At 43.9% G+C, this 144,179-nt stretch overlaps 3 protein-coding genes across 5 annotated transcripts; 2 read left to right on the top strand and 1 right to left on the bottom strand.

The window, feature by feature from the left end:
* The first annotated feature begins 3,699 nt into the window (after positions 1–3,699).
* PDE7A (phosphodiesterase 7A) lies at positions 3,700–55,413 on the top strand. The gene is made up of 13 exons (XM_069959996.1): positions 3,700–4,643; positions 43,561–43,621; positions 47,639–47,722; positions 48,299–48,450; positions 48,676–48,739; positions 49,152–49,247; positions 49,549–49,649; positions 49,892–50,023; positions 50,275–50,366; positions 50,676–50,820; positions 50,974–51,070; positions 52,186–52,266; positions 53,343–55,413. Exons 1-13 carry the CDS (start codon positions 4,506–4,508, stop codon positions 53,510–53,512), a joined length of 1,413 nt encoding a protein of 470 aa, XP_069816097.1. The 5' UTR covers positions 3,700–4,505; the 3' UTR covers positions 53,513–55,413.
* A 9,145-nt stretch (positions 55,414–64,558) lies between these two features.
* Positions 64,559–85,168, bottom strand: MTFR1 (mitochondrial fission regulator 1). 3 transcript variants are annotated; one of them, XM_069957531.1, is made up of 9 exons: positions 85,044–85,168; positions 77,370–77,423; positions 75,794–75,930; positions 73,951–74,049; positions 71,595–71,704; positions 69,651–70,087; positions 69,201–69,465; positions 66,299–66,461; positions 64,559–65,810 (listed from the first exon to the last, which is right to left on the bottom strand). In XM_069957531.1, exons 3-9 carry the CDS (start codon positions 75,854–75,856, stop codon positions 65,745–65,747), a joined length of 1,203 nt encoding a protein of 400 aa, XP_069813632.1. In that variant the 5' UTR covers positions 75,857–75,930; positions 77,370–77,423; positions 85,044–85,168; the 3' UTR covers positions 64,559–65,744. The 3 variants fall into 3 exon arrangements, with proteins under 3 accessions (XP_069813632.1, XP_069813633.1, XP_069813634.1); XM_069957532.1 differs by lacking the exon at positions 85,044–85,168 and adding an exon at positions 84,943–85,030; XM_069957533.1 differs by lacking the exon at positions 77,370–77,423.
* A 12,110-nt stretch (positions 85,169–97,278) lies between these two features.
* Positions 97,279–139,179, top strand: ARMC1 (armadillo repeat containing 1). Its single transcript, XM_069957534.1, has 7 exons — positions 97,279–97,342; positions 104,492–104,690; positions 111,709–111,800; positions 125,346–125,535; positions 132,316–132,432; positions 133,390–133,464; positions 134,178–139,179. The coding sequence occupies exons 2-7, from the start codon at positions 104,529–104,531 to the stop codon at positions 134,367–134,369; spliced, it is 828 nt and encodes a 275-aa protein (XP_069813635.1). The 5' UTR covers positions 97,279–97,342; positions 104,492–104,528; the 3' UTR covers positions 134,370–139,179.
* Positions 139,180–144,179: the final 5,000 nt, after the last annotated feature.

Here is a 144,179-nt window from a genome sequence, read left to right on the forward strand (position 1 = left end):
TTTCAAACTAAACACTTTAAGACCGAGAGGTCTAAATGAGGCATACGAAATTAACATCTAGAACAATCCCTAGACCATCCTGTCATTATATTTATTGCTTCTTGGTACATCCCGCAGACGGCTGCCTCACTACACCGTGTGTGTACTACAGCCTCTTAGTTAGACTAATTTCACTCACATCTTTTGGGTGCGTACGTCTAAAAGTTCATTGCTCATCACCACCTTTGAATCAGGCTGCTAATCTATATATACGTTGCACCAATTCAGTTTCATTTACTTTTTCCTGTAATTGCCATTCAAGCATTTCTCCCGTTCCCCAGCTGCGCATGCGCCAGTTTTACCGTCTCTTTCTCACACGCGCTTCAGTCCGGCCAGATGAGTGACCTCACAGTCACTCTAGCTCGAGTGCGCGCGCGCAGATGCATTATCAGCATCGCGCATGCGCACACATTCAACTAGACTCTAACTTAGCTTTCCTTATATACATTTTTCAGTCCACCAGTTTAGTGTCACTGCGCGTGCGCGCACATCCTATAAGTATTCCATTTAGTCCTGCGTTCTCCGCGAACTCTAATCACTCCGCCATTTTTGAATAGCACATTCTCTAGAGCTTCACATAAACAGATCACATGACCACATCATGTGACTTTTTAAAACCCGACAATTACTCTATCTCCATGTACACACTACAAACATAGGTACATCCCTTTTGCATGTTTATATTTTTAAAAAACTTTATAAATTCTACTGCAATCATTTGATGTTTTTATGTTATATATTGTTTTGTACCGTAACAGGCCGCTGGCTGACAGCTAGCCCCGCCCCCTAATTACAGGGTTGGCGCGATTTTTCTGCTTTTTAAATACCCCTATGCTGCTATTGTACTCATGCATTTGGCTTGAAAAAGAGGCTTTGTAGCCTAGAAACGCGTTGCCTTCATGCTGTAATAAATTTTCTTACTCCACGACGTTGTCCTGGGAACCTCTGTGCGCCACTAGATCTCCTCCAAGGAAGTGTTGATTCACGTGTCAACACTCTCCCTTTGCACACTTCTCTGCATGCTGTAAACCTTCGACTCGAGGCATCCTGTCCTGGGCATTGGAGCGGCAGTACCGAGGTCCCTCTATTTTCTATGCGCATTAAGGTGTTGTGCTCTGAGTACAACCCGACCAGGTGAGCACATTCCTTACCATTCCTTTTATGTTCACTGTGATACTGATTCACCCAGGGAGCGCCTATTATCTTGTGTTTCCTGCATTCCGCCGAAAGAACTGACATGTCAATTCTTTCGGCGGAATACGGAATCAGCCGCCCCATAGAATGGTGTCTATGGAGCCGGCGGAAAGGCGCGTCGGTGAGCACATAAAGTCGGTGGAATTCCGTCGAGTTTATCTGTGAGAATTCCTCAATGTGAACCTATGTCACCCTAATAGGGCCTTTACTTTTGCTGCTCCAGTTCTCTAGAATCCAGCACCCTGGAGAATCAGTCCAAGGCAAGGTTTACACTGCATTTTTGCCTCTGTTTCACGTACTACATTTAATTTTAACATACAGAAAAACATGGTCAATCATGTCTCTGTGGATGTTAAATCTTTTTTTTATACTGTACTTTCTTTTATACTGTAATGTTGAAATTGAGTGGATCGCTGTCATTTAAAGGCCGTTGTTTTACAATAACGGCAATTATTTGCCATTAAATGACGACCATCCACTCAATTTCAACAGTGTGAATATAGCCTTTCTGTGTTTTCAATCCACTTCTGGTTTGTTCCAAAATTCTGACCAATATAATGAGTAAAAATACTGTGTGGGAACATAGCCTTAGGCTATTTTTGGCAGTATTTTAGTCGGTATTTGTAGTCAAAATCAGGAGTGGAACTGACAGGGCAAAATTAGGGCTTGTTCACACTCTAAACGAAATTCCTGCCGCAGACTCTCACCTGCCTCACTGTGTTGATATGTCAATTCTTTGAACGGAGAGCGGAGGCGCCCTATACATAGCATTGAGACAGTAAGGGCCCTATTCCATGGGACGATTATCGTTCGCATAATCGTTAATGATAAACGATCCAAACGACCGCTATTGCGAAAGACCTGAAATCGTTCACCCATTTCAATGGAACAATAATCGTTACTTATGATCGTTCTTGCGGTCGTCTTGTTGCCGCTATTGCGTTTATCACTACTGCGAATGACATCTTATTCAATGCGAACGATTTGCGAACGAGCAACGATAAAAATAGGTCCAGGTCTTATTAAACGATCAACGATTTCTTGTTCAGTCAATAATCGTTAACTGCTATTTAAACAAATGATTAGCTTTTAGATTCGAACGATTTAACGATAATCTGAGCGATAATAGGGCCCTAAGGCAGGCAGGATTTCAAGCGGAGTCTGTGGCAGGGATTCCACTCAGAATTTCCGCCTGTTTTCCTCAGTTATCAGGCCCTTATAATGAAAAGATTTGCAGTTTCTTTGTTTTTGGATGAAAAAATACTGAGCAAAATACTAAATACTATAAATACTGCTGACAGCAATACTATGTGTGAACATAGGCTTAGAGTGCATTTACACCACAATTTGCCAACACACTCCTTATATATGTAGGCATCCAGTCAAAACAGAATGCAGATATAAACATGAATGTACAAGGCATGTATGTTTATGCTTGGAAGATGACCTGAGTATAGTCACTACGGGGAACATTTATCAAGACTGGCTTGCGAGTACACCAGTCTTAAAGGGGTTATCCAGCACTACAAAAACATGGCCACTTTTCCCCCTACTGTTGTCTCCAGTTCAGGTGCAGTTTGCAATTAAGCTCCATTTACATCAATAGAACTGAGTTTCAAAACCCCATCCAATCTGGAGACAACAGTAGGGGCAAAGTGGCCATGTTTTTGTAGCGCTGGATAACCCCTTTAAATAAAGCCCCACTCCCTTTTCCCAGCCAGATTTACCATTAGGCGAGCACCCGGCGCAAGACATTGCGCAAAAATCTACACCTGCTTTAAAGCAGCTGTAGATTTTTGCCTGGTTAACACCTATCTCCACAACCTTAAAAAAATCTCCCAATTGACTAGGGTGAGGCCATTGAGGTCAATGGGGTTGGTGTCTGTGCACGGTTACTGCCAGGTTGCTGATGCATACTTGCACTACCCTAGTTAAAAAAAATGGCTTTAGCAATGAATAAATAGGGCACATGTGTGTAGGTGTGTACATGCGGCATTACGGATCTCTAAGGCCTTATTCACACGTTCCATAAATTTTTGTGCAATTAATTAGGGCACATTGATTTCAATTGGGCTATTCGCACTGTCCATAGTCTTACAGATCTGCAATCCGTGCCACAAAAAAAAAACAGGATATGTCCTAGTATGGGCCGTCGTAATTGCGGCACAAATTCACCCATAGAAGTCAATAGGAGCATCCGTAATTTGTCCCTAATTGCATGGACTGTGTGAATATTACCAATATGTAATGCCTGATCTGTGTAGGTGCTGTGGAATAATATTAATAAGCTGCAGTTCACACAACGTGTGGACCCGCAAGTGGCCATGGCCGAGTGAGGACGGATACGTGTGAGAAGCCCGGGCTCCCTCCTGACAGGAGCACACAGCGCAGCACCCACTGCTATTCAATTCTCCCGCCTACTGAAAGTCACGTGGTTGTCAATGGCGTAACCGCTGAGCCCGGTCACATGACCATGATGTCATCAAGTGTCCTTTAAGCCCCTGGAAGGCAGTCTGTAGTGTGGTGGCCGCGGCAGCCGGCGGTATGGGCACCTGCTGAGAGGCGTGATCACCGGGGACGGATTTTTTTTTTTATTTTACTCCCCCCCCCCTCCATTATAATTTTGGTATAGTCTACGGCATGTGGGACAGTGCAGGAGACCCCGGCAGAGGGGGATGAAGGTGGGCTGTGCTGTCATTGTGACTGCGGGGATCACTCTCACACACAAAGCCTGCCTGACACACACTGCAGGAGGAGAGCGTGATTTACGGCAGACGCTGCTCGTGTGAGCCGCTCCGGGCTAGCAGTCGCCGGCTGGTTGTGTAGCCCCGGGGAGGCCCCATCGCGGCCTGGATGTCGCCCACAGCCGGGGAGATGCAGCTGTGATCCGGCGGAGAAGATGGGAATGCTGAGCTGCCACTGCTGCCCGTCCTGCCCGCACCCAGCCAGCTCACATCAGTGCCAGCCCCGGGCTGCTCCTGGGAGCCCGGCTACTGTCATCAGGGGCCCCGAGGGGCCACACCGCTCCTCTCTCTGAGGACCCCCGTGTATATAGAGACCTGTGCGCCCCCTGCTGCTGCTCCTCCAGGAGGGGCATCATCCCTTACCCCATCCTCCCCTCAGTCTTCACCAGGCATGGCTGCCTAGCTGGGCCACAATGAATGGCTGAGATGGTAGAGTCCTCCCTGTGACTCGGGCTGTGTGCACATTCTGCGTCTTGTCTGCTTGCGTTTATTTTGGTGAGTTGCCCCCCCCCCTGAGGCAGTTGTTCAATGGAAGTATGTTACCAGTTGCCGGTGCTGCCCCTGGACAGGCCGGTGCCCAAACACGTCCTGAGCCGCCGCGGTGCCATCAGCTTCAGCTCCAGCTCTGCATTGTTCGGATGCCCCAACCCCAGGCAGCTGTCCCAGGTAAGATCGGCGACGTGTGACTGGCGGCTTCCTCCATCGTGTACTGACTGGGTACTGACTGTTGGGGACGCTGTAGTGGGGGGTGTTTTTTTTTTTCTTTGTTCTTCGATACTTTGTAACGGTAATTGTTGAATATGTATCTGGAACTCTACATTGTCTGCCTTTCCATCAACAACCAATCACAGTTCAGCTTTTATGTGACAGGAGCTTGTTAAGGTCCAAAACCTGCACTGTGATTGGTAGATTTCAGGGAGCGGGATAAATCAGGGCTATTATTAATGATGTATGATAGTAGTGTTGGTGGTTGGAGGGTTATACAGCAGTCTGCGTTTGGTACATGGAGGATAGGTAGAAGTCGGCCTATCTACAAGGACTCATTTGGAAAGTGCACAGATGGTGCTTGGACTAAAGCAGGGACCCTTGTCAAGGAAAGGAGTCCCTGACAATACACCAGTGGCAGTGGGCATTCTCTGGGTGGGTGCAGAGCCAAAAATTGCGATGCAAACTCTATATTGCTGCTTAGGCTGAGTTCACACTGCGTTTTTGCAGTCCGTGTAAAATATACGTTTTATGGGGGGAAAAATGGATGCAATTGTGTGTCACCTGTTTGAATCCGTTTTTCCACTGACTTCTATAAAAAATAAAGGATTGAAACGGATGCGTTTTTTTTTTTTTTTTTCAGACACAAAAGTAGTGTTGACTAAGTTTTTTCTGTCCGTTAAAAGTAACCAAATAAGAACGGATACGTTGAATGGATTTCAAAAACGCTGTGTGAACCCAGCCTTACCTCTGGGTGCCTCAGCATGCCAAACAAAACACTCAAACTTTGGATTCCAACAAATCCGAATTATTTGTGTGATTTGTAGCGTATCACTCATCTCTAATTGTAGACTGTCATACACAAGAAAGACAATGATCCCACAGCCGCCAGGGGCCATGAAGGGCCACACCACTATTTACAAGGAGGATCCCTGTGTCTATAGACGCTGCCCCAGCCTAGAGACCTATGTACCAACTCCCCGCCCCTCGCCCGCTGCTGAGAGGGGCATTCAGTACTTATTCCTGTGCCCCCATTGCCTCCAGTCTTCTCCTACTTATGGCTTTATACGTGATAGAGGTTCAGGTGTGTGGTTGCACAGAGGATTTTCATAACATATTTTAACAAAGTGTTTAACAAAAGAGATGACCGAACTCTAAGGTTGTCTGGAAAATATGGATACAGCCAATGACTTTATCCATGTTTTTCACATAGCCTTAGGGCTTTATCCAACTTCAGCAGCTACCACTAATAAAATGCCGAAAGTTCGGGTTCGGATGGACTCCAGCATGCTCCAGGTTCGCTGATCTCTGTTTAACAAAGTTCTCCTGAACACAGCTCTCTAATAGCAGCTGCAGGACTACAGTTCCCAAGAATATGGACATTTTTCATTTGCAAATTATATATAGCTGCAAAGATGAGATTTGCATACATTCCTAAGAAAGATGGAGAAGTGCTAAATAACCTCCAAAAACTGCTCTGCAAAGCAAGAAAGGCCAAAATACACTTAAAAAGCAGAATAATGGGGCTTGTAAAGCTTCCAAATACCCTATGTGAGTATGGCTGCAGGGCTTAGATTGGCAGCCATACGTGGGGTGTATGAGCTAAGAGGAGATTCAGCATCTCTGGATGCCTAAAACTGTACAACAGAAGATTCTCCAGATGCATTGGGAAATTTGTAATGCGTTCCATTAGTCAGAAGAAGGTATCCTATAACCGCCCCCCTCCCCCAGCCTGCTGGTGCCAGTTAGAGCACTGGTGGATGTCTTCCATCCTATTATGGTGGCTTGTGGATGCACTGTTTCTTTGTAGCACAGGGCTTGGGAGTTTCTCGGATCGGAGCAGAGTATCTGTCCTCCCTCTACCTGGATGAACTTTCCCTGACTTCTTTCCACAATCATAAAACATGCAAATTAGGATATATTCCTAAGTTCCATATAAGGGCGCGTTCGCACTACGAAATCCACGTGGATAACATTGCGCAGATTCAGCCGCCTGCTCCTGCTTGACTCTCCGCCCGTGCCATGGACTCCATTCTATGCCAGGGCAGATTTCGCCATCCGCCCAAAGAATTGACACGGCGTTGATTCCGTAGTTTGAACGCACCCTAACATGGAACCTACGGACGGGTAAGTGATGTAGTGGACTCTCCCTTCCGGGCATCAGGTATCAATATGACGCAAAGAGCGGGGAAAATGTTCGAATGTTCGCAGCACTGTAATGACACAGCGGCGTGGACAGGAAAAGAGTCCACTACAGGGCTTTTCTGTCCATAGGTTTGGTGATTGTTATACAGAACATGGGAATATGGGAATAAGCCCTTTCCAAGTTGACTCCCTATGAAACCAATCATATTGAGTAAGATAGGAACGGGGATTGTGTGGAAGCAGTCATATTGTGTGAGATAGGAAATTGGATTATTAACACCCCTCTGGGACAGGGACGGCTGTAAGTGATCACTAAATGCATGCTGTGCAAAAGAATCGTTGTAAATACACATGGGTGACATCTTATGTATGAATGGCTTTGTTGTGATGAGCGTAAATGGAATTTTTTTGTTCACTGACAGAAAGCAGAGATTTTACTGTATTTATAGGAATGAGTTATACTATGATTAAGCTGAGCATGAAATTGGGAAAACCCGTTGGTGGTGTAACATTGTTTCCTGTGCGGGTTTGCTTTCACAATCATAATTGTGTCTGTCTGTGGTGCAATATCCACACTACTGCTGTGGAGTAGTGGACATTGTTATAGTCATAGTTTGCTTAAATGGACGCTGTCGTTATAAGAAACCTTTTGACATGTCAAAAGTTTTTTGATCAGTCGGAGTGTTCAGACCGCGACCAATCAGAAGAACAAGACAAAAGTTCACGCACAATCGCGAACATTTATCAAGGGCTTTGCGTCTATTTTTGATCTAAGTTCTACTTATGACAGGCAAATATTTTATAGATGCAACTTTTTTTTTTTTTAATCTGCCTGTTCACCTAGAAACTAGAGATGAGCGAACCAGCCGGATTTCTGGTTCATTTGAATCAGAAATCTCGGCGGCTGACTCCTGCTGCCTGCTCCCTCCAGGAAGTGGGTGGATACATCGTAAGAAACGCCTAGAAAACTGGGATACAGCCATTGGCATTGGCTGTATCCCAGTTTTCCAGGCGTTTCTTACGATGTTTCCACCCGCTGCATGGAGGGAGCAGGCAGCGGGAGTCAGCCGCTGAGATTTCTGATTCATACGAATCAGAAATCTGGCTGGTTCGCTCATCTCTACTAGAAACTTGCCTATACCAGGATTTGTGCAAAATTTATCATTTTGTCGCACAAACAGGTTCAGGCCTACGTCTGGTCAGTACCAGGTGAATATGCTTGCACTATTTTTTTTGTGAATATTCTGCAAATATTCTATTCACAAAGGATTAAATGAGTTAACTTAGTCCTATTTGGCTGGGTAAAAAACAGACTAACACGCTGTAGAAAAATTGCTTGTTTTAGACTCTGTAGTAAACGTCCCCCTATGTGTTCACTCCTGGCTCGTGACCCAGTTGGCCTTTCAATGAAATTCTATGGGGTCTGGCTAGGTCACAGACACAGAGTGGAGTCTATGACACGCGCATCTCCGCCCGTCCCATAGACTCCATTATATGCACGGGTGGATTCTGCTGTCCATCCAAAGAATGAACCTGTCTGCGAGCGGAATCCGCAGTGGTTTTTCTGTCGAGATTCCTTAGTTTGCACGTAGGAAGGAACTACAGTTTTTAAAACCAGGCGAGGATTCAAATGGGATGGAAAATATAATGGGAGTACTTCTCTTTTCTGTTGAATCCGCTTCTGGTTTGGGCACAAAAACTGCAGTGGCAGTTTTCCAAAATAACTGCAGTGTGTGACTACTGCATTACAGTATGTTCGAGCTAAGGAATAGGCGGAATTGAAGAGAGAATTTTCCGGAGGAAAATTTCCTCATCTTGAGTTGGTGTAGAAATTCAAAGCCCCAATTCCTCTAGCGGAATCTGCCCAAAGAATTGAAAACTATCTACGGCGGAACATTCCGTGTATAAATTCTGCTGTGTAAACAACAGAGCAGAAATCCCATTGAACACAATGGGACATTGTTCTGTACATCTGACAGGCGGAATTTCAAGCCGAATACGCGTAGAATTAAGTGCGGATTCAGCTTGAAATTCCTCAAATATTTCTCAGTGTGAACATGCCCTAAGGGTATGTGAACACTACGAAATTAAAGGAGAAGTCTGGGGTCAGCCTTCCCCCCCCCCCCCCCCAAAAGAGGCGAGGAGAAGGTGGCTGAACTGGCCGCTGACAATTCATGACCCGGCTCCTCTGCTCAGACCAGGAAGCTAAAGGACCAGAAACCGGAGCGGGGTAGATTTTCAGAGTCCACGTGGCACGTTCTGCTTGAAATTCTGACTGTCCCACTGGCTCAGTGTGATTTCTCAAATGCAACCCGCTCTAAGAACTGACATGTCTGTGGGCAGATCGCGGATTGCACTTGTGAAATCACATTGAATCAATGGGACAGGTGACCCCCCCCCCCCCCCCCCCCCCCCCCCTCCTCCGCCAGTATTACAGACTACAAATGCTTATGTATAATGTATACAGGACACACTGCAGAGAGAGGCGGGGGCGCTGTTCATGAATGCACCATTAACCAAATTGCGTGTTTATTATTATTTTAAAGTGGCACTATCAGCAGGTTCGGGCCAGTGAACCTGCTGATATGCGCCAGCCTCTAATTACTGTAGGACCTCAGTGTCGGTCTTTATAAACCTGTGGGGTCCAGTACTGGGCAGACTTTTAATAATTTTCAATATGCTAATTGGCAGTTTCCGAGCATTTGGGGCGTTCCCAGTCTGCCCGGAGCACCGGCTCGGCTCATATCAGCAGGTTCACTGGCCTGAACCTGCTGAGAGTGCCGCTTTAAAGCCATTTTAGCCAATAGCAGTATGGACCTATAGGGCAGCGTATTCAGCTGACAAATGCCGCCAGTATACTCGCAGGCATTCTAATTTGATGGTAGATTATTCCATTTGATGTGTCTGTAGTGCAGAAGAGTTCATACCGGTCTGAACATTAACTTTTCCATGAAAGGAGAGTAAAAATGGAAGAACCAACAAGTGTCCTGGCATTTCGGTCTGGCGTGTTTGTTCAGCTGTCGTCTTCTCTCACAATCCTTGGTGGAGCTTCCATCACCTGTGCGGCCCTGTACTCGGTTCACACATCCCGGCTGTGTTTGCTGCTCATGTTTTGTTTGCTTTTTTACAACTGGGATTGAATCAAGTGGGGATGCTGGTTATAATATTACTTTCTTTCTCATTGGATTCATTCCCAATTTTGTGTGTGGTGGAGAGAGTCCGAGTCACAACAAGGAAAAATACACTTGAACTTTCAATCGTCTTTCAATCGTGTGGCTATATTAAAGGGGTACTCCGGCCCGGCAATATTTTTCAGATATGGCCGGGGAGGGGGTGGTTATGGATGGTGGAGGTCACTTACCTCCCCGGTTCCAGCATCGGGTGCTGGATCGCGGCACCCCGTCCCTCGGCCGCTCCCTGGTCTGACCTGTCGCACACCTGTGTGTTAAAGGGGTAGTTAAAAAAAATATTTTGCTAGAGATTTGTAATGTACTTTAAAAAAAAAAAATCTGCTGCTACCTCTGTTTATGACGGGAACTGTCCAGGGCAATAGCAAATCCCTATAGAAAATCTCTCCTGCCCTGGACAGTTCCTGTCACGGACAGAGGTAGCAGTTGAGAACAGTGTGTCAGCAGGGCAGTTTCTAGGTCATTTTGACAACAGGGCGGATCTTGATGAAAGCGCCCCCCCCTCACTCAGTTCAGCCCTGGGGAAGGAAGGGGGGCTTTTATCAAGATTCGGGTTATTAGAAAGAAGCAGTGTGTGTATTGCGGCATAGAACAGTGTTGCACCCCTGCCAAATAATGTTCCACTGAATACAAAATCATTATACAGGGACTCACAGGTGGCATCTTCTTTGATCTGACGGTCACGTTCCCTTTTCCTCCCCATCCGGCCCCGGCCTCCATGACGGTTTCTTGCAGCTACAATTCATCTCTTTAGGACCTGCCAGACAGACATCTCAGGCTCCGCACATTTCCAGCAACTTCCCCTTTTCCCACTTATAAAGTCCCAAACTATGCTGGGAAAGCTGTGTGACCTCCATTACACTGACATACAGGATGCTGGGAAAGCTGTGTGACCTCCATTACACTGACATACAGGATGCTAGGAAAGCTGTGTGACCTCCATTACACTGACATACAGGATGCTGGGTGACCACCATTACACACTGACATACAGGATGCTGGGAAAGCTGGGTGACCACCATTACACACTGACATACAGGATGCTGGGAGAGCTGGGTGACCTCCATTACACTGACATACAGGATACTGGGAGAGCTGGGTGACCTCCATTACACTGACATACAGGATACTGGGAAAGCTGGTGACTTCCATTATACACTGACATACAGGATACTGGGAAAGCTGGGTGACCTCCATTACACTGACATACAGGATGCTAGGAAAGCTGTGTGACCTCCATTACACTGACATACAGGATGCTAGGAAAGCTGTGTGACCTCCATTACACTGACATACAGGATGCTAGGAAAGCTGTGTGACCTCCATTACAGTGACATACAGGATACTGGGAAAGCTGGGTAACCTCCATTACACAGACATACAGGATACTGGGAAAGCTGGGTGACCTCCATTACACTGACATACAGGATGCTAGGAAAGCTGTGTGACCTCCATTACACTGACATACAGGATGCTGGGAGAGCTGGGTGACCTCCATTACACTGACATACAGGATGCTGGGAGAGCTGGATGACATTTAGACTTTGGCGCGAGGGGTGGGGCTTATCGCAGGGGCGGGGCTTATCACGGGATTATCGGGACATATCGGGGCTCCCTCTTTGCAGGATTCCCCCACCAGATACTCACTTCTCACCCTGCAGCCTCCAGCTCCTCTTCTGGTCCCTCCGTCCTCTTCTTGGTATCATCGTCCTCTTCTGGCCTCCGTGCAGGCAGCCACCTGTCATACAGAGGCCGCCTGCACAGGAAGCCTCTGTGTCTCTGCCCCGGCTGCTGTTTCCTTTAGCTGTGCGTACCCACGCACAGCTAAAGGTTGCTCTGGCCAGGGGATCTGGAACTTAGATTCCAGATCCCCCGGCCAGCCCTGAGGATGCGGGGGCTGCGGGCTGGGTTCTGTCGGGTGCCGCAGAGCGCCCCCTAGCTGTGGGAGCCCCGTGCGGTGGCCCGGCTCGCCCGCCCCTAGAAACGGCCCTGTGTGTCAGACTGGAAAGTATACACCACTTCCTACAGGGCATACAGCAGCCTATTATTACTGGAAGACTTGAAAATTTTTAATGGAAGTAAATTACAAATATCTGGCACTTTCTGGCTACAGTTGATTTACGTGAAAAATCATTTTGCTGAAATACCCCTTCAAGGGTATATCTGACTGATCTGTTCTTGGGTCTGCCAGCTTTAGTAACGTGTCTAGAAACTTGCAACTGGGGTCTAACTACTTTGGTTGTTTTTTCTGCTGGATATTTATATTGGTGTCTGCCCTTTCCTTGTTAGGTCACTGGTAAAGGATCGGTGACAGCTGAGACAGAAGATGATGATGGTATTGTGTGTTGTCACATTTGTATGTGTAATGTTACACTACTCGGCTGTGTAAATAAACAGTCATTTGAGTTCCTTTCATAACAGTGTGATGGTACATAATGCCAGCACTTCACAAGTGGGTGCAGTCTGACAGCATGTAGCATCTACAGCCACTAATATGTAAGGGTGCATTTTCCTTTAAGAAACTTTTGACATGTCCTAGAACGATCACTAGAACCAGCAAGGAAAGAAGCGCTTCTCTCCCCTCTTCATCTATGGGACAAAGACAATCGATCCATTATGGGACCATATTGGTCATGTGATACAGTGCCTGATGCTATGTGTGAACCCAATGGTGCGGTTTTGTACGTAAAATTGCTATCGACCTGTGGAGTGTCTACCGAAGTGAAGGATGCAAATGACTAAAACAAGCTTACAGTACAAAACATGGTGGGGGAGATTTCTCAAACAGGGTATAAAGTGAAACTGGCTCAGTTGCCCCTAGCAACCAATCAGATTCCACTTTTCACTCTCCACAGACTCTTTAGAGAATGAAAGGTGGAATCTGATTGGTTGCTAGGGGCAGCTGAGACCGTTTCACTTTACATCATGTTTGATAAATCTCCCCCATGGTGTCTTTTCTGAAGGATCTGTTCCTGTTTTAACAAAGAGAAAAATAAAATCTACAAGTGTAAACAAGCCCTTACAGCTGTCCGGTTCCTCTCACCGCCCTCAATCTTGTAAAATTGCAGTGTATCAGGTAATTCCAGATGAGAACCTAGTTCCATACAGTCACCCCATGTTCTGCCATTATGTGCATGGGTAGTCCTTCTGTTTTTTGTGGCTTTATATAATGGAGCAGATATTACAGAGCTTCTTATAGGAGAAGTCTGGTGATTTTTAAAAATTGTCAGCCGTTGGGGGGGAAACGTAATAAACAATCACTACTTGGCTCTCCCTGTGCCTTTTCAGTGCCGTTCCATTGCTCCAGGGTCTTTTTTTGGCTGCAACGTCACGACTGCCTGAGTTGATGGGCTGCCCACTCAACCAGTCAGTGACTGGGGTGGGACAACACCACACCACAGTCACCGATTGCCTGTAGGAGCAATCCATTTAGTGGGTCGGGTATTCTGTAGAAGTCTCACCCATAACTAAGGTCAGTGGCCATGCCCAACTTACTGTGTTGGGAGTGCAACACCCAAACTTGCTTCAAATTACCAATCACTGCCCGTGGTCCTCATTGATTGGCTGACTCATCAGCTGGTCATAAATATTAGGATTACAAGAAAGCTATTTAAGGTTGCCCTCACACACAGCAGATTTTTGTTTAAACCTGCCTCTGCTGTTGTTGAGCCAAAACTAAGGGCCCTGTTACACACAGCGATAATTAGACGAATCGGGACGATTATCACTCCGTGTAATATAGACAATTATCAGCCAATGAAACTATCATCGGCTCATTGTTGGTTTAGGTTTGGCCATCACTGATTTTGTCCATGCAGCCCTTACTGCCCAATTATCGAGCCGTGTTATAGGTCCAGTAAACAAGCTCCGATGTAGCAGATCGGCCCTCGTTTACTAATATGATTGGGCCGTATACTTCTGCTACCAGCTGGAGCCTCTTCTGGTCTGTATCCATATTTTCCTGGCAGCCATCTAAAATGTATCAGTGAGGAGCAAGGCCTGGGTGATCTCAGACCAGGGAAGGTAAGAATAAAAGGCAAAAAAAACAACCTCAACTACACCACCTGCCAACTATCAAAAATGTTAAGAACTTGAATAACCCCTTTAGGGTCTGTTCACACGTATAGACTCGCTGTGTAAAACTCGCACAGAACTCGTTGCCTTTTTTTTGGTGTTGAACTTGCCTGTGAAAATCAAAACTCTCATGTAAAAATCGCATCAAGCACGCAGCGAGAATACACATACATTGACTTGATAGCAATCAGTATCGCTGTGAATTTATGTGCGAGAAACTGACAGCAATAAATACGCAGAGAGTCTGTACATGTGAACAGACCCTTAATGTCATTTCTCGTGTGCCCTTGTTGTCCTGAGTGTGTACAATGTATTATGTTCTCTCCCAACTTCTGGGTAAACTCGGACGGACGTGAGTCGGAGAAGTAAAAGCGTTCATATAATGGGCAAATGCAGGTATTAAACGCCAGTTCTGAGCTTGTGAAATGTATAATTAATAAGCTTGTGTAAGAAAGAGAAACTCTTCAGTACATCATTGTGGGGGAGGAAGCTGGTGTCTCTGCTACAGATCTCTCTTGATCGCTGACGCAAGCTCTTATTTTAACATCCCTCTCTTTATTGTAAATTAGAAACATCAAGTATGGAGAGAGCAAAATGTTGGCAGAAATGTGATAAAACGCCACATCCCCCTCCCCGGCTCCACGTGTTATTTTGTCTTTTCTTCATCTGTATGACTGCAACGATACCATTGATGTCATCAGTGCACAATAGGAATTCCATAGTAGCGGGTTCTTGTGTTATATAAAGGGACAGGCTGTAAAGAACTGATAAGACTGTGTGTGTGTATGAATATAGGTATATAAATATATACTGTACATACATATGCAGTGTGTATAAACTTTTTTTTTTTTTTTTTTTTGCTGTTGCAGCCAAGTATCATTCAGATAGAGATGTTTCTCCCACTCAATCTGCACATTGCATAGGGTTCATTCATGATGCAGTAGCTAGGAAAACTCCTTTTGGCAGGGTCATACTGGGGTATATGTGTCTCGTCTATATACCTTTTATAACTTATAGGTAGCAGAAGAAACGGGATATCAGGTGAGCAGGAAAGATCCTACCTTTTCTGCTCTCCAGCGTTGGACCTTTTCTTGGTCTCTGGATATCCCCTTCAATGTCGATACACACCAAGACACCAATCATGTTTTTGGTTGTTGACATTTATGAGGCAATCTGTGAGGTGTTCCAGACTGATGGCAATATAATGTAGCATGTGGGGAACTACTACTAACTATACCCAGGGCCGTATTAACAGCTGCTGCTACCCTAGGCACTAAACCTGAAGACGTACTAAACCTTCACGTATGATCATGATTTTGTAGTTTCTGAACATCCTATTCATATTCGATCAGTCTTAGGCTGTGTTCCCACGTGCCGCATCCGCACATTACTGAATGTCACCACATGCAGCCGAAACCAGACCCTCATGCACTAACCAATAGGCATATGGCCAATAATCCTCGCAACAGCACATGACTACTAGGGACTACCATACCCCCCCAATCCCCCTTCAAAAAGACACCAGATTTACTGCCAAGTTTGAAAGGTAGGTGGGAGACTAAAGCTCCTAAAGTCAGATGGGCATGAACTTTTATCCTTTCATTCATACTTCCATTGTTCAGTCTGCAATTGTGGACCCATACATTTCAGTGGATCCCGTTCACACGTCCGTATCAGTGGCAGTTTTTCCTTTAATTTCTTAAGCCAAAGCCAGCAGTAGATTCTAAAAGAATGGAAATTATAAAGGAAGGATGTAGAGTTTTCCTTCTAGCTAGGTCCTGTTTTTACATTGGCTATGGCCTACAGTAACACCAGCTGTTCAAAGGTCAATATTTTACTTGTGGACCTTTTAGACTTGGAACATTGAATTTTTTGGCTCGTAATATCTACTACTAGGGTTAGTTACATTCAAGTTGGGACCTTAAAGTTTTGGCACAAATGCATGCAGTATTCTCGAAACATCCAACAGGACTTTATTAAACCGTTATTAAACCGGAAAAAAAAAAATTAGGAAATATCCAAGAAATGGACTTGTCCTCATGGATTGTGTGACTGTGGATCTGGAGAGAAGCAGCCTTGTAGAAATCCTTCAGTCGTTAATTCTCCAGCTGATCTGTTCCATCTTTGGCCGGTGACCCTGTGAAGGTGTGCGGCTTAACAATCTCTTTGTCCTTCTGCAAACAGGACGGGGGGGGGCTCCTACTATAACTAGCTGATGGAGAACAATGAGGAGGATGGGGAAGGACTACATGGTAATATGATAATAAAATTAACTAAAAGGAGGAAAATAAGGGAGGAATAGTATTTTTGTGTTTTTATGTTTTGTTTGTTCTGATTGCAGTGGAGAACTATATAAGTTGCCCCGACTCCATTGTCTAGTTTTACCAAAAGAAACAAATTAAACCTATTCAAATAAACTTGTACTCCAATTCCCATAACCTCTGTGATGCAGTTGCTGTTAAATGTGTCACAGTCAATGTCCCAATTGCTGTTTGGTGCTGAAGAGTAACTGGTCAATCTCCTGCTGTAGGGAACCCCCACCCCTGGATGTGGCAATCCACTGCATTCTCTCAAAGTGGTAAACATGAAGAAAAGTTCACACAGCTGGTAGCGATACATTTTTTAATGGGCCGATTTATTGGACAAAAGTGTATCTAGCTACACTCTTTGCCGATAATCAGTCCATGTAAAAGGGGCTTAAACTGCACCTGTTATGGCATATAAAAAAACCAAACCTCAAATATATAGTTAATGCTTGCATTATGTATGCTGTCTATTCTTATTTTGCTGATCCTGTGGTCCATTTAATGCCCTATTGTGCTGCTCATGCTTCTGCATTTCTCTGTGAACTGATAGGTGTTTTTTATTAGTTAGTTTACTCGTCTGCAGCAGTGGACAGGGGTGTATACAGGGGCGTGCACGGCTGCTGACCAATTGCCATTCATCTTCACTGGGTCAACTGACATCACTTCTTGCATTTTTTTGTTTAGTTTTTTTGTTTTGTATTGCTTTTTCTGTTACTTAAGACCAAATGGCCCCAGTGACAGAGCGTCAACTGCAGATTTCCAGTAAGTGAGACACCTAGTGGCGGAATGTATAGTGATGTATTTCATGTAGAAAACGGAAAAAATAAATGAAGTAAATTACAAAGATTTAGTATATCACCACCCCTGCTGGCGTACAATTATTTATTGGTAGCCACGGTGCTGAGTTAAGATTTCCAACAAACTTCCAATTAGATGCCTTGAATCGCTATCACAAAGGTGCATTACAAAGCCCCATTTCTTTATCGCCTGTGTATTGGACACTTCTGTAACTTTATGTGTAAATTCCCTATTACTGCAGTCAAGTGATTGAAAACCCTAACTAAATGCAAAACTAAAAAATGCACATAAGCGGTGGTTCCCTGTGCTCAGTCCTGGCCATGGTTTAGCAATTGTCCATGTTATATAGAAGTACAATATTGGAGTAAAGGTATTTCACTGCAGTTTAAAGGAGAAGTCCGCTGAAAATATTTATTAAAGTATTGTATTGCCCCCCAAAAGTTATACAAATCCCCAATATACACTTATTACGAGAAATTCTTATAACGTTCTTTTTTCCCCCTGCACTTACTACTGCATCAAGGCTTCACTTCCTGGATAAAATGGTGATGTCACGACCCGACTCCCAGAGCTGTGTGGGCAGTGGCTGCTAGAGAGGATGATGGCAGGGGGATGCTCAGTGACCTGCCCCCTGCCATCATCCTCTCCAGCAGCCACAGCTCTGGGAGTCTGGTCGTGATATCATTTTATCCAGGCAGGAAAAACAAAGCTCTTTTTATGTGCATTTCCCGTAATAAGTAAATATATTGGTGACTTGTATAACTTTTGGGTGCAAATGCAATACTTTTAAAGGGGTAGTGCGGCGCTAAGAAATTATTCACAAAATAACACACATTACAAAGTTATACAACTTTGTAATGTATGTTATGTATGTGAATCGCCCCCTTCCCCGTGTTCCCCCACCCCCCCACGTGGACCTGGAAGTGTAGTGTACCATACATACCTGACGCGCGTCGTCCCCGTCCCCAATCTTCTGTCAACGACGTAATCTTCGGGAGGCCGACCGAATCGCTGATGCCGCCCCCCCTCAGGGAAGGGGGCGATTCACATACATAGCGTACATTACAAAGTTGTATAACTTTGTAATGTGTGTTATTTTGAGAATAATTTCTTAGCGCCGCACTACCCCTTTAATATAAAGTTGGCCAGATTTCTCCTTTTTAACATTTCTTGTAGCATTTGGACTCTATGGGTGTCTTGTATCAGCGTTCCCCAAGAAGAGGCAGTCTTGTGTGAGGTCACTGTGGGTGCCAAGGCCACTTCTCCGGGACACTTCTGAGTTGACCCTGCACTTACATAATATTGGTACACTCATCATAAGGCCGCTGAAGTTAAGCAGGATAATAAATGGACCAGCTGTTTCTCTAATGCAGCAACAAAGCCATGAGCGGCTTATCCTGTGATTTACAAACTAATGTGTTATCTGCAAAACCTTTTAGTCATTTTTCTAAGCTGCAGTCCATTAGCCATGCAGCATATTGAACTACTTTACAATCCTTAGAGGAGACCAGTCAGAGTGGTTGGACCTGTCTTGGTGGCAGAAATGTGCTAAGATTATATTGTCAAAATGTTGACCTGTTCGTTGGTAATGGTACCATGTCATTATATGGCATAATTTATTATTCGGTTGCATATTTTTGAGCAGTGTTTTAACCATGTGGTTTGGTATTTTAACCCCTTCAAGACCGAGCCCTTTGATACACAAGTCTGAGTCAAATTAATGCTCCTCCCTGCCTTTTAAGAGCCATAGCTCTTTTATTTTTCCACCTACAGGGCTGGTTGAGGTGTCATTTTTGCGCCATGATCTCCAGTTTTTATTAATATCATACTGGTGTAACAGAATTTTTTTTCTTTTTATAATTTTTTTTTTTTCTCTGATTTATATAATAAAAAAAAAAAAATCAGCAATCCTGATGGTTTTTCTTTTTTTTTTTTTTTGTTTTTTTTTGTTAACTTGATTGACTGTGCAGGAACAATAATGTAATATCTTAATAGGACAATTCCACACGCTACGATAATTTTATTTTTTTAAATATTTTTATTTTTATAATGGGCAAGGGGGAACATGTTTGTTCTGTTAGTGAGCTATAGATCTCGGCGTTTAAGGGGTTAATGAGACACAGATGCGGGATCGCAGCTGCCTCTCATTATCCTCAGCTCCTCGGACACTGAAGTGTGCAGGACCGCTCTCACTGCAGCGGTCCCACACACGTCAAACCCTTTAAAGTGTCAGGAACGTGCATATACGTTCCTGCTGCACTTGGTATGTGTAGCAGGAACGTATATCCAGGGCTGTGGAGTCGGTAAGCCGCAGCTCCGACTCCAATTCAGACTCCTACTCCTGAATTAATGGCCAGCCATATACCAGGGGAGTTATTTATCACAGCGGCTCAGCAGCTTCTCCCTAATGTCCTACATGATCCTGGGGCGACTTCTGAGGGAATAAGGAAAGATATAAAGCAGCTTCTCCTGTGTGTGCAGTGGATGCAGCCAGTCTCCTGCCTCCATGTCCTGAACAACTCAGAACTAGACTAGATGGAACAGGTGGTCTTTTCCTGCTGACAGTCTTCTATGTTTCTAACTAAATATTCACCATACAAGAAACACTGCTAACTATGCCAGATCCCTGTAATATAGAGGTCAGCCATAGTGATATAGAAGGTCACTGTGGGGCACGCAATAGCGCGCACACACACACACACACACACACACACACTCTGCTGCAGCCATAGCATACACACACACACACACACACACCCACACAGCCTGCTGCAGCTATAGCACACAAAACACACACACAGCCTGCTGCGGTCAAAGCACACATACACACAGCCTGCTGCAGCCATAGTGTGTGTGCACGCACACACACACACACACACACACACACACCCTGCTGCAGCCATAGCACAGACACACAGCCTGCTGTAGTCATAGCAAACACACAGCCTACTGCAGCCATAGCACGCGCACACACACACACACACACACACACACACACACACACACACACACAGCTGCAGCCATAGAGCACGGAAGAAAAACACACAATCTTCTCCCAGAGAGAAAACACCACACTGAGGACAGAGGTTACAGCTACACTACTTATGTCTTCTCCTCCTCCATATTACACAGGATATCTTCATATTACACTGCTGCTCATATACAGTCATCCAGCATCCAGGAAGAGAACAGCACAGATCTCCCCCTACACAATGGATTCTTCCAGCTCAGAAACAAACTGCCAAATAGTGACCGACAACTTTTCCATGACCACTCTTATGTAATAGGGCAAGTGTCCTATTAGAATGTTGCTCATAATATATATTCATGAGCAAAACTTGTAAAGTTCATATTAAAATTCAATTCTACATATTTTTTAAAGCTGGAGTCGGTACATTTTTTTTCCGACTCCAGCCAAAGCTAACTCCGACTCCAGCCAAAACTAGCTCCAACTCCGACTCCACAGCCCTGCGTATATCCACGTATTGCTGATGTGAAGGGGTTAAGCACCTTTTACCGTAATGTCTACATTCTTCCAGCAAGTTAAAGGAGTTATCCAGGATTAGAAAAACATGGCTGCTTTCTTCCAGAAACAGAGACTCTTGCCTTCAGTTTGGGTGTAGGTGTTTCAATTAAGCTCAATTCAGTGGAACCAATTAGTGACAGGGCCGCGGAGATTCAAAGAGTTTCCCCGCTGCCGGCATGATATTGATACTTTATGCCAGGCGGGGAAACATTTCATGACAGTGCTTCCCCCGTCCGTTGGTCTCGTAATTTACGGGGCGTGTGAGTGCAGCCCTAAGGCTCTATTACACAAAGCGATTATCTGCCATATTTAGCCAGTTTTCAGCCATTATGGCCAATAATTGCTTTGTGTAATAAAAGGCTCAGATGAGTCGACATGCACTTTAGTTTTTAAATAGTTTTTTAAAAAAAATATAGTATTACATCTTGCCTAAAAATGCACCAAATTAGGAGAATCTCCTACATCAAATGCATGACATGAATGATATTTCATCTGTTATTTACTAACCTACCAAAAGTCTAGAAGTGAGAGTATGGCTGCAGGACCTGACTACATAGTTATTTTGTAGTCTGTTTCCATGGAGACACAAGTCTTTATAAAAGCTGTTGACAATGGTAGGGCATTTTGAATAATGCAATTTACTAAGCTGTTTACTATTTTCCCTTTTGATGAAGTGAAGCAGTAAAGTGACAGTTTAAAAGATATATGGAAGATATTTTATGCACTGTACCAGAAAAATTACTTTTTATTTTTTAAATTTTTTTTACTAACATGTTTTGGGGAAATGTTGGGTTAAGCTTGCGGTCTCTAGGAATCTGTTAGGTGAAAAGCTCCAAGTGGGCACCTTTATGGGTGGTATATTAGTCACTAATGCCATCTGTTGTGAGATCTACTCTATAGTCTTGTTTTATAACCCTACCCAGCAGGTGTTCTCCCGGATGTGTGCTTATTGGTGTATACATGTCATTGTAACCTGGCACAGTACTTGACAGGTCCAATAGGAAGAGATTTATTATGTCCCTAGTAATTATTATTTGTGTATTTGTATAGCTATGACTGAGCACATGTAATACCAGGAAGCTAAAGCTAGGCCTAGTTTTACAAACCTGTTTGGTCATTGAAACCCTATAAGTTATCATTATTGTTGGTGTGTATGTAATATATATATGTAAATGTATGCGTTATTTATGTACCATGCAGAATGGTGCTCCAGTATAAATTTTTCTGTGTCGTAAATAATCCTGGACTTTGGTGCATCTCTTCCATGCAGATAAATGATAGTTTCCCTGAAAATAAGACTTAGTAGAGGTTTTGGTTAATTGCTAAATACAAGGCCTCCCTGGAAGTAAGAACTAGCAATGTTTTTGTTTGGAAGCATGCCTGCCCAACGGAACACCAGGGAATGCAGCTGTGATTCATTTTAGCCCCCCAAAGTTGTCCCCTACTTTTGCCATCCGATGCAGAGCAGCTGCATGCAAGACGTGAACACTGTCACCTGCCACAAACCCTGAGGTTCCCTTCTGTGACTGTCACTTATAAATGTTCAGGCAAGGCAGCAAGAGGCCCGTTGCCATTACCGCTGTCCCCTACCGCCAGATGTAGAGTTGCACACAGTCTGCCCTTATTCTGTTGCCATACCATCTTCTGTCCCTGGTGTGCTGTAGTGAGCTCCCCCTGGTGGCTGGAAGCCACCATACAGTACGCACTGTCCCTGCTGTGTATGTGACATGTGAATTCTTCTTCATAGAAAAATAAGAGATCCCCTAAAAATAAGACTTAGCTTATCTTTGGGAGCAAAGAATATTAGACACTGCCTTATTTCCGGGGAAACACAATAGATGTCACTTGGCTTGCAAGTCTGTGAGCTGCAACTACTACATGTCCCCCTATTTCCACCATTTTGCAAATACTAAGAAACAAAAAAAAGTGGAGTATTCTCAGGATGAGCCACAGATGTCTGATTTTATATGGACCTCCGTTCTCTCACCTGCAAAGGTGCCCTATCTAGCATGGTCATATCCAGGCACAGAATAAATTGAGAGGTACCCTCACAGGCGTATCACTATGTCCATTCAATACTATGCCTGGTCCCATAATTTCCATAGCAATGAATATAATGACCTGAGCATCTATGCAATGGTCAACCACCAGGTCATATGGTGGGATGGAGAAGTCGTGAACCTCTGTTCTTTACTTAGTTCCAGGTCTCACCACTGGGACCACAGAATACAATTCTGGGATTGGGTGTTGTAAAAAGACCCTAAGGGCCATATTACGTGGGTCTGATACGCGGTGTAAGCGAGCCTGTTACATATTGTTATCAATGTCCGTGCTGGCCTCGCTTTAAAGGAGTATAATAATGATGTTTTATGCCTACCTTTCCACGCTCTCCTGTTAGGTCTCTGCGCACCACAGTTTGCGTCGAACCCCTCTCGGTATTCACAGCCTGCTCAGCCAGTCACTTACTGAGACAGCATAGTGACGCTGCCAGTGATTGGCTGAGCGGGCAGTCACTGCAGAGACACTGTCACAAGTTCCGCAGCGGTTGGGGACAGTAAGGAACACAGCCACTGCAGGAGGAGTGTTCAAAGGTAAGCAACTTAAAGGGGTACTCTAGCGAAAAGCTTTTTCCCAGTAATTGAAACACATTACAAAGTTATATAACTTCATAGTATGAATCAATCACCCATCTGCCCCCCTTCCCTATCTTTTCCCCCCCACCAGGAAGTGAAGTAAACTCATTCTTACCTAATGACTGTTGACCCCAGGCTTTTCTGTGGCAGCCATTTTGTGACAATGACATCATCAAGAGGGAGCCGGGTCTAAGCCCTGTTAAGCCAACCTCCCTTTGTCAGATGACTCGGGTTGCTCAGCTCTGATTGGCTGAGCAAGATGTAAGACATCTAACCGTTTTACAGAGTCAGTTAGACATCACAGGAGACAAATTGAATCATGGGAAAGCCCAAACCAGGAAGTGAAGAAAAATGAAGCCATCAACTGGAGCTTCAGGGACCTGCAAACAGGGGAAATTCAAACAGACAGACTCTGGGGGGATGGTAAATGTAAAAACGGTTTGTTTTTTTTCATCAGCGCCAGAGTACCCCTTATAAGCATACATTTTCTATTCAGAGTAACACTCTTTATTAGCCATCGGCCATGCATCAGCTATTACAAGGAACGATGCAGGGACAATAATTTTTAGACTTCGAAAGTCAAGGATCGCCTAATAAGCAAACACTTGCTGGCTCCCCAACTGATCGATGTCTTTATTACACTGGGCGGTGTCTGCCCCATTCAGGTAATGGCTCCATGTAATAGGGCCTTTACACAAGTGGTCCCTTTGCAGTAATAAATGTCCTATTATTTAAGGCTTACAGGAACGTGGTCGAATATGACAAGATTTTGAAATAGAGTAAATAACCTTCTATTATTTTACCTAGGGCTTATTGCAAAACAAGCCTATAGAGTACTTTCCGAACCACACTACTGACATTTTGCAACATGTACAAACTACAGCAGTGGAAATTTTTAGCCTTTAAACCTTTATCCAGAGTGTAATGATATGACCTAGTCAGGGCACTATTACTGAGGGCTGAATGTGAAATGGCATAAAAAGACAATGGGGGGGGGGGATTTACGAAGCATACGCCAGGGAGAAGGTGCAGATTTGCCCCTTTCCCCTGGCGTACACCTCCCCTACGACCCGCTTGCTCGATAGGCGGGCTGGCAGAGTTTGCGGGGGGCATGAAAGGTGGGGGAGGAGGTGTGGCCTCCTCCCGCACCTTTATTTATCATGATTTACACCTGCTCGCAGGTGTAAATCATGATCAAAATCTACACCTGCTGAAAACAGGTGTAGATTTTGTATGCCAGGCGCAGATTCAGGCACCCGGCTGGCCAGATTCACTAAGAGGCGTGCGCCTCTTAGTGTATCCTGGCGGGAGAAAGGGGGCGGGGGCGAGGCCTAATATAAGACTGGCGTACTTGTACACCGGTCTTTGTAAAATTCCCGCCCCCCCCCCCCCCCCCCCCCAATGGATTTAAGGATAATGATTAGGTAAAATATCATTGTCTTTACATAGGGAAGATGAGGACAAGCTATCTTTCCAGGGAAGTTAAATTCCCAGGCTTGTAAGGCGGTTTGGTGCACTGGGGGCGGGGCTACCACCTCGGTGTACACATTCGGCAACAGTGAACCAAAATGCCTTACTAGCCTAGGGATTTAACTACAGATTGCACAGAAACTGAGTGAAGGATCATCCTCGGCACCCTGTGTGCACTTGGGACATGCTAGATGCCTCTTACCTGCCGAAAGTTTCCCTTTTGAAGACTGTTATTAAATCATCTTTCACTTTGTAGAAATGCTAAAAAAAAAAAAAAAAAAAAAAAGGTAAGCATACTCTGCCTGTTTTGTCTGTTTTTTTTTGTTTCCCTAGACTACTCCAGCATGTTGTATTGTAACTGTTCTTGTGTACGGTGTACGTGCGGCCCATTACCACGGCACCATTATATTCTGGGCCACTTTTTATGGTTCTCTTCTCCTTGGACTGTCAGTAATCTCTGTTGAATTACAATAAATAGATTAGAAAATAAAAAGTGACCCAGCCATGGTTGATTGCAAAAATAAAATGAGCAACCCCCAAAGGTGGGGGGTAGTAACCTCTCCTCCGCGTAACACTGTGACTGTGCCAAAGAATTCTTCTCCTGCTCGCTTTCTGAGCGTGTTTTGATACTGTAGCTATTCTGTACCTGTACAGCTGGAGCCAGACGACCGCTCCCTAACTCCACCCCCCCTCCCTTTCTTGAAGTGTATGAGAAAAACAATGCTTCTATATAAGAAGTTCATAAAGCCAAATAGTCTCGTAAAATAAAGATCTTAATTAGAATTAAAGTCATAACTGTGGTAGCGAAGTAATTTTTAGTGTTTTTAGGCCGCATTTTTTTCTTGCTGAGTTAATGTCTTCTGAGGACAGCCTTCTTTACGGCTCATAGATATATATCAGTTCTACATCTCTCCTATGTAGAGTTTACAGTTCTACCAGGAAAGCCTCTCTGGTGGTAAGGGAAAGGCTCTCCGCTCCCCACGTCTCGTATTATCTTTCTAAATCCCTCTTGTGATTTAGAATTATAATGCCAAGGTCAGTCCAGCGGAATTAATCTTAGTGGATAGGACTTGTGCGGAGGGTATACACGGTCAATGTAACTTTGTGTCTAGACGTTACTATTACAGGAAGCCTTCATCTACAGGCTTCATAATTGTCTGCTTATTGATCTCTGAAGGGATTGTCAGTTATCAGTAGACATGAGTGCAACTTTTTCAGCCACTGGTAGTCAGATGCCAAACAATCGGACTCTGGCATGCTTGATTTACGCTAATGTCTAGTTATTAACATTCGTCTGAGTTTTTGCAATCCAATAAAATTCAGTATTTATTGTGAAAAATCCATACAAAATTGCAAGTTCCCTAAGAATTCTAGATGCGTTTTGGCTCACTTTGAGCCTTGATAGCAAGGCTGCAATGCCTGACTACCCACAGGTGAGGTCCTCTGCATTCCTATTCCGGGGAAATGAATAGTCCCAATCACTATACCAAGCAAGGATTGTTGGAGTAGCAGCGGTAAAAACTTATTTTTTTTTTATTTCTTTTTTTTTTTTTTTGCAGTTTTTTTTTGATAGGCTTAAATACTTTAAGGATGCGTTCACACGTAACGGATCCACAGCAGATTTCTCGCTGCGAGATCCGCTGTGGATCCCTGCCCTGTGCCCAAACTGCGAGACAAATGGGCATCCCGCTACGAGTTTGTCAGCAGCCAGCCCCGTTAGCCCCCTGGCCTCCTGAGCTTATACTTCACCTGGTCCCCACTCTGGCTTGCTTCGGTTGTCCCAGCGTCTTCTTGTCCTGCTTAGCCAATCAGTGCGCTGCGGCGGGGCAGCGCACTGATTGGCCAAGTGGGACGTGCCGGGAGCCCCGAAGCAAGCCAGAGCGGGGACCAGGTGAAGTATACACTCCACCGGCTGGGGGTTAACTGCTGGGCTGCTGACATACAGCGGGATGTGCATTCCGCGAGTTTGTCTGCCCATAAGTGTACAGGGCAGGGATCCGTTACGTGTGAACGCACCCTAAAAAGGGAATTTCCATATGGACATTTATGGAATATTCTTTGGGATCCGCAACTCGAGATTACCAGGGCATTACGGAAGTGGTGTAGCATGAGGTTCTACACTGTTAGTGGGAGCTACAAACTATGTAAAAAGTTTGCTGTTTGCAGCCACCAGAGATGAATCCGAAGCCACAAACACACCATAGAGGGTTGGGGGGGGGGTCTTGTTCTCGAGATACATGTACGTTTCAGAGTTGACTCTCATCTGTGAGACAGTTATGACCTATCCTGTGGCTATGCAACAAATATCCCCGATTTGTCATGTGGCAGACTTGTTGCCGACTGAATATCTGTTCCACGTGTCTAACTGGGGTTGCTTTGTTGGCAAACCGTTCCTGCAAGCTTTGTTCGGAAAATTTGGGCAGCCATAAAAGTTCCTGCAACAAATGTGCCACTTCAACTCTAAGTGCTCACACTTGTCCAGAGCAGGAGAAGTTTTCTATGGGGATTTGCCACTGCTCTGGACAGTTCCTGTCATGGACAGAGGTGGCAGCAGAGAGCACCATGTCGGACTGGAAAGAATACACTGCTTCCTGCAAGACATACAGCAGCTAAGTACTGGAAGACTTTAAATAGAAGTAAACGACCAATCTGTATACGACCTATCTGTATAAATGACACCAGTTCATTTAAAAGGAAAAGAAAATTGCTTCAGTTCCCCTTTAATGTTTCACCTGTAAAAACTGTGCCAATACCTTTATTACATTAACCCTTTCTGTGAAGGATAAACAGGATATGTGTATATGTAGCTATAACCTTTTTTATTTGTATGCCTTATTCTGTTTTATGTTCTGGACAACAAAGGATTTGGCGGCACATTTGCCTTATCCTGAAATGTCATGTGATGATATCTTCCTTTGCTGACTGCGGACTGCGGGCTGCTCTCTGTAATAGACAAGTTGTACGCCTTCCAATGGCTTTAAGCCGATGCCAGATTTCAGCATATGCTTCTTATTTTCCTGTGCTTGTTTGGTCCTCCGGTAACATGGTGTAACCTCTCTGGAATCAGATGAGTTAATGCTGCGGGATGGGGCTCAGTGTGTCCCTGTAATCTGCTGTTCCTCAACGTTTTTCTTCTCTGGTTTCGTTCCATTGTTGGTGAAATAATAAAAGTGCGTCAGTAGAACTCAGCCGCCTTGGCATCCTACCCAGAATGATTTAGAGTAATCTGAAGGGCTCATCATTACAATGGTGTGTGTGGTTCGCTCTTCATTGTTGAGGAATTTGCGGTGAAGTTTTAGCTTGCTGCATTAAATACTATATTGTGTGGTTTGTAGTTTTGGACACTTGCATCACTGGTGGTAAAATCCACCACTGGTTACGTGTGTCTCTGGTAAGTGTCGGCATAGCGTCGCTTTTCCATGCTGTTTACAAACCATTGAGAAGAAAGAACTATAAAAGCGTTAGAATGAAAACTTCAAAATGTGAACCCCTTATTTTATAGATTTAACACTTTCAGCTCCTCACCACAGCAGCCATAGGATTGGCTTTTACCATGCATACCCCAGCTTAAAAAGAGCTTGTCTGAGCTAAAACAGGGTTTTTGTCATTTCGCTTGCAAAGTGCCGGGGTGAAGGAGGATGAAGAAAAAAAAAAAATAAATAACATGCACTTACCTCCCTTGGCTCCAGCGCTGGTGTCCACTTACCAAGGCTCCGGTCCCTGTTGCTGGTTCAAAAAGGACCTAGGATGTGAGCTTCCATGCCCTCTCAGCCAGTACACGGCCGTACTGATGTCCCACCTCTGCCGCTGACTGGCTGAGCGGTCCAGACACGTTGCGTACCAATTAGTAAGTTCCCGGGGCCTGGAGCATTAGTAAGCGAGCACCAGCGCTGAAGCCGGGGAGGTAAGTACATGTTTGTTTTTCATCCTCCTGGCACTTTGGTAGAAAATCGGTCTGCCCGGAATTATCTTTTAAAAGGTATTAAAGTGATTGAAATAACTAATTGGTGGAGCGATTTATCTCATCATGTAAACGACAATGGTTTCAAACCACAAACAATCGCTAAATGATCTACAATCCATTGTTTAACCGATTTATCTCCAAGTGTAAAAGAACCATAAGGGGCTGTGGCCTTTCCAAGCAAGAGCATAGTCAACAGTTACTAGTATGATAAATCCAGTGCATTTTTAGCCTGTCTAGTTTAAGTTTACATTGTTTTAGTATTGAGGAGTTATCACACTGAATTCTCTACAGAATATCTGCAGCTTACATGCACATTAGTTAATTCCCAAGGTTCGGAAATGCTGCGTATCCACAAGGAAATTTGTATCTGAAGATTACATAGAATTCTTTTCTACCTTTTCGAAATCTACGTAGCCACCAGTGGCAAATCCTTATGGTTTGGTGTGGATTGTCCATTGCAGATTTATAGTCTGTAGAAAGCAGCCTTGGGGGTTGTATTGAGGCCTTTTAAAAGCCTAACTTCCTTGTATGTGGCTGAAAGAGCATTACACAGCCTATCACTAGTGCTGTAACAACATTTAAAGGGGCTCACATGCTACATTTAATGTGACTGTCCGTTTTTACATCTGATTATATATCGGCCTGCTTTACAATGAGAGCGTCATTGATGGGATGTAATGATTGTTCTCGGATCCGTTTGCCATGCATTCCTATGCTGTGACTTTAAACCATACGCACAGCGTTACAGCTTTCATTGGTTCTCTCACTACACGTTCATTGCATGAAGTTGGGCATTGTACTGTACATTAGGTGTTGTTCATCTGCGTGTTTTCCATGTTCTTACTCTTTGACAGATCTATGACCCAGGTAGTTTACTTTCTTTTGAGAAAAAAGGGCAAGTGTCTGTCTGTTCTTATATCCGTGACAGAATAAATATTTGGAAAGAAAGCCACAAGTTTCTCTTGTACATTACCAGTGCAAATATCTGACTAGCTATGGAGAGTGGGAGAAATAAACCTCTATGTTTAACCTCTTAAATTCCAGAGACATTTTAAAGGAACCTGTCATGTTGAATATACATTTCAGGGTTATAGAGCAGGAGGAGCGGAGTAGATAGATATATAGTATTGTTGGAAAGGTTCCAGGATAACTTGTCATTTATTCATGTAAATCTCTGCTTGTTCTGTGCTTAAAGGGGATATCCACAGAGCCAAAAAGGTCCTACCTGGTACTTCTGCAGACCATAGGGTTGCAGGCAATGACTAATAGCTGCCCAATGTTAAAGGAGAAGTGTGGGGATTTTGATAATCTTGCAGGAACAGGAGGGAATTTAATAACCAGTACGAACTTACCTCTCCCCGTGTCCAGGGTGAACAGAGGGACCAGCTTTGGGACCCCCGCCGGGCTTCAGGATCTCCGTGGTATACACATTCACAACCTGACTGATGGACTGGCTGCTCAGTCACTAATTGGCTGAGCAGCCAGTCCATCAGCCGGGGCAGGCATTTCTGATTGGGGTCCCGAGGGGGCGGTGCCACCACTCACCACGGCCACTGGGAGGGGTAAGGGCCTGCTTGTTATCAAATTCCCCACTGATGGATTTTCTCTTAACTATGTCAGCAACAATGGGAAGCCATTGGACATTGCGCCCGGGCATGGTTTCGCCTGCAAGCAATGCCTGCAGCATCCACAACATGCTCCCACCCCCCTCTTGTCTGGGGAAGTCATCATCACAGAGGGGAGAAGGGGAGTCCTGGAGAGCAGGAAAGGTAGGACCTTTTCTCCATATAATCTCTTTAAGTAGTATCCCTTAAGTGGGTAGCCGTACTTTAGTGATTTGACAGCTTTCTATACACCCACATATAGTAGGACTTCCCATTTCACTATGTAGCCCTGTGTAGAGATTTATATTCATAGCTATACTAATTCTTTTCCTATAAAACTATACATTGATCTGCTAAACTCCTTTTTACTGCCTGAAGCTTGGATTACATTTTCAGCATAACAGGTTCCCTTTAATTGGCCTGTATAGGCCTAAGCACTGGAGGCATACCCTTAGGGCGTGTGTTGGGTGTTTAGTCTTTTTGTTATTTTTTTCCTGAGCTCCATACCTGTGGGCAACAGCGACCTTGAAGACGAGCTCAAGATGCTTCCCTGTTACGGTGATATGCCAGCCTGTAAGTTCTTGTAGTAGCATAGCCACTAGCCTTCATTGCTTATACCGAAGACAAGTGTTGGCAAGACTTTCTGTGCCACGTTGTAGCATTGTCCCCAGGGATTATAGAGCATGTCACGGTGCCATTCTCCGCAGCCTTGTAGCTGGTTATTTTCCATCTCTGGCAATGTCCTTCTAGATGTTCAGCTTATTAAGTAAACACTCTGTGTTCTTGCCAGATCTGTGCAATGTATTTGTGCCGGTGTAGGAAGGATTCAGTGTTCCCTTTTGTAGTGTGCTCAGACGTCTTACATGGAAGGGTTTTAATGAAATCTCAATAGCGGTGGGTGAGTGACACCTGGACGTTGCAGTCATGTAGCACTACAGATTAGATGTGGAGCTGTCCCTCTGTAGCACTCAATCTGTTCCTGTGGACATTGAAGGGTCGTGGCTTTTACTGTTTATGCCTCTGATCCTGAGCATTTATTCAACATGAAGGCGATCACAATAGGAGAGATCCCTGTCATCTGTGTCCTGTTGACTACACACCTAATCATCAATCAAGCCTGGATCGGTGTGTGTATCTACTTGTAGTAGCGATGTGCGGCCAATGGCTAATGACAGGGTAAAAAAAGATAATAAACTTTGTACACACTGGTCCACACTCCCTGGTGTTCTCATCACTTCTCCCTGCAGCTGCCACCGAAGCTTCTGAGGTGGTCTCTGAAGTGACAGTCCGCTCAATGACAGCCCGCAGCCTGGAGCCGTGACGCAGATCAGGTAATGTATGCGGCGGACTGCAGGGGGTTAAAGGGGCTGCTGCGCGTATCTAACACCATTGAACGTCACACTACATGAATTCGCAACGGATTTTGCTGCAAACTCGCAGCATGAAATCTGCTGCAAATCCTGTACGTGTAAAGGCACCCGAAGACTACTTTCAAAGAGAGTAATATAGGTGCATTTCTGTGGCCTATTATGTCTGTCTTGACACTGCACTAACCCAATCATAGTGTCTGTATTACAGTCATGTGAAATTGGCCTAAAAGGGTTTTTCAGAATCACCCTAAAAGATAGGTCACCTTTCCTTATTGTAAAACCAATACAATTGATTAACATTATGGCAGTATTAGGGGTCATTCACACATCTGCAGTATTTTGCAGACTGAACCTGGAAGATTCCAGCATCATGGTTAATTATGATTTTGGGAGCTCTGATACTACTCGAAAGTCCACGCTAGTGTACTGACAAAGCCACATGGCTGTGTCAGTACACTAGCATGAACCTTTAAACGGATTAGGAGCTCCCAACGTCATAATTAATCATGAAGCTGGGAGCTCCCAGGTCCAGTCTGCACAGCACGTCCGTGTACGGACGTGTGAATGACCGCTTAGTCCAGAAGAATGAGGACTGAGTTACTTAAAGGGCATTGTTCTCAAATCCTGGCCTTGATGCCAATAGCAGCCTCACAGTCATGGCCCTGGTGTGTGTAGTGTTACAGCTGCGTTGACTGCATGAGAGATTAAGTCCTTGTCTCGTCCTCGTCACATACAGGTAAACAAGCTGTGTAGACTTTCAGTGCAATGAACACATAGTTGTATGCGCCAGGTCAGCCAGGCCACATGCTATTGTTTTACCCCATGACTTCGAGTAAATAGTCGGACCCAATCGGTGTGTATACTACTGTCCAGATAACCAGTTAATCATTCATTCACCCGAATACACGAACAGTAAAGAGACATGTTTGAAACAAAGAGGTAATCTGGCATACAGCTCATTGTGTATGCTCCTGATATGCAAAGATTGTGCAAATATGGCACACACTAGTCTTGTTCTGTAGCCAGAGATTGTACCTGCAATAAAACACCTTTGTTTGTACCCAGGCCATTAACATGGGAGTTACCTTAGACATGGGAAGCTGAAGCTGGCCATATACATATGTGCAAATGTCATAACCAAATGTGAATGGGATCTGTCGTCCTCTGAAAACTGGTGTGGTGCACTACACGTATATTTGTGATTGACACCCTATAGACATGTGCATGTATAATGCTAGGGATACACTGCAACCTGGGTGCCGTAGTGCAGCTACATTCACTCTCCGTATGTGCGGAGCTGTGTGCAACATGGTGACCTGTGTGTATCCCATCGTTATACCAAAGAGCCCTGCCCCTTATACTTGGACTACTGTAGCCCTACACCAAGCAGCCCTGCCCCTTATACTGGGACTACTGTAGCCTTATACCAAGCAGCCCTGCCCCTTATACTGGTACTACTGTAGCCTTATACCAAGCAGCCCTACTCCTTATACTGGTACTACTGAATGTATCCTTATACCAAGCAGCCCTGCCCCTTATACTGGGACTACTGTATCCTTATACCAAGCAGCCCTGCTCCTTATACTGGGACTACTGTAGCCCTACACCAAGCAGCCCTGCCCCTTATACTGGGACTACTGTAGCCTTATACCAAGCAGCCCTGCCCCTTATACTGGTACTACTGTAGCCTTATACCAAGCAGCCCTACTCCTTATACTGGTACTACTGAATGTATCCTTATACCAAGCAGCCCTGCCCCTTATACTGGGACTACTGTATCCTTATACCAAGCAGCCCTGCTCCTTATACTGGGACTACTGTAGCCCTACACCAAGCAGCCCTGCCCCTTATACTGGGACTACTGTAGCCTTATACCAAGCAGCCCTGCTCCTTATACTGGGACTACTGTATCCTTATACCAAGCTGCCTTGCTCCTTATACTGGTGCTACTGTAGCCTTACACCAAGCAGCCCTGCCCCTTATACTGGGACTACTGTAGCCTTATACCAAGCAGCCCTGCCCCTTATACTGGGACTACTGTATCCTTATACCAAGCTGCCCTGCCCCTTATACCAGTACTGTATTTTGATCACCTGTGGGTAAACCACCCCTGCATGAGCTTAACAATGACCACACGATACTGCAAAGACACTGTGTGGCCATTGTTCACCGTGTGCAAGTGTGCTTTTGCCTGCCTGCAATGATCACAATACAGTATAGTTGAGCGCCTGGGAGTGAGGAATGGTTGTACATTCACTGCTCCATGGACAATCCCTTTAAAGGGCCACAAGTTTGTGCTTTACAGTGTTTAAATAGCTTTTTACTCCCTAGAACAAGGGCACACCTGTCCTCTGGGTATTTTTAGGTATTACAAATCATTTCATTTATAAACTGAGGACAAGAGTGGTGTTTCTGGAAGAAAGCAGACCTTTTTTTTTAAATAACTAATTGCCCTTTTAAACTAGACTGGTTAAAGGTGTAAAAAGAAAATCTACAAAAGTGTAATTCTGTAAATATCCAGCCATCCATATACTTAATACCCTGTAAATGTGACACTCCCATATATTGTTACTCTCCCAGCACATGCAGCAATGCTTGACTAGTTGCATGTAAAGTCATCCGCCACTTAGTCGCTATCTTCATGAGCCTATGTATGTGTCAGTGTGACAACACACAGGCGTCCCGTCCCCCTGGTGCGGATGTGTGTACCCTGCACTGCAATGGAGCTATTTTTGTCCACTTGGACTCCAAAAGTGTAAGCACTGATGTCAATGCAGATGAGGTTAGCCTAATTTGGACAAGTGATCTACACGCAGAGTTAAACCTTCTGGACAAGACTGGTGCCAAGACTGACAGGTGTCCTTGTGACTGGGAGCGAGTCCCAGTTAGATTTATTTATTTTACCCCCTCCCCTTTAGGGACCTTTTGTACACGTCCCAGCTGAAGTTAAGATTAGTAATACATCTGCAGCCCCACTAGTATGATTACTTGTGTGATCAGGAACATAGTTTACTTTTCCTGACAGATAAACTTATGTCAGGAAGGTTTTTACTTTTTCCCTATTGGTTATGATTATTATATATTCCCATTAATGTCTTCAGTAGTCATATCAGTGCTTCAAGTGTAAGTGTGGTCTTGAGGGGAATTGTAATACTATGCACAACCTGAGGACAAGGGTGGTGCTGTCTTCAGAGGAAAGCAGCTATGTTTTCTATAACTCCTTTAAGGGTGCTGTTTCTACAAGAAATGACCACTAAGCACAGACAGTACAGTGCTGTCTATGCTGAGTGTGTGGAAATGGCACATTACCAGAAGTCATCAGAATGATGACAGAGGGTGGCCCAGGAACCAGCAGCTGCAGGAGAGCAGGACAGGTAAGTATACTTTACTCTTGTGTCCCCTGCATACCCCGGTAGAAGCGCAGTCTTGTCATTTAGGACAGATAACCACTGCAAGTTTTTATTCAGGGGAAAGTATAGACAGACAACCAAACAGCAAAATGGGGTTGGGGTGTGTAGGAGCAACAAAATAATAGACTTCAGAATTCAACTGAATGAGAGCGGAGCTACAGTAACTAGGTCTGGCCACAACACTATGAGTGCATCCAACTGCTTCTGACCCCATTTACTTTGTTTTGTGGACGCCGAACAGCTGATCGACAGGAGAGCTGCTGATAGGAGCCTGGATAGGATCCTCAATCTGTGTCACATGACCTAGATGCACTTTTAGTGCAAGTCTCCCCCATGTTCTGATATGCTCTGATATTTTTTTTTTTTTTAAAGAACACCTGTCACAAAGTCTACTGAGACTATGCTGAGAATACAATTGGATCAGAATAGGTGTTGTACGCATTACCCTCTCTTTTTATGTTAAATTTTTTTCTATCTATATTATAAAACGATCAAGTTTTTATTTTTAATACTAGGCCTAAAACTAAGCTGAGACTTCCTGTTCTGTCTGTGATAAGCAGAGGGCCACTGGAAAGTGATTTGTACAGAATTAGGCTATGTTCACACTACGTAAAACTACGGCTGTTGTTGCCGATGGCAACAACAGCCGTAGTTTTTGTGCAGTGTAACACAGCCTATTAAGCAATGGGATCCCAGCCGGAGTGTACACACATTGTGTAAGCTCCGGACGGGATCTGTGCGGCCCCGCAATGCCTGACAGGTCAGTTTTCTGTGGCCGGAATTCAGTGAATTCCGGCCGCAGAAAGACCTGTCAGTTCACACAGTAAAGCGAGCGGCTCGCTTCACTGTGCGCTATGGGAAGCTCTGATGCGGGCGCACGCTGATGCGCCCGCATCAGAGCTCTGCGGCCGGAAAGATCATCCGGCCGGTACTTAAGTACTGGCTGAGATGATCCGGCCATTCCGTGACCCGGTGGCCGGTCTCATACGTAGTGTGAACATAGCCTTACAGTGAAGGGGGGCACCAGTACATAGCAAAGACAACATATAATGATCCTAGCTCAGCCTCCCCTTCCATGTGGAGTGACCTTTGTATAGGTTACGGAGTATGCTTATTAATGTGTCCCATACAAAGAATAGGTAGTGACTAAATCCCATACCGTAAAGGGACCTCTTCAGGCAAGCCCCGGACGGATTTCATTGGCTGCTCCACTCCTGGTTTCCTAGAAGCCAAAATCAGACCCTGCCGGGCCCCTGATCCTAATCCGAACGTTTAGTTTTAGGGTTAGTGTTGGAGGTCAGATTAGAGTTACTACCAAACTGCTTAACTATCCCCTGGCCACACAACAACCCTAACCCTCAGGGTTGGTGCTAATCAGGAGGGTTAGGGTTAAAGAGGAGCTGTCACCCCCGGTGCCGGGGTGACAGGCTCCCGACCCCCTGCTAGAGCCCCTCAAACTTGATTGCGCCGCTGAGATGAGTCCGACGCTCATAGAGAATGAATGGAGCGTCGGACTTACCATTCATTCTCTATGAGCATCAGACTCATCTCAGCGGCGCGCACACCGGGCTTCCCACTGGGATATTTTCGTCCCAGCACCGGGGGTGACAGGTCCTCTTTAAGATTGGGGCTGTGAGGTGGGTTAGAACATGAGAAATCAGTGGGATGTAACCCTAATCTGACCCCCAACCCTGATACTAAACGTTCGGATTAGGGTCGAGGGTCCGGCAGGGTCTGATTTTGGCTGCTAGGAAGCCCGGTGAAGAGCAGCCAATGAAATTTGGCCGGGGCGGGGCATACCTGGAGAGGTCCCTTTTACAGTATGGGATTTAGACACTACCACAAAGAATACGGTCTGGAGATGGTCACTGTGTTTATGTCCTTGAGGCTTGCTGTAAAGCATGTTTACAGAAAAAAAAGGAAAACTGTATGGCCTCTCTTTGTTGTGTGTACAAGAGTTTAAGACAAATAAGTATGGGGATAAACAGCTAATTATAAAGACATATATACATATATACAAATGGCTACAGTGTCCCTGCCTATCCTAATCACCAGGTCCCCCTGGTGTGGGCGTCCCCAAACTTCAAATACAGGGGTGCTGTCCCTACGCTGAAGCACAGCACTGGATACACAGGTAAGTAACAATATATCAGTGGCACATAATGAGACTGTGTCACCCAAAAACGTCTGTGCCTATCAGCACATTACATAATATGGCAGGTACAAAGTAGCATGGTGGATGCAATTTATGCACTGAAAGCACTTGTGGTGCCACTGAGTCCACCACTCGGTGCCTGTGTACAGATATAAAATCAGACCCTGTCGTCGTGAGATCAACATAAGGAAGACGTCACACTTGCTCTTCCAACGCGTTTCCCCCTCCTAGTGTCATTAAGGTGGGTTCATCAGGGAAATGAAGTGTGGGTCTCATATGGAGATATATGCATTTTCTTCTATGCTGATAGTAGTAGATGCTGAATGATGCAGTAGGATACTAGTGATATATACCCCCTTGAGTCAGACTGTTATGTGTTAAGCAACGGTCCATAAATATAAGAAGGATTGCTATAATGGGACGTCAGTGCCCCAGCATCTTTGGAGACACACACATTACCCACAGACGCTGACATCTTGAACTCCCTGTGGGACTGACAACGCCATAGACCATCTACCTAACTAACCTACTAACAAAATTGGACAAACAGTGACAGCATAACCGTGGGGGATGACATCAAGTCCTCATATACTCCGCGCCTGACGTGGCATCTTGGAAGACCATTATAGCAACCCTTCTGGAATATCTAGTGATGTCCCATAGTAATCTGCAGTCTGGATCCTCTCCGAAGATTTGGGAGGGAGCAGAGCAGCAGGTTTTGTACGACGTGACTCTGTGCCCCTGTGTCTTGGCTCTTGTTGCTGCCACCCTGGGTGCAGTGCTGCCAGGAGGCGACGCTGCCCTCCGTGGTCATGTGACTGCAGTGTTAGTGCAGCTGTTTGAAGCTCAAATCACTGGGAGCCATTCTGTTTAATGTCAGAGATCGCCTGTCACTTATCGTGCCTGTCCCTGCTGCCCGAGCTACCAAAACAGGCTACCATGCAGAGCTGTGTGTGACTCGATGGGAATTACATTACTCTGGTCAATAGCTTTGATTATTATCAAGTGGATCGCTTCTAAGGTAGGAGAACACATGGCAGACTCTGTAACCTGCCCCTTTGTGACGTCTAAGGGAAAAGTCATATGAAACGGCTGGTGCTTTTATAGAGAACATTAACCTGCCGACAGCTCTGTATACCCTGGCTACTAACAGGTTGGCTGTGTAACCTGCATAAGAGTTTACAAGAAAAGGTGGTCATAAACTGGTACTAATGCTAAGCCTGCCAGATCGTCGCACCCTGTAATGGGATATGGTTACATGGCAGCTTCTGTATAACACCACTTGGCACCTTGCAGCTATGTTAAAGCTGTCACCATGTAATAACCCTAGGCTGCGGAGGTATAGGACTGTGTAACAGGTCACACCTAGGGGGCCCTTTCCTGCTCTCTATTTTTATTTTTTTGTTAATCATGAGCATCTGTAGGGTCATTGGTTTTAACAATACAACTTTTTATTGTGCTCCAGCTGTCATCACCCACAGTGACCCCTGCAAGGGAAATGTTGTTGTACTACAGGCTGGCAATTCAGATGAATAGCCTTCCATGTAATACATGACCCATGTCTGCCAGGCTACATTCTTCTTCCTGCAACCCTAGCGAATGACAAGAGGGCGCTGCACATTTCTTCAGTAGCTGCCGGAGAAGTTATGCCGGAGAAGTTATGGCTAACGTGACGTCTATTTACTTTATGGCTGCCCTTATAATAAGCCTGTCTTTAGTCTACCAGAGTTTGTGTAATTTTAGTTCATAAAAAGGGTCCTGAGAGGGGACCCCCTTTTTTTGACATCCATGTGTCCTGATAAGACTTGTGGACAAGGGTTGTCATTCTGATCCTTGTGTTAAGTTTTAAAATATCTTTTCACATACTGACCTCTAGTGGTCATTTGGGTCACTACACTGTAGAATGGTCCAATAACCAAGGTGTGATGAAATGTCGTAGAGACAAGATTGTCGGCAGGTACAGACCACCTGGTGCATCTAACAAAATAGCAGGAGACAGCACCTCTAGTGAAAAACTTGATTCTTTTATTCACATCAAGAATCATGCTTTTCATGATGGTGATGTCTAGTGATGAGCGAATACTGTTTGATCGAATAGTAAGGTATTTGATAAATATTCGATGAACGTTCAAATCCCCCTTCCCTGTTTTTGGGTTTTTTTTTTTTAGCCAATCAGCATGCAGGGAGGCTGCCACAGCCCCTTGGTGTACGTAGCATCGCGAGAAACGAGAATAACAATGATTGGATGACAGTCACATGACCCACTAACATATATACACAGGCCCTGCTGTTCTGCCCTCAGATGCGATTTGGTAGTGAAGGAGAGAACTTGGAGAGATAGTGATTTAGCTTCTGGTTAGGCAGGAGTTAATTAACCCACAACAGTCCTTTTCAGGGCTCATCAAACAGGTCAGTTCAGCAGGCTGCTGAGGGCTAAAGGATTAATATTAGATTTAATACTAATGCTGCGTTTACACAGAGCGATTATCGTTCGAATTTGAACAAAAACGATCGGATTCGAAAGATATTTGTACGTGTAAACGCAGCGAACGATCAAAGGACGAGCGAGAAATCGTTCATTTTGATCTTTGAACATGTTCTCAAATCGTCGTTGGTCGTTCGCAAAAAAATCGCAGATCGTTCCGTGTAAACAGTCATTCACTGATTTAACCTATGTGCGAGATAGGCTTAAGCGATTGCAAAACTAATTATCCGTACGATATATCGTTCTGTTTAAACGCTGATCGTTATAAGAAAAAAATTTTTTACTTCAAAATCATTAATCGGATGATCCAGGGCTGTGGAGTTTGAGTCGGGGTGTCGGAGTTGGAGATAGTTTTGGCTGGAGTCTGAGTTTGAGTCGGACCCAGCTTTGGCTGCAGTTGAAGTTGGAAAAAAATGTTCCGACTCAGACTCCAGCTTTTAAAAAATCTTTAAAAAATGTAGATTTGAATTTTGATATGAATTTTACAAGTTTTGCTCATGAATATATATTATGAGCAACATTCTAATAGGACACTGGCCCTATTACATAAGAGTGGTCATGGAAAAGTTGTCGGTCACTATTTGGCAGTTTGTTTCTGAGCTGGAAGATTCCATTGTGTGGGGGGGAGATCTGTGCTGTTTTCTTCCTGAATGCTGGGTGACTGTATATGAGCAGCAGTGTAATATGAAGATATCCTGTGTAATATAGAGGAGGAGAAGAAGACATAAGTAGTGTAGCAGTAACCTCTGTGCGCAGTGTGGTGTTTTCTCTCAGGGAGAAGATTGTGTTTTTCTTCAGTGTTCAATGGCTGCAGCTGTGTGTATGTATGTGTGTGCGTGCTATAGCTGCAGTAGGCTGTGTGTGTGCTATGACTACAACAGGCTGTGTGTGTGTGCTATGGCTGCAGCAAGCTATGTGTGTGCACACTATGGCCGCAGCAGGATGTGTGTGTGTGTGTGTGTGGTGTGCGCTATGGCTGCAGCAGGCTGTGTGTGCGCTATGGCTGCAGCAGGCTGTGTGTGTGTGTGTGTGTGCGTGCGTGCGTGTGCATGCTATGGCTGCAGCAGGCTGTGTGTGTGTGTGTGTGTGTGTGTGTGTTGTTGCGTGCCCCCACAGTGACCTTCTATATCACTATGTGTGACCCCCTGTATATCACTATGGCTGACCCCTATATCACACGGATCTGGCATTGTTAGCAGTGTTTGTGTATATGGTGAATATTTAGTCAGAAATATACTGTCAGCAGGAAAAGACCACCTGCTCCATCTAGTCTAGTTGTGAGTAGTTAAGACATGAAGGCTGGAGACTGGCTGCATCCACTGCACACACAGGAGAAGCTGCTTTATATGTTTCCTTATTCACTCAGAAGTCGCCCCAGGATCATGTAATACATTAGGGAGAAGCTGCTGAGCCAGGGTGATGAATAACTCCCCTGGTATATGACTGGCCATTTATGAAGGAGCAGGAGTCGTAGTTTGAGTCGGTCCTGATAAAATTCATGAGTCTGAGTTGGAGCTGCGGCTTACCGACTCCACAGCCCTGGTACGATCTGGCGAATTATCCCTCCGTGTAAACGCAGCATAAGACTCTTTGTCAAAGAGTAGTGCAGGCAGGCTGCTGTGCTACTGTAAGGCACTCTGTACACCAAATGCTTTCTGCTCCTGACACGTGCTAGACTGCTCGATCTTTAAAAAAAAAAAAAAAAAAGTAGTATGTGTGTTCATCCAGTGCTATGTGCTGCTATGTCATACATAAATACAAAGGGTAGTGCAAGCAGGCTGCTGTGCTACTGTAAGGCACTCTGTACACCAAGTGCTACATGCTGCTGCATGCAGTTTTATACTGCGATTTTGGGGTGTCAGATGCTTCCCCTTTTGTTCCAGTTGCATTCCAGTGGTGTTGGCATCATTTCCTGAGGTTTCATTGTGGACTTGGTGACCTCCAAGTGGTCGAATGGATGTTTTTCAATAATCGAATAATTGTTCCCATAGACTTTAATGGGATTGAATATTCTCCTGCTATTTTGTTGGATTACATCCGGACAGACGGGTCCCATATGGTGAGGCGTGCACTCTTGTTTTTCTCAATTTCTGCTATTAACCAGTGCTGTCCCATTGGATATATTGTGCTTCTGGTAAGTTTGTAAGCTGTGATGATATCTGAGCCCATTGTCAGTGCATTGGGTAGGCCAGCAAGTATGGTGTTCAGGTTTGATGACTCTCACCGGAGCAGTGGTGAGCTGCCTCCCATGTATCCTGCCAGCTTTGATGTGCTTACATATTGAGGTTGCTGACTAGGGCAAAATCTGGCCATAGAGATGATATCCGCCGACTGCATCTGTAGCCGCCTTAAAGCTGACCAAACACTTTTATACCACCGGGAGAAGGGGATGAACAGCTGTTTTAACACTGTGTGTGTGTTATGTTAATGTGCTGCAGTGCTTACTGTTACTGTAAAGAGCTGCAGATCTCTTAGCAGCATGCATCCGCACATCCACAATATATGGTCCATGCACGGGGACTGTATACTGCGGACCAGACCTTGGAACTCCCAGCATCATCATTCGTCATGATACTGGGAGCTCAAAAAAACAGTTTAAATCTTTGCACTTCCGTACTGATACGCTGTGTAAGTTCACTAGTATGAAGATTTAAACCGTTTCTCACCTACTATGTTTCCTCAGGGGTCCTCCTGTCACGTCTTCAGGTTCTCTACTGAATATTCAGCTCCATTGAAATTGTTATACCTCACACAATCTGAGGACAGGTGTGGAGCCATTTTTAGAAGAAAATTATGTTTTTCTTTTCCTGGGTAACCCCTTTAGGGCAGAAATCAGCAGGGTTCCCCACCTTTGGTGATTCATCTGTTGCAAAACTACAGTTCAGTTCAGGCATGATGGGCATTGAAATTTTCCAACCGCTAGAAGGCCAAAGGTTCCCCATCCTTGCACTAGGATATGATTCTCCCTTGCAGACTGCCTTGTATCTGCTGTCCCCTTTTCTCCATCCTGTGTGAGCTGTCCTTCAAGTATTCTCTACCCTTCTACTATCTGAGCTGGTGTGTAACTGCAGCTATCTCTAACACTCAGGTTGCTGATATGTTTGGTTTTGGTAGAGCAGAGTATGTAAATCTTTCCTTGAGGTTGCTTCCTGGGATGACTGTGACTCTGTCCTATAGAGTACCGGAGGACCGAAAGTTCTTCATCTCGGGAAGGAACCTCCAGGAAAGACTTTCCTCTGGTTTTCTTTGAGCGCATGAATATAAATATTCATAGACAGCTGACTATATAGTTTTTGTTTTGTGTTTTTTGCTTTAAAGCAAATGTACCATCAGTACATTCGCTTTAAGTCTTTTACATAGATAGAATGGTGCAGGTGCCACAGTTTTTTTTTTTTTTTTTTTTTTTTTTTTTTGAACCGTGGCCCCGTTTCCATGTATGGTGCCATTCTATTCCCGGGTACCGGCCAGGGGTGAAGCGCTGGAGGCAGTGGGAGGAGACCTCCCGCCCTTTTATGATGCGGCTTTATTGATTGTGCCTTTCTATCCATGTGAAAAACTTAAAAGCGAATGTACCATCAGTTTAAGCTTTAAGTCCAAAAATATGTTGTGTGTTTAATTCTTGACATTGGTAATTTGTGTATGTATGTATATGTGTGTATATATATATATATAATATTTTAGTTTTTTATTTTTTTTCTCTATGCTGTCTACTATATATCCAAACTCTACTGTTTTGTTTTGTTTTTTCAGAGACGTGGAGCTATTTCGTATGACAGCTCTGACCAAACTGCTTTGTACATTCGTATGCTAGGTAAGAATCTATTATAAAATGTGTCTGGCATACAATGGCCACTTCATATTACAGGATATTAGATTGGTCATTCATGTAGTCGCTTAATATGTGAAGGACTAAATGTAAAGTCAGCAGCTAATATACTGTATGTGTTGCTTAAAGAAACTGCTGCAAAATAATATTGTTGGTGTATAATTTTTTTTTTTATCTTTATATAAAAAATGTGAAGGGTTTGGATGCTCCCATTATACTGTTTCTCTGCCTTGGATCCACTTTTATTTAAAATTTTAACTAAATCTGCACTATTGGTTAGTGGTTATGGACCAAAATCCCAAGTCTATGGGATAAGATTCATTCACTTCGTATCGGACAACTTTTCCAAGCACTATATTATAAGTGTAGGTTTCTTAATTATTCTTTTTTTTTTTTTTCTTGTTTCTGTGATAACTCTGCAGATTTGTATTGTTGTATTGCAGATTTTTTGCAAATCCAAAGTCTGCAGTGTATCCTTCCTATATGGACGTACACTTTATTTGGGCTTTATTTCTTCTTTCTGCGCCACCAGAGGCCAGACGTCTCCCGTTACACTTATACTATACTGTTTGTTTTTCGCTTTAATGTTTTTAGGCTTGAAAACTTTTTTCAGTCTTGGTATTTACTGTTGTGTAAAGAATTTCATCCTTAAGGCTTGTGCAACTTTTTAGCAGCCCTGTGATTCCTTTTTTCACCATTCTAGTGTTTCAATAGTTTTCAGTACCATAGATTGTAAAGGGATTCTAAATCTTCAGAAAAAAATAAACACTACAACATACTCCTTTTTTAAAGTATACTTGTCCTTTCAAAGAGATTTGTAAACCTAGACTGTCTTGTAAATGAACCCTTCAGGTAGGTGACAAGGGGATTTTAGTGCACACATTGCTGTTATTGAGCATTATGGTGCACAGCTATTTTTTTAATTCTGTTTCAGGGGGCAGCACTAGAGCTGGGCTCTTTGCCAGTAGTACTCACATGGTCTGTCATTGTATTGCGTCTCTGGTCAATCGTAGCACCTTTCTCTGCAATGCCATGACGTGCTGGAGAGAGTGTACTGAACTGAACAGGCTGCATAGTACACTATTTATTATAGAGCATGTGGCGTGAGAAGGGGTTACTGAAGCACTGGGTTTGCAAGGTGCTATGTGAGCAGATAGAACCAGCAGCAGGATTATCGTTAGGAAAGGTTTATGCTAAACACGGACTAAGCTGCAAGTTGAAAGTTAAAGAAGAGGAGAGAAAACACTACAGCACTGTGGGCAAACAGCAGTATACACCTATGTTTAGACAAGGGGCTGCTGCTCTGAGCTTATGGGCTTTATAGATGGTCAGAGATGAGAGGGAAGCCTTGTTTTACCTTAGAGGAACAGTGTGATCATCTTCAACAGACAGGTTGGCTCACGGTTTGCAGGTACACATACCCTCTCTCCTGCACAGAGTACATGCTGAGCCCCCTCTTCCTGTAATTTTATTCTGATCTGTCTGGTACTAGAGACAGATAATTATTTGTTCCCTGACAGCAGATTACAGAAAAGTGAGACACCGAATAGTCAAGAGTCATTTTTGGTAACTGAAGCAACTTGGCCTATGTGATTCCAAACATTTGTATCACATGGAGCAAAGCTGTTTGAAACAATTGGGGAAATTTCCAGTCCTTTCAATTTCCTTAGATGTTGTGGTCACTATGCTGAGGAACAAAGTACATAAAAGTAGTCTCAGCTGGTCTAGTTCCTAACCTCATCTGGCATTTAGAATCAGCGACTTTGCCAGCTGGCTGATGCTATGGGGCTGTTTTAAGGGGGGGTTTGCTTTAGGCCCTTCAGGTTCCTTGAAAGATTTCCCATCGCTGGAATGGTAATCAATCTCATGCTTATGAATCAGGAGTCATTGGGGCAGTCCCTGGTAGATTCCCCCATCCCATCAGGAAAAGTTCTATCAAGACATTTTGGACAGTAGTTCCTTCCATCTTTGTGAGAATAGTTTTGGTTCATCCGTTTCATGTTCCAGAATAACTGCGCCCCCAATGCACACAGCAAGGACCATACAGGTGTGGTTGGGAGAGCATGACCGGCTCACACAGAGCCCTGATCGCACTGATTTATTGCTGGGTAACCTGGTGGGGGTATAATGTGAAGGCTGCCATTCATTAGGAGAGGTTTTTTTTTTTTTTTGCTGTGTGGCTATGATGTATTTTTGACCTTCTGCAAACTTGTCACTTGGTGTAGTCTGTATTATTACGTTGCTGGATTGGGCAGTGTCGTAGTTGGTTCTTTAGCATCATTTAGGATGCAATGAAGTTGTGTATTTCTTTTTCTTCCCCATGCATGGCTTCTTCTGTCGCTTACCACCAATACTATGGAGACTGTTCTAGAACTAGGTGGTGGGATAGGTGCGACAATGTGGAGGTTGACCTGTCAACAGGGATGTATATGAGCTTGTGGCTAGATAAAGCTAGTCATTACATCAAGATTCTGGCATATCAACCCTTAATTTCTATTTTATTTTTTTGTTTAATTTCTAAAGTTTTTTTTTTTTTTTTTTTTTAGTACCTAGATAGAACCTGTTTGTTAATATTAAACAAGGCTCAAAAGCCCAGGTGGTAGTCCCCACCCAGCACAGCAAGAGCTCAGGGTTGGCCATCCTATCTTCTCTTATTCACCACCTCTGTGCCCACGTGTACACCAACCACAATGTGATTGACAGTGGGCACAAAGGTGGTGAATAAGGAGACACTAACTGGACTATCCTGGGCTTTTACTCTGCTGGGGAACACCCACTGGGCACTTGAGCCTCATTTGCATATTAATAATAAAGTTTTTGTCTAGTTGCTGGGAAGGAATTTAGAGGTGTTAAAAAAACAAAACAGGGAAGCCTGGAATCGTGATGAGGAGCTTTTATTTAGTCATGGGTTTATTTACACACGACCTGAAGAGGTATTAAAAGCATGGCTGGGTAACGTTGATCACACTTATATTGGGATTTCGGGAACAATCTAGGGAGGACTAGTTGTCTGGGCTTACAGCCAGAAAGCAGACGTCATTGTAAGTCACTTCTACATAAATCACTCTGTACACTTTTATACTGTTGTGCTATATTATGTATTTTATTCCTTTTATCCTATGTCCAGTGGCCTGGAACTAATGGCATCCTAAAATAAATAATAGTAATAATACCTCAGAGCTATAATCTCCCAGTATTCCTTGCACAGATGTTGTATTTCAATGTGTAAAAAGTAAGGGTGAGCCCAATATCTGCTATTGGGAAGAACACTAGGGTTTAGTAGAGGTGTCTGGCAGCAGGGTATTACATGCCTTTGCATCCAGTCTGTTCTAGATAAGTAATGAAATGGATATTCTGGACACCACCTATATAAATGAATGTATATTGTGGATACATCACATGGGAAGCGCCCCTGCACCTGATCGAGCTGTCAATTTATTACATGTGCGTTCCATTTATTATTGTATTACATGTGTCTTACAGACCTTGTCTAACATTGCAGATTTACCTTTAATAAACTTGACAACGCCGACCTGCTAACCTGCAATGGTTAATGCCTTCTCTCCCATTCTCGTGTGTTAATACTGAGTTTTGGTATTTTGATAGGCTCTTGTGTAATTTTCAAACAGCTGAGCGCAAGTAAGTAACCGCTAGCGGGACGTACGCCATTTTCTTTCTAGTGGGAACGTACGCTGACCGGCTGAAGGCTGCCATCCCTAGGTGCTGAGGCTTGTACACTCCGCAGCATCCCTGCAGACCTAGAGATAGTGAATGGAAGGCACCGTGTACCATTCTAGCGTGGGAACATGTAGTCCAGGCTCATCTGAATGCTTAGCACTTGCTTTGACCTGGTTTGCGCAGGCTGTAGTTTTACTATGACTCTATAGGAGCATGCAGTTGCATGTTTGGATACTTTGGAATTGTGTAAGATGCTGAGGGGTGGGTGCCATGTCCTAGAGGTCTGGATGGCAGTCTGGTAACAATGTCTTCTCTTTATTGCAGGAGATGTCAGAGTAAGAAGCAGAGCTGGGTTTGAATCCGAAAGACGAGGCTCTCATCCTTACATTGATTTTCGTATTTTGCACTGTAAGTAGATAAATGTCTGCAGCCGGATTGTGGTTAATACCAGTTATGTCTGTTTCACCACTAGGTGTCGCTGTTGTCATGTTTTACCTTGTTATTTAGCTTCTCTAAACCCACGTGCTGGATAACCACAAATATCTGCATACACCACTCTGGTATCGTGTTTTGGCACTGTTTTTGTACTATTGTGGTTTGGTGCTCTCACTACCTTGGAAAGTGGTATAAGCTTCCATAATGTCTGTATTGTGTCAGTATAACAGGGAAGATACAAGAAGACCATTGTGAGTTACATCATTGTGTACTTGGATGGGTCCACCTCAGAACATTCTTTAGACTATAGAGATTTATATTGGAAATATGTTTCATTATAACTTCGTTACAGACAATATAATATAGTCCACAACTGTATGCTTAGGTTTGCAGGTTGATATTCGTTGGCTGACATGCCATGCAGACAGGAAAGATCTCCGCTGTCTATGCAGAGCGCTCCTTTCCATTTCATATGGCATGAGGATTTGTGCTGATATGCTATGTCTCTTGCATCCAGCCTGATGTGAAATGTTCTTCTTATACCTTCAGCACACTCAGAAATTGAAATATCCTTGTCTGCAAGAAACATCCGGAGGTTGTTAAGTTTTCAACGGTACTTAAGGTCTTCACGATTTTTCCGGGGTGTCACTGCACAGAATTCATTGTACATCTTAGATGATGATTACAATGGACAAGCCAAGGTAGGTGCACACATACATACAGCATCTCTTACCGAAATACCAAACCTATACATCTGTCTTTTTTCTTTTCTAGATATATAGGTTTGGTATCTATCTGCTAAATGATAATGTATTGCCCCCCCCATTGGCCGCTTTTCTTCACTCCTCCCTCAGTGATGCTGATGTTTCTCTGCTTTTCTGCCTCCCAGAAGGTTAATTCTTTTTCTCCTTTCTTCTTTTTTACAGTGTATGCTGGAAAAAGTTGGAAACTGGAATTTTGATATATTTCTTTTTGATAGATTGACGAATGGTAAGATACTTGTTTAAATGTATAATGAGTATTCTATACTTGTTTTGGTTGGCCTGTGGGTACTGAGACCCCCTCCCCCTGTGGGTAGAATTAGCTAAGAGAAATGCAGAGCTAAGCTCCTCGCTCTATAGACTTGCTATACGATCTGTCTCCTGCAAGAGAGAAGTGCTTGGCCAAGCGCTTTTCCCTGCTTGTTCTAGCGAACCATAAGAGTCTCCTCACCCAAACAGTAACGGTTTACATGGTTTCCTTGTCCACTTGCTCCTCAGTGATGTCTATGGCAACTAGAAAACAAAAATGAACATAATGTCTTGCTCTAGGCTCCTTCAGCACAGATACATATGAAAGGGGCAGACGCCGCTTGGTAGAATACGATAATATAGATTCACTCACTTTATTTTTTTTCTTTCAGGGAACAGTCTGGTTACCCTAACCTTTCACCTCTTGAGTCATAATGGTCTAATAGATCACTTCCACTTGGACATGGTGAAACTGCGTAGATTTCTAGGTAAGTTACAAATATTGCAGTGAATACCTTGTCATAAGACAATGACTGGCTTACCTTGCACATCTGGTAATGCTGTCTGTGCTTTAAGAAAATAGTACTGCAGCCTCTGTACAGCGTAGTAACAGGAGGCAGGGGGCCTTGACAGGTCAGTACAGTAGCGCAAAGATTTAAAGTGACTGTTTTTGGGTCCCACACTGCCATCATGGTTTCTGTTTCATGTATGTATGTATGTATGACACACCAGGTGTGCTTCCTCATCCAAGTCACGATTTGATATTTCCTTTTCTTTCTTTCTCCTTAGTTATGGTTCAAGAAGACTACCACAGTCAGAACCCATATCACAATGCAGTGCACGCTGCTGATGTGACTCAGGCCATGTACTGTTATTTAAAAGAACCCAAGGTAAGGAGGGCGTGACACATATGAAGACTTTCTACGCTTCTCTTAGCTAATATAGCTCATAGCTGATAGTTTTTTTTTTCCTTGCGTTAAAAATCTATGTTTCAACAAACTAGATATAAGCCACTTATTAAATAGTGTGTACCAGGGCAGTCTCCAGTAGATCTGCCCTTTAGTTCTTTGTTCTTGCTGTAGAGAATGGCGCCATGTCTCCCCTGTAATATGTGTCACTGCTTCCTTTGCAGCTTGCCAAGTCTCTCACTCCATGGGATGTCCTTTTGGGTTTAATCGCAGCTGCAACACATGATCTGGATCATCCCGGTGTGAATCAGTCTTTTTTAATAAAAACAAACCACTACTTGGCAACCTTATACAAGGCAAGTTACACAATTAAGGTTCTTTACTTATGACCGAGCAGAACAACAAATGTGCTGGTGCAGATGTGCACAAAGCTTAAAACCTATGTATTTATTTATTTTTTTTACATTTTTGCTACATTGTTGCTGTGTTCATGCCCATGATGGGTAACATCTCTGCTACTTCAGAGCCTTTGGTGTTGGTTAATTTACTATCATACTGCTTTCTATCTCCAGCTCTGCTTACATTGTTTCTGTTCTTGTCTATTTAGAATACCTCAGTATTAGAAAACCACCACTGGAGGTCAGCGGTGGGCTTGTTGCGAGAATCTGGTTTGTTTGCACACATGACTTTGGAGGAAAGGTATGTTATTTGTGGTTTTATCATCATGTGCCTCACATTATGCATATGCACATTATAATATGTATGTATTCTATGTATATGTCCATAATAATGTGGGTATGCCTGGTCCTAAAGCTTAGCCTGTTCCCTTTTATGCGGCATAGCTGCATTGCTATGACTGGTTGAACATTGAAAGGTTGGAGTTGCTGGTCAGTGTGCATGATGCAAAGCCTAGACAGTGTGATCATAGCCTTACTAATCCAGATGTTGTTGGATAATATTTTGTATTTGTGGAATATACCTTAAATTCTTTGCTCTTTTTGTGTTTAGGCAACACATGGAAAGCCAGTTAGGATCAATAATTCTCGCTACAGACATTAGTCGACAAAATGAATACCTGTCACAGTTCAGAACTCACCTGGACCGGGGCGACTTATGTCTGGAGAACGCTGGTCATCGTCATTTTATTCTGCAGGTATTTCTGCTTATCATTCATACCTGGATAGACAGGGCCAGATGCCTGAGTATTCAAAGCAAGAGCAAATAGAATCTTATCTGTCAAATCTTCACTTTTCTTGTCACGGCCAGTGTGCTGGATGCTTTTTTAGTTCCACTCTCTTTATCATAGATGGCTTTGAAGTGTGCAGACATCTGTAACCCATGCCGGACTTGGGAGCTCAGCAAGCAGTGGAGTGAAAAAGTGACAGAAGAATTCTTCTACCAAGGTAAGGCCAGGGTTAAAGGGTTTTTTTTTAATTTTATTTTTATTAATTGCTTGCCTATTCTAAGCATAGGCTATCATTATCTGTCTGCCTCTTCAGTTCCTACCAGGCTGCTGCTTTAGGCCCCCTGCACACGGCTGTCAGGAAATCCTGATCAGGAGGCCTCAAAAGGCTTCAGAGAAGCATCAGGATTTCCTGACAGTAATCAGTAATACTAGTGTACTTAGTCACTTTCTCTGCCTCGAGTACTGTAAAATCTGTTGCAGAACTACTTTTTTCTTTGTATCTGCTCTGGCAAAGAGAGTCTGAGTCTGGAGGATGTGGCATATCCATGCATTACTGGGAGAGAGCAATACAGAGGAATATACCACCCTCTTCCAGGGTGCCCCACTGTTTTAGATAACTGAGGCCACAGCTCCATTTTAGGGGACCCTTCTATAAAAATGGGATTGTCCAACTAAAGTTAAACTTGGTTTTGTCTTCCCTTCTTTGAGCCGGCAACACCCTCTGCGTTTGTGAGTGGAAACCAGGAGATGTGGGCAGTAAGTTTGTGTCTAGTAGCAAAACAAGTTTCCCATTGTAGTTATCCATGTCAGACCCTCCAGGACATTGTTCTCCAACCCATAGCTCAGTAGCTGTCGCCCAAGGCTGTCAGGATATGCTGGGAGTTTTGCAATAGCTGGAGAGCCTCAGGTTGGGGGAACAATGCTCTAGAATGTTAGCAGTGGTCTAAATATGTTGTGCTGTGTCTAGCGGGTAGCCTCTCCTCTAAAACCTGGAGTCATGAGTCCATCACCTGCTAACTGCCTGAATTATGCCGCAGTCAGTGCTGTCTCCTGCATACAACCTCCTAAAGCTTAGATCGGCAGTCAGTAGTATGGTTGCTCCATAGAGGTCACAGAACATGTGGTTATCCACATCTCCATACCAGACCCCAAGAAAGTAGCGTTTCGGCAGTTCTTCCTTCTCCTAAGAGCACTTAGCTCAATGCTGCCACTGTCACTTATGTAGACATTCATTTCACCACTTAGTGATGCTCAGCATTGGGTGTCATCTAGTACATTAGGTTACTGTATGGATCAATGAGAACTTGCCTTACAAATGTTTTTCTTTCTTAGGGGATGTGGAAAGGAAATGTAATTTGGATATCAGTCCTTTGTGCGATCGGAACACATCAAACATAGCCAACATCCAGATTGGTAAGGATAAGCCACGGCCGTGACGCATGACATGTATGTAACATTACCTGATTACAGAAGGAGGCAATAATCCTGGTGGTTTATAAAAATTACAAGGAAAGTGAGTGTAGTCTCTGAGGAGTTTTCATCAGTAGAATGTAGATTGTGGAGCAAGTGTATGGCTGCCCATAACAGGCTGTGATTTCTGTGCCCAGTTTAAACAGTATCTGTAGCACCCTTCACTGATCTATGTGCAGTTCACTGCAACCTTCTCCAAACATGGCCACTTTCTTCCAGAAACAGCCCTTCTCCTTCCTTAGTTTGGGTGTGGTCTTGCAGCTTGGTTCCGTTAAAATGAATAGAGCCAAATTGTAATACCACACACAACCCTCTAAATTTAAGCCACTGCTCCCATTTGGCAAAACTAGGGACTGCATCTATGGTGCTGACTTAGGCTTTATTGTTTCACGGACGACACAGACATGGAAAGCTTGTAGTGGAATCCCCCCCACACACACACACGGCAGCTTGTCCAATATGAAGCTGGGAGTGGGCAAACTGTATGAATATGCGAGGCACTGTAAGGAAGCACAGTGCATGTTCATACAGTTTCCCCACTCCCAGCATCATATTGGAGACGCTGCCACACAGAAAAGGGGGATTCCACTACACGCTTTCCACATCCGTGTCGTCCATGAAATACAGAACATGGAAGACTTCTAACAGAGACTCCAGCCTCCTCTAACTAGGGCTGGCAGTAAATAACCGGATCCAGAGTTGTGGATCAGCAGTGATACAGTTGCGTAGCAGCTGCTACAAACAGACAGGGCATTGGGGCATTTGAATCCTGCTGCCTGGAGAATATAGATGCAGGCCTAGGGGGGACCTATGGCTGTATTTAGGTTTTCCAGGCAGCCCTAGGGCTGTATTCATCTTCTCCAGGCAGTGGGGTTCAAATGCTGAGTGTTCACACAAACTTAAACTTACTGTAAGTTTGCTCATCTATAGCACTGGCCCCTGCTGTTCCTAACTATCAGTAATAACATCTATACAAAGAAAACCAGGATGTTTCTCAGGTGATTTTCTTGTTTCATCAGGGTTTATCACCTACCTGGTGGAGCCGTTGTTTGTGGAGTGGGCCAGATTCAGCAACACAAGGCTGTCACAGACCATGCTGGGCCACGTGGGACTAAATAAAGCCAGCTGGAAGGGAATGCTGCAGGAACGGTCCAGTAGTGAAGAGGCTGATCCTGCCTTTGATGACTGACCTATATATGTCATTTTTTTTTATTATATAAATTTTTTTTTTTTTTTTTTTTACCCTCAGGAAGTCTGCACACCATGAACCTAGAGTATGCATCACAATGGCTTTTCGATGGTATTTTTTACCGAGTGATCCATAAAGGTCTTGGTGAGAGAGAATCTATCCTGATTGCCAAGGTTACATTATAAAAAGAAAAAAAATGCCAGCATTATTTAACTCCAATTTTTCCTTTAACGTGCTCTTTTTTTTTTTTTTTTTGCCAATTTCCTTTTTTTTTATTTTTTTACACTTTTTTTTTTTTTTTTTAAACACAGCCTGAACATAGAGCAATATGCACATACCTCAGTTGGTTTTATCTTTATGAAAGCTTGAATATGCAAAGCACAGCAATGACTGACTGAAAACTGCAGGAAGCTTTTCATGTGCCACAGGTTCCCCCCCCCCCTCCTTTTTAAATCCGTTAAAGGAAAACTCTTATAATTCTTATAATCTGAAGCTATTTTTCCAGCTACTGGTGGGAATTTGCCAGACTTCATAGACTGATGTTCTAACTTCCACTTTTTGTTGACTCCTCGTTCGGAAATGTGAAGTGCCCACACTGCTTTGCTGCCACGGCAAGGAATGCTGTTTACAAATACACTGAATACTGACTGACACTTGCCTTGAAGCATGGTTGTGAAGGAACCACTAACTGGATCTTTTTGTTTCTTGTTTTTGTTTTTCTTTTCTTTTTATTTTCCTATGGTTATTTAAGAGAACAAATGTTGACTGCAATCCTTCCTCTCCCTTACAGCACCACTTCGTTTTGGAACTTTCCACATTTTGCAATATTTTTTCACTAGCATATAGCCAGGCTTCAATTCCTGAATGGTTGGAAGATTTGGCAGCATTTTATTATTATTATTTTTTATTACCATTAGTTTTAATGGCAGAATGCAAGGACTGTGTCCTGGTTGTTTTACTCAGCTATAGTGAAACGTGTTGCATGTTGGTTTTTTTTTTTTTTTTTGTTTTTTTTTTAAATACTATTTTCCACTACTGAACACTTGAACTGCACGAAAAAAAAAAAAAGGTGGAATTAATGTAAACACCATATTCAGCTCAGGGTATTTTGCCAATCTGAAATAAAGAGGGAAGGGAATTTTTTGTTTTTGTTCGGACAAGGGTACAAATGCCTTTTTTTGCTGCAGTGTGCCTGTGTGGGTGAGAGGACTGAATTGTGTGCGAGTGTGTGCATGGGATTAGTTACATGTCTACTCTGCAGGATCAGAAAGCGGCACACCAGCTTTTGCTGGACGACAACTTTCCCGATGTTTAGCAGTCCTGTATAGATAGTGGGAGTTGTAGGTCAACAAAAGCGTGCGTGTCAGCTCGCCGATCCTGCAGTCTATCTAGTTGTCACAGATAAAAAGGTTGAGTGAAATGTAACGAATTGCTAAAATGCCTTAATCTATGCACAAAGCTAAGTGACCAAATGTGTTGTGTTTTTATTTTTTTTATTTTTTTTTTTTATTATTTTCTTTATTTCCTCTCTGGACTTAGTTTTTGTTTCTTTAGTGAACTAGTTTTGTGGGATTTTGTTGTACGATAAGTTGTTTTTAGGACCAGTTGCAGGACTAATTTTAAAACTTAAACATTCCATTATTTTGTAATTTTGTTTTAAGTATAGTGAGCACAACTGTTATCTAGATAAAGACAAAAAACTGGTGCTTTTTTAGCTGATTTGTATTTTCCTTGGTATTGCTGTTAAAGACTGTTTATCATCTGTTTACAGTTTGTTGCAACAGACATTTTTTTGGGAGACGGCTTAAGCGTAAAGCCATTTGTACACGGCTTTGCCATACTCATTTTAATACGTGCCTGTTGCTGTTCAGTTTTGATGAATAAAAATAAAAGAAAATTGTTTTGTGTGTTTATTTAACTTTTCAAAATGTCATTGATTCTTTTCTACTGTTACTGTGTGTCAGGGCGCTTTAGTAGCTGCCATTAGCACAGTTATCAGCACAATAGTGTTTATTAGTTCTCTAACAATTACTTGCATGTTCATATTCAACTGATGCTGAGCAGCTTCGAAAAGCCATTTCCTCCACTATAAATGCATATAAGGAGTTCTCGGCACCATTCTTAACCCCTTCAGAACCGGGCTAATTTTCGCTTTTGCACTTTCGTTTTTTTTCCTCCTTGTGTTTAAAAGGCCATAGCACTTCCTTTTTTCCCCTACAGATCACTACAGGCCACTGATTGTACTTTGCAATGACATACTTAATTATTCCATAAAATATGCTGCAAAACCAGGAAAAAAATTATTTGTGCAGTGAAATTGAAAAGAAAACTGACATGTTATCTATGTTCCCCAGGTCGGTAGGATTACAACGATAGGCAACTTGTTTATTCTTTTTAAAAAAAAACAAATGTTCCTTTAAAATTGCTCTATGACCATGCTAATAACTCTTTTATTTGTTGAGCTATGGGGCACTCTTTATTAAAATTTTGGTGATATTTGCGCTTACGCTATTCACCGCGAGAGAATAGGAATAAGACCATTTAATAGTTCGGGCGATTATGCATGTGGCGATACCAAATATGTTTTGTTTGCTTATTTATAAAATGGGAAAAGGGGGGTGATTTAAATTTTAATTAGGGGAGGGGATTTTTTACTAACCTCTTCCCTCCCGGGCCAATTTTCATTTTTGCGTTTTTTTTCTTTTTTTCCTCCTCGTGTTTAAAAGGCCATAGCGCTTGCATTTTTTAACTTACACACACACACAACACACACACACACAAGCCCTTATTGTTTGCGCCACTAATTGTACTTTGCAATGACAGACTTGAGTTTTCCATAAAATATGCTGCAAAACCAGAAAAAAATTATATGGGCAGTGAAATAGAAAATAAAACACTATTTTTTTTATTTGGGGTGGTTTTGTGTTTACGCCATTCGCCCTATGTTCCTTTTAAAATAGCTCTATTCCCATCCTTATAACTCTGTTATCCTTTGGTCTATGGGGCTGTGTGAGGTGTCATTTTTTGAGCCATAATCTGTACTTGCTATTGGTACCTTACTTGCGTATATGCAACTTTTTGATAGTTTTTTATCACAATTCTGGATTTGATGCGACCAAAAATGTGCAATTTTGCACTTTGGAATTTTTCTGCACTTACGCCGTTTACCATGCGAGATCAGTATTGTAATAATTTAACAGTTCGGGTGAATATACACATGGCGATACCAAATTTTTTTGTTTATTTTTATTTATACAATTGGAAAGGGGGGGGGGGGGTGATTCAAACTTTTATTAGGGGAGGGGATTTTTTTATTATTAAAAACACACACACACACACACACACACTAATTAGAAGCCCCCTGGGGGACTTCTAAATACAGCACTGAGATCAGTTCTGTGTATATAATAGACACAAATGAGCAGGGAGATCTGCCAAAGAGACCACCAACAAGCAGGGGAAAAAGCCATTTAAATGCAGCTGTCAGCTTTGACAGCTGCATCTAAATGGTTAACTGCTGCAGGCTACTAATAGCAGCCGGGATCGCATGGGTTCAGAACGGGCGCTGCACGACCCCTCTGAACCGTCCCCACATCCAGTTATGTCCTGGGTCATAAAGGGGTTAAAGTGTACCTGTCATTAATACTTTCAAAATCTAAATCTGGCTGGATCTCCTGTGTTTAGTCTTCAAGAGACTGGACCTGGATTTCTTGTAAGTTCAGTTTTGTTGTGCAACAAAAAATAATGTAAATTGTAACTTACTTTATATTACATCTACTGTTAATTTAGATATTAAAATTTATAACGACAGGTACACTTTAGGCCCCGTTCCCACTGAGGAAAGGTAGCGGAATTCCGCGACGGAATTGTCCGCTGCGGAATGCCGTTAGCCTCCCGCTCATAATGGGAGGCGTGCGCTCCTGCCCTGTCCGCGCTGAAGAATGAACATGTTTATTCTTCAGCGCGTACAGAGCAGGAGCGCGCGACTCCCATTATGAGCAGGAGTCTAACGGCATTCCGCGGCGGACAATTCCGTCGCGGAATTCCGCTACCTTTCCTCAGTGGGAACGGGGCCTTAAGCAGAACATTTTTCTGGTGGTGGTGGTAGTAGTAGTTGTAGATTTTTTTTTTTTTGTGACAATCGTAAATCCAATCTTCACAAATCATTGCGGCCAGTGAGGTGGTGGCCGGTCCAGAGCCGCCACTGTCTTGCCCCTTACACATAGCGTCCAGGTCGCACATAAAGATCCCCAGACTCTGGAGGAGGCCGCAGGAACTGCAAAATAGGGGGATCGCATCGGGTTCTGGAACTGTACAGCAGGATCTGGAGGGTGCAGTGCAGACCCCTGATCCTGCTGTACAGCTCCAGTAATCATACCCAGCTGGCCCAGTCCTCCCCAGTGCCTCTCCCTCATCTATACCTGTGCTACTACACCCCTCATTTATACCTGTACTACACCCTACCTATATGGAGGCACAAATAAGCTCTCCTATACTATAGGACAGTGTTTCTCAAACTTTTCAAGCCAAGTACCCCCATGCGACGAGATGCTCCAGCCGAGTACCCCCAAGCATGCAATCCATTATAAACATTGCCTTAGGGTAGATTCACATGCACTTTTCGTAGCGAACTCCGCTGACACTCTGTACTGTTATGGCCACTGCCTATTTAACTAGTTAGCTGCCGGTCCTTGAACAGCTCATGCTTACCAGCCCGCACTCCTACCTTTTTCTTAGTCTTGCGGGTCATTGACAGCCTGCTCATCCAATCAGTGGCTGCCGCAGAACAGCGCACTGAGCAGGCCATCAGAGAGTCATGAGCCAGAGAAGCAGGCGGGTGCGCAGGCAGGTAAGCATGATATGCCCCTTTTAGCTCGGTGTGCCCCTAGAACCAGATATGTCCCCTGCAGCCCAATATCATCCAGCCACATATATCCCTTTCAGCTAGATATGCCTCTTGCACCAGGCATGTCTCATGGAGCCATATGTGCCTGAAGTCAGCTATGCCCCTTTCAGCCAGGTATGCTGTCTGTAGCTACGTATGCCCCCTGCAGTCAGATATGTTTCTAGATGACAGGTATGTCCCCTGTAGGTGGATATATCTCTTCCAGCCGAATTTGTTCCCTGAAGCTGGATATGCCCCTTTCTGCCAGATCTGTCCCATGGAGTTGGACATGTCACCCTGCAGCCAGATATCTCCCCATGTTGTCAATATGCCTCCTGCTACGCAGCCACATACCTCCCCCACTGTAGACAGATACATTCCCCATGTAGCTAGATACCGCCTCCATCTGGCCCAGATCACCTTGATGATTTCTTGCAGCTACAATTCATCTCTTGCCAGAGAAACTGCCAGACAAATATCTTAGGCTCCTGACTTTTCCTTTAATTGCCTTCCCTTTTTCCTACTTATAGGTTCCCATACAGTGGTAATTCTGCTGTTTGGTATCATCCGCAGTAAGGTGACTAGGTGTGTGGGTTGCCCCATATAGTAACAATGTCCCCTGCTGTGCCCCTATATAGTAATAATGCCTCCTGCTTTACCCCCATATAGTAAAAATACCCCCTACGTTGCCTCCATATAGTAATAATGCCTCCTGCTATGTCCCCATAGTAAATGCCCCCCTGCCTTGCTGTGCCCCCATGATACTGCCCCGAGCCCCATAGCAAAGCTCACCATTCCACTCCCCCCACTCAAACACAAAAAAGGTCTTCCTCTCTTCTCCAGCATCTGAGCCACAGGAAAAATCACGTCCTAGTACAGCGTTGCAGAGAAGGAAAGAGAGAAAGTGAAGGGGGAGAGGAAGAGAGAGAAGGTAATGGGGGTAAGGGGAAGAGGTGAGAGGTAGAGAGGAGGTAAAATGGGGAGAAAGGAGGGAAAGAGTGGTTTGTGGACCAGAAGATGGGGCCCTCACGTCCACTGGCTGCCCCCACCGCTTCTTCTGTGGGATGCAGCGAGACGTGACACAAAGCAGCAGCCGCCTCCGGTGCACACTCTTCCCCAGCGTGACCCGCGCAGGCAGAGAGGAGAAGCGGCAACGGCAGCTGGTGGACACGGGGGTGGGGGGTACGTATTCAAGAAAAACTACTTAAATGGGGGACACTGGTACAGTGGGAAGCAATACAGTTATCTCAAATGTCAGTAAAATAGTGTAGGGCTCTGCAGGGAGAAAAAAATGTTTTGGGCCATATCGCCCAGCCCTAGATGAGGGGTAACTGGGGCAGTTGGGTACAGACCCCTCCTCCTTTTCTTAACCTGGCACACATGCTCCCCAGGGACTGCAGAATAGGGTGATCAGACCTACCCCCTGATCCAGCTGTACCGCTCCAGTAATTGCAGTGATGCAATCACCCTAGTCCAGAAACCGGGATGCTATGTGTAAGGGTCAAAAGTGGCTCTGCACTGCCCCGCCGCACACCTCAGCTCTCCGGACCACTCACAATGATTTTTATTTTTTTGAAAATTGAATTTACGATTTTCACAAAAAAAATCTAAATAGATTCTAAAATTCTGGGCAAATTAATTTGATTAATCGCCCAGCCCTAGGGACAACAGAACAGCAGTTGATGCCCTGGCTCATTGCTGAAGCAGGGGGGAAAGGTTGCCCCTTTTCTTGCCTAAGACCAAGGGTCTTAACCAGCCTCCATTTTAGCCCCTCAGATCCTTATTTCTCAGAATTCTTATACTAACTCTTAAATTGCCATTTTTGTGAGCCACAGCACCTGTGCAATAGGGTTAGGAACACCCATGCTTTCATGCCATCTTACCCTCTTTCCTGCCTAAATGCCCGCTACGGAAAACACACAATTAACTTGCTGCAAATTCTGTGCGCGCTCCTGCTTGACTCTTCCCCCCCCCAAATCACATCCCATCCCATAGACCTTTGCCATAACCCTGGAGGAATTCTTTCACTGCCAGGATGTTAGATCTATTACCTTTTTTTAATACCAAATAGTGGATAAAATCTACTTGTTTAATAGATCCAGCATTAAAAGGTGAATTAGACCATATACATTGGCATACTGGTTCTGTTAGCATATACAGCAAACAAAACATCATACCCTTAAAAATGGCATGGATTTTAATTGTTTATTTTTTGTGTGCTCTTTTGGTAACTTTTCAGTTTATTACACTTGTACCATTTATTCAGAACCCTATGGGTTATCTCTAGCTTAAAAGGTATCACCTTGTCCATAGCAGCATAACTAACTGGAACAGAGGTCATAAATGTCCACTTCTCCCATTCACTCTTTAAAACCTTCAAACATTGCCAGAAACCGTTATATGCTGGTTTCATGCATGGCAGTTTTTGTGCCAAAGCCAGAAGTGGTTTAAGCAGGAAAAAGTACAGGTCCTTTTATTTTCCGTCCTATTTGAATCCACTTCTGGTTTTGACACAGACTGCTGTGTGTGAAGCTAGCATAAGTGGAGAGGTGAAAAGTTATTAAGGACAACATTAGCCCTGTCTTCACAAGGTGGCGCTTTAAAATTTTTGCTTTTGGGCTGCAGCCATATTAAAAATAAATAAATAATGAAGAGCCTATACTTACCTCTCCACACACCCCAGCATATTTTTCTTTTTATACTGTCCCACCTTGGGCTCTTTATTGTCTGACTACAGGCATACTACAAGTGCATATCATTGTAGTATGCCCATCACAGGCATAACTGATCAGACTCTGTATTAGTGTCATAGCTACTATGAGGACTCTGCAACTGCTTTGCAAAGCCCTGATGATGAACAGAGAGAGTTCTCCCTGAAGGAAATAATCTTGCCAATGACCCCTTTAATGTAATCCAGCCACAGCATTATGACCCCAAAAATCCACAAAATACAAAGTATTTTCAATTAGAGGAGTACTCCGGCGCTGATAAAAAAAAAAAAAAAAAAAAAAAAAATCATAAACATATCAATCATAAACATAGTTTTTACATTTACCATCCCTCCCGAGTCCGTCTATGTTTGAATTTCCCGCTGTTTGCAGGTCCCTGAAGCTCCAGTTGGTGTCTTCATTTTTTTTTTTTCTTTACTTCCTGGTTTGGGCTTTCCCGTGATGCACTTGTCAGATGTCTAACTGGCTCTGTAGAACTGTTAGATGGCTTACATCTTCATCGGCCAATCAGAGCCGAGTCATCTGACAAAGTGAATATATTGGATCAGTGCTGCACACCTCTGCCTTAAATTGTAGAGCCGGTGCTCAGTGGTAAATGGGTTCTTTAACCTCCAATACTGTACAGTGGAAACCACGGCACTCCACTCCACCGACCCCCCTCTTTCATACATAAAGCACAAGAGAGACCCTATGGCCTGAGGAAGGTCCTGGTTGGACCAAAACGTTGCATATTACATTGGTCTCATCTCATGTACTTTCTGTCTATGGTCGGAGTTTATACCTTGTATCACACTGTTAAATAAAACCTTCACCTATTTCTGCATGAAAAAACGAGTGCCGTGGTTTCTACTGTATCTGACAAAGTGAGGCTGGCCTAACAGGGCTTTGACCCGCCTCCCTCTTGATGATGTCATTGTCACAAAATGGCTGCCACAGAAAAGCCTGGGGTCAACAGTCATTAGGTAAGAATGAGTTTACTTCACTTCCTGGTGGGGAGGTTGAGGGGTGGAAAGATAGGGAAGGGGGGCAGATAGGCGATTGAAGCATATTACAAAAGTTATATAACTTTGTAATTTGTTTCAATTACCGGGAAAAAAGCTTTTTGCTCGAGTACCCCTTTAACCTCTGTATAAAGACCAGCATCAATATATTGTACAGATAACATGTAAACCTTATGTGAAATAAATAGAGCAGGATGGGTAAACAATCACCGTTTTATTGTACCGGCTTACATGTAACATATACAGGAACACAGCTTTAGTGTTTATTCTCCATATTTAAGTTCAAATCATAAAATCAATACAAAACTCAAAATACAATAAAATATTTAATGGGTAAAACCTTAAAATATACAAGAGGGTTTCCAGTTTCCTTTTGCTGTAATAGAAAATTCACTTAAAGCGACTCTGTACCCACAATCTGACCCACCCAAACCCCTTGTACCTTCGGATAGCTGCTTTTAATCCAAGATCTGTCCTGGGGTCCGTTCGGCAGGTGATGCAGTTATTGTCCTAAAAAAATACTTTTAAACTTGAAGCCCTGTGCCAAACGGGAGTATCTGTGCCCTAACTTTGCACCACCCCTCCATCCCTCTCCCCACCCTCTTCATCATTAGGAATGCTCCAGGCAGATTGTCTCCTATTCCCCACCTGTGTCAGCACGGCACATGGGCTGGATTCTTAAGGACCTGTGCAATGTTCAGTATGGAGAAAATGTTCCAGTGGCATTCCTAATGATAAAGAGGGAGGGGAGGAGGGACGAAGGGGTGGTGCAAAGTTAGGGCACAAATACTCCCGTTTGGCACGGGCTTCAAGTTTAAAAGTTGTTTAGGACAATAACTGCATCACCTGCCGAACGGACCCCAGGACAGATTTTGGATTAAAAGCAGCTATCCGAAGGTAGAAGTGGTTTGGGAGGGTCAGATTGTGAGTACAGAGTCGCTTTAAACTGTAATAGTGTATGGACAGTCTAGAAAAGATTGTAAGCGCTTAAGGGCTGAGATGAGCTGTATCAGGAGTTATGTGATGAGTAAGAAGATGTAGAGATTATGTGAATGATCAGAACTCTTAAAGGGGCACTGACACTAAAAGTTAACTTAAAGTACAGCAATACAAGTGAAACTGCTTATGCTCCTAGATAGTAAAGAGCAGGAGGGCGGACATCTTTCTGGAATTCCTGTCAGCCCTCCACCCCAACCCAAAGTGGCAGTGACCAGGGATAGACTCAGCTCAAGTCCCACCGAAAGGATTTGTCCAGCGTTTGTCAATAAAGCTATTTATAACAAACATTATGTATACCCTCTTTGTACTGCTTCTGCGCAGAGCTCAGGAGCAACCGCTACATGCATCACCCTGATCCCTGTAACACATCCGTGGTTTTGGCTTGACGCCGGACACTTATCTTTCCCAAATTAAAATGTATTCTTTGGTAAATTGATTTTATATTGCCATGCACAGATTTCTAAGCACATCACCCGGACACACTATACTGCAAACTGCATCAATCCATTAACACATGCAGAAATCCTTCTCTATAACACTCACTTTCATGTACCCTCCTGTGAATCTACTAAACATTACCTTCAAGCCTTTACAGCAAAGTCCAGTGTCCCAGTATCTAAAGTATTAGCATGTATAAGTAACATACCAAGAGCTTCTTTAAAAAAAAAAAAAAAAAACTTATAGGATGCATTACGAAACTCTGCTTATAGTAAAGCCACCTTGGCAGTCTCCATAGGAGAGAGGCGTCCCCCTATGGAAATCAATCTGCAACACACAACCACAGGTTCTTATAGTGGAAGCACCTTAGATGGATACCAGGTGCCTAACCCCCCTCCTCTCCTCCAATATACCCCATACAGTGGGCAATGTTACTTTGGTTCGGCACAGTTTCCCTTTAGAGTAAAATATATACTCATCTGTACCCAACATCATTGTGGTCTCATTCTTCTATAAAACCTACTTCTTTGGTACCTTTATCGAGCTATCCTGGGCTGCTCTGGTACATTCTGACAGAGATAGGAGGTAATGGATATTTGTTTGCACTCAGAGGCATACATCCAAGCTCTATGCCTCTGTATTTGCATACTCAATGATCAGAGACAGATGTATATACATACATATATACATATTAAAGCAATCCAAAAACACTCCAGCCGCTGCTTCCTTAGGGTTCAAACCTGAATAGAGGCCGTTCATACAACAGGCTTGTAATACAGAAACCTGCCTCCTACATTGTAGTAAGTTAAAGAGAACCTGTTCTTACTTTTATGCTACATTAACCACAAGTCAATGGCAGTGGGTGGCCCATGGCAGCTTCTCCCCACCCCACTGGCCTTAACTGATTTCTCCCTGTTAGAATACAGAACTATTAACTGAGGCCACCATGGACCACCCGTATTTAAAAAAAAAAAAAAAAAAAAAAAGTACAAAATTTTTCAAGGTGTTTATTTAAACAGAGACTGTGTGTGATCTCTTAAAATTTGCTTGGTGGAACTCTTCTGGTCTGATGAACTGTTCTGTAATACTATGGTCTGGCATGTCTAACAATGTAACATACAGATGAGATCTGTAAGTAGCGTGGAGATGGGGTGTAACAATGCTCCCAATGAGTCAACACTGCTTATTTCCCAAAGTATATCCCCGAGATATTTCAACACACACAAAAAACACTATAGGGAAGATTCAAAAACAAGGAAAAAGTTACTGTGAAGTTCCTATTCCTAGAAGTCCCCCATCCCAAAATATGAACATAACCAGATAGTTCATAAGTTAAATACCATTGCTGTAGAACACTTTAAGGGAAAATCCAATGAAAATTATCTAATACATCACATGCATGTAAGATCGTATTAGAACATGAACGGACACAGATTTCCAAACTGAAAGGGCTCTCCAAATGCTTATACCTAGAAATGAGTGAACCCAAGCGCGCAGCATCTGATTGCCGATGACTGAAGAAATTGGATGTAGCCCTAGGGAGTCCTGGAAAACATGGCTGTATCCATGTTTTCCAGCATCCAACTTCTACAGACACTGGTAATCAAATGCCGCACACTCAGGTTCACTCATCTCTACTTATACCCCTTTGGCACAGCGCAGAGACTTGTGTTACTTGGGGACAGACAACATTACAGTCAATGACGTTTACTTAAATATCGTGTCAGATTACCAGTAACAAATCTCTAAACAGTATTAAAAAAAAAATCTGAAACTTTTATAGAGCCCGACAGTGATCCAAAATCTTCAACGTCGCTCATGACACATCAGAAGACTGGTTTTCTCCACTCACATGAACATAAAGTGCCTTTCTGGGGTGAATGGATGAGAGGTCTGTCAATGCAACAGCCTATATTCCTTGTAATGCCTGCAGCAATATACATTCTGACTTCACAAACTACAGTACCCAAATCTTTATAAATATATCACTAGTACTCATCATCATCATCATCGCTTAGTTACTATGTACTACTATTCTACATGGCAAGACTTAGTGTTACACCTGATTGTGGGCTGTTTACCGATTCCCTCAAGGGAATAATACACCACATGTCCAAGCCCACCATCATTGTAAATACTGACAGTCACTTGTGAATTAGAAGACCCCCAAAGCTGCATTGTCATGAATGTGAAGATTCAATGAGACTCTTCATTTTCCCTGTTGATTTCAGCATGTGAGGTCCAAACTAGAAAAAAACAAAGGGTTATATGGTTATAATACACACCGATTTAGTAGAAACTCATGACATCATTCCTTCTGAATCATTTTGTACTGCAGCAGATAGTACCTATAGGACCCTTAAGACGTATGCCTAAACGTGTGCATGCTGTTTAGCAGGTTACAGGCATATCCTGTATCTCCTCTGACTGCAGAGTTTTTGTTAGAATTATTATGATATGTCATTTGTATGCTCCAAATAATAGTATATAGATTACTACATGTGCATAGCCAGCTGCAACACCTTCTCTGAGCTTAAAGGGGTACTCCGGTGGAAAAAAAATCTTTCAAATCAATCAGATTTTTTTTCCACCGGAGTACCCCTTTAATGGGTCAAGATGTCAAGTCTCCATACATTTCACTTACATCTACATGCACTTAGTAAGAAAAAAGATAGTGCCAATAGTCACAGTATACACATAGTATACTGAAGACGCTTCAAAGCTTCTCACATACCAGTGGAGGTTCTGGGAGTTTTCTCTGTTCCAAATTAGGAAAACTTTTCTTGTCCGATTCCCCATGGCTGTCACTTCTATATCTGTAAGCAAACTTCTTTTTTAAAGCTTCTGCAATGAGAGTGGCGGGGTCAGCCGGGTCACTGGGTTTAGGTTCTTCAGTCCTGTGAGAAAATAGAACACCTGGTATTAGGGATTCTAGACGAACATATAGACCTGTGTAAGATTGTTATACAAAATGACTTTATAATGTAAAGGAGTCTTAAAGAAAGTTACTTCACCCTTATTATGCCATATTCAGTTACAGATTTGGAAGGGGGGGGGGGGTGTCACCAGATCAGGATCCCCTTTATTAGGTAAAGCTGCTTCTAGCACTAGAGGATCACTGGAGGACATAGGACCACACCTATCCATGTGCTGCTTTTAGTTTTGCAAATCTGCTCTATTTTCAGAGAGGAGCCGTCAACTACAAGACAGATGTCTAGAGACCCATAGATTGGCATGGACCACAATGCCATGGACAGTCAGACATAGTCGGCTTCTAGCATGGCTGCGCCAAGTTAAAAAACACTGGATGACACAGTGCAACTATCCTGAATGACAACTACAGCAAATCCCTGCCCATATGTGGACCCAGCCTGATGGTATATACTTAGGATAGGCCGCCAATGCTTACTGGTAAAGAACTTCTGTAATATTGGTGATAAAGCTCACCTGAATGCAAATACTGCACAACATACTGAGAACACCACCACATAGACAACTCACAGCAAGAATACAGCACAACAATGCCCCACACATTTTATATTAAATGTGGAATATTACCTTATGTAAACCCTTCTCAAAACTAAACCTTAACATACAGGCTACTCCACTCTTCTTATCCCATATGGGAGCCTGAGCCTTTCCAGATCCATGCATCACTTTTCAGTGTGTGTGTGTGTGTGTGTGTGTGTGTGTGTGTGTGTGTGTGTGTGTGTGTGTGTGTGTGTGTGTGTCTGGAAGCTGTCAGAATTGTCCACACCGGCAGTGGACGTGGTTGTGGTGGCAGTGTGTAGTGAACAGGCCTAAGGACACTGCGGCTTCTTGTCACACACATAATGCAACAAGTCTTGTGTTTTGCCAGTGACATATAAAGATCTCTCAGGGAAGAAGCCTGACCTCAGGAGTAATGCTGTGCTGTCAGGCACCTCCTGCAGACATCTCTATCGATATCTTTATAAAGTCCCAAGAAGTTGTATAACGCACTGCAGTTTACTTCTACAGGAAAGGTTTTTTCCCTAATCATCATAATGATCGCTTTCAGAGGTAATCCAGTATATAGAACTTGTCTCCAATAAAAAGTATACAACACATATTAAAAATCCTCAATGTATAGTATAAGGAAATCTTTTCATCAGTTTCCTAAATATTCACTTACTGACACATGATATGGTGAGTATCGCTCAGGGTTATAAGCTGGAGTTTAGCTTAGGCTTGCTCAGTTGCACGACTAGGATTTATAAGAACCAATCTCTAAGGAGTCACTCTTGCTAGGTTGAGCACATGGGGTTTTGTTCTAGCTGCCTTCTTTCAAGGTTTTTTTTTTTTTTTTTTGCTTTTTATCAGAATTCTTCAATACCCCTTTAAAGTGTCACAAAAACACTTGTACCGTGATATACAATGTATTATAATAAAACACACCTGCGAAACTAAATGTCATGAGTTTTTATGCTATATAGATAAAATAAGAGTGCTAAATGACGGATAATACTTACCAGGACATTCAGAGCATTAGGCCATGTTCACACACTGTATGTATACACTCTGTCCGGGATCCCTTCAGCCTGCAGCACTACGTAAGTCCTGTGGAAATCATGGCCACTGAAACAACGGCCGTGATTTCCACGGAACTTATGTAGTGTGAACATAGCCTTACATAGAGAACTATGACTATAACCACATCCCACTATAACACACCATGGATAACACAGAATTCACAGCACAAGGTACCTGGCAATCCAGCAGTGTGCCATTGACTCAGCAAGAGAAAAGAAGCCTAAACCGCTTAGGAAGGAAAGAGTCAATGAGTACTGGGGCTGCATCAATATGGAATATTAGATTTGTGTGCAGCAACACAGAAATATAGTAATAAGATTATAAAACTAGGGAAATATACTTATATCTGTAAGAGAAGAATACAATCTAGAGATGTAGCCCATATAGTTATACATTCTGACAAATGTGTGACATTACCCAACACACCTGGGGGGTACGTCAGCTCTACTTCTGGACATTTTCTTTACAGAAGTCAGTCAGTATCAATACATTGTTTTAGCTACAAAAGTGACTTTCCCGTTTGACCACATAATTTACATAGCCCAAATGTATCTTTTTGGAATATCCTATGATTATCCTCATCCAATAAACCAGAGACCCATCCCTCCTTTAAAGAGAAAACAACAGGTTAGAAGACTCTGCTGAAATGTTCTTATAGGACCAGAGACGCTGAGGAAGGGAGTTTTCTTACCTTCATTCTCATCAACATTTTCCTACAAACCTCTGTTTTAATATGTTAGTAGGGTGGCTTGGCGCACTGGGGGTGGAGCTACAGCCCTCTGCAGCGATATGTCCACTCGCCACCTCCTCATGAATATTCAGACCGTGCTCTGCAGGCAACGTTTCTCTGGCCACTCATCACTGCAGACTGACTGATATTCACGAAGAGGGAAGGATCAGAGCGCTCAGTGCACCAAATCAAAATATATATAAAAAAAACAACAACAGAGGATTGCAAGAAAATGGGACAGAGAATGAAGGTAATAAAACTACCTTCTTCCTCAGCATCTCCTGCTCTGTGGGAAAGTAACTGCAGGATAGATTTTCTTCTGTTCAGTTAAGGGTCTAAGAAAAACAGACGTTACCTTTGAACTGTGCGCAACTTTACTCTATTCATGTCTTTAAGGACGTCCAACATGCTTGGCATCTCAGGCTTCTTTGGTGCATCAAGCACTGTAGTCTCTAAGCCGCTTCTCATTCCTTTCCTCTCCTTGATGAGGTCAATAGCCGATACACTGCGGTGTAAAGCAGGAGGAGGGGGAGGGGGTGGCGGTGGAGGGGGTGGTGGTGGCGGAGGTGCCCCCATAGGAGGAGCTCCAGGGATGAAAGGAGGAGTTGTAGGACTTGACACTGTAAAAAATTCCCCCCAAAAAACAAATTTTAAAAAGGATATATCCATATACACAAGCACAGACAGCTTGAGAGCAACTTATGGGTAGTATTCAAGAATGCAAAAGCAGATTGTTTCTGTTTCCCCATTTTGACTAAATCATTGTATAAATTACCATGAAGCGTGAGCGATTTTGAAAAACTACCTGCTGCCACATTTTGCTGCTCCTGGATGGTAACTATCTTGGCTATCTGGGCTCTCAGGTTGGCAAGTTCACTTTCCAGAGCATTAATCTTCTGCAGAGCTTCATTATTAGCGGCTGGCGGATCTCTGACCTCCGGATCTTCCTTCGCCAAAACAGGCATAGATGCCGGTCTCCGTAATGGGATGTCACAGTGAGCCATAGATGCCGGTCTCCGTAATGGGATGTCACAGTGAGCCATAGATGGCTGTCTCCGTAATGGGATGTCACAGTGAGCCATAGATGCCTGTGTCTGTAATGGGATGTCACAGTGAGCCATAGATGGCTGTCTCCGTAATGGGATGTCATAGTGAGCCATAGATGCCTGTCTCCGTAATGGGATGTCATAGTGAGCTATGTCATTCTCTCGTGACAATGGGTGAAGCAAGTTATTCTGTGTCCTGCAAGAAAGTTCATGTTACTATTAAAAACAGTCTCATTGGTGCATCGCTCATTCTTCATCTACAGACAGTAGCTGAGGCGAGAGTTCCCTTATAACACATTGCTCTTTACTAGAGATGAGCGAACTGGGTTTGGGTTCGATTCGATCCGAACCAGACCGTTCGGCATTTGATTAGCAGTGGCTGCTGAACTTGGATAAAGCTCTAAGGTTTTCTGGAAAACATGGATAAAGCCAAAGACTATATCCATGTTTGCACATAGCCTTAGGGATTTATCCAAGTTCAGCAGCCACCGCTAATCAAATGCCGAACGTTCGGGTGGACTCGAGCATGCTTGAGGTTCGCTCATCTCTACTCTTACATATCGGCAGATGGGTGTGAGACGGAACATGACAGGATGTGCTGCTTGTTACAGCAAATCATCAAACCTAATGCTAACATCCAGTAGATCCAGTTGAGCAGGTTCAGGTTCTCTGAAAAACGGATTAATAATGTGAGCAGCAGCACATATGGAAATGGTAGGCCAGGAGAAGTGCTAGTGATGACTGTTTACAAATGTATCTGCCATGTGCATCTAGCTTTGCTTGGGCTCTGTTCACACATGCATCATGGTTTCTGCAGATACAGATACCACTTGTTAACTCATAGTAGAGTCTATCAGGTACCAATGTGGCTTTCACTGCTTTGATAAGAATTGCACTATAACCCCAGCTTTACTGCAAAAAAGAACAGTGGGGGAGATTTATCAAACATGGTGTAAAGTGAAACTGGCTCAGTTCCCCCTAGCAACCAATCAGATTCCACCTTTCATTTTCCAAAGAGTCTGTGAGGAATGAAAGGTGGAATCTGATTGGTTGCTAGGGGCAACTGAGCCAGTTTCACTTTACACCATGTTTGATAAATCTCCCCAAGTGTCTTAAAGGGGTGTTCTGCTCAAAATAAACTTTCCATATGTTGCTATTATTACCTTTCCGTGCTCCCCCAGTGTCCTCCTATATCAGACATGTCAAATTCAGGCCCTCCAGCTGTTTTAAAACTACAATTCCCATTAAGCCTGGACAGCCAAAGCTAAAAGCTTTGGCTGTCCAGGCATGATGGGACTTTTAGTTTCGCAACAGCTGGAGGGCCTGAGTTTGACATCCCTGTCCTATATCACCTTCGGCCCCAGCTGAACGATCCTGCCTCCAGCTTGCAAGATGAAATTGCCTAGGGGGTGACAGTCGGCGCAACCAATCACTGGCAGCAGTGCTGTCCTGTCTCGGTCCGTGATTGGCTGAACGGACTGTCATCACCAAGACAAGCCCATTTCAGAAATGGAGGTGGGATTGTTCAGCTGGGACCTGAAGATGATGGGGAAGGACAATGGGTGAGCGTGGAAAGGTTGGACCAGAACCAGATTCAGAAGCTGGAGTGAATTTCTTCCCTCCTACATGCAATAACACAATACTACAATAAATCAGGAAAGGGATTAAACACAGTCAAACAATCCTGGGAATCCAGCACCCACCTGAGTCTCGCACATGGTTCTCTCTGCTCTTCTACCACCCATCCCACATCAGCAAATGAAGCTACCGCTCCGGTTGGCAGACCATTTATTGCAACGGGATATGGAACAAGCTGGGCGGGAAAAGAAAAAGGTAAAAAATCTTTAATAAGAACAACTATGCAAGACACACTGCCTTGTACGCAGCACCACCCGTGCTTAATGGAGATGCAATGAACATTGTAATTGTTGAATACATATACACAGAATAAAACATGCAACAGAGGACGATCACCACACGTAAGTCACCAGTGCTCATGTCCGATAAGTGGTCATAAAATAAAGTATTAAGTAAAACAGAACAGTAACAGGACAATACGAACCATGCATAACACACATGCATGAAAACACCAAGTGGACATGCAGCACTATGAGCACTGACCTACGGTGGCTCGGAAACTTGATCCTTCATAGAACAGATGACGCAAGTGAAGAGAGATACAGCAGTTGAAGGTTTAGTGCAATATGTATAGAAATACACTGAAAAAGCATTTCATATTACACACAATGCATTTTACTTAGCCTGAATCCTTTTTTCTTTTTTTTTTCTTGGTGCAACAAAGATATAGAGATTTCTATAGACACCCCATACACAGCGGTATTTTCAGTGTGCGACATGCAGAAATGCACAGCAAATGCCGTGAAGCCCTCGCACTGAGGCCATGTTCATACGCTGTATGAGACTGGGCGCTGTATGATCTTTAGCGGTGCAGAGTTCTCATGCGGGTGCATCCGTGCGGGCCCGCATCAGAACTCTCCACTGCACACAATGGAGCAGGCGGCCGGAGCCGCTCGCTCCACAGTGTGCACTGACAGGGTTTTCTGCGGACGCTATTCAATGAATATACGTTCTGTGAACATATCCTAAGGGTACAAAGCTATTATACAGATAAAGAACCGATCTAGAATCTGGATTATGATGGAACACTGTCATAACTGCAGAATAACTGGTGAGCTGCCGTCCCGTGCAATAATTTACATGGCAAACTGTTCTGCAGCGATTACTAGATGAAACCAATTAAAATGATCTTGCTGAGCCTCCCTGTATCATAAGCCTTAAAGGGGCAACATAGCTATTGATTTTAGCCGGTGCTGTTTAATCCTTTATTTTTACAGACAGTTCTCTAGCCTCTGCTATCAGGATATTTCTAAAGCCCCTATTACACTGGGCGACGAGAGGGAGCAAGCAAGCGCCGACCAGTAAGGTCAGCACTCACTCGCTTCTCGTTCCCCACTCGCTGATTGTTGTCTTCTATTACACAAAGCGCTTATCAGCCGTAATGGTCGCTATCTGCCAAATACAGCTGATAATCGCTTTGTGTAATAGGGCCGGAAAGATTATTACAGACGCATAGTATGTCTGGTCAGAAATTGGCTTTGACTTTAGAGGAAGGATAGGAGCAGTATTGGACTGAGGTGTCTGAAGCCCACCAGTAGAAATGACTCTGGGGGCCCATAATAAAGTTATGTGCAAATGTTACTACTTCTAGACCTTCAGGGTGCAGAAACAATAACACAAATTTACAGTGATTTCTGCAAATCTGGTGCATTTTTAGCACATAATCCAGTGGGGTGGGGAAAAGTTGTAGGCCTTCCCAATTGCCCTCAACTAACAAACACCTAAAAAAAAAAAAAAAACTTTAATCTGGTGATGTGAATGCTCCCACACCTTACACAGGCCAGGTACATCCTCTGCGAATTATAACGTTACACAGAAGTGAACTCTTCAGTCTGTACAATACGCTCATTGTTTTATCATCAACCACAACAAGGATGTCATTGTCTGGACTGTACAAGTATTCGCATCGTTCCTACATTCCCTTTACAGTCTCCTGAATAATCCACATAGGAAAACATGGTGCTTGGAATTCTTCCGTCACCTACACACACTCACATGTATAGCAGCTACATTATCCTTCATTACTACCATAGCACACTGTGTATGTGATGCTAGAATTCTGTAAGCCAACTACAAGGTGGTCTAAACTTAGGGGGCCACTCACATGTAGGCAAAATACATTCCGTATTCTTCAGACTGGAACTCAGAACTCCCGGCATCATCATTCATAATCATGTCAGGAACTCTGAAACTGTTTATATAGTCGCGTGGCTGTACTGACACAATGTGTTCGTACAACAGGGTGAAGAATTAAACAGTTCAAGCTCTCCATGAATAATAATTGGCTGAATAGTTTTTCATCCCTCCTCTTACAATTGTTATTTCTGTGCACAGTGAATAGGACTAAACATAGAAATCCCACCTCGCTCAGAGCATACAGCAGACTAGCATCATGTATCCACATCAGATCTGACCTCATACCTGGAAATGAACTCTCGGGGACTGTATGATGGGGAGGTTTGAGCCAATTTTTCGGACTATACTTCGAGATGATCCGTAGGATTTTCCTGACCAAAGTGCCTGAAATCATATTCACATATATGAAAACAATGGACTCACAAAATACTACAACTGACATGATATCACACAGAAACATTTCAATCCCACGTGAATGTTCATTTGATGAAGGTGATTTTTCTTTTTTTTGGCTTTGTTTACAACAAGGGTTCAGTTGCCTTGATGATAAAGCAGTGGACGCCTACAGCCAGCCAATGGAAATCATGACAGCAATCCAGGTAACTTCCTAGCAGTGACCACTCCAATAGACAGCCATCTCTGTAATACAAGTCTGCCAGCAGAGAATCTGCTCTGACTCATACACCGGACCATAAGCAGAACATGAAATCTATATGGCCACAGGTTGTCTTCATAATGCAACTGGATAGAGTGAATAGATCCTTATGACCTGTATGACATCACTGTTCTGTAAATAATACCGGCATCAAATAGAAGCTGAAGATCAATAACTCAAGGAAATGGTCTGCATCTCAAGGGCACGTTCACACATACTTTAACATGAATCCAGCACGAACCTAGTACATTTGGACTTTTTTGTATGTGCAGATTAGTGCCGCCGTGCTGGATTCAGAGTGACTTAAATGTGCTAGGTTACCGCTAGATCAGATGTAATCAATATAAATGAAGTGAAATCTGCAGCATCACATCTGGATTATATAAGACTGAATGAAAAACTGCCCTGTGCAGGTAACGCCACAGCAACTCAACAGGAGGGGGAGCCAAAAACAGCCAAGGCCACTGGTTTCTGTAGTTCTTTTTAAGTTTAGTTTGTAAACAACATAACACTGCAAGCTAAACAGTGTACATACCTCCAGGAGTTTGAGAGGTTGTCCCACAAAGCTATACAAGTCTAAACTAATGCATACTTTACATGTATAAGCATTTCCGAAACTGCCCTGTAGGAGAGATACAGACTTCCTAACCCCCCCCCCCCCCCCCCCCAATCTGTCTGCATTGTTTAGGGAAATAAATCACACAGTGGGTGCCAGCAAAGAAAACCTGGACTCAGCATTAATTTACTAAGGTTGCTTATGTGAAGTTATATAAAATGAGAGTTTTGCATGGGAAGTGTTATATTCAATGGCAGGAGGGACTATACTCGCCTTCCTGGCTCCCTCACTGCACTTTTGGATCACCTTATACTTTTGCATGTGTGATTTGTATGGGGCTCTCCCAAACAACCACTGACAGATGATGATGTCGTCCCTGGTCATAGGCTGTGATGGAAAATCGCCACCCGACCCTTTTGCTCTGGGAGAGCTATTCCACAGCTAGAGCTCTCTGGCTGCAGCTTACCTCTACTGCTACATTTACTGCTACCTTCCCTATTTTTATTGTGATATCCAGACCTTTAGTTCTTTCTCTATTACAATATGTACTGTGATTTCCTGTATTAGGGCCCTTGCACACTGAGTAAGAGAAGCCGAATTTACAAGCATGCTCATTCTTTGAGCGAAGAGGAGAGGGGCAAGAGAATTCAGCCTCTTTTACAGGTGTGCAAGGGCCCCCAAAGGGGTTTTCCAGAGTTAGAAAAACATGGCCACTTTCTTTCAGAGGCAACATGACTTATGTCTCTAGTTCAGGTGGGGTTTGCAATTAAGCTCCATTCACTTAAATGGAACAGAGTTACAAAACCTGCACCCAACCTGGAAACGAGAGGTGCTGTCTCGGAAAGAAAGCAGCCATGTTTTTCTAATGCTGGATAACCCCTTCACATATGTTGTTATAACATGGGATGGTTACTTACCGATTCCATGTTTTGCGTTAGTTGTAGAACCATCCTAACCAGACGTAAAAGCCAGTGCAGCATCGGACAGCACTAAATCTTGAAAGTCCTGTATAAACAGCCTGGGTGTGCAGGGAAGCTGCTGTTCCATAGTCGAGCTGGAGAGACAAACGTAAACCATTAAATCTACTGGCCCTAAAAGGAAAGGTGGCAAGGAAAAAGCAATGCTGCTTATAGCACCCAGAGGAAATACAGCGGGGAAGAGGTGTCTAACAAATCATGCATCTTATTTGTAGGATTTGTTCATAGATAATAATGTAGCATGCAGTAAGAGTGTTTAAAGGACTCTGTACCCACAATCTGACCCCCCCCAAACTGCTTGTACCTTCGGATAGCTGCTTTTAACCCAAGATCTGTCCTGGGGTCCGTTCCGCAGGCGATACAGTTATTGTCTTAATAAACAACTTTTAAACTTGCAGCCCCGTGCCCAACGGGAGTGGGCTAGATTGTGTATGCATTAGGCTGGCACAACCTCTGTCCCTCCTCATCATTAGCAATGCTCCAGGCATATTGCCTCCTATTCCCCACCTGTGTCAGCCCAGCACATGGGCTGGATCGTTAAGACATCTGTGCAAATGTTCAGCATAGAGCAAATGTTTTAGTGCCATTCCTAATGATGAAGAGGGTGGGGAGGAGGGACGGAGGGACGGAGGGGTGGTGCAAAGTTAGGGCACAGATATTCTAAGCCACGACCGTAGGGCACATTGCTGTAAGTTTAAAGGACAATAACTGCATTACCTGCCGAACGGACCCCTGGACAGTACTTGGAGCAGCTATCCAAAGGTACAAGTAGTTTGGGGGGGGGGGGGGGGTCAGATTGTGGGTACAAAGTCGCTTTAATAGTCGGAGAAGCTACTGTTATGCACTTTTAAGTTCTGCCCAGGAATCACCATACGCATAAATGTTCAAACATAAACCGATTAGCCATAAGATTAGGGTGCTTCACATGCACAATATTGCTTTTGTATGCGATCGTGTATTGCACACAGGACAACCCATAAATGTGGAATCGCAAGCACTAGCAGTCGCATCTGCGGGTGTATGAGCGCCCTTAAAACAATGGGGGGATTTATCAAACATGGTGTAAAGTGAAACTGTCTCAGTTGCCCCTAGCAACCAATCAGAATCCACCTTTCATTTTCCGAAGAGTCTGTGAGGAATGAAAAGTGGAATCTGATTGGTTGCTAGGGGCAACTGAGCCAGTTTCACTTTACACCATGTCTGATAAATCTCCCCCCATGTTCTTATGAGTGTTTTGTGGCCATGAATCTGGGTCAGAGCTTGTTTTTTAGCACAAGGTAGACCTACACAATATCAGGTTTTAAAAAGTACTTGTCACAATGGGCCACTTCTGGATAGGTAGCGAGAACCACTGCTAATCCAGAAGTTCGGGTCTCTATGCATATGGAGATCCAATGAAACTGTAATGGGTGCAATCCACTTTGAACCCAATGGGGGGGGGTCACACACATTACAGCCTCAATCCAGCATTTATGCCAAGCGAGCATGGTTTCTAGCCAACAAAAGGTAACCATACCTTCACCAGAATCTTGGAACACTCAGTAATGCATTTCCAGTGGTATCACAATCCCTAAAACGGAAAAAATCATTACACTGGAAAAGTAATGCAGTATTGGATTCAGTATAAACCTTGCTTCAAAAACCTACTTCCGGGTACGTTCATGCGTACTGGATCCGCAGCGGATGGTGCAGATTTGATGCAGTGTCCAGTTATTTAGATGAAATCTGCTGCAGAATTAATCTAAATAACTGAACACAGCATCAAATCTGCAGCATCAAATCTGCTGCCGATCCTGTACATGAGAACGCACCCTCAAAGTTGGTAACTCTTATGTGTAAGTGGAGCATCACTTAGGGTCCTATTCAACGTGCCGATGGAGACCCGATCAATAACGTAAACGAGCGCCGATCTGCTAGACGGCCCAATAATATTTTAGCGAGGGCTGCAGAGACATCGTTACCGATGTCCCTGCAGCCCTTGTTTAAACACCATACTTTACCCAAGCATGATGCCGGTCTTCTCCTGTGCTCCTTTTTCCTCCCCATCCCGCACAGCAGCAGCTTCGATGCGGCCCGTCTGAGCTGTCAGAGCGCTCAGCCAATCACTGGCCACGGTTGTCCTGGACAGTGATTGGCTGAGCGGTCTGTCAGCTAAGACAGACTGCACCGAGGCTGCTGTTGCGTGCGGGACCGCGAAAAGGAAGGAGCGCAATAGAAGACCTGCAACATGCTTAGGTAAAGCATGGTGCTCGTGAAATCGTTGGTTGCCCGCTGCGCATCGCTATTCCACGCAGCGATGTGCGGTCGGTGCCCGATGAGTTTAGGTTTGAACCTAAATAAACGATCGGCTGATCGTTGTCTCTATTCCACAGAGCGATTATTGCTCCATGGAATAGGACCCTTAGTATGCAACCTGTGACGCTCCCGCCGGTCATGCTGGGAGTTTTAGTCTTAGTACAGGTTACCAGTGACTGACCATGTTTTTTCAGGAAAACTATTCAGACCGGATATACTCCATGAGAGGAGAGAAGCTGAAGGTGAACAGCTGATAATGTAAACCTATGGTAGAAGTCATTACAGGTCATATCACAATGACAAAGTGATTGCACAAGACTAATAACCAGGGTGCCAAACAGAGACGAGACTGCCAAACTAACGACGGAAATGTACTGACGCCTGCACGGCACTAACATCACTGTGTTATTCTACCAGATGGCCATGCTATTAAGAGAAACGCATAGAATTACACTGGTCTACATTTGGGGAAAAAAAATCTGCTGACCTAAATATTTTTGCTGATTTTACCCAAATGAAAGGTGCCGATTCCATATTTGAAGGCAAAAAAATGCAATGTCAAATTTTTTCACAAATGAGAAATGTTTGATTAATTGAGCCAGTTTTAATTTTTGTGCTTTCGTTTTGTCTTCCTTGTGTGTAAAAGGCCATAGCGCTTGCAGACCCAAATGAGCCCTTATTTTTTTGCGACACCAATTATACTTTGCAATGACAGACTTAAATTTTTCCATAAAATATCCTGTGAAACCAGAAAAAAAATTTGTGCACTGAAATTGAAAAAAAGTGCAGTTCTCTATTTATTTTGAGGGGTTTTGTGTTTACACCATTCGCCATATGGTATAACTGACATGTTATCTCTGTTCCTCAAGTCGGTACTATTACAGCGATATGTAACTTGTATAAAACTTTTATTTTATTTGATGGCTTTTTAAAAAAATTTAAACTTAAAAAAATAAATAAATAAATGTTCTGCAAATTGCTCTATTAGGCCCCGTTCCCACTGAGGAAAGGTAGCGGAATTCCGCGACGGAATTGTCTGCCGCGGAATGCCGTTAGCCTCCCGCTCATAATGGGAGTCTATGGGAGGCGCGCGCTCCTGCCCTGTCCGCGCTGAAGAATGAACATGTTCATTCTTCAGCGCGTACAGAGCAGGAGCGCGCGCCTCCCATAGACTCCCATTATGAGCGGGAGGCTAACGGCATTCCGCGGCGGGCAATTCAGTCGCGGAATTCCGCTAACTTTCCTCAGTGGGAACGGGGCCTTACCATCTTTATAACACTTATATTTTTTGGTGTATGTGGCTGTGTGAGGTGTAAATTTTTACACCATAATCTTTGCTTGCATATATGCCAATTTTTCTGCATTTGATATGACAAAAATCTGCAATTTTGCAGGTTTTTGCGCTTACGCCATTTACCATGCAAGATCAGGAATGTGATCATTTAATCGTTCAGACTATTACGCAAGGGGCAATACTAAATATGTTTGGTTTTTTTTTGTAAAATGGGAAAAAGGGGGGTCATTTAAACTTTTACTAGGGCATGGGATTTTTTTTTTTTAAATAAAAAAAACTTTTTTTTTTACATACATTAATTTAAATCCCGCTGGGATCCATCATAGAGATCAGTGCAGTATACATAATACAGCACTGATTGATTAGATGTATAGATCGCCAAGCCGGGATCAGTGTCAGTACAACACAGAGGCCCAGCCGGGTGAGATTCTGGAAATTTTTTTGGATGCCCTGGAATGGTTCTGATCAGAGTTGTAACCCTGTAAACACCAGCAGTAGTCTGCCATCATGTTTGTGTTCCATCTGCCCAGATATCCATCTTCCATAAATATATATAGCCACAAAATGCAGACATCAGCAGTTTTCAACTACTTGTTCAGTATTCGTCCAATTAATTATACCTACTGCATATCTTTCTGCACACCATTATCTTTTTTCACACCCAGCTTTTCTATATTATTATATATAATGTTACGTTATAACTAGAGATGAGCCAAACTCGAGCATGCTCGAGTCTAACCGAACCCGAACTTTCGGCATTTGATTAGCGGGGGCTGCTGAAGTTGGATAAAGCACTAAGGCTATGTGGAAATCATGGATATAGTCATTGGCTGTATCCATGTTTTCCAGACAACCTAAGAGCTTTATCCAAGTTCAGCAGCCTCAGCTAATCAAATACCGAACGTTTGGGTTCGGATCGACTCAAACCCGGTTCGCTCATCTCTAGTTATAACTGCAAAAGTTTACCAGTGGACATGACTGGATGTAACAGATGTTATTTTTGGATTCAGCACCCCAAAATACATAAAGATCACATGTTACCTTGTAGTCAGCAAAATTGATGTATACCAGTGTTATCATCTACCAAATTACCAGCACAGAACCACTAAAGTCAATAGTAGATGCCCAGCAGAAGGCCATAGGAAATACTTGCTGGTATACAGGACCTACCAAAAGTGACAGTGTCTAGTGAACTGGTGCATGAATGGGTCATGGTGCCCTTGAGGTGTGAGGCGAGGCGAGGCATCGCCGGTCTATTGCAGTCTCACAGAACTACTATAGGACAGACAACTGGAAAAAGTTACTATTGGCCATGATGGAAAGGGGTCAGGACACACACAGGCATTGCTAGCCATGTGCACCAACATTGTAATGGGATTATATGTTGGAGCCAGGTAAATGTTGGGACATCATATCAATGTATACCTCAGGGATAAACAGCTCCGAACATATATAGTTCAGGTTCTATTTGTAATTATTTATATATATACACACACATTTATTAATAAGGAAGAAATACGTCAAAGCTGTAACAAACGGCACCACAACCCAGCAGAGAAGTGCAGAGAGAGTAGACTAGAGATCTATATATAATAGTCATGGAAAAGATGAATCTGCCAGGGCGTCTACGGAAGCCTATGAGTCACAGGGGTGTAGACTCGTCCTCCAATAGCTAGTATACAAAAGAAGAGACACCATGTGCTGTGTATATTCTCATCAGCAGAGCTGAGTGTGCGCAGCCTCTACACAACACAGAGATTCTCCCCATACAAATCAGGAAAAACTTCCATAACATAAATGCATATGGAGATAGACAACAATGGCTGCAAAAGTGAGAGCTCCCAGAAACTATCTGGAATTAATGAGTGACCTGGAAGTTACTGTAAGGTGCTAGAGTGATCTAACCAGCAGCTATAATACTGCTCATCCCCTATGAGCCAGTCTATGATCAGCGCGATCGCTCATTGGTTAACGCTGGTGTTCAAATCTGACCAAGTGCAACAGGTACACAGAGTCTGTATGTTCTCTGCAAACCCACATTCTAAAAACGGAGAATTTAGGTGATAAGGGACCTATACAGAGATTAATCTGACAGATTCATGAAGCCAAAGCCAGGAATGGATTTGAAAAGAGGAGAAATCTCAGTCTTTCCTTTATGACCTGTTCACTGTTTATAGTCTGTTCCTGGCTTTGGCTTCAATGATCTGTCAGATAAATCTGTGTGTGTCATAGGACCTTAAACCATGTGGTTAATGACCACCAATTCTACACAGCACTGGCCATGCGCTCTATAGTGATAGGCTTCTCTGTCACTCCTCCATGCTATACACTTATACCTTATAGATCGACAACTCCATTACAGAAAAGACAGTGTCTGAATGACGCTAAGAGAAAAAAGGTTGTCTGGTACCTACCGCACACATACAGCCTGAGGCGATGTTCACACTACGTCAGCTATGTAATAATCACAGCCGTTGTTACCGATTTGCAAAAACGGCCGTGATTACTACGCAGCTTACGTAATGCTGCCTTCAATGGAATCCCGGTCGGAGTGTATACACATAGGGGGACATTTATTAAGTCCGGCGTTTTTTACGCAGGACTTATAAATGTCCCCGCATCTCCGGCGCTACAGAGATTTATGTAGAGGCGGACTGCCTCTACATAAATCCCGTGCGCGTCGGTGCGCACAGCCGAAAACCTACGCCACCTGAAAGGTGGAGTAGGTTTTCGGCGTATCTTTGTGTGGAAAAAATTATAAATCCCGCGGACTCCCGCGCCCCCCGTAACTCCCCCTCCCCCCCCCCCCCCGGCGTACTTGGCGGAAAGTGCCGATATGCGAATATTTTATTCGCAAATCGCCCATTTGCGAATAAAAAAATACGCAAATCGGCACTTTCCGACTAAAATCATCCGTACGCCGGATGATACATGTCGCCCACAGTCTACACTCCGGCTGGGATCCCTAGTTCATTGAATTTTGAGCAGTGGGGCATTCTGATGCAGGCACGCACGGATGCGCCCGCATCAGAATTCAGCAGCGGAAAAGATCATCCCAGCCGGTAGTGCAGTACCTTTTGTGAGACCGGCCGTTCCCTGACCTGGCTGGTCTCTTACCAGGTGTAAACAGAGCCTGACTGTGGAGGAATCCTGATGTTCTGATGGCCGTCACTCTTAGGTGGAGCTCTCTGTAGTGTTGTGAGACATCAGGCAATGCTTCCAGAAAAACTAGCTCTATTACATAAGAGGGGGCAGACGGCTCGGCAGGAGGAATGCCAGGTATGTCATACGAAGAACGCTGTGAAACAAGATCAATCCTGACCACTCTGTAAGGCAGCAGTCACATGGTCCCTGGGAGGACTGTATAGCTTTTCTGGTGGTATCCCCATGGTATCAGCCCTCCAGTGACCAGATCCTAGTCGCTTACTCTCAGGACAGGCCATCACACAATAAGTCCTGGAAACCCCTTAAAGCATAAGAAGAGACCATCCCATTAATCTGGGTGCACCCATGGACTAACTGCACTATAGATAGGGATATTGCCTCTGCACTACCATGGCTACCATGCCCAATACTTGTAGGGTGTCAACAGTGGCTTCAGCAGCCCAGCTATCAGCATGCAGTTACATCTCCCCGTCCAGGCTCAATGTCAGATCGGACAGGAGGGTACCGCTTTTAAAAGAGCAATAGCAACAATTAGATTATTATTTTAGTGCAACAAGAGGTGGCCAGACTCGCCAAGACGTCATCAGACTCACTAATAAAAACTTTTTGACCCCCAACTATATTCAGGTCATTACATAGCAGCTACATACAGAACCATGAACCTGCCCTTCTGCCCCTGCAGCTGGATGGCGCTAGAGGGCAATAGGCGACTTCTCTCCCTTCAGCAGTGTTTCTGTATTCCAGATGGCTGCGCAGCTAAACAAGAAGAGACAAAAGTACAAAGGAGGCCAAAGCTGCCAGACACAGGAGTGTTGCTCCATGTCGTCACATGGTTTCATAATACCAGGCTGGCTCGGTGTAACATTTAGCAATAAGCAGAGATCTGACCCAATGCAGATTAAAGTACAATATATCTAAAGCTACTGAAGTCAGTGCAAAAAGATACAGAATGTAATAAACCAGGTAGTACGTGAATTCGAACCTTGACAAGGATTAATACAGCCTACACAGTACTATGCTGTCTTCTTTAAGCAAAATAACTGTAGCCCCAGATTTCCTAAATACTGCCAAAGAATAGATTCACACGTAACAAATCCACAGAGGATTTCACGCTGCGAAATCTGCTGCGAATCCCTTACTATTCTGAATAGGGTTTCATACATGCAGCGGAATTTTCATCCCACTGTATGTAATCACTGCCCCACACGCCATCCTGACGTCCTGTCAGCCAATCAGTGAGCTGTCTAGCCACATCCACTGATTGGCTGAGTGGGACGTCAGGATCCCGGGAGCCCCAGGAGAAGGCCAGAGCATGGACCGATAATGTACGCACGGTGCTGCGGGGGGGGGGGGGGGCTTAAGGAGGGCAGTGTTTACATACTTACAGCAAAATGATAATTCCGCTACAGGTATGTAACCCTATTCAGAATGACAGCAAGAGATTTGCAGTGGATTTCGATGCCACTGCAGATCTGTTTCGTGTGAATCTAGCCTTATGGTTAAAGGGATATTTCACATGCCCCTGTATAACAAGGGTGAAGGGGTAGGTCAGCAAAAGAAAAGAAAAATTCTTTCAAATCAACTGGGGCCAGAAATTTGTAACTTACTTTTATTTAAAAAAAAAAAAAAAGAGAAACCCTCAAGTCTTCCAGTATTTGTCAGCTGCTGTAAGTCCTGCAGGAAGTGGTGTATTCTTTTCAGTCTGACACAGCGGAAGTGTAATAACATACCAGGCACCCTAATGTCCATATGAGCTGAGCCAAAAACCCAATGGCGGTGTACTTACCATAGCTGGATATAATAAGATGGGTACAGGAGCAGGGCACATCCCAGTGACAGCGGGCGCTGGCTATAATACACAGCCCTCACTGCACCAGCGTCATCTCCAGTGCCAGAGAAGAGCAGTTAAAGGGCACCTGTCCCCATAAGAAACATCAAGAGACGGTGGCATCATGGCCACAGTGCCCTCCTTCTGCTGAAAGACTATTCAGAGGTGAATGAGGTTTCCCATCACACACAGCCACCAGCCAGGACAGAAGCAGCAGGAGGACATGGCTCCACACATCCTCACCAGTGATCAGCCTATCCCATACACACACTGCTGTAGGACTACAAATGCCAGCAGCCCTCGTCTCTATGGTCACACGGATTGTCTAGTTTGAAGCATTCAGTTTCGATGTGTCCATGTCAGCTGCAGTACACATGAACGTCCAGATGGGGGCGCTCCATCTATAAGGTCACCGAGCCTGTAGCGGGAAATCTGCGGTCACACAGGTATAAGCGAGGGGCCTGTGAGCAGCAGCGGTGCCCACAGTATTATATAAGGCGCTCTGACCTTGACTCCCCCGGTGTCCGTCACAGCTGGAACACACCGGCACCCCGCCTGCCATGTACACTGCGGAGACCCCGGCCCTGACATCCACCAGCCGCCCTTACCTGCCACTTCCCCGGTCACGTGTCTTCTCCCCGGTGACAGCTCGCGAACGACAAATCCCACACTCGGCTTCAACGGCGGCGGCAACTTCTTACTACGTCAGCGACGTCCATGCTACTCCCGGCACCTCGAGAGGGCGGAGTCAGGATGTCACGTTGCCTACGCGCTGCACGTGGCGGCCATATTGAGTCCTGGCAAATTGTCCCATAACACTCAATGCATTTAGATGGATATTAGAGTCCATAAAATCTTGAGATTCTTCACTACTTACCTTTCCTTTACCAGATATCCTCAGGTTATAGGAATAAATAAAAAGTTCTGCCGATATAGTTCTGCTTAGCATCAGCAATGTCAGCCAGGGGTGATTTTTAATTTGTTTTCCTCCTTTCCTCCACCTTCTATGAGCCATAAATCTTATTTTATCATCCATAGAGCTATATGAGGGCTCCTTCTTTCAGGGACCTATTGTACTTCCTAATGGCCGCCTTTTTTTAACATAAAAAGTACTGTGAAACTAGAAATAAAATATTTGTAGAGGAAAACAGGGGAGATTATATTGTATGTTATTAAGTTGCATCAGTGCACGACAAGGCGGGGAAGTGGCCTCCTTGTGCTCCTGATTTATCATGATTTCTACCTAGCAGATGGAAATCCAAAATCAAACTGCCTATCTTATGCCCTATGTTTTGTATGGCAGGATATTGAGCAAATGCACAGTTATCTGCATCGGCCTATAGACACCTTCGGGTCCTATAATTTCTGTAATTGCAGATCTTCAAGTTGGGGCACTATATATGGACCCTAAATCACGGCCATATGAAGGAGTCATAAGACTGCAGAGATCATAACCACTCCAGCAATCTTTCCTACAGCAAAATTAATAGACACACCAGCTTTACCTTTGTTGGACGGATCAAACCTGAACAATGTGGGCCAGTTAAAGAATTTCACTTTAGAAACCCTCCAAACATATGCTCCCTGGAAACTGGCAAGGTTGGGGGCACACAGCTATGGGCCATAACCCTCTTAAGGAACTACCCTGACATGTGCAATCAAGTACACCGTGCTGCCCCAAATTCCACTAAGGGCAACATCTGCAAAGAGTTTGTATGTTTTCTCCATGTTTGTGTGGGTTTCCTCTGGGTACTCTGGTTTTCTCCCACACCCAAACATACAGATAGGTCAATTTAGATTGTGCCCCAATAGGGACATTTTGACAGAAAATGATGAACTATGTAAACTATGTAATATTATTATTAAATAGTACACCTTTCCCAATCAGCTTGGTGCCCTCCAAATATCACAATGAAGTGTGGTGACTAAATCATTTCATCTATTTCCTGAGTATCCATTTAGAATAATTTCCGTCTGAATTCAAGGTCAAACTATGTGATGTGCCGGATTTATATGCTATGTGAACTGTAAACTACAACTATCATTATTCACAACATGTATAAGTTATACTACCATGCAGGAAATGCCAGCCCAACAATCACCTTGCAAGCCTGTTACTGGGAGCGGTGGCCAAAATGGTACAGAATATTCCACGTGTGCCCTGGCTAGTGACTTGAATAAAGGCTTAACTGCCTGGCTAGTGATTTGTATAAGGGAGTGACTCCAGATAAAACCAGGAGAGTTGTCATGCCTATATCATGTAGATGTGGTGGACATACAATCCTTTGGTCACCAAGTGACCCACAACAGTGTAACCACAATGATAGAGTTGATGGACCCAGTGTGAGACATAGTGCCACAGTGCCTCTACAATATGTCCGGGTCTCAGAAATCTATTCTATGGACACATAATTTAGAGAGATTACAGCGGACGTACCCCAAGTGTAAACAAACACTGCCCCCTGCAGACCCTGGACCATAGGAACTTGTACTATGGAGTTTACCGCTAAAGGGCAGGTTAGAAATTTCAGCAACTAAAGAAATAGAACACAAAAAGAAAAAAAAGTCAGTATTTAGCTTACGTTTACATCCTATATGGTGGAGTTACTCAGTCATTTAATCTCTTTTAATATCAATTTACGATCATGTCCTGTTGAATACAGCTCTAAACACATGACGTATGTAGGATTTATATGGGGCATGAACCTTAAACTACAACCATCATCATCATCATCATCATCATCATATAATAATACGTTGTGCCACCATGCAGGAAATGCCTGCTCTGCCAATCACTGTCAGTCTACGACTTATAGGTTAGTGTTCAAAATTGTATAGAATATTCATGTATGTATCCAATCTTGGGTGGGGATTTTCATATCCCCTGCAATGCATTAGCTGCCATTAGGACACAGCTTCACAGATCACAGTTGTGAGATGTTTGAAGGGCTTTTAATCCCAATAGGCTTAACTTCACCCACTACTTGTCTCCTCATAAAGCTTACAGGAGACTGAATTATCTATTCGCCTCCATTCCATACTTGAAACTCTGTAATAGCCCTGACATTTATACCCATGTATTCTCTGACCACTCACCCATTAGTCTACTTCTATCCATCCCGGGCCTTCCAAATAAATCCCCCCCCCCATGGAGACTGAATGAGACACTATTAAAATCTCCAACCAATAAGTCCCGTCTTATTAAAGTATTGGTAGAGTTCACTTTTTATGGGAATCGCATAAAGCGAGATTCCACTGTGAATGTATTGCATTAGGTACTTATCCTAAAGGGGAACTATTACCAGGTTAGACTAATCTAGAAATACCAGAAATAGCCCAAATAGAAGCTATTAGGAAGAGATCACAGGTTATACAGCACAGTCTAAACCTCTTCTCTGCTATGGTTTAATTGTCCTCACAATATAAACACTATGCTCATGGAGATAAGCAGCGCACTAAATCCTTCCTTGACTCTTACCTCACTTTATCTAAAATCTCTACAGCCCAAGCTACCACTCTATACCAGCCATTTACAGAGCAGAAACTCAAAAGTATTGAAATTCACCCCCAAAATAAATGTCCAGGTCCAGATGGCCTCCTCCCTTACTACTATGTGCATTTCCAAACCCTCCTACTACCATATCTTATTAAACTTTTTATTGCAGTGTTGGATGTCTCTCCTTTCCCTAACCAATCACTTATGGCCCACATATCTACTATCCCCAAAGAAGTGTGGAAATCATAGACCCATCTCATTACTCATCTACTTCCAAAGCCTTCTTCCCGTGCTTATTAATCCTGCCCAAGTAGTTTTTTTCCACAAATTGAAGAAAAAGAAAATACATACGAAGTTCTTCAATTAATCTTTTGCCACATAAAAATAAAATCCCTTCAAGCGACTCTGTACCCACAATCTGACCCCCAAAAGACGCTTGTACCTTCGGATAGCTGCTTTTTATCCAAGATCTGTCCTGGGGTCCGTTCGGCAGGTGATGCAATTATTGTCCTAAAAATCAACTTTTAATCTTGCAGCCCTGTGTCAAATTGGCGTGGTTTAGAGTGTGTGTGCAATAGGATTGTAACACCACTCCGTCCCTCCTCCCCGCCCTCTTGATCATTAGGAATGCCCCAAAAACATTTTCTCCTATTCCTCACCTGTTTGAACATTGCACAGGTGCCTTAACGATCCAGTCCATGTGCCGTGCTCACACAGGTGATGAATAGGAGAAATCCTGCCCGGGGCATTCCTAGTGGTGAGGAGGGCGGGAAGGAGGGACTGGGGGGGGGTCTCGCAATCCTATGACATGGGCACTCTAGGCCACGCCAATATGACACAGGGCTGCAAGTTTTAAAGTTGTTTTTTAGGACAATAACTGCATCACCTGCCGAACGGACCCCAGGACACATCTTGGATTAAAAGCAGCTGTGCAAAGGTACAAGTGGTTTGGGGGGGGGGGTCAGATTGTGGGTACAGAGTCGCTTTAAGGGTGCTTTCACACCTAGCGACTCGCAGCATAAATTACGCTGCGAGTCTGTCAGGTTCTTGCAGATCACTTTCACTACATACACACAGCGGTCTGAACAACCGCTGCGTGTATGTAATTCTGCAGGCACCTTAACCCCTTCAGCCCCCGCTCCCACTCCGCTGTATACATTACCTCTCCTCGCTGCACGGGTCCCGGCGTACTGCTCTCCCGCCCGGCCAATCAGTGGCTGCGGCAGGGCAACACACTGATTGGCCGGGCGGGAGAGCAGTACGTCGGGACCCCGTGCAGCGACGAGAGGTAAGCGGGAGCGGAGCAGGAGCCGGGGCGGCAGCTAAAGGGGTAAAGGGGCCAGCAGAATTACATACACGCAGCGGTTGTTCAGACCGCTGCGTGTATGTAGTGAAAGTGATCTGCCAGGACCTACCTGACTTGCAGCGTAATTTACGATGCTAGTCGCTAAGTGTGAAGGCACCCTTAGTCATCCTATCAATAGTCCAGGCGATTTTAAGAAACTTTGTAATGGGGTTAAATGCAGATAATGGCATATTTGGCTATGTGCCATTATCTGCATTTAAAAAGCCTTTTCCCAGGTCCCCCCCCCCCCTCCCTCCTCTTTTCCATTCACTGCAAAAAATCAGGAAATTGTGACTTGTTGCATCAGATACAACCCTGTCTGTTCTAGGGAGAGGGGAGGGGGGAGGAGGAAGGAGGAAGGAGGGAATTAGCCGACAGCAGAAAGCGATAACAGAGGATTACACAACACGGAGGGGGGTGAACGCTGTAATCAGAGCTCAGAGAGGTCAGTGGTGACTGTCAGAGGAGATAAATAGTGAGGTATTTGTAGATTAAAGGAGAAGTCCGGTGAAATTTTTTTTCCCCCATTTCCTCCCCACATAAAAAGTTATATAAGTTCCTAATGTACACTCATGTCAGATTATAGCCCCTTACCAGACTTTTCTCTGTGTCCCCAGCTGCCGGAAGTGGCTTACTTCCGCATTCTGGGCTGACGTCACGACGAGTGCAGGGTCCCTGCTGCAGCTTGGGTCGTGATGTAGGGCTGACCACGTCACTGTGCAGGCGTTCCTATGAGCTGCTGGCACGCCTCCCAGCCTCATACATATGCATACAGAAGCCTCCCTCCTGTGTAGAGGCACCCGTTCTGTGTAGAGCAATCAGAATGCTGATGAGGAGGGGGAGGAGCGAGCACGATGGAGGGCTGGAGCAGGCAGGCTGGGAGCTCCGTGTCAGCTGTGACCAGAACGCTGACAGGTGGGGGCTGCAGGGGGAAGGAGAGAGCATGGCAGGCTGGAGCAGGGTCACTGAGAGCTCGGTGCTCTGCTGCAGGGGGGGAGATACAGCATGACTGGCTGGAGGAGGCTGGGAGCCTGTGTGTGTGCTGGGATGAGAAGGGATGGGGTGGGGGCTACTGGGGGGAAGGAGAGAGCATGGCAGGCTGGAGCAGGGTCACTGAGAGCTCCATGCTGTGCTCAGAACGGGAGGAGCTGTGCTGCAGGGGGGAGATACAGCATGACTGGCTGGAGGAGGCTGGGAGCCTGTGTGTGTGCTGGGATGAGAAGGGATGGGGGCTGCTGGGGGAACAACACATGACAGGCTGTGTAGGCACACTATAAAGACACTGTGTGCTGTGATCAGAAGAGGAGGAGAGGGGGGTTGTGTATAGTACCTGCTGAATTGTAAAGTGTACATTAGACACTACAAGTGATGCCACAGAGAATGCATGTGGCAGGACTACAGGCTAAGCATTAGGGGGGCTGGTAACATTCAGGGGGTGGGACACAGAGCAAGGCTTTACTGAGTGGGCTGGACAAGCAGCAGAGGGGAGTATACAGTGGGCGTGACAGGTACAGCAGCAAGGAAGAGGGGCTGGGACTTCTGACAGGAAGTGTGGAGAGACCAGCTGATAACCAGAACAGGCGATGTGGGGGTCCTAGAGTGGCGATTTGGGGCTCAAACTGTTACTATTCCAAAGGGGGAAAAGATCCCTTGTTTATTTGGTGATTGGTTTTTTTGAACAGACCCCGGAATTCTCCTTTAACTCTTTGTTGTCCTGTTTTGGTCTTTTATTTAGCTCTCTCCATAGGAGAACAATGAAGACAGGGGGGGGGAGCTTCAAACTGCTTTTTCATGATAAGGCTGGGTTCACATTACGTATATTTCAGTCAGTATTGTGGTCCTCATATTGCAACCAAAACCAGGAGTGGATTAAAAACACAGAAAGGCTCTGTCCACACAATGATGAAATTGAGTGGATGGCCTCCATTCAATGGCAAATATTTGCTGTTATTTTAAAACAACGGCTGTTATATTGAAATAATGGCCGTTATTTACTGTTATATGGCGGCCATCTACTCAATTTCAACATTGTGTGGACAGATCCTTTCTGTGTTTTCAATCCACTCCTGGTTTTGGTTGCAATATGAGGACCACAATACTGACTGAAATATACGTAGTGTGAACCCAGCACAAAAATATTTACCCTCCCCATCCCTGAGTACTAATAAACAACCCCTTTCACCTCTTTCTGAAGGGTCTCCTACCTACCATATCTGACTGATGATTACCTCTTCACATATGGATTTCTGGATCCTACAACAGAGTATTGAAAACACTTCTCCAAAACTATGCATCTATTCCTCCACTTTCCTGGTTTAATAAATGTGTTAAACAAATATCCCCCCCCCCCCACAGGTCTTCTCTCAACTATTTATAGGCAACTCATATTTGTTAAAGGGTCTCTCCTTCATTCCTCCTTTTTTTCACAAGCAGATCTGGCCTCCATATTTGCAGCCCCTAAAGTTGTTTCTAGTGCATCAGACTGCAGGTTTTAAAATGCTCACTAGATGGTATATCACACCCTCAAAGCTTAATAAAACAGATATCTCATACCCAAAGACCTCAAACCGAGGCCTGACACTAGGAAAGAGGTAACTTTATTGTGTAAGGCTACGTGCACACTTAATATGAGACCGGCCTCTCCATGACCCGGCCGGGTCATTATCCATCTTTTATCTGAACTTTAAATACAATATCCATCTCCCACAGTCCAAATACCCCGCCCCCCCCCACCCCCATTCTCTCCCAAATTCCTTGTTTTCAAGCCTTGTTTCAAGTTTTGTTATAAGTTTTGTGACCTTAAATAGAAAATGAACTCCACTGGCCAGTTACCACAAAATGTTGTGTTTGTCCTTTGTTCTCTGTATCCTGTCTGTTGAGATTATATCAATGCAGCATTGCATTTTCACCTGTTAAAGGGGTACTCTGGGTGGGAGGCATTTTTTCACTATGGCCAGGGAGGGGGTGGATGAAAGCAATGACGTCCACTTACCTACCCAGTTCCAGTTCTGGGGCCCGCATCCCAATGCTCTGGTCCTCCCTGTCTCTGGCCGCTTTCTGGTCTGAGACGTGATGTAACAAGCCAGCCTCTGCTGCTGATTGGCTGAGTGAGCTTGAAACGTCACGTCTCAGGCCTAGCTGGGAACAGGGAGGACCAGAGCAGCGTGATGCTAACCCCAGAGCTGGAACTGGGGAGGTAAGTGAACGTCATTGTGTGGTGCCTGCGTGTGGACGACCGGTCACTTGCCAGATGGTACTGAGTGACACCACTACGGTGGTGGTTGATCGAGACATAGCGCATCCAGATAGTATATTGTCATGACGCCAGTGCCAATTGGGAACACAGGTATGGAGGCACACCTGCTTTTATTTTAAGGTGGCTGGCTATATCCTTTACCTGTGGTCGGTGACCTGCCGGGCTGCAAAGGGGTCCCATGGGTACTCATCATCGTGGTCTGAAGTGGAACTGTGACCCACCCGGACTATCGGTACCGCCACCCACAGAAAGGGGAGATGACCCAAGGATGGAGTAATGACTGTGTAGGTGCCGAAACAATAATCACTGAGTCCTGTTATCATAAATAAAATCTTCTTTACTGTGACAATACTTTGTACAACAGCTGATCATAGACTACAGACGTGACAGAAGAGGAGGAGTCTGTGCCGAAAGTCTCAACCCAGGGTAGAAGTGTGCTCTGCTGGAACTTTAGAAGAAGAAGTAGAATACTGAAGAATACTTGAGAACAGAAGTATACTTGTGCCCGTGTTTCAACCTTTGTTGTCGCTGTACCACCTGTTGCTCTACAGTGTCGGGTGACCCATCCTATTAGGGTGACACAAGTCCCAGACCTTGTTACCTGAGTTGAGCAAGGTGGGCAAATTACCTGGTTACACCTGCGCTGCGAGATAGAGTACGTAGGCTTGTAGCAACTTTGCTCTATCCGGATCATTTCCTCTTCTTTCAGAATACTGTCCTGAACTTTTAGAGATGTTCACGGCGTGGGTGGGGGTGATATCTGACTTGTCCTCTCTCAAGTAGTTTAGCACTGTATAGTTGGACCAAAAATAGCGTCTAAAAGAAAAGTCTCTCCGTCTCCCATGTGCGTCTGTCCACTACCACACTCTTGACTAGACTACACTGGACTTGTTCTTCTGTCCCTGACAGGGGACCTGGCATAAGCCAGGGACCAGCTTGACTACAGCAGGGGCTGTCCTGTCTTATGTCCTCTCTGTACAGGAACCGGACTAAGACTGACTTACACTCCCTCTCCCCATGTGACAACCTCCTACAGGGTGTGTAACAACTCCTGTGAGTGGTGGAGAAGAGAGTGTGAAAAGAATAGAAAATAGAGATAGGTAGAAGAAAAGGGCATCTCTCACTGGTGTACAGAACCATGTGGTAGAGAAAAAAAAAACAGTAACCCATTAGTTACTAAAGATGTGCAATACGCAGGCATATACAATACTGACATCTAGTGGTGGACAATAAAATAGCTTCTAAACACTCCAGCACCACTTAAAGGGATTGTCCAACGAAAATCTTTTTCTTTCACATCAACTATTGTCAGAAAGTTATTTAGATTTGTAATTTACTTCTATTAAAAAATCTCAAGTATTCCCATACTTATTAGCTTCCGTATGTCATGCAGGAAACAGAAACTCTCTAGAAAAGGAAAGGCTTTCTATGGGAATCCCCATAGAAAAACCTCTCCTGCTCTTGACAGTTCCTGTCTCGGTCACAGATCTCAGCAGAGAGCCCTGTGTCAGACTGAAAAAAAAAAAAAAAAGTAAAATTACAAATCTATATAACTTTCTGAAAATAGTTGATTTGAAAGAAAAATATTTTCGCTGGACAACCCCTTTAAGCTGACAAAAGAACTTTTTGGACAGGTGTATGAGACACAAAAAGAAAAGAAAAAGAACCACAGTGGTGGCACCACAATTGCTTTCATCCACCCCCCTCCCCGGCCATAGTGTAAAAAAGCCTCCCGCCCTACTTCATTACTGCGTTCTGTAAACATCTTTGTTCAATAAAAAGAAATGTTAAAGGGGTTATCCAGTGCTACAAAAACATGGCCACTTTTCCCCCTCTCTTGTCCCCAGGTCAGGTGTGGTTTGCAATTAAAGGGGTTATCCAGCGCTACAAGAACATGGCCACTTTCCCCCTGCTATTGTCTCCAGTTTGGGTAGGGTTTTGAAACTCAGTTCCATTGAAGTAAATGGAGCTTAATTGCAAACCGCACCTAAACTGGGGACAACAGTAGGGGAAAAGTGTCCATGTTTTTGTAGCGCTGGATAACCCCTTTAATTGCAAACCACACCTGACCTGGGGACAAGAGAGGGGGAAAAGTGGCCATGCTTTTGTAGCACTGGATAACCCCTTTAAAGGCTAGTGATTAGTCTAGAGGCAACAATGAATTCTTGTCATAGGCATCTATAACAAGTGCATACGTTCTGCACAGATGGGCATATGTACACACTGCAGGATAACACTGGTTATTGCCGTTGTGCCCTTAAGTGGCCACTTTGATTTAAAAAAAATAAATAAATTATACCTATTTAAATAGAGTCCTTAAAAAAAAAATACTGGACATACAGAACTGATTGACCTGGACATTAAGGGATTAAAGATATCGAATGCAAATTCTCAATGTCCCTGCATCCAATTTGGAGCTGTCCCAAGGTGTCAATGTGATCTGTGTGCCCTCCGCTCTGGCTCCGCACTGTTAGGCCTCTTCTTTCTGGATTCCAAGGTCACTTGTCCTATCTGTAAGCTTTTTATAGATCTGGACATGGTGCACTGAGGGTGATTGATAATTGTATCTTGTTTGAATCTTAAACATTTCAGTTTTAAGCTCAGTGATCTCTTGTTGTAATGATCAGTATTAGGGTGCGTCATATTAGGATGCGTCCCCACACGGTGGTCCCCGCATGGGATTGTATCACGTCCCATGCATTCTCCAACAGCCGCGTGATGTTGCCTACCAATCTCAGCATCATTGTGTGCATATTGGTGAAGGTATGGGGGTATGGTTTAGGCCGCATGCATTTACCACAATGTGGGAACGTGGCCTAACTCAACATGAGACCAAGAGAATAGGAAAAGCAGTGAATTTATAAACTACTGAATTGTGTTAAAAGGGCTAGTGAGGCTTAGAAAAACATTGCCATTCCTGTCCTCAGTTTTGGTGCGGTTTGCAGCTTAGTGAAGTGAACGGAGCTGGATTGTAATACCACACACAACCTGAAGACATGGGTGGTGCTGTTTTTGCAAGAATGTAGCTCTGTTTGTTTTTTTTTTAACCTGGATGAGCCATTTAAAAGACTAAAGTCTTGCTGTGAGTAGCTTTAGCCCTCGATATACTGTAGTACAGGGGTCTCAAACTACAATTCCTATCATGCCTGGACAGCCAAAGCTTTAGCCGTCCAGGCATGATGTTATTTGTAGTTTTGTAACTGCGGGAGGGAGAGCGCAGTTTGACAACTGTGGTATAAAAGAATAGGGTGCCTTTACATAGAGATTTATCTGGCAGATTTTTGAAGCCAAAGCCAGGAATGAATTTGAAAAAGGGAGATATTTGATTTATCACATGTTCTCTGTTCATAGTCTGTTCCTGGCTTTGGCATAAAAAATCTGTCAGATAAATCTCTGTGTAAATGCACCATAAGGCTATGTTCACACGGCGTAAGAGACCGGCCGTTCCGTGACCAGGTCATGTCACGGAACGGCCGGTCTCCGCAAAGATCATCCCGGCCGGATGATCTTTCCGGCCGCAGGGCTCTGATGAGGGCACATCAGCATGCGCCCGCATCAGAACTCTCATAGCACACAATGAAGCAAGCGTCCGGAGCCGCTCGCTTGTGTGAACTGACAGGTCTTTCTACGGCCGCAATTCACTAAATTGCGGCCGCAGAAAACTGACATGTCAGTTCTTTGCAGCGCCATATGGAATCCTGGCCGGAGCATATACTATGTGTATACGCTCTGGCCGGGATCCCATAGAAGAATAGGCAGTGTTCCACACAGTACAAAGAACGGCAAAGTATGGCAACAACGGCCGTACTTTTACGCTGTGTGAACATAGCCTTAGACTGGAGCTCAAATGAAGTCCTCAGCGTCTCCCGAAAGGTCATCATTTGAGGATATTCTATACAGAACACCTGTGGTGATACCTGATGCACTCAGTTATATAACCAGTGAAACACTAAGGAAGCCCTCAAAATGTAACCTGTGGGCTGGTACTTGTAGGCTAGAGTTGTGGAACACTGGGTTACTTCCTCCTCCACTAGAAAGTTCTTGGGAATTCTAGCTGGAGGCATTACTCTTGTCCACCAGAGGTGGCAGTAATGGGCAGAAACTATATATATGACTATAAGCAGCCCTTCTGCCAATACTGAGTAAAATACTAAAGTTCAAGTTAATGCACTCAAGAGGAAAATAATATTTTTTTACAGCCTTTAATTTGCATGTCCCTTTTGGCTGATTTGGTATTAAACATGAATGAAATCAAAAAGAAATGAGATATTGGCATTTTCTTTTAAAACAATTTGGATATTGTTTTTTTTGTTGTTTTGTTTTTTTTCCCCACAAAAACTGAAAATTTTTAAGGGCAACATAAATAAGCTAAAACACTGTGTGAACACAGCCTGATGATGTCCTTGGAGGGTCACCAGTTGATCACATGATCTAAATACTCCTGTTTGCTACACAATTGAAGATATGATTCTAAACAGGCATTAAAGACATGCAGCCATGTTAGTCTACTGAGGGTGACAAGTGAGGGTCATTTCATTATAACATCCTGTACAACAGGTCCCAAACTATCTGCACATCCTGCAACCTATCACTAGTCTCCTGCCATCACTCTGCCCCTCTCAAGTCAGCCGCCCACACTAAACATGGCGGCCAGTGACAGAGCTGTCTATTTGTCAGCCAATCACAGTCTACGTTTAGAACGAGGCAGATGATTGGAAAACTGGACGGGGTTTTGTCAGTAGCCAATTGCGGATCCGCTTTGCAGGAGGTGGACCCGGGCCGCGGCTGGAGAGGCCGGGACCTGTGATCGGTGAGTGTTTACCGTGTCTGGTACCGGTCCATACAGGAAGGTGATAACATTGCCCTGTGGAGTGTTCAGGGTCCAGTATGTCCCGGTCCCGGGCTGTGCGCGCCGGGATGACGGCTGACGTCACACATTCCAGGACATGGAGATGCAGGAGAATGGCCACCTGGGCAGGGGGAGCGGGCAGTGCGGCTCCGGGCAGCTTCCTGCTCCTCATACACGGCAGGGATCGATGATCAGCCCGTGTCTCCCGGCATGCTGCGGGGCACATGCTGAGGGCCGGGCATTGTGTGTGGCGCCGGCTGTGGTCAGGGCTCAGCATAGAGGAGGACTCTATGGGATACACTGTATACTGGCTGCTTATTAGACGGTATACTGTCCTATCAGGGATATATGTCATCACACCTGGCGTGCTGGGTACAGTAGTACTTACCAACAAGGCCAGTGATATAGGCGACCACTATGGACAGGTACACATCCTATGTATGGACTGTATCACTGCCATATACATTGGACTGTACCACTACAGCCTGGGGATGGATCCTATATACACTGGACTGTACCACTACAGCCTGGGGATGGATTCTATATACACTGGACTGTACCACTACAGCCTGGGGATGGATCCAATATACATTGGACTGTACCACTACAGCCTGGGTATGGATCCTATATACACTGGACTGTACCACTACAGCCTGTACATTGGACTGTACCACTACAGCCTGGGTATGGATCCTATATACACTGTACTGTACCACTACAGCCTGGGTATGGATCCTATATACACTGGACTGTACCACTACAGCCTGGGTATGGATCCTATATACACTGTACACTGGACTGTACCACTACAGCCTGGGTATGGATCCTATATACACTGTACATTGGACTGTACCACTACAGCCTGGGTATGGATCCTATATACACTGTACATTGGACTGTACCACTACAGCCTGGGTATGGATCCTATATACACTGTACATTGGACTGTACCACTGCAAGCCAGGTATGGATCCTATATACACTGGACTGTACCACTACAGCCTGGGTATGGATCCTATATACATTGGACTTTACCACTACAGCCTGGGTATGGATCCCTATATACACTGTACATTGGACTGTACCACTACAGCCTGGGTATGGATCCTATATACACTGGACTGTACCACTACAGACTGAGTATGGGTCCCCGTCCCATATGCACCGTACATTGGATTGTACCACTACAGGCAAGGTATGGGTCATATATGCACTGTACATTGGACTGTGCCACTACAGTTTGGGTATGGATCCTATATACACTGGACTTTACCACTACAGACCGAGTGTGGGTCCTATATACACTGTACATTGGACTGTACCACTACCACCCGGGTATGGATCCTATATAAGCTGTACATTGACTGTACCTCTACAGACCAGGTGTAGATCCCATGTACATTGGCCGTCACTACTACAGACCAGGTGTAGATCCCATGTACATTGGCCGTCACAACTACAGACCAGGTGTAGATCCCATGTACATTGGCCGTCACTACTACAGACCAGGTGTAGATCCCATGTACATTGGCCGTCACTACTACAGACCAGGTGTAGATCCCATGTACATTGGCCGTCACTACTACAGACCAGGTGTAGATCCCATGTACATTGGCCGTCACTACTACAGACCAGGTGTAGATCCCATGTACATTGGCCGTCACTACTACAGACCAGGTGTAGATCCCATGTACATTGGCCGTCACTACTACAGACCAGGTGTAGATCCCATGTACATTGGCCGTCACTACTACAGACCAGGTGTAGATCCCATGTACATTGGCCGTCACTACTACAGACCAGGTGTAGATCCCATGTACATTGGCCGTCACTACTACAGACCAGGTGTAGATCCCATGTACATTGGCCGTCAATACTACAGACCAGGTGTAGATCCCATGTACATTGGGTGTCACTACTACAGACCAGGTGTAGATCCCATGTACATTGGGTGTCACTACTACAGACCAGGTGTAGATCCCATGTACATTGGCCGTTACTACTACAGACCAGGTGTAGATCCCATGTACATTGGCCGTTACTACTACAGACCAGGTGTAGATCCCATGTACATTGGGTGTCACTACTACAGACCAGGTGTAGAACCCATGTACATTGGGTGTCACTACTACAGACCAGGTAATGGATCCCATATACATGGACATAGACTATATCACTAGACCTTCTATAAATCCCATATTCTCTCACATGGACTGTATTAATAATGACCAGGTATGGATCCCCTATATACACTCCCATGTTATACATGTGTCATACAACTGAAGACTGCATTTAGATTCCATATACACAGACATAGACTCCACCGTAAATCCCCTGTAGTAGCTGTACAGGTAATTGCCAGCTCACCTATCATCTATTCCAGCGCACGGATCCACATTCAGACACAGTAACTGCAGAAGAAAGAACAAGGGGGATGCAGCACTTGGGTAAAATAAAAAAAATCTTGATTGGAAATCCTTAAAACCTGGACTACACATGACTGTGCAATACACGGACAGGAATCTCTAGACGGGATTCAAGCACATGTGCACTCTTGGTCGGTGTCAGACAAAGACCACAGTGATTTCTCCATAGCAACCAGCTGTCATTTCAGCAGAGCTCATTAATATATGAGCTGTGACTGGTTGCTATGGGCAACTAAGACAATCTTACTGTACTGTTGTTTGCTGTCTCTTCCCCTGTATACACTGTACCATGATGGGTTACATACATATTCCATATACACCCTCACACTGGGTACTGACCCTGTTATACGCTCCCATGTCAGTGCTGAGCTTACGATAACTCTAGAAGTAGATAGATGACACAGCTCATAAGGAATTGAGGTATCGGTACACATAAGACAGTGGATAACTGTCTCCTCTCATCCCTCCAACAATCATTGATCAGAACTAATAACTTATGGCTCATTGAATCTACATCCTAGTTCAACCAGTATACATTTTCTGTCAGTCACCTGTGGCGTTCCCGTAAGGCCATATTACATGGTCTGATAATCCGCTTCTCCCTTGTTCTCCTCTTGCTGCCTGTGCTATTACATGCACAAAAAGGGAGCAGCGGGAGGGGCTGCCCGAATGATCCCTTGATCGTTCAGGTGGCCCATTGAAGTCAGCGGTGATCTGCTGCAACCGCTTCTATTACACTGAGTGACACTTTGCAGAAATCGTGCTCTTTTAACCTGCACTATTACACAAAAGAATTATTGGCCTGGACAGCTGGTAAGTAAGGCCAATAATTGTTTTGTGTGGTAGGGCCTTTATCTGTTAGGGCAGGGGCCCTCAACTGGCGGACCGCGGTCCGAACCCGGACCGCGGAGGCCAGCTGTCCGGACCCCTGGTCAGACCTCCTAACCGCCCCGGATCCGGTCCGGGCGGTTAGGAGGTCCCGCTCCCCACCGCACTGCCTCCCGCCCCATAGGCGTACTGTCCTTAGATGTCAGTATGCCTGTGGAGCTGGGGGCAGTGTTGGTCCGGCCCCCGGCTGATACGTGCTCTCTGGGGATGTCCCGGGGATTCCCCAGCAGAGCTCACACCACAGACCTCAGTGTACGCCGCCGGCCTGAACTTCCCGGAAGAATAGGACGGCGGCGTGCACTGAGGTCACTGGTGCGCGCTCTGCTGGGGAATCCCCGGGACATCCCTACAGAGCGCGTATCAGCCGGGGGCCGGACCGACAGGAGAAGAGAGGAAGACGGCGCAGCGGGGAAGTGAGGTGCTAGGTGAGTTGTGGGTTGTTTTTTTTTTTTTTTTGTCTGGGGGCCATCTATAAGGGAAGAGCTCACAGGGGGGCTATATACTACTGGGGGAGCTCACAGGGGGGCTATATACTACTGGGGGGAGCTCACAGGGGGGGCTATATACTACTGGGGGGAGCTCACAGGGGGCTATATACTACTGGGGGGAGCTCACAGGGGGTTATATACTACAGGGTGAGAGCACAGGGGGCTATATACTACATGGGGAGCTCACAGGGGGGCTATATACTACTGGGGGGAGCTCACAGGGGGGCTATATACTACGGGGGGAGCTCACAGGGGGGCTATATACTACGGGGGGAGCTCACAGGGGGGCTATATACTACGGGGGGAGCTCACAGGGGGGCTATATACTACAGGGGGAGCTCACAGGGGGGCTATATACTACGGGGGGAGCTCACAGGGGGGCTATATACTACGGGGGGAGCTCACAGGGGGGCTATATACTACTGGGGGAGCTCACAGGGGGGCTATATACTACTGGGGGAGCTCACAGGGGGGCTATATACTACTGGGGGAGCTCACAGGGGGGCTATATACTACTGGGGGAGCTCACAGGGGGCTATATACTACATGGGGAGCTCGCAGAGGGGCTATATATTACTGGGGGGAGCACACAGGGGGGCTATATACTACAGGGGGATAGCACAGGGGGGCTATATACTACAGGGGGAGAGCACAGGGGGGCTATATACTACTGCAGGGACCTCACAGGGGGCTATATACTACAGGGGGAGAGCACAGGGGGGCTATATACTACTGCAGGGACCTCACAGGGGGCTATATACTACAGGGGGAGAGCACAGGGGGGCTATATACTACTGCAGGGACCTCACACGGGGCTATATACTACAGGGGGAGAGCACAGGGGGGCTATATGTTACTGGTGGGAGCTCACAGGGGGGCTATATACTACAGGGGGAGAGCACAGAGGGGCTATATACTACAGGGGAAGAGCACAGGGGGGCTATATACTACTGCAGGGACCTCACAGGGGGCTATATACTACAGGGGGAGAGCACAGGGGGCTATATGTTACTGGTGGGAGCTCACAGGGGGGCTATATACTACTGGGGGAGCTCACAGGGGGCTATATACTACAGTGGGAGAGCACACGGGGGGACTATATACTACAGGGGGAGAGCGCAGGGAGGCTATATACTACTGGGGGAGAGCGCACAGGGGGCTATATACTACAGGGGGAGCAACAGGGGGGCTATATACTACTGCGGGAGCAACAGGGGGCTATGTACTACAGGGGGTGAGCGCACAGGGGGGCTATATACTACTGGGGGAGCAACAGGGGGCTATATACTACTGGGGGAGAGCGCACAGGGGGGGCTATACACTACTGGGGGAGCAACAGGGGGGCTATATACTACCAGGGCAGTCACCCCCTTTGTACCTAATATCAAAGGGCTGGTGAGAGAGAAAAAATGCCAGTTTTCCCGCTAATAAGCAGCAATTCTGTACGTAAATAGCTGAACGTTTGTGAAAAGTAACAAAACACGTTTCCTACTGATGTTTAGCTCGGACCTTCACCTGACAATAGACCCCGGTAAGTGGACCTTCACTAAAAGTTGTTGAGTACCCCTGTGTTAGGGCCTAACCTGTCTCCTCTTAAAGGGAACTTGTCACCAATTTTCACCGTATTAAGCTAAGCTGTTCACAGCTTAGTAATAGCACAGTGTGTACTTATTTCTACCTAGTGTTACCGTCTGTCCCAGGCAGTAGAAGTGGATCACCAAATGGCTATAGTACTGTAATGTTCTGTATAAGCAATGGAAAGACCACCGCCATCCACAGGAACCCAAGTGTGTGTGACAGAGCTGCGGCATTCATTGTTTATGAAGCTGCTGGAGATATGACTACAGCACAAGGTTACCACTGACATCTCCCATAGAGAATGCATGAAGCAGCAGCTTTGGTATTGCTGTGAAAATGTTCACACTATTAAAATATCCATTATTTATCTAGAGTGGTATCCCAAAACATTGAAGCCTTTAAAATTGTATCCATAAAATCTACAGCTCTCCTCACAAAAAAAGGAGCCCTTTGACTCCATTGATGGCAAAATAAGGTTATAGGGTCAGAATATGAAGATGCAAAACAAATTTTGTACTTGCACCGACCCACAGTAGTGAACTTGCGTGAACTTCTCACATATGGTGAACCTATAATTGTGAACCCCTCCCCCCCCCCCCCCCCCCCCCAAAAAAAAAAAAAAAAAGTTTTTGTAGCCATAAAAAGTACAACTTGTCTTACAGAATAAAAGATCATGGTAGAAAAATTTAAACTTTAATCTTAGAAGGTGTTTGGGGAACAAGGGAGTTTTTTTTTTTTTACACGCACACCACCCATAGCATCTTATTAAATACAGTGTGATACTGGACAAGTCCTTTAAGTTGCCCACCCACATAATGTAACCAGCAGCTAAATGCTTATTGTGCCAGCCGCTATCCCACCTGATTCATTCCTAAACACAGCTGCTCAGATCTGCTGAGTGTGCAGGTTTAGCTTCAGCGAACGGTGGAGATCCTGCAGTTGGACACCCCAGTCTTGGTTAATGCTTTAAGCCAGAGCTTTTTCTAGAAATAGCCCACTTAATGGGGCTGTGTCTGTTGTTGCAGCCCAGTCCTCTTCGCAATTATTATGAAATTACTAGTGTTCCACCTGTTTTTAAAGGAGAAGTTCAGCAAAATTTTTATTAAAGTATTGTATTGCCCCCCAAAAGTTAGACAAATCCCCAATATACACTTATTACGGGAAATGCTTATAAAATGCTTTTTTCCCTGCACTTACTACTACATCAAGGCTTCACTTCCTAGATAAAATGGTGATGTCACTTCTTGGATAAAATGGTGATGTCACGACCCGACTCCCAGAGCTGTGCGGCTGTGGCTGCTGGAGAGGATGATGGCAGAGGGATGCTCAGTGTCCCTCCAGTGCCCTGTGTACCTCTGCCATCCTTCTCTCCAGCAGCCACAGCCCGCACAGCTCTGGAAGTCGGGTCGTGACATCACCAAGTTATCCAGGAAGTGACATCACCATGTTATCCAGGAAGTGACATCACCATGTTATCCAGGAAGTGACATCACCATGTTATCCAGGAAGTGAAGCCTTGATGCAGTAGTAAGTGCAGGGAAAAAAGCTCTTTATAAGCATTTCCCGTAATAAGTGTATATTGGTGATTTGTATAACTTTTGGGGGGCAATACAATACTTTAATAAAACTTTTCACTGGACTTCTCTTGTGGACGTATGGAGAAAGCGATTTCCATTAGCGATGATGAAATACCAGACAATAGTATTTTCAACCTATTCGCCTCTTTTTAGGTATTCTGTGCGTATGGCATAAAGGCATCTTCTGAAAATGAGCGGGGAGCCGGATGCACTATCGGTTGTCAATCAGCTGAGAGACTTGGCATCAGATCCTTTGAACCGCCGAGCCATTGTCCAAGATCAGGGCTGCCTGCCGGGTCTCATCCTGTTTCTTGACCATCCCAATCCTCAAGTCGTTTACTCCGCTCTCCTGGTGAGTCTGATGCAGTCATTTATATCTGGAGTTCATATTGATAACGTTTACTTCTGGAACCAAAGCCTGTGCATTGTCAGATCCCTCATGATGATATCACCATCTCTGCTGGGCAAGTCTGTGTTTGCACCATTGTACAGTGCTGTGTGATATGTTTTCTCTTTCTATCTAAAGTATAAAAATGTTAAGCCTGGTTATTACGGTGGTTTAGTGCAATCCACTGCTCTTATAATATATTGTTTCGGTGTAGGTAAGGAAATGTTTGGGTCATGTTTTTGTATAATGTATATGGCAGTGGCATCAGTCACCAATAGGGACCTATTTAAAAAAAATTAATTTTACATTTTTTTTAATAAGCAGCATTTCTGCTGTTGATATTAAAATCAGGGCTGTGGAGTCAGTAAGCCGCAGCTCCAAATCTGACTCTTGAATTTTATCAGGGACCGACGCCTGTCTTTAACTCCGACTCCAGCTCCTTCCTAAATGGCCAGTCAGACACCAGAGAATTATTTACTACACTGGTGTACTGCAGATCTGGCTCAGCAGCTTCTGTGTAATGTCCTACATGATCCTGGGGCGACTTCTAAATGAATAAGGAAAGATATAAAGCAGATTCTACTCTTTGTGTGTGTGCGTGCACGCAGTGGATGCAGCTGGAGGTCAGTCATAGTGATATACAGTAGGGGTCAGCCATAGGCCCAGATTTATCAGCTCTCTGTCAGCATCCGAGCTCCTTAATCATCACTGCCCCACAGGAACTACCAGCTCAACTAGTCATTGACTGCAGCTGTGTCCCGCCTTACTCACTGATTGGCTCAGTGGGGCTGTGACATCACAGGATCGGGAGCCCCGCAGTGAACCATGAGTCATGAAGCTGCACTGCAGGGGGATGGGTAAATAGGACTTCTTTATTATAATCCTACAACCCTCTGTCCCCCCTGAATTTTTCAATGTTACCCAGAATACCCCTTTAATTTCTGCCTCTCTCTCTCTCTCTAATACACATACACTTTCACTCACACACACAGCCTGCTGCAGCCATAGCACACACATAGAACCTGCTGCAGCCTTTGCACACTCAAGAAAAACACACAATCACAAAAGATCGGAGGCTACTATCACACTACTTATGGCTTCTCCTCCTCCTCTATATTACACAGAATATGTTTATATTACTTTGCTGCTCATATACAGTCATCCAGCATCCAGGAAGAGAATAGCACAGATCTCCCCCCACACAATTGACTCTTCCAGCTCAGAAACTGCCAAATAGTGACCGACAACTTCTCCACGACCATCCATATCTAATAGGGCCAGTGCTTTATTACTGATGTATGCGAGAAAGGGATTTTCTGATTTTAATAAATAAGGTATTTAGATTGATAGAACATAACTATATATATATATATATATATATATATATATATATATATATATATATCAGGGCTCCAGACTAAAAAATTTACCTAGGAGCCATTGGCTCCTAACCTGAAAAATTTAGGCGCCAAATAGAATATTTGGTCGCCAACATTTTAAACCATGTAAAATTAATGTTATGTTAAATGGGACTTACTGTGTGCAGAGGCCACGGCAGCTTCCTCCTCCTTTAGATTCTTTCTTTTCTTAGTTTGAAAACGTTCAACATGGAAACTTGCAACTTGACAACCATATCCAGTCTGACTCAGTACTTCAGCTTCACTTGGCTAGCCTTTTAATGAGGCTTACTCTTCTGAACTTGAACTTAAAGGGAACCTGTCGACCCCCGTGCCGGGGTGACAGGCTCCCAACCCCCCGTTAGAGACCCCTATACTCACCTCATCTTCACCCCGCTTCTGAAGATGGTCGGGTCACGGAGATCTCAGCCGCTGCAGCCCGGCGTGCGCTGAGAGATGAGTCCAACGCTCATAGAGAATGACGGGAGAGTCCAGTGCTCTGTCATTCTCTATGAGTGTTGGACTCATCTCTCAGCGCGCGCGCCGGGCTGCAGCGGCTGAGATCTCCGTGACCCGACCACCTCCAGAAGCGGGACCCGGCGCGATGAGGTGAGTATAGGGGGTTCTAACGGGGGGTTGGGAGCCTGTCACCCCGGCACCGGGGGTGACAGGTTCCCTTTAAAAGCTTGCAACAGTCTATACATACTGAGCTAGACTTATGACTGCAGCCATAGTGACCCCCACAAGATGTGTATATAGATAGATATATCTCTCACCTAGTGACTAATGCAAGTGACCCCCTACAATACAGACACCTGAGGGGCCCTGATAATAATAATTGTGCATATATCTATCTCCCAGTGTCTGCAGCCAGTTTGCCCTACACTTATAGATGGCCCCCTCCCCCCATTATAGATGCCCCCTCCCCCCATTATAGATGGCCCCCTCCCCTTATAGATGACCCTCTCTACCCCCATTATAGATGCCCCCTCTCCCCCCCATTATAGATGCCCCCTCTTCTCCCCCCCTTATAGATACCCCCTCCCCTTATAGATGACCCTCTCTACCCCCATTATAGATGCCCCCTCTTCTCCCCCCTCCCCTTATAGATGCCCCCTCTCCTTATAGATGCCCCCTCTCCCCCCCATTATAGATGCCCCCTCTCCCCCCATTATAGATGCCCCCTCTTCTCCCCCCCTTATAGATACCCCCTCCCCTTATAGATGCCCCCTCTCCCCCCCCCATTATAGATGCCCCCTCTTCTCCCCCCCTTATAGATACCCCCTCCCCTTATAGATGCCCCCTCCCCCCCCATTATAGATGCCCCCTCTTCTCCCCCCCTCCCCTTATAGATGCCCCCTCTCCTTATAGATGCCCCCTCTCCCCCCCATTATAGATGCCCCCTCTCCCCCCCATTATAGATGCCCCCTCTTCTCCCCCCCTTATAGATACCCCCTCCCCTTATAGATGCCCCCTCTCCCCCCCATTATAGATGCCCCCTCTTCTCCCCCCCTTATAGATACCCCCTCCCCTTATAGATGACCCCCTCCTCCCCCCATTATAGATGCCCCCTCTCCCCCCCTTGAAGATGCCCCCCCCCCCTTTCCTCTATGCTAAGCAATATTTTAAAAAAACAAACACACAAACTCACCTGACAACCCGCTCCCCCGGCGATCCTCTTCTTCGGACGCTGTCCCCGGCTGATGCGCGGCTGCCGGGGGTGTCCCGTCCTATCCCCGGCAGCGCGGCGCGTCAGTGAGCTCCCTGTACGCCGGGGCTGTGACTTCTGACACAGGAAGCGTCTCTGACGCGCGCTTCCTGTGCCGGAAGTCAGGGCCCCAGGCAGCTCACTGATGCGCCGCGCTGCCGGAGATAGAATGGGACACCCCCGGCAGCCGCGCATCTTAAAGAGACAGCGCGCTGCCGCCGGGGCCAGTCGCAAATGGCGCCCAGATTAATAAATCTGGGCGCCATTTGCAAAACGTCAGTCGCATTGGCGACCATTTTGGTCGCCATCTGGAGCCCTGTATATATATATATATATATATATGAGGAACATTTATAAAATTCATATGAAAATTCAATTATAACATTTTGAAAGTTTTTTTATTTTGTAAAACTGGAGTTGGTACATTTTTTCCGACTCCTGCCAAAACTAGTTTAGACTCTGACTCCAAAGTCCTGGTTAAAAATGTCACCTTTATTAAAAAAGAGAAAAACTTTAGCTTGGTGGAGGTCTGGGTGCTTAGTGGATTGCTAGAATGAATAGAGAAAAAAGTCTCCTAAGCACTTAGTCTTTCATCTTCTCACAAGAGTCACAAGGAGATGCCACGAGGAGATGGCAGAAAAAAAAAGCAATAGGCTGAGTGATCTCCCCACTTCTAGAAATCAATGGGGGTTTAGCACCTAGACTCCATCTTGTTTTTTAAAGTGACATTGACATTTTAACCCTTAAAGGGGTGCTCCAGCATGGGGGCACTTTCTGGGGAGGACCACTCACCTCCCCGGTTCCAGCGCCGGGTCACTCATCGCGGCGCTCCGGTCCCTGGTTCCCGGCCGCTTCCTGGTGTCTGATGCCGCCCTAGACGCTACGTCTCAGGGCCGCTCAGCCACTCAGTAAAGGAGGCGGGATCCGAGCGGAGCGCCGTGATGCGGGACCCGCCGCTGGAACCGGGGAGGTGAGTGGACGTCTTTTATTTCAGCCACCTCCTCCCCGGTCCCCCCCAAAAAGCCCCGACACTGGATAACCCCTTTAACTGAGACCTCCAACAAATGCCATACAGTGACATCCATCCCTTGTAGGGTCCTGTTGTAAAAAGAAATATCTTAACTAGATCCCAATGAGTAGAATAATATTCTGTAGTCTCCTACAGTATAGTGATAAATACTGGCCAGGCAGAGACTAAATGGACACTGTCATTACCAATAAATAATTTAAATCAGCAGGGGAGTTTTTTTAATATATGTATGTGTGTGTGTGTGTGTATATATATATATATGTATATGTGTATATATATATATATATATATATATATATATATATATATATATACATATACATACAAGTACATTTTAAAGGACATTTTTCTGGCCTCTGAGAGGTAATGGGCTCCTATAGATTCTCTCACTATGTATGTCAGCAGTTTCCAGCATACAGGCTAAGTGGGTCTCACAAAATGTTACATGGTCTATTAGTCTGGATTTGCACTGAATAAAAATTGCCTCAATTGGACACTGCTGGAACGGATTTTTGGCTATGAAAAGTTGTTGTGCCCCTCATATACACAGGACATTGAGTTCCAACCACAAAAAGGGCGGAATGCCCACAGAAAATCGTATAGTCCAAGATTAGATTAAAAACTAAAATTCTCTATACAAGGAGGAGGAGGATCAAAGCACAGTGGGGAAAAAGCCACCAATTTAAATACATAAAGATATGACCTCTTAACATGTAAGGCTAGGTTCACATTGTGTTTTTTGCAATCTGTTTTTTTTTTGCAAAAAACTGATGCATTTGTGTGCATCCGTTTTTCCATTGACTTCCATTGCAAAAAAAAACGGATGAAAACGGATCAGTTTTTTTGACGGACACAAAAACGTAGCTAATACTACTTTTGTGTCCGTTAAAAAAACCTGATCCGTTTTTACAATGGAAGTCAATGAAAAAATGGATCAAAAATGGATGCAGAATATCCTACATCTATGGAAGAACAATCGTGCATTATATATTGAATAAAACTCAATAACGCTGTCCATGTGTCGGTGTATTGCACAATCCCTGTGTTGCCTGGGCAGCATTATACCAGAACAATTAATTGCAACTAGCCCATATAGTAAACATAAAGAGGAAACGGACGTGGAAAAACCATAAGCAACAGCACAGGTACAAACTTATAGGGGTAAAGACAACACACTAAGAGGAAGTCGGCGACACTGACACATGTAGACCGTAAGCGCTCGCAGACAGGGGTCTCTTTCCCCGTGTACCAGTCTGCCATTCACCTTATGCATCATAGATACACTTTAGGTTACATGAAACATATCAATGGCCTCTTCTTCCAGTACATAATATAAAGCCCAACACAGTGTGGAGTCTGCTGCCTGCTCGCTCCTAATGTGACCTGCCAGGGAAGCACATTTCTGAATGCAGCGGGCAGAGCATTGGTCTGACTCTGCAGTTCCCAGCCATCTAATGGTAAATGTATATATTGTTGTATACAGTGTTGTCATCACAGTGAGGGCAGGGAATCACAGAAATAAAATAAAATAAAATGTAAGTAAAAGACCACCACTTTTTTAGTTTATTGTCCTCATGTCTCATAGTCATATTCATTGATTTCTAAAGAATAGGTTAATGCAAAGCAGCAGGCATTTTAAAAGTTATTAACCGTAGCGGGTCAATACAAGATACAGCTGGGGAGAGAGCACGGCAGCAGTGGGCTTTACTCCCCGGATGACTGATAATTCCGGCGCTTGAGCCTCATAGACTACAATGGAGTCAAGGTGTCTGAATCAGTAGGCAGTTGGGGAGTGAAACACATTACACCGTGCTCTTTCCCCAGCTTTGTATTGACCCACTGCAGTCAGTAACTTTTGACATGTCAAAACCTAATCATAATGACAGTGATTTTTTAAAGGAGTTGTCCAGATAAAATTCCTGCCTAGCCATGGTGCCACCCTGGCCAAGTATGAATTTTCCCTTTAATCTTACAGCCACACACTATGGAAATGCTACAGATTATGTTCAGTGACATATGCACACCAAATCATGCACATTGTGGGGCGGATTTGGAGGTCAGTATGTTTATATTTCAAGTAATAAAAAATGTCATTGGGCAGGGCTAGAAGCTGTGCTGTGATTGGTGGCTAAACACAGCTTAAACCAGTTTCTATCTCACACACCAGGATAAATTTGGATAAAAGTGGACTCACTTACAGATTTTCCTCTGTATTATAAATTTCCTATTGAATCAAATGTACAGAAAACACAATAAATCTGCAGCAGGTCTGAGATAACAATGGACATTAATTTAAAATCCACATTGTGGGTCAGTTTTGTTGCAGATCCCCCCTCCCCGGTAACTCTGTGGAGTTGCTGCTGCCCTCTGCTATAGTGGCAGGCCCCCTCCCCGGGTACTGTATATCCTACTAAGAATAAGTATCACTGTGCAGCAGAACTTGATCAGGGTAGAGGTCGGTGACTATGGAGCTTAGACAGCCCTGCTGTTCCTGCCTCAAACATTGGTGGCAGCAGAGGGGGCTGTGTCGCCCCTTATTGCTGCCACTTAAAGGAATTAAAACTGTAAATGAATAAGGATATATTTCTGTAAATTAATTTATATTACAAAGTAATATTACTTTATTAAAGCAATGTATTAACAAAAATCATAATTTGTGTCTCAGGAGTACCCTTTTAAATTTTACCCACTATACTGCTACTGTAAGTTCTGCTGATGCCATTTGAGACCGTACCCCAATAGTTGTCAGTATATTACATTGCATTGTGACCCTTTCTGGATATAACGCCCCTGTACTGCAGACTTTCTAAACACTCCAGTAGTTTGATATTTTTTTTTTTGTCGCAGGCTTTACGCTATCTGGCAGAATGCCGCGCCAACAGAGAGAAGATGAGAAGCGAACTAGGAATGATGTTGAGCTTGCAGAACGTCATTCAGAAGTAAGTACATGTGATGTACAGGATCTGTAAATGTGTAGTGAGGGGCAGATATTGCAGATGGGTAACAAGTTTAACATACAGTAACATTTCACGTCAGTAAAATAAAATGTCAAATGTTTTTATTAGTTGCCATTATTATATGCAGTTGTGATGGGGTGTAATTCTGGAGCCTGTTGTGCCAGTAATGCCAGTGGGTGACATAGCTGGATCTCCATTAGGTCTCATGCACATGGCAGGGATGCTTACATAGAGGCTTCCTGCTATATAGCTGTGTAGCTGCAATGTGCTCCCATACAGGTTCCTACAGTTTGCAAAGAAATCCCCTCTATATGAAATACAAAAGTGCAGTAGAGGTCTTGTTCACCACAAAAATCCTATTACAGCATCATAAAAAATGTATCATGTTGTAATGGTAGAGCTGTTGCCTTCTTGCATTTCACAGGCTTTCTGGATATGGTCTCCTTGTTAGACAATGAGAAATGTATTTATTATAGATGAGCGCAACTAGAGCATGCTCGAGTCCGATCGTTCAGCATTTGAATGCCGGTGGCTGAAGAAATTGGATGCAGCCCTAGGGAGTCCGGGAAAACATGGATACAGCCACAGGGTACTATTACACGGAGCGATTTCTAACGATAAACGATCGCAAACAAGATTGTTTATCGTTCACCATATTACACAGAACAATAATCGTTAGTTACAATCGTTACTACGATCATTATTGCGATCGTTACTATGATCGTTTAATCCATTTGATCCCAGCAAAACAATGGGCAATGTGCTATTACACTGAACGATTACTAAAAAACGTGGAAATTGAGCGAACGAATGTGGAATTACAGCAAACGATTAGTGAACGATTAACGATAATTTTAGGTTAGGTTCAGATCGAAATCATTGATCAACAACATACGAACGATTTTTCGATCGTTGCCTGCAATTACACAGAATGATTCTTTTAAATTCGAACGATTTAACGATTTTTTTGCACAATAATCGTCCCGTGTAATAGGGCCCATAGTCTCATTCAAGTTTTACCAGACTTCCTAGAGCTCCATACAACTTCTTCAGCCACCAAATGCCAAATGAGCATGCTTGAGTTGCGCTTATCTTTAGTATCAGTCATAAGCAAGTGGCAGGGGAGAGCGATGTAAAGCTTCGGAAGATTACTACTCCCATGGCTCACAGTGCCTCTCTACAATGAGTCCGGTGTTTCCTCTGTGATGCAGCTTCACTCTGCTCTCCCTTTAACTTCTGACAAGCAGGAGACAGGGAATAGCAAGCTGGAGAGCCTTTTCCCTGTTGAGGCCATTTGTGAAATTTTTTTTGCAGAAATCAATAGTCCAGGCCATTTTAAGAAACTTTGTAATTAGGTTTATTAGCCAAAAAATGCATTTTTATCATGAAAAAGCAGTTTGAAGCTCTCCCCCCTGTCTTCATTGTTCTCCTATGGAGAAAGCTAAATAAAAGACCAAAACTGGACAACAAAGAGTTAATCTACAAATATATCACCCTCTATCTCCTCTGACAGTCAGCACTGACCTCTCTGAGCTCTGATTACAGCTGTCACCCAGCTCAGTGCCTGTAATCCGCCTGTAATCCTCTGTTATCTGCTTTCTGCTAACTCCCTCCTCCCCCCTCCCCTCTCCCTAGAACAGACTGGGTACGTCTGATGCAACAAGTCACAATTTCCAGATATTTTTTTTTTTTTGCAGTGGATGGAAAAGAGGAAGGGGGGGGGACCTGGGAAAAGGCTTTTTAAATGCAGATAATGGCATATTTGGCTAATAAACCCAATTACAAAGTTTCTTAAAGGACACCTGTCACCCGCGGTGCCGGGGTGACAGGCTCCCGACCCCCTGTTAGATCCCCCTATACTTACGTGATCCCGCCGGGTTCGCTTCCTGAGCCGGTCGGATCACGGAGATCTCAGCTCCCGAAGCCCGGCGCACGCGCTGACAGGAGAGTCCGATGCCCATAGAGAATGTATGGGGAGTCCGATGCTCCATCATTCTCTATGGGCATCGGACTCATCTCTCAGCACACGCCGGGTTTCGGGCGCTGAAATCTCAGTGACCCGACTGCCTCGGGAAGCGGGACCCGGCGGAATCACGTAAGTATAGGGGGATCTAACAGGGGTCGGGAGCCTGTCACCCCGGCACGGGGGGTGACAGGTCCTCTTTAAAATCGCCTGGGCTATTGATTTCTGCAAAAAAAAAAAAAATACGGCAGTGACTCTTTAACCTCTTAGGGTGCCGCGAGTAGGCTGGGACCGCGGCTATTAGCGGGCACGGTCTGATCACCGTGCCCACTAATAAGGTAATCGGAGGCAGCTGTCAAAGTTGACAGCTGCCTCCGATTACCGGAGGCAGCCGTTCCCCGGTGTCTAGTGGGGGAGATCGCTCCGCGATCTCCGTGTGTTGCGCCGACCCCGGCTCGGCACTCGTTTTGTTTTCGACTGCAGCAGCCGAAAGCAAACGAGTGCCGATCTCATTGATCTTTGCTGTATTACTATACAGCAAAGATCTCAATGAGAGATCAAAGTGTATATACTAGAAGTCCCCCAGGGGGAATAACCCTAACCCCAGGGGGGCTTCTAGTATTTGTGTAAAAAAAAAAAAAAAGTATTGTTATTAATAAAAAGCCCCCTCCCCTAATAAAAATTTGAATCACCCCCCTTTTCCCATGTTTTTAATAAAAGTAAATAAATAAATAAACATGTTTGCTATCGTCGCGTGCGTAATCGCCCAAACTATTAATTAATCACATTCCTGATCTCGCACGGTAAACTGCGTAAGCGAAAAAAATCCCAAAGTGCTAAATTGTGCATTTTTGGACAAATCCAGAAAAAATGTAATTAAAAAGTGATCAAAAAGTTGTATATGTGCAATCAAGGTACAGATAGAAAGTAAACCTCATGGCTCAAAAAATGACACCTGACACAGCCCCATAGACCAAAGGATAAAAGCGCTATAAGCCTGGGAATAGAGCGATTTTAAGGAACGTATATTTGTTAAAGGACAAGTGCCATGAAAAACTTTTTCCCAGTAATTGAAGCACATTACAAAGTTATATAACTCTGTAATGTGCTTCAATCACCTATCTGCCTCCCTTCCCTGTCTTTTCCCCCCTCCACCCCCCACCAGGAAGTGTCCTGACTCACACAGACCTGATTACTGTCGTCACTGTCACCAGGCAGCTCCTTCTTGTGAGGATGAGTCATCAGCAGGAGGGCTGCTCTAGGTCCTGTTACACCACCCTCCCCCTCCTTGTCAGGTGACTCTGCTTGCTCAGCTTATCTTCTCTAGTGACATGACTCCTTCACTGAGTCCACGGCAGCAGGAGAGAGGGTATGAGGAGAGGGGGGAGCTGCCTAAGTGCCGGAGTCAGTCTGAGGGAAGATAAGCAAGTGAGATGTGACACAAGTGATGGCTTGCAGTTGTTCAGCCAATGGGAGCTGAGCAAGCTGAGTCACCTGACAAGGCAGAGGAGGGGGGAGGCTGGTGTAACAGGAGAAGGAGCTGAGAGAAGAGCTTGGTGACGACAGTAATCAGGTCTGTGTGAGTCAGGACACTTCCTGGTGGGGGGTGGAGGGGGGAAAAGACAGGGAAGGGAGGCAGATAGGTGAATGAAGCATATTACACAGTTATATAACTTTGTAATGTGCTTCAATTACTGGGAAAAAGTTTTTCATGGCACTTTTCCTTTAACCCCTTGCCGCAAAATGACGTTTGGGAAACGTCATGTAAAGCAGGTAGTTAATGCAACATGACGTTTCCCAAATGTCATGGCTTCCCTGCCTCCCCCCTCTGTCCCTAGATGCGATCGGGCAGCAGGAGGAGGCTGTGTCACACAGCCTCCTCCTGCTGCCACTATCCGGAGGGGAGCCGCGCTCCCCACCGGACAGTTAACCCCATAAATGCCGCGGTCAATGCGACCGCAGCATCTATGGGGATATTTCTGGCTTATGGGGAGATCGGGCGGAGGGAGGAGGCTGCAGCATGTTGCCTTCTCCTGCCACCACTGTCCAATTCTCCCCCCGTCTGTTTGCCCTTCCCCGGTTTGCTCCCCTCACCCTGATCTCCCTCCTCATCATGTGCGCCCCCATGCTCTCCCTCCCCGTGCTCCGTCCCTGTGCTTCTCCCCCCACCCCCGGATGTGCTCCCCCCACCTCCAGATCTGCTCCCCTCCCCGTGCTGCTCACCCTCCCGGGCCGTTCTCCCCCCTGCCCTGATCTCCCGCCTATGCTCCTCTCCCTCCTGTGCTCCTCAAATGCCGCCCCCCCCCCGAGCCGCGCGAGCAATCGCGCAGCTTCGGGGGTTACCATAGTAACCCCCGCTTCCCAGGGCGTCTGGGTTACTATGATATATACCGATCAGGCCCCTGCACTGAGGCTGGGGTCTGATCGTTTGAATGAGCAGTCAGTGTGTAACACTGACTGCTCATTCATTCTGTGTATAGTATAGTGCATTACAGCACTCATCATATGCTGTAATGCATTATACTGCATATATACCTGTAAAGTAAAAAAACACAAAACACACACACACACACACACACACACACACACACATAAATACATAAATAATAAAACAAATAAATTAAATACATGAATGAATAATTAATTTAAATAAATAAATATAAATAAATAATAAATATACACATTCCCCATCCCCTTTATAAATGATCCCCTATAAATAAAGTACACATATTTGGTATCGTCGTGTTCGTAATGACCCCGTCTATTAAAGTCTTACATTAATTATACCGCCCGATTAATGCCATAAAAAAATAAGTAAAGAACTAACCAAAATGAAATTTTTTTGTTAATCCCGCCCCCTAAAAAATATAGAAAAAAGCTATCAATACAACGTATGTACCCAAAAGGTGAACCACTAAAAACGTCAGCTTATGCCACCAAAAAAGAAAAAGTCCTTACGTAACTACATTGGCGAAAAAATTTAAATAGTACAGGTCTTACAATGTGCAAGACACAAACAGTATGTATAGTATAAATGCCATAAACTATAACAGCTATATAAAATGGATATCACTGTAACCGTACCGACATGACGAATAATAATAACATGTCATATGTGACGTATAGTAAACGTCGTACAAAAAAATGATGAAAAACAGCTGCTAAATTGTGTTTTTTATTCTTACCACCTCATAAATTAAATAAAAAATGATCAAGGTGTCACATGTCCCTCAGAATGGTACCGATGGAAACGTCAACTTGTCTTATACAAATATTTTGGCACCGCAAGGCCTCTGTGACATGATATAATGTCTATAAAAAACCTGAAATAAGAAAAGACCCCAAAAATACACAAGGCTTCTGTCATGTCTGAGGCCTGTGGTTGAGTCAGGTGACGCACTGTGGCCACATATGGGGGATTTCTAGAAACATTGAAATAAGGGGAATAAATATTGAGTTCCATTTCTCTGTTAATATTTGCTGTGTTAGAGGAAAAAATGGATTAAAATGTAATATCTGCCCCAAAAAATTTCTGCAAAACACCTAAAGGGTTAATGAACTTATGAAATGTTACTTTGTATACTTTGAGGGGTGCAGTTTTTACAGTGGAAGGATTTATGGGGGTAACTAACATACAGGCCCCACAAATCCACTTCTGGGAACTGGTCCATAATAAAATCAGAATTTGAAATTTTCCGGAAAATTTGAAAAATCGCTGCAAGTTTCGAAGCCCTCTACATTCCTAACAAGTAAAAGGACGTTCACCAAATGACATCACCTTAAAGCAGACATGTTGTAGATGTTGCAGTAATAATTAGTTCATGTGACATAACTATTTTTCTCAGAAAAGAGAGTTTTGATTATAAAGAAATGTAATTTTTTCTAATTTTTGCGCAAATGTGTTTTTTACAAAAAACTACTGAGTGTATCAGCCAAAGTATACCACAAACATAAAGAGGAATATGTCACGAAAAAACTATCTCAGAATAACCACGATAGTTAAAAGCATTGCAGAGTTATCACTACATAAAGAGAGACAGGTAAGATTTTAAAAATAGGCCCTGGGCATTGAGGCCAAAACAGGCTGAAGAGGCAAGGGGTTAACAAAGGTTCGATTTTTTTACAGGCCATCAGAAAAGTTATACATGTTATATATCGTTTAATCGTAACGACTTGAGGAACATGTATAACAAGTCAGTTTTACCCCAGGGCGAATGGCGTACAAACAAATACCCCCCAAATAAAAGAAATGCGGTTTTTTTTTTTTTTCAATTTTACCACACTTCGAATTTTTTCCTGGTTTTGCAGTGCACTTTATGCAAAAATTTATCCTGTCATTGCAAAGTACAATTAATGACGCAAAAAATAAGGGATCATGTGGGTTTCTAGGTGGAAAAATGCAACTGCTATGGCCTTTTAAACACAAGGAGGAAAAAACAAAAACGCAAAAACGAAAATTGGCCCTGCCCTTAAAGGGTTAATAAAATAATTTGCAGGCCGCTGCACTCAGTTATACTGTGTACAGCAGTGGGGTAGTGTGGGTTGGCAGCATCCGGGGCAAGGCAAAGTGTTGTTCCCTCTAGTGCCTTTTCTATTGAAGTTAACCCTCTGTGATGCCCCTTGTACATGATGTGATTCCTTAGTGATGCCCGGTAGCCAGAGTTAACCCCAAGTTATGCCCCTGGTAGCTGTAGTTAACCCCTTATTAATGTTCCCTGGTAGTCTAGTTAACCCCCAGTCATGTCCCTGGTAGGCCTAATTAACCCCCCCAGTCATAGCAGCAGAGAAAGGCAGTGTTAGGGCCCTTTAAAATGAGTCAGTGGCTGCAAAATAACAAGCACTAATTGGCTCTCATTTTGGGAGCCTTCACATGGCTTAATCAGTCGCAGGAGCGGCTACTCCTTTAATTTTCAGCATTGTCGGACGCGCATTCCCTGTTTAAACTGGGTGATGTGAGGCTTGTAGTGATGATTTATGTGCCCACAATAGAGATTGAATCAACCAACGAACAAGAAAACGCTTGATCTGCGACCCTATTAGTTGGAACGATTATCAGAAACTAGCACAGGTAGATTCCCCAATGGTTTACAGTACATGGCAAATGGATGACTTTTTAACCTAATTCACACGTTTTCTGCACATTTGTGTGCTGTGGCCCTTAAAAGGGATACTCAGATGATTTTTTTTTTTCTTCTAAATAAACTGGTTTTCACATTTTTTATTTACTTCTATTCAAAATTTGAAGTCTTCCAGTACTTTTTAGCTGCTGTATGTCCTGCAGAAAGCTGTGTTTTCATTACTGTGTCAAACTGGAAAGAATACACCACTTCCTGCAGGACATATAGCAGCTGATAAGTACTGGAAGACTTCAGATTTTTAAATAGAAATAAATGACAAATCCATATAACTTTCTGATGCCAGTTTATTTGAAAGAAAAAAGATTTACCCCTTTAAATCACAGCTCACTCATTCTGTTTTGTAAAAGGTGACACTTTTTTAACACTTTCAGGAAGGGGTGAAATCTATGTTGAATCTGCAGCACATCTACATGTAACACATGCAGATTTTGTCACAGATTCTCTGTAGTGGGATAATTGTATTGTTTTTTTTTTTACTTTTTTGTTTTTTTTTACAAGATTTTTCAAAATGTTCATAAAACACTCCCAAGTAACAAACCCCACCCAGCCCCCACCAGAGATATTGATTGTACAGTGGGTGCAATGACACAAACAATTTTACAAAATACATAAATAGGTCACAAACAATGAGGAAACAAAAGTAACATGGGCATTGAGGGTTCTGCAGGGAATGGACTCTACATCTACTTGTTCTATGGACATGAGCTAGGAGGGCAAAGGGTGAATGGAGGATGTGATATGAAGACCGGCAGAGAGATCTCTTCAGCAGCTGGATATACATGGTGGGCAGAGCTTGGTGGGGAGGTTTCCGCTTCCCAATTTACATAGATGGCAGATTTTGCCCTTAACATTTGGCCTGTTTATAGCTATAGAGTAACAATGTGACTAACAATGTAATGATACATTCAGGATGTAGGATTAGTCACACGGTGTGTAACATTCTGTAACATTGTTGAACTCTGGAATATCCCTTTAAAGCGAATGTACCATATTAATCTGTAAATAAATACTTTTATACGACCTGATGTGTGACACAGCGCAGATTCTTATGGCACTTCTGCCCATTTCCGCGATCTGCACTGTTCTCTATGTATACAAATGAGGTGAGTCAGCGCAGTGCACCGAAATCTCCTCTGGATGACACGCACCTTCTGAATCAAGTCTGGGCCCAGCTTAGGGGAGGAGATATCGGTGCACTAATTGGTCCTCAGTCACAGCTCCGAGCCGCCCTCCCCTACCTCCTCCCACCAGACTTGTCCTTCCTGCTTCCGCACTTGCCTTGCAACCCTGGCTGCAAAGGGAAATGTATGTACCTACATGGGGAGGTATATGGCTGCAAGCAGAAATGTATCTGCCTACGAGGGGCCATGTATCTGCCTACGAGGGGCCATGTATCTGCCTACGAGGGGCCATGTATCTGCCTACGAGGGGCCATGTATCTGCCTACGAGGGGCCATGTATCTGCCTACGAGGGGCCATGTATCTGCCTACGAGGGGCCATGTATCTGCCTACGAGGGGCCATGTATCTGCCTACGAGGGGCCATGTATCTGCCTACGAGGGGCCATGTATCTGCCTTCGAGGGGCCATGTATCTGCCTTCGAGGGGCCATGTATCTGCCTTCGAGGGGCCATGTATCTGCCTACGAGGGGCCATGTATCTGCCTACGAGGGGCCATGTATCTGCCTACGAGGGGCCATGTATCTGCCTACGAGGGGCCATGTATCTGCCTACGAGGGGCCATGTATCTGCCTACGAGGGGCCATGTATCTGCCTACGAGGGGCCATGTATCTGCCTACGAGGGGCCATGTATCTGCCTACGAGGGGCCATGTATCTGCCTACGAGGGGCCATGTATCTGCCTACGAGGGGCCATGTATCTGCCTACGAGGGGCCATGTATCTGCCTACGAGGGGCCATGTATCTGCCTACGAGGGGCCATGTATCTGCCTACGAGGGGCCATGTATCTGCCTACGAGGGGCCATGTATCTGCCTACGAGGGGCCATGTATCTGGCTGCTAGGGGGAAGGTATCTAGCTTCAAGGGCCATGTATCTGCCTACAACGGGGGGGGAGGTATCTAGCTGCAAGGGCCATGTATTTGCCTACAAGGGAAAATGTATCTGCCTACTATTATTATAATATTTAGAGATGAGCGAACCTTGAGCATGCTAGAGTCCATCCGAACCTGAACTTTCGGCATTTGATTAGCGGTGGCTGCTGAACTTGGATAAAGCCCTAAGGCTATGCGGAAAACATGGATATAGTCATTGGCTGTATCCATGTTTTCCAGACAACCTTAAAGCTTTATCCAACTTCAGCAGGCCCCGCTAATCAAATGCCGAATGAACGGGTTCGGATGGACCCGAACCCAGTTCACTCATCTCTAATAATATTGTAAGTACTTATTCTCAAGCTGAGAGGCAGCGATCTCTCTGATCATGGTCAATATAGTAAATACTTATAGTTGGTGTAATCAAGGGTACACCCACCGGAGTCAAAAATAGATCAATCCTTGCATAGAAAATAGAAATAGAACAGAAAGGATGCGCTTAAATAAAATACATAAATTTATTGGGTATGCGTTAAAAATACAACTTGTAACAAGTGATAGATATATACAGTGAAAATAATCTCCAAATCGGGCTCCGGGAGCCTCACATGCAGTCGCTTGGCCGAGCAGGTAATGTATGCTCCAGGCTTGGGCGGCGGGCAGCGGGGGGTTAAAGGGGCCGGGTCACATACTGGCATTGGAATGAAAACTCCGCTGCGGGTATGTGACCCATTCAACTTCACTATACCAGGATTCGCAGCAGATTTTGCTGCAAACTCGCAGCGTGAAATCCACTGCGAATCCGGTACGTGTGAAGCTACCCTAAGAACAGCCATTTTAAAGGGGGTTTTCAGGGGATGATGGTAAATGCTGTGCATAGACCATCACTGAACTTTCCCTGAAAAACCCCTTTAAGGCCAGGTTCACACATGTGCCCAGATGGGGTGTTTACTAAAATATTTTTAGCTCCATGTGTGAACGAGCCCTCAGTGAAGAGCTCCCTACCTGGACGCATCTTCTTCAAGCTGCCAACCTGTAAATCACAACAGAAGCCTCGGCTCTACAAATCTATACTCTGCACCATGTGTGACATCATTAGTGCTTGTGATGTCATCATAACTGCTGCTGTTTTTTAAGTATCAAGCTTACATTAAGTGTATATGTATGTGTAAATATAAATATAATATACACACACACACACGTATATTAGGGCTGGGCAATATGGCAAAAAAAAAATCTAGTTTTATATATAATGTGTGTTGTATGGCGACATGGATAGGGGGATAGAGTGCACTGTACTATCTCTATATTGTGTGTGTGTGTATATTACATATATAGTCTATGTGTGTGCATAGTGCAAAATAAGTGGAGTGGCTGTAGATGGCGAGTAGGGCCAAAGCCTGTGCGGCCTGGAGAAGTGTCCCTCCCGGGAACCAGACCAGTCCTGAGGTATCTGGCTGCAAGGGGACTTGTATTTGGCTACAAGGGGGAGGTATATGGCTGTAAGGGGACTGGCTGCAGAAGTAAGGTTTTCGGCTACAGGGGGGTAGGAATCAGACTGCAAGGGGCATGTATCTATCTGCAAGGGAGAGGTATCTGGCTACAAAGAGGCATATTTAGCTGGCAGGGGGCCATACCTGCCTAGGGTCACATCTAGCTGCAGGAAGCATACCTTGATAGGGGCATATCCTACTGCTAGAGGCATATTTGGCCACAATGGGCATACCCGCCTAGGGACGTATCCGGCTGCAGGGGCATACTTCATGGGATGTATCTGACTGCTAGGGCATTTCTAGCTGAAAGGGGCATATCTTGTTACAGGTGGCATACCTGGCTACATGGGGGCATATCTGGGTAAAGTAAGCATTAATATAGCTGCAGGGTGGGCATTATTACTGGCCACAGGGGCTGTTATTATTTGGAAGGGGGCATTAAAAATGTCTACGGGGGCATTATTACTAGGGTAGGGGATTTATTATTGGGGAGGGGGGCATTATTACTTGAGCATTATTACTGGGTCCTGCAGATCAGTCACATGGTTATGGGGATCAGTTTGTGACAGACTTAATATAGAGCCTATGGTGTCAGTGTGATCTTGGCCTTATTAAGGCAATGTTTCTGATTGAGGTACCTTGGGGATACTCGGCTGAAGCATCTCATCACATGGGGGTACTTGACATGAAAAGGTTTAGTAACACAGCTCTACGGTATATTGAGCCTAATGCTTAAAACTCTGCTTCAGTTTTGTGCTAAAATGAGTGAAAAGTCAGGCTTTAATTTAAAAAATAAAAAATCTAGAAGAGAAGCCATAATTGACGTATATGTCATGGTAAGCGTGGGCCCGTCTGATTTTAGGGTGAGTGACACGACGGCAGCAAATTCCGATGACAAATTGAAATCCTTTGACATTCCAAAAATGTCACGAGCCGGGCGCAGCTCATAAAGATGGCGGAAAGGTTAAAGAAGAGATTAACAGTTTCTTTTCCTAGGTTAAATACGCCTGATGATTTACCTCCCAATTACCACTAGTTTTATTAAAACCTGCCGCAACTAATTTATACTTGGAGAGCGTATCTGAACAACGTCTTGTAGTCGCTTCTTTTCCCGCAGCAAGATGTTAACCCCTTGCTTGACTGCACTCCACTTGTAGGGAAGAAATCTATTTTTTTTTTTTTCCAGGCCCCTGGCAGTGAAGGGCTAATCTGGTTTCCACAAGGAAACTAAACTTTAAAGACATTTATGTTATGTCAACTTGGGAACTCTTTGTCAGCAGAAACACAGAATGTCAAGTCTGACTTCAAGTCAAGCTTAAAGACATATTTACTTGACTTTTCCGAAGAGCAGAAGTGACACCTTCCACAGTTCCATGCAGAGATAACACTGAGCGCATCCGATGCTGAGCATAATAAAGAGCCGAGTAGTTTGTCAATGCTGGTATTTATGCATGCTTCACACATTTTAATGTGTCCATATGAACTACATTAAAACTAGCAGCCTCAACTGTTATTTAATAATTGAATTTTATGGTGTGTAAAGAAGGACGTTCCCTCCGGTAACGGCTTTTCTTTTATATTCCAAAGGCTAAAGTTTTTTAATTAACTTTTTTTTTTCCTCCCCCTCCCCCCCCCAACCCTCAACCATCTTCTATATAGCTTCAGATAATCGACATGTTAAATAACTATCTGCCTGTGAAAAAAATAGAGCGAGCCTTGGCCGGATCATCTGCCTTTTTAACAAGCCGAAGAAAATCCACTGCTGTAATGTGTTCTTGTAAATTAGCATTCACTTAAAGTGATTAGGAACGTTAATGTAGTACAAGTTTAATTATCGGCTGTCCCTTAAAGGTGCAAACGTCTCAGACATCACACAGGGATATTCTCCAGGGCGTCTCATGACTTTCACTTCTAGGGGGTTTACGTTTTTTTTTTCGTATAGGCTTTGTTCACATCTGTATTGGCCTCCGTCTTAATTTCAATTGTGTGTGTATAGGATATTCGTAGTATAATTTTCAAGATCATTTGGGTAGAAGAGGGATATCCACGTTGGATCAAACACAATTATTGACATGAAGCACATTTATAATCCATAGGGCACGTCCTTTTCTGGGCTGGTGCCAACATGTCCTGATTTGCTTTGTCAAGACTGTGAGACTTGAGGCATGTGATAAGTTACAAGGGCCATATGGTGATGTTGCGCAATGTTGCGGCATCTTCATGTGGCAGTCCCAACTTGACATGGTGCATGTTGGTACAGACTTAAAAGTGAAGTACTGGGGAGCAAAAAAATTCCTGGGATTCCTCTCAAACATAAATTTTTATATGTTGCAGCCCACGGTGAGACTAACAATCCATTCTATTTTTATATATCTATTCAGTGTCCATCCCCATTTCTGAGCTGCTGCTTTCTGCTAAAGACACAAAAAACTGTGCATGAGCTTTTCTCTTCCCCCTCCTTTCCGAAACAGCTGATGTGAACAAGTCTCTGGCAGGCTTTATCTGCAACTCTGTAGCTTCTTTGTAGTGCCAGGAGGGTTAATCTGAGGTAAAGTTGCTGATAAACTCACTGTTATTATTCCTCCCGACATTACAAAGTTGCAGATAGGGACTTGTTTACATCAGCCACCTTGGAACAGAGGGGGAGATAGAGAGAACAAGTATGGAATGAGTTGTTAATCTCAGTGTTCGCAGCAACATATGAAAAGTTTTACTTGAGCTGAATACCCCTTTAAGCATCTCTTAATTTTCTTTTACTTCTCTTTTTAAAAAAAAAATGGCCATATTGTGACTCTCAGTTGTATGGAGCTATAAGAGTGCACCCAAGCACTTCATAAGATGTACTTACAGTATGTAATATGCCAGTTTTGTGTTGATACAGGACTACCACCCCAGGGGACACACAGCTTCTTGCCACAGAAATCTATGATCTTCTGCAGTCATCGAGCACAGCAGAGGGAGATTGTACCAATGAGATGAACTCTAGACGGCGGAAGGCCCAGTTCTTCCTTGGAGCTACAAATAAACGTGCCAAAACAGTGGTTCTGCATATTGATGGTCTCGATGACACGGTAAGTGCACATTTGGTCTCCTCGTTTAGCTGGGATTTCCTGTCTCATTGGCTGTGGATAATTGATCATATGACTCCATCAATTGCTTCTATATTCTACCTTACTGATGGGATGAAGAAGGATCTTGTCTGGGCCAGAAACACAGGTCATGAGCGTGCCAAGTATTGGTCTTAGGAACCCTGTACAGTTGATTAATACAGGATAGATCAGGTCATCAACTCTGCTGTGACATCATACCCTGCTCGCTGCTCTGTTTCCTACTTCTGAGACAGACACGATTTGATAGTGACAGCCCAATCTGTCAATCACTGACTCAGGCGGAAAGTCTATATATCTGAATAATCCCCTTAAGGAAAAAGCTGTTAGAAACCACTTTTTATAAATCCTGCTCACTACAGTGGCACAGTATACGTAAGGTATTAAGTCACTACAGCAGCTAAACTGCAGAAAAAGTATATGTGAAGGGATCCTATTTCTGCAAATATAATATTCCAGTACATTAATACTGAACACATCAGTTTTTAAATCACTTTTCCCCTCAAAGTTTATTTCTGTACTCAAACATTGTTCTGTATCCAAACAAAATCAAGGGGGAGATAACTCTTAGCTGAACCTTTGTTTAGCTGACAGTTATTGAGGTATTCAGGCACCAAGGTTACAAGAGCGGGGATTCCCATCATAATGATGGGAGTTCCAACTCTAAACCGGTGGGCCAAGGTTCCTGCACAGTGATGCTGTCTCTCTCCAGTCGCACTGAGCTGCATAGAAGACACACCAGGCACCTGGAGAGGGAGGATGTCACCGTGCAGGAGTTCCGGGACTGCTTTCATTTTCCTCCTGCACAAGACTTCTGGTAGTATGAAGGGGGGTGTACATGGGGTATGCTGTTTATGTATTGGGAGTGACCCGAGCTCCATGAACAGTGACGTCCTCCCTCCCCAGGGGGCCAGCATGGCCTAAAGTGGGAGGACATCACTGTGTAGGAGATCGGGGTCACCATAATTGCCCGCCAAGGAGCACCTCTCTGGCTGTGACCTACTGGTTTAGAGCTGGAATTACCATTATTATGAAAATCCCTGCTCCTTTACAGTAACTATTTACTGCTAGTCCAGAGGCAGTAAGTGGTGATGCTATTGCATCATCACTTAACTCTTTACACTCTGTGGGCTGGGCGCTTTGCAAATGACTTATGGAATGTAAAAGCCAATTAAACACAATTTTGTTTTTCCCTATGGGAACACACATCTCGGTTCTTGAACTGCTCGGTTCTGAAACAGACTTCCAGAACCGAATGTGTTTGAGGACAGAAGTATTACTGTATTAGTTTATTTTTTGCACTCACATCTGTGCCAGACTGCTCTCTCACGGTAGCATCAGTCAGGCAGCTGCTTACCTCCCTACCACCTTAGAGATAACATGTCTCATCAGCAGATGTGCAGACATGGCTAGAAATCCACATTTGTCACCTGCTCCCTACATGACTGGTGAGTTATTCTCATCAAGACTAACATAGATAAACTCGTAGGACTTATCAAGTTAAATATTTTTGCAAATTCATTCATTTACCAATTTTTTCTCCTCCTCTTCCTGATATGCTGCTTTTTTCCTCTTATTGTTGACAGCTCATTTTCTAGGTTACTGACCCCCACTCTGCTCTAAAAGCAGTTGTTTGGTTGGAATATTCAGAGAGATGATAGATAGATAGATAGATAGATAGATAGATAGATAGATAGATAGATAGATAGATAATAGCCCCCCGTGATTAGCTGGTCAGGAAGGAGCTACACATTTCCCCAATGATAGTCTGAAATTTCTTTCCGTTGTGGCTGGGGGAAGTTCCTGCACGTCGGACCCTCAGCTTGTCATTTCTGATCTATACAATAGGAGATGACAAGCTGATCCCAGAGGCCGGACCCCCACCGATCCAGAGAACAGGGACATAATTATCTCAATAACTTAATGAGAGGCGAATACCCCTTGAAAAGGTCATTATACCTCTGCTTACTCTTAGACAACAGACAACCTTTATAATGAATCACAGTTTCCGCCTTCATGACCAGACACGTGTGTTTTTTTTTTTTTTTGTAGCACATGCAGATTTGAAAGATATAAAGTTTGTAATTCAAATTATATTTGCATATTTTTTTTCTTTGATATGTATGATTTGTACTTTTATTTTTTAGAATATTGGGGAACATGTAAAAAATAAAGAAACCTATGTTGTACAACATGTCCTCCATTAAGCTAATGCAAGACATTGGGAAGACATTTCACCACTACCACAATTATTAGCTCCGCTTACAGATGGAGTACAGCCTCCTAAAACTTACTGCAAAGCTGACCTTGGTCTGCAGAAACCCAGTAATTCGTGCAGCTACCTGTCACCCAGCAATCTCATGATCGCTAGGATGGGAAGCAGGAAGCCTCATGGCTCTTGTTGTGTGTAAAGCAGTTAGTTTTAGTGGTTAGCAAAGTTATTTTGCACTTTGGTCCTGGGCTCAGGACAGCGTGTGCATGGAGTTTGTATGGGTTTCCTTCATGTATTCAGGTTTCTTCCCACACTCCAAATCATACTGGTAGGCTTATTCATAGCCCCAGTGTGGACAGGGACACAAGTAGTGGCTGTGTACAGTGCTGCAGAATATTTGCATTGTATTAATAAAGGGAAACAACTTTTCCTTCCCTCTGGGGTGCCCAATGGTCACTAACGCCTGACCCTTCATCTGCAGCGGCATTATATTTGCAGGAACATTTAGGCAGTCCGCAGGTGCTTAAAGAGGAAAAAGATGGCTGCTTTCTTTCCAAAACAGTCTCATCCTGTGCCTGTTGATGGGTCGTTCGGTGCTGCAACTCTGCTCTTTTGAAGTCAAATACTTTTGAACTGCAATATCACAAACTGCCTGCGGACAGTTATGGCACTGTTATTAGAAGAAAGCAGCCATGTTTTTCCTAAAGGGTTTTCCAATCACCTATACTTTTGTTGAATGCATTGAATTTTTACATTTTTTTTAAATTAAGTTTGGCCCAGTTGTGTCCCTGTAGTGTTGATAGCTGTTGCCTAGGTTCCTGATTATGGGACCAGATGTGAATTATCAGCAGGTGGGACAACCATCTTTAACCTTGGACAATGTCATTAGATAACGTTGAAAGGACACCCTAATACAGTGGCAAACTTCTCCCAGACTTCTTTCTATTTCTCCGCTCTGTTATTACTAATATCAGCTATGATTTCCAGCAGTAATGTAATAGAGGCCTTGTCGTCACAGAGGAGAAGGTCCCGGATGAGAGCCTTTTTTTATTTATTTTTTTTTAATTTTTTTTTTTTTATATTTTCTTGAAGACAATAGTACAAGAGCTTGCTTATCTTTTGTGTTCACTTTCTTCTGTGCCCCACTTAGTTCCACATTGAAGGCGCATCACAAAAGCAGGCACGAAACACAAATGCAAATGACCTCCTCTTGTTGTTTTATAAGAAATCAGGAGGTACGTGTCTGCCAGAAATAGTCTTCATCCTTCAAGTATGAAACCAGTCCGCCGCTTGTTTGAAAAGCCTGCGTCTGGCTTTGGAGCAAGTAAAGTGAATGCAGTGCACAGCGCTTGTGATCTACGATTTGCTGAAGGGTTGCAACATCTGCTTTGATGCGTTCCGTCAGCAGGCATGCAAGGTGTCTGATAAACAGAGAACTAAACACTAACTGCTTAGCAATGAGCACTTCAGTCACTCAAAGCTTAACCAAGGGGAAATGTTTTCCTTATCATATGGAGCAAACAACTCCTGGCTTTCCAGCAATGGCTGATGATTTACAGTTTACTTTATCTAATTCGATTTATATTTTTTTAACATGTAAGCATTGTACCTTTTTAGTCACGAGTGGAGAACACATGTCAAGGTTGTTCTCTGCTTAACCAAGCATAGATTATGTGATTTAACAGCTTGGCTGCCAGGCCAGAGGACCAGTTGTGTGTCTTCAATCAAGAATCATCCGTCGCAATGTTGTGTCGTTCACGATGCTCCGTAAATAGAACAATACATGTCCATCTTGTTTGACGAATTCAACTTATCGTGTCACTAAGGATAGCGAATTCTTTATCTAGGGGTCTTGGAAGAGCTTGTGTTCTTTGTTAGAAATAAAAGAAATAAAATTGCCATCTTTACCGTTACCAGCAATTTTACTTATTGCCCCCCCCCCCCCCAACAATTGTGAAGGGTTTGGGAACTCAGCATGGTCATATGATGGCAATACTACAACATAGCCATCCAGATTTATGAAAACTAAGGAAATGCGTTTTTTACGTATGCAACTGAAGTCATAAGTTTCCATACACCACATTCGTTGAAACTCTTTAATTCCTGACGTGTAATTCTGGTGCACACTCCCTCTCTTAGGTCACTCATGATTATGATTTTATTTCCAGAATGGTTCATGTCTGAATAATCCTGGAGACAATAATTATTTCCAATGGCTCTAAAGTTTACAGACATGTCAACTCATTGACAGCAATGCCTTTTACATTATCTATCCTGCACATCACTTCCCGACTCTCTGCTCTACCCATAGACTTACTATAGAACCCAACTTTCTATAGAGACTCATTGGAGTGATCAGTGGGGTTCTGAACACCTAGACCCTGACCGTTTAAAAAAGAACAAAAAACCTTTGACGTGCCTATCAAAGTAAGGCCCCGTTCATTCTACAGAATCGGTGCATGCATGCAAGGTGTCTGATACATTGCAACACTAAAGCAACATCTCAAGAGATTGGCAAAGAATTTAAAGCCTTAGGCCCCATTCTTACTACGGAATTGGCGCAGAGATTCCGTGCAGACTCGTCACCGAATCCTGCCTTCTATCAGTTTGAATGGGAGGGCTTGCGCGCGCCTCTGTACCTCTCCGATCAAAGAATTGACATGTCAGTTCCGAGAGTCGCGCAAGCCCTCCTATTCAAACTGATAGAAGGCAGGATTTGATGCAGAGTCCACGCGGGGGGGTTCCGTAGTGTGAATGGGGCCTAATGCTTTAAATTCTTTGCCAATCTCTTGAGATGTTGCTTTTCTCATAATGCCATCTATTTAGTAAAGTGCACTCGCCTCCCGCAGCACAGCACCCCCACCATGATGCTGCGGGCCCCATGCCAAACAGTTGATATTGAGTTCTTTGGCTTGCAAGCTTCCTTCTTTCCCTCCATATATAACCGGGGTCCATATGGCCATACAGTTCCATTTTAGCTTTACCAGACCAGACAACCTTTCTCTTTGTTCCCATATCTAGTTACAAACTATAACCTGGCTTTATTTTTGCAGCATTGGATCACTGGGTTCTTCCTTGGTGAACAGCCATTCCGGTCATGTCAGTACAGGATATGTTTTACTGTGGATGTTGATACTTTTGTACAAGCTTTCTCCTGCTTCTTTACATGGTGGTTTTCTGTTCAGTGACTGATTTTTCTCCAAGGTTCATTCATCTCTAGGGGATAGAATGCATTTACTTGTTGGACACTGTGATGGCTGCATGGTTACATGTGGTTAAACTTGCATATTGAACAGATAAAGGTGGGACCTCCAGGCATTTAGAAATTGCTTCCAAGGATGGACCAGATCTGGAGGACCTCAGTTCTTTTCCTGATGTTCCCTTAGCTGAACCCCCCCCCCCCCCCCCCCAATTATATTCAACAAACTGGAAAGCAGGCCTCAATATCCTACCGTAGGTCACCTCCAGTTACCATACATGATACTTATAAACGGAGCAGGATCGCAAGAGGAGAGGTCCGAGCTTGCTGGAGTCCCAGGACGTCTAATCGCTGACAGTTACCAATGCTCTCCTCTTGTTTAAAGTGTCACTGTCGTTTACATTTTTTTGCAGATCATGGATCTCTTATGGAGAGGAGAGGGCTGGAGGAAGATGAGGCACCAAGACAGGACAACAAAGAATTCATTTACAGCTACATCACCGCGCTATCTCCTCTGAAGTTAGCACTGACCTCTCTGACCTCTGAATGCGGCTTTCACACAGCTCCCACTGTGTAATCCTTTGTTCTCTGCTCTCTGCTGGCGACTAATCTCCCTCCTCTCCCCTCCCATCTCCATAGGTTACACAGGGCCCGACTGATGTAAACAAATTGAGATTTCCTGATAATGAGCAGTGAATATGAGAGAGAGGAGGGAGGGGTGGACCTGGGGAAAGTCTTTTTGAATGCAGATAATGGCCTATTTGCATAATAAACCCAAATACAAAGTTTCTTAAAATCGTCTGTACTATTTATTTCTGCAACAAAAAAAACAGACAGTGACACTTTAAGAGGAGAGCGTTGGTAGCTGTTGGCACTTAAACGTCCTGGGACCTTCCTCTTACGATTCTGTTCTGCTTCTTCTGCCGGTTTTCCCCGCTCCCTGGGACGGGCAGCAGACGGCAATAACCCGCAAAGACCTGTACACCCACGGTGCTTTCTAATATTACAGTGTGCATAATGCTTATAAAGCATGCTAAATCTAGACTTTTATGACATTGAATATGAAGAGGGGAGAAATGAGAGTTTTTAATGACTTTATCCGAAGTGTATGTAAACTTATGATTTAGCTGTAAGCATGGATAGAAGAAGCAACAAATGAATCTCCCTGATGTATTCTATGTGGGACATATTGGGAGAAATAAGGTGACTCATGTGCGTTGTTAGTTGTCACTGTGTTCAGAGTTTACTCAGTTCTTTCTGCTCTTTGACGCTATGGAGCTTTATATGCATTATTTCTAACTTAGAGTTGAAAAGCTGTTGTTTCTCTCGGCAGTCTCGGAGGAGTCTCTGTGAAGATGCCCTACTGAAAATCAAAGGCGTCATTAGCTTTACATTTCAAATGGCAGTACAAAGATGCGTTGTCCGTATTCGGTCTGACTTGAAAGCAGAGGTAAGACGTTCTTTAAGATCTAAGACAGAAGGATTGGAAGCAGACTTGGACTTTTGTACTGCTGTTCTTCTGAATAGAATTTAGAAGTAGATTTTTTTTTCTTTATTCCTTTTTGAGTGTCAAAATATGGCAGATGTTGCTGTCTGTGGAGCCCAAAATTCTACACCTGCAAAGTTTTCTTCCTCTCCACCTACTCCTCCCTCCCTTCCGAGGTGGCTGATGTAAACCAGTCCCTATCTGCAACTTTGTATGAACTTTTTAATGCAGGGAGGATTCATCACAGTGAGTTCATCTGCAACTTGACCTCACATTAACCCTCCCAAACAAGCTACGAAGTTGCAGATACAGCCTGCCAGGGACACTGTTTACATCAGGTGCAGGTCCAGGCTACTATAGGCAACAAAGGCGGGGGGGGGGGGGGGTGCTGATCAGTAACGTTCTCACCAATCCGCACTAAGGCCTCCTTTACATGGCCATATGTGGCTCCAGAGTGTACGGACTATGATTGCGGGCCGGTCCACAAATAACACATCGTGCCCTTCTGAAGGTATCTAAAGTCTATGGATCTCAATTTACTTGTAGAAATTCACAAACCTTAGACTATAAGGGGTTCAATACTATGTGCAATTGCAGATAGTATATGAACTGTATTATTACAGCCATATGATAGAGGACTTACTGTATATACTATATATTTGCCTCTGTTCTAAAGTTCAATCGTATGATTTTTTTATTTATTTTTTTTTGCACTGGTTTGAGTTATTGTGTGCCTGATTATACAAATGAACCCATCTATTATAAAGAAGTGCCTTATATCCAATGTATATGTACGTACTCCTATTCAATAAAGTACGTACATAAAGGACTGCATTCTAGGGGAATATATAAGTGTGGCTCCACAACATTGCCTGTGTAATTCTCACTGTGCTTTTTTTTTTGTTTTGTTTTTGTTTCCAGGCTTTGGCAACAGCAATAGCGTCTACCAAAGTGATGAAAGCACAGCAAGTAGTTAAGGGGGAAGCAGGAGAAGAGGTTGGTCATGTTCTAATTAGGCAAACTCTGCTTCAGGTCTCCCACGTCCTCCCTCTGCCCATTTTGGAGATATTCCTTCCAAGACAAGAGGGAGGTGGTTTCCTGCTGCAAGCAATGTCTGGTAGCTGCCTAGCATTACCAATGCTACAGTGACATTGGGCAGCTATTGCTTGTGACATGCACCAGCCTCCCTTTCTGAAGTATACCTTGTTGCGCCGGGAAACTAAAAAGTTAAAACCTAGGTAGCCCTTTTTAAAAATGGTTTCATCATATAACACCATGTGGTATAAAAGACATAACTTTTTCTGTTCTGCATTTTAATTACAGAGACTTCTATAGGTGACTTCTATAATCACTGTACTGATCTCTCATAGAGATCAATGCAGTACATATGTACTGCATTAATCCATGAGATCAGGGCTCGGTTACAATGGGCTGCTGAAGCTCATTTTAAATGAGCACCTAGCAAGGATGAGCGTCATAGCGGCGCTGACCCCTGGCCCGGCCTGGCAATCCCACCACTGGACCGCCAGGAATTGGATTTTAGACCATATAAATGCTGCTGTCAAAACTCAGTTTGACACCATTGCGTATATTTATGCCATATGTCATTAAGGGGTTAATTTGGTTGAAAAAGAAGTTTCTGCTATGACAATGATAGGATTTGGTATGAGTTTTATGTTGATGCCATGTTCCTCTACCATTCCTTTAAGTTGCTGGTGCCATTTCAAGACACTCCTGTGGATGTGGAGCAGAACACAGACTTACCGGACTACCTACCTGAAGATGAAAGCCCAATGAAGGAGCAGGATAAAGCCGTGTCCCGGGTCGGGGCACATCCGGACGGTGGGGCCAGTTGGCTCAGCACCGCAGCAAACTTTTTATCCCGATCCTTCTACTGGTGACATGGGCTTAGGGACTAAAGACTGCGAGACAGTATGAAGAAATATTTCAATCATCCCAGTGAAGTGCAATTTGCAATAAAATACTACACACACACAAAAAAAAACAAAAAAAAAAGTTTAAAATCGCGCAACTTACACTGTGTATTCCCTGTACGATAGCCAGCATGGCGGACATAAGTCACGGAACGTGTTGCTTCATTTATTGCGTGTTGCCTCACTTTGTAAATGGGTCCACCCTTTGCTATTACACTGTCATGTTATAAGCCAAATAATTGTGATAGTGAACACTCTACTACTCAGCCTTAAGGTCACTGGTATGTTGTAATACACAGGAAGCGTCTCTTCACCTCGATACTCAGGACCCGTCAGTTCTCATTCACATTAGATATTAGTGCATGAACGCCTTTAATTTTTAAGAAACGTTTTCTTTCTCTTGCCTTATTTTACGGAAGGATCAGTTTCTGTGACACATGATACGGCCAGCAGCAACGCAACACCATGGTTTGGTTGTTTTTATTTTGCTCACTTTCCAGACCGTAAAGAGTTTATGCCTCCTACATGATAGAGTTCTGTGCAGGTCCAGGCTACTATAGGCAACAATCCTAGAGATTAGCATCGCAACAAGACTAGAAATATAATAAAAGCTACATATTCTCTTCAAAATGTCAACTTTAGTCCTGCCTGAGTATATATGATTAAGAGCTAATGGTTTTTTCATATGAACCATGGATATGCAATGTTATAGCCTCAAGAAATTATCAAAAAACCAGGGTCAGCCTGATGTAATAGCCGAGAACCACTATGGATAGAGAAATGCATAGATGTATATATTTATGTGTGTACAAGATCTGCTGCCTGCTATATACCACGGTGCCATTTTTAGAGACATCATGTAAGAGGTACACCCGTTTTTGTTCCATGTCGATGATGGTGAAGTTTTTATATATTGAAAATGTTTGTAATGAAAAGGAAGGGTGAAATGTACGTTTTAGATGTCCGATTAAACCACCGTGATTGTTTCATGCTTTTTTTTTTTTTACACTGAAAGGCCTGGAATTGAATTGCATGGTTTTGTTGTGAAAATGTGTCATTTGTTCATTGTCACTAGAAAGTTATAACTTTTGCAAGAAAATATTGTTTCTATCAAAGGGTCTTGGAAAAGAGATTTGTTTCTCACTGGCAATGGACGTTAAAGGGGTATTCCAGGCTTGGAAAAATATGTCTGTTTTCTTGTAGAAACGGAACGCTTCTGTCCTCCTAGTTCCATTGAAGTGAATTGAGCTGAACTGTAATACCACACACAACCTGAGGATAGAGGTGATGCTGTTCTTGCAAGAAAGTAGTTGTATTTTTTCCAATCCTTGATAACCCATTTAAATAAATTTAGTTCCCCCATCCAAAAGGATAAGCGTGAGATTTCCCAAACGGGGCCCCATCTCTTTTGTTTTGGATTGAGCAGTGGGGTCAACACTTGCATTCGTTGTCTGTGGAAATGCAGTGATACGACACCTTTGGCAGCTCTTATAGAGAATGAATGGAGGGTGAGCATGTCTGCCAAAACAATGGAGTCAGAGCTATGTTTGGGCGATAGCGCCTTACCCAATCTTCCCCCATCCTGTGTATAAGGCTTATGTTAATTGAAGTTAGAATGCCCCTTTAAGTGTTATGCTTCCCATCTAATGTTTATGGTGGTCTCCTGACTGCAGATGTCCAGGGAAAAGAAGATCAGACACGTTGGATTTTAACATACCAGATCTCTTTAACATTGGAATCTGGCAGGTGCTTTCTTTCCATTGAAGAGACAGGCATGCTTGGCCAAACTCAGCTTTTGCGAGTATACCGGGGGGGGGGGATCAGGTGAGATAGCTGTTGGCCGAAGAACCATTCAACTGACAAGCTTTACAAAAAGGAAAGCAATCAGCAGGTTAGCATGCTGATAGCATCCTGTGTCCTATGGGGAGCTGAGGATGAAGGTATGTTTCTTACCTTCATCCTCGGCACAGTTTCCTAGATATTCATAGTTTAATCTTTATGTAGATGGGTTGTTTTGGTGCACTGGGGGTGAGGCTGCCACCTCCAGTGCACCAAAATAACCTGTTTCCATATGAGGAATAAACTTTGAATATCTCGGAAACTGCACCAAGGAGGAAGGTAAGAAACTTACCTTCATCCTCAGTGCCCCATGCACTATAGGGACATATCAGCAGGTTAGATACTTCTAACCTGATAATTTCCCTTTTACAGGTGATTTTTTTTTTCTTATTACTATAAACATTTATCTCTTAACCACAGGATAGGGGATACGTGTCTGATTGCAGGGAGGGTAAGTTTTAAAAATAGAAATGAAGTGAGAGTGCAAAATCTTTATTTATTGTCTATGTGAGTGCCAAAGACAGCCAAGCACTCCATAGACAAAAAAGGAGAGCGTTCACGTCCGTGCACTGCAGCTGAATGTACTCCAGATTGTGGGTGTGTGTTGCCATTTGTTATGAGCACCCAAGTCATTTTTCTATAAGACCCTTTAACAAATCTCCCAATGGAATCCACTCCCACGGAATCCCTTTTCCACAGAATTCTGCGCAAAATTAGACTAAAATGCGTTGGAGGTATTGACTATATGTAGGACTGATTCTATTTTTCACTGGTTTCTTGCTACATGTAGTATAACATTAGAAATCTGTGTTCACTGGTTACTTTATTTCATCTTTTGAGGCAGTGATGATTTTTGGGTATTATTGGTGTATTCTTTTGAAGTCTGTTATCTCGTAAAGAAAAAAGGAAAAAGATGATTTACTAACGGTTGATAGACTAAGCACTTACTCCTATGCCTGTTACATCAATTATGCTGCTCAATGCCATTGGCTAAATGTTTTTGTAGTGAATTGCTTTCCTGAATACACACTACGACAGTCTAGAACAGTGGTTTTAGTTTTTTTTCAAAAATTTCTGGTTTATTTAGCTTCACTGATGGTGGGAGATGTTTGCGTGGACGTGTCATATTGAGAGACATGCAGTAAGGGTGGATTGATCACCTGGACAAAGACAACTTTTTTTCAATATTATTTATGCTAAAGGGTTTGTCTGAGTTTTACAAATTAAACCAACTGCATTTCATGTTATTTTAAAAATTCCCCATAAAATCCAGTTCTTCTCCTATGACAATGCTCTGATGGTGTCTGTTAGTTTTGTATATTTTCCTGCAGTTAACAATTGGCCTCAGAGGTCTTCTACCATGCATGCTAGTCTCACCACTGAAGCCAGCATTTAGCTGAAACATTTACTGGCTGTAGGTCTACACCAGTAAACCGAGGGGACTACCTGAGCATTTGTGCGGGAGTGTCTCGGGAATTTACCAGTTATCTGGCCAGGTAAAATCACTCATCCCCCCCCCCCCCCCCCCCGTCCTGGAGACTAACAATTTGCTCCATACTTGTTATAACTTTTTCAGTCTCCTTCCCCCAGTTCTGAACCTGCTGCTTTCTGCTGAAGACACAGAAAAGCTGTTCGATCATGTAGTGGCTCATGTAAACAGTTTGCCTGGCTGGTTGTCACTGCTGTCTGTGATACCGAGAACATTAATCACAATGTGGTCACCAACCTCAGATTAACTCTCCTGGCATTACAGAGTGCAGAGACAGCTGGCCAGGGATGTCTCAGAAGGATGGAGGGGGAGATGGAGAGCACAGCTCACACCCCATTTTCTTTGTTTTCAGCAGAAAGCAGCAGCTCAGAACTGAACAGACACTGAAAAGATAATAACAAGTATTGTAGGTCTCCACGAGGGGGATGATTAAACAATTATTTTACCTTTGCAGAATACTCCTTTAAGTACTTTTTTAATTTTATTTTTATTTAATACTGCAGTTAGTTTAATTTTTAAACAGGAAACCATTTAATCCATTTACATTTTTTTACACCAACACAAGCAATTACTAGGCAAATCTAAATAATAACGTCAGCTAAGATGTGGAACTCTCGGTTGTCACCCTAGTTTTAATAAAATTGGGGTTTCATGGCATTTTTAACTCTGCTTGTCAGACAGCAAGCTGCTAGTAACCAGCCTTTCTTAGGTTATTATAGTCTACGACCCTATAATAGTGTCTATTTTCTCACCAAAATATCTGCCTGTGCTATATGCAGGGATTTTAATGTCTAATCTGACCTTTCACCCTGTTAATAATCAGATTTTTTTTCAATGATACCTTTAGGTGAAGGACCAATTTTAACTGAAATTTAAAGGGACATCATGGACTTGGTACAAAATCTGTGCTGTGTTTATAAATTGCAGATGATCATTGTTGGGAATACAGTAATGAACTTACTGGGACAAAATGGTACATTGCCGATTGTTTAACATTTTCACATTTGTAGAGTGAATCTGTATTAAATAAAATGCTACTGTAAAACGAACGGCAAACTAGTATTCCTTTAGTGATAACTTTTTTTTCTTCTAATATAAATATGTTCTAGAAGAAACTATATGCGCACAGACTAAAGGCCAAAGCTATCCACATCAATTACTCCTTTTAAAACCGCATTAGAGCCTTTACATCATTCAGTAGACTGAAATGTGTCTTGTGAAGCTGTCTGGATCCAAGCCGCCCTTGTTTGCAGATGAGCGTATCAGCCTTTTAATATTCCAGCTATAATTTGTGCATCGTCTAAATAGTGGTAATAACCGTTGTAATCAGATTTCTTTCTTTTTCAGTCACCAAAAATGCATTGTTTGCTATTGCTGCTCTAACCATAATGGAAGCAGCCTGTAAATTACATTTTGAAATATGTTGTGTAAAATAAAATAATAAAATTACACGGGTCTTCTTTTTCTTTTCATATTGCAAAAGGGAACAGGTTTGATCATTACTCTTTGTGGCACTTTTTTCTGTAATGTTGTAGTTAGTCAGTAGACACCTTTTTAAATTCATTATAATTCAAAAACCTTGTTCTCTATAGGTCTTTATTAAAAGTTTGCTTAAAGTGTCAGTGTCGTTATAACTTTTAAAATCTAAATCAACAGTAGATGTGAAATGAAGCAAGTTTGCAATTTACATTTCATTATTTTTTTGTTATGGTGCAAAGCAAAGATGAACTTACCAGAAATCCAGGTCCAGTCTACTGAAGGCAGATTTTCTGACTTGTGCTGATTGAAAAAAAAAAAATGACTAAACACAGGAATTCCGGCCAGTAGAGAGAGTCACGGCTCAAAGTGTCCATCAATCACATGAATGCCTCTTCTCTGTGAGCGCTCAGATGGCCTAGGATACACAGGACTTCCTGTTTTCTGACTTTCAGGTTTTTTGAGGAGAAAAAAAAGTCAGTAAACAGGAAGTTCCATGTTTTCCATGATAACTAAAAAAAATGTAAATTGCAAACTTGCTTTATATTACATCTACTGATTAGATTTTGAAAGTTATGACGAAAGTTAGTGACACTTCAATTTCTTTTCTATGGTGTCTAAAGTTTGCTGGGGAAGCATTGTTTTCTCTTTATACTGCCTGGTATTTGCTTTCCACACTACTTACAGCCTGTGTGAGGCCCATGGGATTCTCCCCGGCAAACTGCCTTGGATCTGTTCTCCCTACTTACAGCCTGTGTGACAGCCCATAGGATTCTCCCCTGCAAACTGCCTTTCCCACAATCTGAGCTGTTTTGTAACCCCCTTCCTCTTTCTGCTGCTACCTGTAACAGCACAAAATCTGATAGATTTATCTTTCTGTGAGCAGAATCTAAATGGTAGGATGTATTTAATAAAGACTACTAAGATTGTTGCTTCATTTTAAATTCCGAAAAATAAAAATAGCAAGTAAAAATTGTGAAGGTGTTAATAACCTTTAAGGCTGGGTTCACATCAGCATTATTTTATATAGGGCAAAGATAGGTAAATAGTCCAGCAGGGCTGTTTAGTCCTGGGGACTTGTTTGCCCCAAAGGATATTAGTACATCACAATATACAACTGCATACTCATACTTTATGTAGCCCATATAATAACAGGTCCCTTTTATTTATATAGCCACATCTGTCTACTCATGGGCAATTAAGGTGTAACAATTCAGCTAGTTCCCTCCTTAAGTAGGTCATAAGGATACTGTATATACACAGTGTGCTTTGACCGCACCATGTGGATAACTGAATAGGGCTGGTCACAGTTGTCTGTGCATTGGGACAGATATTACTCAATGTAGCACCAGACCCCCCACTAGGGATGAGCGCAACTCAAGTATGCCTATGGCTGTATCCATGTTTGCCCCGGACTTCCTAGAGCTGCATCCAACTTGGGGGGAAGTATCTGACGCTGAGTGGTACAATTGCCGAGGCATCCATCCAACATGCAGCAGTTAGTAAGCATACTGTATGCAGTTTTGTAATAAACCAGACTTGTGCACAGACCTTGTTGGCCTTGGCGAATGTATTGCCCCAACATCAGCTGCTCCTCCCTGTGACAATCTATACAGAATGGACAGGAGACAGACTTTGGACATTTTAAAGAGTATTTGTATGTCCTGCAAGGCTTGGTTCGCTCTAGCCTAATAGACATACTTTGACATGTGTCTTATGGCCACAAACCCCACCTGTACATAATGTGCCATGTAAACTCCGACCTAAAGAAGTACTCTCAAAACTAAGGGAGAATAATACACTTTCCTGCCATATTCTTGGCTGTAAGGCTTTTTTTATGTCGTGCTCTGTAAATTTTATTGGTACCATTTTTGCATAGATCTAGCCATTACAATACAGTCATGTGCTTAAAGTATACCTGTCATGAGATAGATATAGATATATATATATATATAGCTAATGCTTGCCTTATGTATGTAGTCCGTTTTGCATGTCAGTACAGCAGTGGAAAGATTTAAACAATTTCTGGGCTCCGGGCATCGTATTGAATGATGTTGCCGGGAACTCTGAACTCTGTTCTGGAGCACATTGTCCGTACATACAGACTGTGCACGGAATGTATAAATGCCCTCTTGACCCCTGACCCAACTGCCCCCGTATTAGAAGCAATACTTCTAAGTCATGCAATGTCAGGAAGTGCTGGGCAGAAGAAGGCTTCAGCCTACTTCTGCTTCATGGTAACCCTTTTAAGGCACTAAATTTATTTAAAATACTGGCCGTTTTCAGTCTTCTATTATTTCCATTGAAATCTATGCAAACAAAGGCCGTCTATTTACACAGTGTAAAGAATAATGACTGCTGTTCTCTATTAGCCTCGGAGAGGTCACAGTTAGTGTAGGTTCCATCCTGTGTATGAGGCCACCTTACTGTGGTGGGATGGTGTACACTGTTTGCATATGGTATGCCAAGGGCCGCATTATATTTATCGAGATTTTCTTTAGCAGTTGGCGGGGGAGGCTGCTTTTAGCGATTTTTCATATCTGTATTGGGTTTATGTCTTGCTGGGAGCTGTTGCATTGTTTGTTTTTGTGTGTCAGCATTAAACCTTTACTTGAATAATGAACCATTGCAATGACGGCCGCCAAAGTACGCTAAGCAATGGCCATTATTTTGGGTCTAAAATAACGGCCCTTGAAAAACATTGTGGAACATTGCCTAAGGCTGGTTTCCATAACATTTTTACTTCCATATTACAAATGCAAGACCTGGCCCAATATCTGATGACCCAAACTGTTCAAATGATTAGAACTGTGGTCGGGCCGGGACTTGCCGCTGTAATACAGAGGCAAGAACATATCCATATTATATGAACTCTATAGAAAGGTGTCGATTTTGGCCTCGTACATTAGGACTTTTAGGATCTTTTTCTAGAAATATTTGTATAAAGATTTTTAATAAATCCTAATATTGCCTCTTTACCTTATATATTTGTTTTACTAGGTTTCTATTTTTTCCATTTGCAAAAATGAGCAGTAAACATGGATGGATCAAAACAATACAGTCTTTATGTGGAGATGTACATCAACACGTGACCAATCTCTATAGAGTATTGTAGAAATGTCAGCACTATAGAATCCCAATTACATTTATTAAGCTGCCAGCTCTCAGACTTCTACTTGGAAAGAAAAGACGTGTTTGCCACTCAGTTTTAAGTAACCAAAACCGAACACTAATACGTGTTATTTATTTGACCCCAACATCTGGTACTTTATTATTTCAGATATAGTTTACCGACTTGTACTATTCATGCATAGGAAATAAAAGTACCTCTGAAATGTGACTGTTATTATATGTAGCCACTAGATGGCAGTATAGAAGTATGATTGACTGATAAGAACTGGTACTAATTCTGATTGTACACTGTATCATCTAGAAATTAGGGAACACTCCATGTCATGCAAGCAATGGGGCTGTAATAATATTATCAGCATTGGGCATAATTATTAATATTCATAATAATAATAATAATAATAAATTATATTATTATTATTATTATTCGAATAATAGAATTTATATAATCAACTAAACAGAACACTTCATATAATACATCATGTAAAGCTTTTGAGCCTTTGGAACTGTTAAGTAATTCAGCACCTAACTAAACAAAGTTCATTTTTTCCTTCTAATTCACATACTAGAGATGAGCGCATCACTTGGGAATTCGTTACGCAAAGTTCGCGAATATTTGCACGAATTCATAAATTGCATACAAACTAATTCCAGTAAAAATAGTGGCAAGCGAGCATGTTAGTAAATGTTTGTATGTTTGTATGAACATGCTGCTAATTGTTCGTGTTCGCCCATACAATTTGCTCGATGATCAGAATGGTTATAACAATCATTTTCGAACATGCGAACGTTCATCCCGTGATGTACGCAACTGTGTAAATGTAAGCTAATGTGTGCGGTTGCTATTGTGGCTGCCATGTTTAGCGAATTTTCTAAGCAAATCTGTCAAATTCGCGAATCACAATGAGGTGAATTAAACGCCAGATTTGCTGCGAATCGGAATTCGTCAAATTTGCTTTGCTCATCTCTATTACATACAGTATATATGATATCCTAGGGCGCACTTTATCTTCCATCCTTTACATTGCTGTATACATCCTCCTTATTGTCACCTGATTACAGTGTGAACTTTACATGATGAGCAAAATGTTCATTTGTCAGTTTCAATCTGTTTTGTGTGATTTTTTTTTTTTTTTTTTTTTAATTCTTTCACCATTCTGAATAAGACAGCATGCTGTACCATTCGTTTTGTGCAAAAAAAAAAAAAAAGTTTATACTTCATCTGTGTGATCAGTATTCCTGAGAATATGGTTTATTCAAGCTACAGTGTGTTAAAAGAAAACAATAAAAAAAATATACACTGCTTTAATAAAGTTATATTACTTTGTAGAAAAAAATGTGCATATATATGTATATATATTTTTTTAAAATCTGGCAATAGTAAGAGACAACATGTACCTCTCTTCCTCTAATAAGACTATACAGTACAGTGTGTATGAGGCAGCGCTTGATCAGAGACTAGGGGATGGACAGCTCCGCTGTTCCCGGCATATCTGTTGGTGGTAGCCCGCGGGAGGCCATGTTGCTATTTTCTGCTGCCTCTCAACTTGTAATAGTAGATAAAGTTCTAATATAAAATAATAATTTAACAATTATTTTTTTTTTAAGTTTCTTTTTTAAAGCAATGTATTATTTTTTTTATATATATATTGTCACTCTCTGGAGTTTCCCTGTAATGTAATATCCATACAGTTAGATCATTTTATAGCTATATACTACTGCTCTATTCACACCCTCACACAGCTGCTAAAACATAAACCTTGGTAGAACAAACCGTGTCCGCATTTACTAATCCAGGGTAGAGGGTGACCCCTTTATTTAATAGCAGGTTAGGACATGAGCAT

The sequence above is a fragment of the Dendropsophus ebraccatus genome, chromosome 2 (assembly GCF_027789765.1).
Source record: "Dendropsophus ebraccatus isolate aDenEbr1 chromosome 2, aDenEbr1.pat, whole genome shotgun sequence".
In the NCBI taxonomy this organism is placed as follows: Eukaryota; Metazoa; Chordata; class Amphibia; order Anura; family Hylidae; genus Dendropsophus; species Dendropsophus ebraccatus.

Bases quoted from the DNA above. Each gene is read 5' to 3' on its own strand.
- PDE7A (XM_069959996.1), top strand. From the start codon at position 4,506: ATGGAAGTATGTTACCAGTTGCCGGTGCTGCCCCTGGACAGGCCGGTG. The intron at 4,644-43,560 runs GTAAGATCGGCG...TTGTTTTTTCAG, and splicing joins ACCCCAGGCAGCTGTCCCAG to AGACGTGGAGCTATTTCGTA. The intron at 50,821-50,973 runs GTATTTCTGCTT...TCTTTATCATAG, and splicing joins ATCGTCATTTTATTCTGCAG to ATGGCTTTGAAGTGTGCAGA.
- MTFR1 (XM_069957533.1), bottom strand. From the start codon at position 75,856: ATGCTGCACTGGCTTTTACGTCTGGTTAGGATGGTTCTACAACTAACG. The intron at 71,705-73,950 runs GTATGAGGTCAG...TTTCCCGCCCAG, and splicing joins CCCCGAGAGTTCATTTCCAG to CTTGTTCCATATCCCGTTGC. The intron at 69,466-69,650 runs GTAGTTTTTCAA...AATTTTTTACAG, and splicing joins GCAGCAAAATGTGGCAGCAG to TGTCAAGTCCTACAACTCCT.
- ARMC1 (XM_069957534.1), top strand. From the start codon at position 104,529: ATGAGCGGGGAGCCGGATGCACTATCGGTTGTCAATCAGCTGAGAGAC. The intron at 104,691-111,708 runs GTGAGTCTGATG...TTTTTGTCGCAG, and splicing joins TCGTTTACTCCGCTCTCCTG to GCTTTACGCTATCTGGCAGA. The intron at 133,465-134,177 runs GTTGGTCATGTT...CATTCCTTTAAG, and splicing joins AGGGGGAAGCAGGAGAAGAG to TTGCTGGTGCCATTTCAAGA.